Genomic DNA, 142964 nt, shown 5'->3' with positions numbered 1-142964 from the left:
TCAAAAGTAATTCAGTAAGTGAACATATTTATACATTAAAAATATTGATGGATTATTTTAACTTACTAAAATACTCTTCACTTCAATTTATTTAAAATACCCATTAGATAAGAGTAATAAATAATTTAACAAAAAATTAACTTATTTATATATTTTAAGTTAAGAGTAATAAATAATTAAATTAATTATCCAATAGGTGGGTATCATGAAAACTTGAATAAAAAAACGGATATTATTTGGGAATTATGATATTATTTTATTAAAAATATTGATTAAAGAAAAAAGGGGGTAATAGCCCTGAAATCCTTCAAATTTTATCATGAGTGCACTTGCAAAAGGATGTTGAAGTCTTCGAATCTCTATTACTCTTTTTAACTATTATAACGTGTGGCTTTTCAATTTTCATCACTTTTAGCATATCCACTTTGCCCGTTTTGCTACTGATCATGAAGAAGGCAATGCCCAGGCGCACTTGACAGCGCAGAAGTTGTCGAAAACAACAATATATTTTGTTGATTTATTATTTTTTTTCCTTAAAACTATACAGTTTTTTTTCACCAAAACTAGAGAGCGTGTCAGAAAAATAATCTACCAAAAAATGACTTATCAAAATTAAGGGCAAATTTATGATACCACAGTTATATGGTACTACAACTATATTTGATCATTGAATTTAACCTCTAATTATCACTAGAGATAAATTCAATAGCTGAATCTAACTGTCGTACTATACAACTGTACACTATAGTTGGACCCCAAAATTAACATCATACTAGTCAAATATAGGTTTTCATAATAGAAAATGATCGAACTTTATTAAATTTTGGGTATACCTATTTATACTTTAAACACCTTTATTTCATAACACCCCATTAAAAATTGTCAGATTTGCAAATATAGGTTTTACTCTATAAAATCCATCAAAATGCCAAAACTATTCTTAATATTTTTTCTTCTCTCATCTTCATCCTTCGCCCATTTTTTTGCATCTCGAAAACTCTTAACAGCAAATGAAAAAAAATCTCTTGTACTACTATAAATTTATGGTACTTTTGTATTAACTTGCTAGAATTCTTTCGTATGAACCAAAAATACTTACAAGAAAAATTCATTTTCTTCAATCTATAGTATTTTTATGGATGTGTGGTTCCTATTTTATCTATGTTTCATTGAGATTAAAAATTTAAGGGGAAATAAACGGTCAATTGAATGGTGTGTTCAGGACAGATTGTACGTCAATTTTCATTTATTTAATCAGAAAAAGCATTATTTTGAATTGAGGAATATATAAAAGAAAAATAAAAATCTTATATTTAATTAAACTGATTCTCTCAAGAACCCAAGAGACACCCCATATACAAACAGTTGGACACAAAGCTTCTTATTAAATTGTTTTAAACTTTTTTTTTATTTTAAATAAATTTTACTAAATTACCCCTCATGATAGATGATAAGGCATGTGTATCATTTCACTTTCCACATTTCAATTCTCACTGATATAGAATTTGAAAAAATAATAATAATAAATAAAAGCAACCCACGAAGTCAATGGCAACTTGTGAAACATGACTCATGACTCAGACCTTTCTCCCAAAGTTTCAATGATTTTTCATACTCTTGAAGTCACAGATCTGTCATGTCTGGGTACATTACCTCTGCTTCCTATATCACTTAATAGTTATTATTTCAATTTTTTTTTTTAACCTAAGAATGAAAGATTTGACAGAGAACAAGGAGTTATAGATGATGTTTAGTTAGCTAGATATATGCTTATGTTGTTTTGATCTGATGTTTATTTACATTGCTGGATGCAGCTTTTAATTTTCTCTGAACTTGTGCGACTCTCTTAATTAGAGCTTTCATCAGTAATTAGGATCTATAACGAAAAAGGTATGAGATCTTATTGTTTCATAGGCTCTTAACTAGATGTTTGTTTTACTTTTAATGGCTGTATTACTTTGTTTTTTGCCAATTTTGCACGTTGGATTAAAAACATACACAGATAAAATGGTCGAGAATTTTAAGTTCTAAGTCTTTTAATGCAATTTTTTATTACATTAATTTTCATTATATTATTCTTGCCATTTGTTTGTATTAATTCTTAAGTTAAAGATAATTTATTAACGGCAATCACCTCCAAGTCAGTATTGTTGACCATATTTAAAAAAATAATAATAATAATTTTCCTACCGTCCTACCTCCCGGCCCCTTACCCTTAGTTTTTCAATCCCAAGACCCAATATAAGTCCATAATGCTCTCTGTTTTCCTCATGAAACACAATTGGCCAATTTTTAAATAAGTCTTATTAAATGTTTTGATAATTATATGATTGCTAATATATAACTATTTTAATTTCGGCATATAAACTTATTTTGCAGTTTATCTTCATATAAATTATAGAAACCTCAAAATTTCATTATGCAAATTATTCAATTCTAAATTGAACATTAAAAAAAAAATCACAAAAGTTACTCAAAACCTTTATGTTTTATATTTGTTTCCATTAAAACCTAATTAATATTCTTTACTTTTCATTTATTGCATGATAGATTTGTTTGATTTTTAATTTATATTAGACAGAAATAGTATTTTATATTTGAAATGATATGCTCAATAGCTATAAAAGTAAGTTACATGGATGTTTTAGGTAATTTATAAAAATATAAATACTATAAACATGTGAGAATAAAAGGGAATTTACCCCAATCTTTACCATCCCAAATAAGATATCATTAAGATAGAGTGATAAATAATTTACCAACTTTTAAAATAATCTAATTTGAATATAATTCACCGTAAATCACGTTTGCTGGGAACGTTTACCTTATTTGTCATCTGCCGTTTTGCAGCTAAAGGCCACCGAAACTCTTAAGGCCCCGCCTCTGCATTTTGCTCTTATTGGTCAAAGCTGGTGTTACTAGACGGGCATTCACAGTACAGAAAAAGGTAATTAAACGTTCTCATTTTGTCTGGTGATCAATCCTTGTTGTTTCGCTAATAGCGTGCTGAGACCAACTTCGTTATTTGCAGATAAATAGCATGGAAGCTTTAAAATCAAAGGTTGAAGAATTATTGGTGAATGCAGCCATTGACCAAGCTCGCTATATGTTCTGTTTCAACAGCATTGTTAAAGAACTTGAGGATAAAGAAACTAAGTTGAAGAAGGCACGAGATGGCATCAAAACAAGAATAGACGATGAACTGCGAAAATGCCCCGACATAGTAGTCGATGAAAATGTAATGGAGTGGCTGAATAATGGAGTCGAAGAATTGGACGATGTTTGGAAGTTGAAAGCAGAGATAGATGAAAAGGATAGTAGTCTTCATGGATTGTGTCCTAATTGGTGTTGCCGGTATCGTCTGGGCAGAAAAGCATCAGAGAAGACTTGCAAGTTGTCTGATCTGCTAGACTGCAGCCAATTCGAAACAGTTGCCTTTCCTAAACCTCTACCATTAGAGAGAAAATTAAGTTTGCCAAGTCATTTTACTTCTACTTTCGAGACCAGAGAATCAGCTTGCAATCAGATCATTGACGCACTGAAAAAAGAGAGCACAAAGATGGTGGGATTGTATGGTCTCGGTGGTGTAGGAAAGACAACCCTGGCAAAATTTGTGGGCAATCAACTTCGGCAAAAAAACATTTTCGATAAGGTGGGGATAGCCACTATATCTCGGCATCCAAACATAATAAATGTTCGAAACGAGCTGATGAAGTCGTTAGGTTGGGAATTAAAACAGGAAGATGAAAACCATGGAGTAGACCGATTGCGCTCGATGTTTTCTGACAGTAAAAGCACCAAGATCTTCATAATCATCGATGATGTCTGGAATGCTCTCGACTTGAAGGAAAAATTAGGTATTCCTGTTGGTGATAGCGACAATCTTTGTAAAATCCTTCTAACCACTCGCCTGCAGTCAGTTTGTAAAAGCATGCGTTGTGACCCGCAGATTCAACTGGGTACACTAACGGCAGAAGAAGGGTTGGCTTTACTGCAAAAAAATGCCGGCATTGATGCAAATGACTCCACCTTGAATGATGTTTCCAAAGATGTTGCTGGCCAATGTAGCGGGCTGCCTTTAGCCATTGAAGCTGTTGGAAGTGCACTAAGAGGAAAAGGATTTCATGAATGGAATCTAGCTCTACATAACCTAAAGGCTGCAAAACTCTATGCAATAGAAGGTATTGATATGGAGAACCGAGATGTTTACGGTTGTCTCAAATTTAGTTACGATTATTTGAATGGTGAGGATTCCAGGTCGTGCTTCTTGTTGTGTTCTTTGTTTCCAGAGGATTATGAGATAGATTTGGATGATTTGGTTGGATATGCAGTAGGGTTGACTTGGTATCAAGCTGAGTCAATAGAGAACACCAGAAGCCTACTGAGTGGAACGATGAAAGAGCTCAAAGCTTCTTCATTGCTGTTAGACACTGGTAATGACAGATCTGTGAAAATGCATGACGTAGTCCGTGATGTAGCCATATGGATAAGCAAAACGAAGGAGGAGGAAGAGGAGAGATTTTTTAGTGTAACTGGCATCGAAATGGTGGAACGGGCGGTGGAAGAAGGCCTGCAACAGTGCAGGGGAATGTCTTTTGTCGTAGATAAAAAAGAAGAAGAGCTTCCTAGTGATTTGAAATGCCCTAACCTTCATATTCTGCGATTGGAGAACACCGAATATTTTTACGAATTGCAAATTCCAGAATATTTTTTTAAAGGGATGCCAGCATTGAAAGTTGTTACTATAATTGGTGGAGTCCTTTCACTAAAATCGCTTCGATTCCTCGACAAAAAACTCCGAGTTTTGCAGTTGATTCAATGTGATGTGAGTGACGCGTCTTTTCTTGGAAAGTTGAAGGGACTTCAAATTCTTTTTCTCCGAAAGTCTCCCATTGAAATTCCTGAAGAATTGTGGGATGAACTTCGCCAATTGAAACTTCTATATATTGATACCGGTTCTGTTTCTCCCATTACGATAAAAAAATTAGAAGAATTTTATGGTCGGATAAAAAATTGGGAGGTTGAAGGGATGAGTTCAGAAGAAAGTAATGCTAGGCTTGATGAGTTGAACTCCCAAGCCGACGGATCTGTTGTATGTCTTCCAAAAGGCTTTACATTCCCGAAATTGCAAAGGTACGTCATGGGTAAAGGTCAACAAGTTGTTGATAAAATGAAATATGGTAGTCAGAGAAAGAGCTTAATCATTGAGAATTGCACTCATGAAGCGGCGACCTCGCTCGGTATTTTTTCGGCATTGTATCAAGAACTGGAAATTCTTTATTTAAGTGGGATTATAGGTTGTTACAATATTGTGCCAAGCATAGATGAAAGGGGCTTAAATGAGTTGACTTGTCTTGATGTCCGCGATTGCGAAGATTTAGAATGCATAATGGAAGCCTCTAAGTCGCCGCATGGAAAGAGTCTCTCAAGATTAGCAGAGTTAAAAATGTTCCGATTACCAGAACTGAAGTGTATATGGAAGGCGCCCCCACAACATGTGATCAGTCTCCAAACTCTTACAGAATTGTATGTGTTTGGGTGCAACAAGTTGACATATATCTTCACGTTGTCACAAGCTCGAAGTTTGGAACAGCTTAAAAGTCTCCATGTATGTGGATGCGAGAGACTGAAATGTATCGTCGAAGCAAAATCTGATCATAATGAAAAGGAAATAAGTGTAGGAGATGGAAATACAATAATTGTGCTCCCTTTATTGAGAAAATTATCACTTTATGATCTCCCAGAACTCATCAGCTTCTGTTCAGAAAATTATTATTCAACTTGGCCGGCATTGGAAGATTTATTCCTTCAGCACTGTCCCAACTTGACTATCAGTACTGAACTTGAAGCCAATTTGCAGTATCTTGAAGAGGTATGTTCGTTTGTGTTTATGTTTTTTCTTTTCCTTCAATTTTACTCGAAATAATAGTTTAGCAATAAATTTTATGATCAGCCATTAATTATTTGGTCCGATGGAGATGATGATGATCGTGGATGTGGTGATGATAATAATAATGCTCAAATATCTTAAGGAAATTCCTTTATTTTAGAGCCTAAAACCATTCTTCAAATGAAAGTCATATCTCATTTTGGTTTAGAAAGAATTGATGCAAATACTTCTGAAGTGTATATAATATTACTCAAATTCAATTAAATAGTTGATCAAGCCATATAAATTAATAGAATAATAATTTTTCTAAAACAATCTAATGTCACATTTATATCACTTCACATGAACTCTTTTAACTAATTTCATTTTTTTTAAATCCATTATTTTTCAATTATTTTATTAGTTTACATATGTATTATGATATTTTTGTATGGATTTTGTTTTTTGTTTTTGTTTTTTGCGGTGTTCATCACTTATCATGTGATAATCCTAGCTGCTAACTAATTTTAATTACATCAAGTTATTTATTTATTTGTCTCAGAAATTACGAATTCTACTAGTAGGCAAATGCTCCCATTTGCGCGACACGATTCCAGCACTGTTGAAGCACGGATTTAAAAATTTGGAATCATTGTATATTGGAGAACTTGGAGTACAAGTGGTATTTCAAGTGGAAGCTATTATCGCTGAGGGACAAGAAAACAAACTATTCCCATGTTTGAAGGAGTTGGAATTGAAAGATCTTCCAGAACTGGAAGTATTATATCATGAAGGTCCTACGCATAATTTTAACCTGCAAAATCTTACCAGATTAATTGTAACGGGGTGCACTAAGCTGAGACGTCTCCTCTCATCAACACTTGCTCGAAATCTGTTGCAATTGAAGGAGTTGAAAATTCATGGTTGCCGGGAATTAGAGCAAATCATTGATGAGGATGAGGATCATCTACAACATGTAGGTTCCCCGCTCAATTTTAGCCTGCAAAATCTTACCAGTTTATCTGTAAACGGGTGCGGTATGCTGAGACATCTCCTCTCATCAACACTTGCTCGAAATCTGTTGCAATTGAAGGGGTTATATGTTTGGAATTGCAGTGAATTAGAGCAAATCATTGATAAGGATGAGGATGAGGATCATCTCCAACCTGTATGTTTCCCAAAACTCATAAGCATCGAAGTTGTTAATTGCCCCAAGCTAAAGCATCTATTTCATATCAGCGTAGCTCCAAGTCTTCAAAAACTGAGTTACCTAAGGATAGAAGTTAATGCTGAATTAGAAGAAGTATTCTGGCATAAAGATGGAGCAGACGTCACGGATTACAATGAAATTGTTATGAATGAACTTCAGGAGTTGAAATTGTCTAGTTTACCAAACCTCACCAACTTTTGGCCTGCGGGTTATCAGATCCCATTTCCATCTGCATCCTATAGAGTTGTTGTTCGTCGTTGTCCCAAGCTTCGTCCAAATTCAGAAGGAGAGATGATTCCAAGAATTCAGGAGCACAGGTCAACTCTTGAGAACTTTAGTTACTTGACACTATACACAGTTGGTTCATGTTTTCGTTTGTGATAGCTAATTGATCTATCCTAAAATCAAAATTTCTCTTTCAATATATATGTGTTATATTATAATTTTCTCTGTTTGTTTTTTTTTTTAATCATTTTATTCATCATTCGTATTTAATGCCCAATTTATTGGTTGGATACATAGGCACAGCAAACTACAGAGGAGGAGATGCCAATGAAGACGCCAGCGAAGAAAAAGATGGCAGCGAACATAAATGATACAACTTTGCTCGAGACTAATGACAAATCAACACTTGAAACAGAGGAAGAAACCCAGCTGGTCGAGGAGCCCATCAAAGGTCTATCTCGTATGCGCAGGGCACCCACATACTTCAAGAGTGACAGCTGTGATTTTGGTTATTTTGTTGTGACTATTTGTTTTGTTAATTATGTTGTAGTTAGTTAGTTACGCTTGTATTGTTGTGGGATAAAAGAGGATATTTAAAAAAGGGCAAGAGGTCAAAAAGTGAGAATAAAAAACTGGCAAATATTTCTTCTTCTCTCTCTCCGTCTCTCCTGCTATCTCTGTTTCTCCATTAATTTCAATTCTTTTGTTTCTTTTTTGCTGGAGTCAGCACTTACTCCAAAAAGTGTAGCTCTATGATATAAACTCTGAGTTGCATGTCCAAAAATCCATAAAAAAAAAAAGCTTTGTTCAGCGTGTTCAGTTCGCGCAAGAAGCTAACAAGCTTTGTTCTATACTTGCTCTGTAGATGGATGGTTAATATTTAGTGCGTGCTCAAATTGTGAAGACTAAAGTTTCAAGACTTTGTTGTATGCATCTCAAGATTTCTTCAATTGTTGAAATTTTGACAAAATTGCTGGCTAAATTGATGGCCTTTTCGATGGGCATTAATTGGGCTAATTTAGTAGTAGCACGCATTTTGTATCGAGGAACTTCAAAATGTTCTACCTTTCTAGACGGCGAAGAAAGTGTGTCATGACAATAATAATTTTTATTTTTTATGTGATTAGTATTGGTTATTTTTGGATTATGCAAAAGTGAGATTTTTGTTAACCACCCGTTCTTGGCTTGTGGAATGTGCATTTGAAATAGCATTTTGTAAAATGATTTTACTCAATTATGTTTTTATAAAGATATTTAATTTCCTTTATTTTTCTTAAAGCATTTCAATTATTTTTCTTTGTTAAAAATTGTTTTTAGCTGCTTCATTAAAGTTTAAATTATTGCCAATCCATCCTTAAATTGTTCTATTATTAAAATTACTACAATACTTTAAAGTTGTATCATTCATGCACCTTAATTTTACAATTTATATCATTCGTCTATTATATCGTTTGCTTCCACTAAAAAATTAACAAAATTATAATAAATTGACCATTTTACCTTTGAAACTCAATTTAACGTAAAAAGATAAAAGAAAATTATTAATCATATACCCTAAGTTTGTCCTAAATAGTTTGAAAATATAAATTTATTTGATTTTCTATTTTAAGTTTGTAATTTATATCAACCAATGTAAAAAGACATGGAAAAATTATTAACCATATATCCTAAATTTAATCTAAATAGTTTGAAATTTTGAATTTATTTGATTTTCTATTTTAAGTTTGTAACTTATTTTAACCGACCACCAAAATGTTAACATTGTTAGAATAATTTATAGAATTTAAATAAAATGTTATTTTACCCTTGAATTTAAGGGCATTTTTTACTTTGGGCATTTATGAATAAATTTAAATTTAATATAATAAATTTACCTTTTTTAATTATGAAATTGAATTACACTATTAGATTGATTGGGCATTTATGAATTAGGGTTTAGGGTAATTTGTGGATTTAGTTTATTAATGCAAATTTATGATGATAAATTGAGAAAATAAATTAGAATATTTTTAATTAAGAAAAAAATAGAGTTTATGTGTATTTAATTGAATATCAATTATAAAAAGTAGTTTTTTGTTTTAATGTTTTAAGCCATTATTTTATTTTTTATTTTGCATATTGAGTGTCTAAATTATCCTTATGAACTCATTAATTACAAACTGCAATTAACATCTTGGAGGTCATAAACTTAGATTGGAAAATTGAACAAATTTAAAATCTTGTAGCAATTTTGATAACATGGTAAGCTTAGATAATTTCTCTTTTATTTTTTTGTGTGTTAAATATCTAAAGTACCCTTGTGACGTCTATCACTTTTTAACGAAGTTAATGATTTGGTGGATAAATGATGCAGATTGTAAATTTATGGTAGATGAATGATAAAACCTGAAAATATTGTAATATTTTTTATAATAGCGCAATTTAAGAGCGGACAGTTGATAATTTCCTAAGTTTATAAGTTAAATAAAAATAGTTTTTAACCTTTCTGATACATTTTTGTACCAATAATGACATAGGGCTTGAACTTATTTGAAATCATAGCAGACGGGTGCTTTTTTTTTGGGCTTTAAATAGCTCTATAAATAAACACAACAATAAACGTTACGTTTGGCACATATATTCTTTTCTCTGAATTTCCTCATCAATTCACAAAGTTATTGCACAAATTACTTGTCTCAAATATATCTCTTGAAGGAAATTTTGGAACTTTTGTTAATGTTATATTTTAGGATAAATGACAAAACATAAGCATAAAGATTAATAAAAGTTATAGGGAAAATATCACATATCAACAACCAAAAAAAGGTTACCACACTAATAATAATATTAGCTTGAGGCAACCCTCAAATCTTGAAATAACCTTTAAGTATAATTTTGGGTCATAGGCTTCTATATAATATCGGAGCTAAATTTATGCACAAGTGGATTCATATTACCTTACCACATGTAAGGACCAAGCAACAAATTTGGCTTGCACATGATAGATGGTGATAGGAAAATTATCCCACGTGGAATAGTTACTAGATTAATAGTTTAGCTTGGGGCAACTTATTATGCAGTTGTTTGAACTTGCATCATGGATGATAATTCGTGCCTTTGTGCGCCACTTATGTTTTTATGATTAAACGTAAATCTTATAATTCAATATTTATCATAATCAGCTTAGTTTTATCACTTCGTGTATCCATTTTGTACCCCTATTTTGCAATTCAAATGTTATATTAAACAATATAAACTATAAAAAAGTTCTTTACGTTCATGTCAACAAAATGCACATGAAATCACAATTCCTTCACTTGCTACCATTAGCCTAAATTTTTTTGTTCACTGTAGAAGAATGCGTATTATTTTTAGAACGTATCAATATTTTTTTTTCCTTGCATGTCCATGTTTTGTGACCAAGATGTCTTTGTAGCAAACAAGTTGCTAAGGAAGCCTAGAACACCCCTCAAAATAGCAAAGCAAGAACACTTGCGGAAAATACTAGAGAGAAGTAGAGCAATATGGCTGAATATGATTTTATTACTCTCAAAGAGAGAATATACAAGAGAGCTTTTTACAAAATCTAGAGAGCTTGTGTGTGTGTTGGAGTGTTTGTGTGTGTGATGTGGTTGGTGGGCAAATGAGGGGGCCCACCCCTATTTATAAGTATTAGAGTTCTTTGGGAGAAAACTTCCTAACAACTACCATAAATATCCTAGAGAACTATGTGGAGAAACATATAAACTTTTAGCTTATTTATAATTTGCAGAGAATTCTAGATTTTGGGATGGGCTTGAGTGATTTGCTAAGCGCATCCCACTTCTAAGTGCATCCCGCTTTTAAGCGCACTTCACGCCTAAGTGAATTTTTCCTAAGCAAACTCATGTGCACATAATTATCCTCCAATTACGGAAAATTTGAGCGGCTTGTGACATTAAACTAACAATTTCCTTGGGTCCAACTTCATTAACTGTAGAACATGATTTAGTAAATATTATTAGTCTGATCGATGGAAGGTTGTCTAGTAGGAAAGAGACTAGTTGTCTGGTTCCAGAGGTCAAGGGACTTACATTTAATAGATGTTTCGTTTTGCATAGTTAAACATACACCTAGATCTTGTAATGTGGTGCTCAAAATTCAGCCAAGCTGGCTCAAAATTTGCCAGCATCTATTATTAATATTTCGTTCTGTTAACCAATACTTTCTTCAAAATTAAAAAAAATAAATGTATAGGCACAAATGTCAACAAAAAAGGCATCTTCTCGGCTCCGGAAGGTTTCGTTTAGCTTCCTCTTCATAGGATTCTTGTGATTTTCTCTTCATTTCATTAATTTTTTTCGCAGTTTTATACAATTTTTATTTATTTACCTTCGTTTTTCATTTGATAGACTTCGAAACATGAAAAAAAAAAAAAAAGATTCATAGGCATGGTATCCTGAACCATATAATTGCAAAACGTTGGGACAGTCACAACTCAACTTCAATGGAATCTCCATCTCTTTTTGGGGAAAATATTTTGAACCTGGTGATATGGCTATGAATGTGCTTAATATGGGACTAGATCATATATTTTGACAAAGATTTTGTTGGGTTTTGGAAATTGAAAGATCAGCTAATTGCTTCTTGTTCTGGACTCAGACTTCATGTCCAAGGTATACCTGTCTTGAATAGCATATATTCCTTTTGTTTTTTTTACCCTGAATTATCAGTCTGCCTTTGAAAAAATCTTTGATATGTGCTGGAAGATGTAATATTTTGACTTGATTTTCTTAAATGAGAAGGTTCGAACCTTAAAGCTTTTGTTTTCAACATGAGATTTTATTATCTCAACTAGGATAGTTAATTAAATTTTTGTGTTAAATTTGTTGCCAGCAACGTCATTCTTTTGAAGCAGCACTCAATCTTTTATACTTAATGAGATAGATCTCATGTATTAAATAGTTAATTCCAATAATTTTGTGAAACTATTTATCACTCCATCCTACTATAAATATTTAATCAATTGTGTGAGGATCTACATAAATATTTCAAGTGTCGTTTACACTAATTTCTATCGCATATGTTTGGACAGAAAGGGGACCATAAAGTTGTTCTTGGAATCTTTATTTTCGTTGCGTGGCAAGTGTGCTAACATTGTCATGTGACAGTCAATTTTGTCTTAAAGGACGGCCAATTTTTTCCTTTTGCATAGACCCATTGGACTATCAACAATTAATGGGGATATATATACAAATTACACACTCATATATCTCCCCACTAATCTCTGTGTGTGCGTGTGTTTCTCTTTCTTTGATACCATACATGTTTTAGCCATTCTACTTGGCTTGCGGAAACTCAAGACTCATTTTCAAAAGACAAAATTGAAAAATGTGTTCTGAATGTCTTACAAGTGTTTTTTCTGCTATAAAACCATTTTGTTGAATTGGTGCTTACTTTGGAACCCAACCCATCAATAAATATTGATTCTATTTTAAGAAAGTGGGCGAGAAAATAGCGACGATATAATGGCATAAATTAAAAAAATTGGTAATTTGTTTTACAATATTTACCAAGGTTTCTTTTGAACAGAAGATATATGAATTTTTTTCTTTTTAATTTGTCAAATGCATAGAGTGATAAATAAAATTTGAGTTGCCGAATTCTTAATGAGTTGTGCCAATTTTGGAATATCCCACTGCAATAAAAAAAATGTGGAATTGTATTTGGAAGAGCATTCTGTTAAAATAATTTTAATCAATCGTATTTTTTAAGAAGATATTTAAATGCCTTATTTTTTTCTTCTTTTTCCACACACATTTCAATTGTTTTTCGTTTAAAAAATTCTGTAGTTGCTTCATTAATTTTTATAAATTACATAAAAATAGTTTTAACCATTTTACTTTATTTTTATCCCAATAATGACATGGCTTGAAATTATCTGGAATCATAATGAATCGAAATGCCTTTTTTTGGCTTTTAAATAGATCCACAAAATAAATGCAATAACAAACCTCACACTTGCCATATGTATTATTTACTCCAAACTTACTTACTCGTCAAAACAATAATCTTTTCAGAAAAATTATTTGCAATATCATTAAATGCAACAATAAATCATAAATGAGATAAACCATTAAATTCTCAAAAGGATATTTCATCCATCGCAATTTTTTTTATACAAAAGTTATCATAAATGATATGACACTCATCAATTAATTAGTGAAATAATACAATTCATTCACTCGGATCTTATAAAAATTAACAATGACTTAATATATTGCATATCATTTGAAATGAAATTTGAGATATCATTATTATACGTTTGGTTACCTAAGTTCAAATTTTAGGGGTCATGACGTAAGGGATAAAAATTAAATTTGAACTTTACCCACTTCTTTACCTTTAAAAAAATAAAAAAATAAATAATATTTTTAAAAACAAAAAAAAATTAATAAAACTTTTAAAAAAAAAATACAAAATGAGCATATTAAACGACATTTATGGCTTAATTGAAGTGAAACGCACTTTTGACATATAAAATTCTATGACTCCAGGCGGCATGACCAAAATCTTTGACCTTTATTCATGAAACAATTAACAATCCCTAGTTTGTGAATCTGAGATATTTGAACTTGGAGCTTACAGTTAAAATTAATTTTTTAACTTCCCGCTAAACTCGGTTGGTTAGCCAAAGAAACTTATTTGAAAAGTACTCGACCAAGCCAGATCAATTATTCTAATTCTTTAACGAATATTATAAACTTTAGGTTCAAAGTATTAGAAAATTGTGTTTATTCTCAATAACCTAATTGCATATATATATTTTAGACACTATATATAACATGACAGTAGCATATCTTTGAAAGATGCTAAAAATATATAGGATCGGTATTAGGTATATCGTTTGGAATAAGAATCAAAGCTATTCATATCTCACCTTTTGCCTTTATTCCAAACCGAAAAGAAATATTTGTCTTCGTGCATGAATTTCAAAGGGCGGTGTAACTTGTAGATGATGGAATTTCGCAGTCATGACTCATTGCGTGCCTTTTTTTTTTTTTTTCTTATAAGAATCCTCTCATGATCTAATTAATAATATCCAAGTTTCGAAGGATCTTTTAATACATATGTACTTTTATTTATATATGATCAAAATTTAATTAATTATTATGTTCTTATTTATTACCCATTAATCATGCAAGTTTATTTGCTTAGATAAGAGATAAAGAATACTGACACTTTTTTTTTTCTCCTTAGGAATACTGGAAATCGACAAAGTATATATCTCAAATGTCAATGGACTCAATGTAATAGCATAAATTTTCAAAATTATGTTTAGATTTAATGCAGCAGATATGAGTTCGTCACAAGAAGAATTAAAGTTGGACAATTATATACAATATATATATTTGTTCTTTAATTAGTGGTGCTTATCACAACGAGAATTACTTTCTGATCATCATATATGAGTTATTATACCAAAAAGTTGCTTCTTATCTCTTGCCTCTATTTAATAATAATATGGCCATAAAATATGAAACGAACTCCAACCAAATGCAAGGGCCAGTTATGTTTCTCTCCTTTGTTTATAGTTTTTGTCATCCGAATGGTGATTAGAATTTTAGTTAGTGGTAATTATCACGCATGGGTAAACAAGTACAGATCTTTTGTGATCTATTTGTCAAGTAAATGATGATGAATGTGATCCGATCTTGGATTTGAGGACTAAATAGTGACAGCTACAACCGCCGTGTGTGTGTGTGTGTAAGAAAATTTTATATGAGACATGGTCAGTCTGTCTAATGGGGCTTTATCATTTCGCAGAGTAGTGGAATCTGCTACAGGTCTTATTAATCTTATAGCTAACTTGCCAAAGGGGAGCATATAATACAACATATCATTAAGGTGTTGTTTGGTATGAAAGTTGAGTAGTTGTATTTTTTAATTAAGTTTCGACACTAAAATATTTGATAAACGCTAATTACCATAGCTTGAAAGCAAAAATAATTTGATCCACAACTTGTGTAATGAAAAATTTATAATATCTTTACTAATTTTTTAAAAATTATTTTTTTAAACATCATATTTACTAAATACTATTAACTTCTATTTCAGTGTTGGAAATTTTTTTCCAATAGTAAGCTTTTAAGTTAGAAAACTTAATAATAAATAGGATCTAATTCCAATAAGTTGAAATACTCTTAAGATGATGGGATAAAATAATTGCACGTTTTCACGAGCACTTGCATTAATTCTAGGATATTGATGACATGTGTCAACAAGACTTGTTTGACACCGAAGAAGTAGGCCACTTGATTTTGAGCGTATCAGAGGACTACACTTTGTTCGTTCTGCCTATCCTTAGTACGTTATTAATAATAATGTGTAAGCAGGCGGTTAAAGATTACTTATTTTAATCTAAAAGCAGTTGAAATTCTGCAACTAAATTATTCATTTTAGTTTACAAAAGCTAACATTGAGACAAAGGACTTTACTTTTCCTTTTCCACAAAGAGTTCCCGTCTGGGAGAGTACGTATAATCAAACTTATCATAACACACTATACTAAACTAATGGGCAGTCGGCATTGTATTAATTTACAGAAAGATGTGGACTTATAACACAAAATCATAAAAAAATTCCGGCCTTCAGCATGCATTAAACCGAAACAGAATCTTAGACAATATTTGATCACATAGTCTACAGAACAATGACCTATCGATAATGGAAGGCAGGCAGGCAATAACAGTTTATTTTTTAAAAATAATTTCACACCCACACACACATATTACAATGTATTATTGCACACTAGGCCCCAACTGGATCACTTTTATAGACCCGCATGAGAGATTGACTCATCTGAATAAATAATTCTTTAAAAAGAAAAAAAAGGGAAAAGAAAGAAAACTAAAGATTCCAAACGTAACGTTTGTGCTTTGGTGTTGGTCCACATTTTCGCCCACGATTACTAGCTACATACTCATTTATTCTCTGAGCGTGCTTTTAAATTTGTAGAAAGTATGATCGAACTAATTAATGCGGCATGACCAAAATCTTTGACCTCCATGAAATTAGGGTTGATCATCATTGTTGTTACATTTTAATATAATAATTAGGAAAAAGTTAAGTTAAGGATACCAACACATTAAAACTTATAAACAAAAGAGTTGAACTATTGCACCCCTCGTGAAACTCTTTTTTTTTTTAAATTATATTTATTTTATAATTTAAAATAAATTATAAATTATTTGTGGTGGCACAACAGTATCACCTATAGAATTTGTAGTGGCACAACAGTATCACCTATAAGTAATTGAATCATATGCACAAACACAGGATCCGATTCCCTCACAATTCCAGAAAAAAACCTAGAACAAGTTCCCCTCTACTTGAAGTACCCTTCGCCACTGTCTTCCTCCACACACCTCCTCTGTTTTTTCTTTGAGCAAGGCAACCCAAAACAAATAAAATAAAATAGAATAAATTCAGCCATTAATGGCAGCCACCACAACAGGCACCGCCAACATCTGCACTCTCTCAAACCCATCTCCCTCTGCTAACCCTAAGCCGTCGCAAAAACCCCATCTTTCTCTTTTCTCCAAAACCCTGCAAAAAAACCCTTTTTTCTCCTCAGAAACAACAATCTTTAATCCACAAAAATAACTTCACTGTTCTATCAAAAAACCCCATCTCTGAGTTTTTCACCACAAATAAAGAATACCCAGATGACGGTTTTGGCAGTTTTGATGATGATGACGACGATAAGCCCCGTGAGGAGTGTGGTGTTGTGGGCATCTATGGTGACCCAGAGGCCTCGCGTTTGTGCTATTTGGCGCTACACGCGATGCAGCATCGCGGCCTAGAAGGTGCAGGTATAGTTGCTGTGAATAACAAAGTTCTTCAGTCTATTACTGGTGTTGGTTTAGTCTCTGATGTGTTTAATCAGTCTAAACTTGATCAATTGCCGGGTGATATGGCCATTGGTCATGCTAGATATTCGACTGCGGGTAGTTCTATGCTTAAGAATGTGCAGCCTTTTGTTGCTGGGTACAGGTTTGGTTCTGTTGGTGTTGCACATTAGTTAATTATAATACTTTGAGGGCTAAGCTTGAAGATAATGGATCCATTTTCAATACTAGTTCTGATACTGTGGTTGTTCTCCATTTGATTCCGATATCGAAAGCTAGGCCGTTCTTTTTGAGGATTGTGGATGTTTGTGAGAAGCTTGAGGGTGCTTATTCAATGGTGTTTGTTACTGAGGATAAGCTTGTTGCGGTTCGTGACCCGTATGGGTTTATGCCATTGGTGATGGGTAGGAGGAGTAATGGTGCTCTGGTTTTTGCGTCGGAGACTTGTGCACTATTTGATTGAGGCCACATACGAGAGAGAGGGAGAGAGAGGGGGAGAGAGAGAGAGAGAGAGAGAGAGGTATATCCCGGTGAAGTTTTGATGGTTGATAAAGATGGGGTTCAATCACCTTGTTTGATGCCTCACCCTGAACGTAAGCAGTGCATCTTTGGGCATATTTATTTTGCTTTGCCTAATTCTGTTGTTTGTGGAAGGTCTGTTTATGAGTCGAGGTATCATTTTGGGGAAGTACTTGCTACCGATGCTCCTGTTGAGTGTGATGTCGTGATTGCAGTACCAGATTCTGGAGTGGTGGCTGCACTTGAGTACGCTGCGAAAGCCGGGGTGCCATTTCAACAAGGGTTGATAAGGTCACATTATGTTGGGAGAACTTTCATTGAGCCTTCCCAGAAAATTGGGGACTTTGGTGTCAAGCTTAAGCTGTCTCCTGTAAGGTTGTGGTTGGAGGGAAAGAGAGTTGTGGTTGTGGATGATTCGATAGTGTGAGAAACAACTTCATCAAAAATTTTTAGGTTGCTTAAGGAGGCTGGAGCTAAAGAGGTTCACATGAGAATTGCAAGCCCACCAATCATAGCTTCTTGTTACTACGGAGTAGACACTCCAAGTACTGAGGAGTTGATTTCCAACAGGATGAGCGTTGAGGAAATCAGGGAGTTTATTGGGTGTGATTCGCTTGTTTTCTGCCGATTGACAGCTTGAACTAGTTGTTAGGCGATGATTCTCAGAATTTTTGTTTTGCTTGCTGGAAAGTACCCTGTTAAGCCCAAGGAGATGAAGGTGAAACGGGTTGGTGATTTTGTGGATGATGGGTTGAATAAATAAGAGAACAAATTGACCAAATTAAAAGTTTTTTGTGCATATATATTTATAGTAGAAATCTTTTGATAGACGGTTGATAGTCTTTTAAATGTCATAAATTATTTACTGCGAGCAATATAAATGTGTACAAAACTTATCAATCCAACATAATATTTAAAGCAAGAAAAACGCAATAAACAAATAATGTATCAAACCAATCAGTCTAAAACATAAACTTTCGAAGCATGGAATGTACTAGTCCATGAAAACGCCGCGTTTTATGTTTAATGCGTCTTGGTCAAATTCCTGAAGTGAAAGCATATTTCTGAATAATACATAACATGCTCTGAAAATTAAATGCGGAAGTTTTAGAATCTAACCTCCAGTCATTGATGTGTTTTGCAATTGTTTACTTTCCGATTTTGATACTTTTGTAGCTTCGGTAATCATTAATGATAGTGTAGTTTTTTGTTTTCTTTTGATTAAAGCTGCCAGGGACCAAAACCATTTCACCATCTCCTTATATTATCATCTTTCCATCAAAGATGAAGTGATGGTGTTTTACTTGCACCATGCCGATTAAAGATGTTTTTGTTAGTACTCATATTATGATTGTGATCAGACATTAAACACCGTATCAAATTTTCCATGTTAGAAAATAATGATTTTTCCCCATATAATCTTTAGAAATTAGAAAATTTTTTCTTTAAGACTTAGAATGAGTAGCCTCTGAGAATTAAGTCTCTTTTTACTATTAGTATACCCACTTCAACCTTTGAAAAGCTAGTCTATAGCATTGGCATGCGTCACCTTAGTAGATTATCCGATAGTCTATAGCATTGGCACGTGTCGACTGAGCATCAAAGGGTATAAAAACTGGATGTATGTGCTCTATCCTCCTTTTTATTGGTGAAGGTAGGGGTGGGCGTTCGGTTCGGGTTAACCCGAACTGAACCGAACCCGAAATTTATTTCGGGTTTGATTCAGTTCGGATTAACCTGTGAAATCCGAACGGGTTCAAAATTTTAATCCGTTCAAGTTATATTTTAGTTCGGGTTGAACCCAAACCGAATTTTCAACCGGTTCAAGTTGAAGTTATTTTTTTTAACATTTAACTTTTAAATTAAAAATATATATAGTTATAAACATTAATTAAACTAAAAAATCCCTAACCCTAAACAAAAAGCTCTCCCTCTCGGCCTCCCCTCCTTGCTTCCTCTTCTCATTTTCTGTGAACTGTGGCCGACGACTTCTGCAGCAGCCCCTTAGCAGCAGCCACAGCAGCCCCGTTCAGCTCCAACAGACACCAACAACAGCAGCTCGCAGCAGCCAGCAGCAGCAGCTCGCAGCAGCCAGCAGCAGCAGCTCGCAGCAGCCAGCAGCAGCAGCTCGCAGCAGCCAGCAGCAGCAGCTCGCAGCCGCCAGCAGCAGTAGCTCAGCCAGCAGCAGCAGCCACCAGCAGCAACCACCAGCAGCAGCCACCAGCCACCAGCAGCAGCCACCAGCAGCCACCAGCAGCGGACAGCAGCAGCGGCCAGCAGCCCCGTTCACCGTCTCACTCCCTCCCACGACAAGAACACTCACAGCAGCAGCCAGCATCTCCGTTCACCGCAGCCCACTCACGTCAGCCAGCACGCCTTGCCCGCAACTGCGCTGTGCGTTCGCCGTTCAGCTCGCGTCCCACTCAGCCCAGCAAGCCTCGATCTGCCGACGTTGTAGCTACTCCGACCTCCGAGATCAAGGTTTGTCTTACCTTGCCGACGGCGACGCTATAACTTGCTGACTTGCACGCAGCTGATGGCAACAACCCGATTCAAATTTTAAGTTTTTAATAGCCTATTGATATTAATTAAATTGTAAATTTTTAATTAATTGATTGATAATTATTCAATTATTTGAAGTGGGTTTGTTGTTGTTGATTGATAATTGAATAAATGGAGATTGTTATTAATTAAATTGGAGTGAGTTTATTGATAATTGAACAATTGGAGGGTGGAGATGGTTATTAATTAAATTGAAGTTATTAATTAAATTGGAGATTGTTAATTAATTGATTAATTTTTGCTGTTTTTTTAATTTAGAAAATGGTAATATGCTGAATTGTTGATATGTAGTTATTATTATTGTTTGTATTTAACTTAAGTGTTGTTCAATTAATTAAATTGTGATATTTGTTCAATTTAGGATATTATAAGTTATAACATTATGAAATTTTGAGGTTTTGTAATGAGAACCTAATGCGATCATGTTATGGATTTATGATTCAGATGTCTGATAGTGGTGGCTCAAGAATTCATGAGTCCGCCTTTAGCACAGGAGGTCGTATTTTAGATGAATAATAGGAGTTCTATGACTCCTGATATGGTGGAAGCATTGATACTGACACAAAATTGGTTGCGAACTTCACTTTTTATTGATTCAACGACAAACCTTCAGGTGTTGGTGGAGGAAAATGAGTTCATGGATGCTCTTACAGAAGGTATAAATATTAATGATTATTTATTTATTTTTTAGATTTGTTTACTTTAAGTTAAAGAGTTATTTACTTCAAATCTTTTTATTTTATGTAGAGCTTCGTAAATCGACATAAGCAGAACATCCAAGTGTTCTAATATGAAGATTTTTGCTGCAACAGTAAGTTTGTTATCGATTTAGATCAAACTTAATAATCATTTACAATTAAGGCATAGTCATAATACAAATATGCTACTAGTAATATTGAGAATTGTTAAGGCATATTGAGTTATTCAACTAAATTTTAATTAAGTTTTTTAATTTTTTTGCAGCATGGACTGATTTGCTTCATTTTCTATCCGTTGTTGCTCGATATTTTTCTATGGTGGTGGTTAATTATTGCTAATTTGGAGATGTTGTGTTGAGTATTGATGGTGTTAGTCTTAGAGATGGATTATTAGCCTTATTTGTCATGTGGAGAATGGAGATGTTTAATCATGGTTGCCATTTGCCATTTTAATTTTTAGATTTATAATTTTTGTAGTTTGATTGTACTGGATATTTGTTGTTAAGAATATTTGGAATTTAAATTTTTAGATTTTAAGTGGTTAGAAACTTAGAATTTTTAGATTAAATTGTTTCAATCCAAACTAACCCGAACTAACTCGAATTAACCCGAACCGAAATTGTAACCCGAATTATCAACCCAATCCGATCCGAATTGTCAACCCAAACCGAACCGAACCGAATTAAATTCGGTTCGGTTCGGTTCGGGTTGGCGTTTTGAACCCGATTGGGTTCAATTCTCCAACCCGAACCGAAACCCGAACAACCCGAACTGAAATCCGATTTGCCCACCCCTAGGTGAAGGCTTTCCATGAGACAGCTATAATAGCACTTCCGGTGTCATTTTATGATTATCTTAAAATGGTGAACACTCAATGGAGAGTATTGTATAACAATGGGTTTATTACTATTTTAGTTTAGTATATTTATGACTTATTAAAATAACTTAAATTTAATAAGTCTGCAGTTCACTGATTTATTAATTAAATTTTGATGTAATTTTTCAGTATAAATAACCATGAGAATGTAAACCAATTAACTAAAAGCATCCCATTCTTATCATCTTTTTATTAAGTACACAAAAAGATTTTTCCATCTTAAAATCTACTTTTTTATTAATTATTATTACCTTATTTATTATATTTTGGTAATTTTTTAAAAAATTATAAAATAAATTATCTTTGGAACCCATTTCTACTGTTAAATTATGAACTTGAAATGGAAACAATGGCACGTGGGCCCATGTTCAAAAAAACAAAAAGGGTATCAGGCGCACTTGACAACGCGAAAGTTGTCGAAAACAATAAAATATTTTGTTGATCTTTACTTTTCTTCATTAAAAGTATACAATTTATTTTCACTAAATCTAAGAGCGTGTCAGAAAAAATAATCTACCAAAAAAATGACTTATCAAAAATAATATCATGCTAAGTGTAAGTGATTCCCTTTTATTTTCAAAATAAAAAAAAAATGATGAGCTTTATTACTTACCAGTTGTCCCGCAGATTTTATTCAAGCTTGAAACATATTTCACATAAAAACTATTAGGATTGCTAACAATGGACTAAATTAAAACGCCAAAGAATCTCATAAAAAAGAGATTACATTAGCGACTAGAAGATTAATAAAAAAAAATTGGGCTAAGCTGAGCCCTTTTTTTTTTTTGACGAGTGCAATTTTTTCCTAAAATTTTATCATTAAATTCTGGGTGTACCTTTTTATACCATAAAATATAAATTTTACTCTATAAAACGCATCAAAATGCCAAAACTATTCTTAATATTTTTTCTTCTCTCATCTTCTTCTTTCACCTATTTTTTTTTATCTCCAAAACTCCTAACATCAAAGGAAAAAAAAAATCTCTTGTACTACATTGAATTTATGATACTTTTGTATTAACTTGCTAGAATCCTTTCGTATTAACCAAAAATACTTAACACACAAGAAAAATTCAACTTCTTCAATCTATAGTATTTTTATATATATGTAGTTCCCATTAGATCTATGTTTCATTGAAATTAAAAATTTAAGGGGAAATAAACGGTTAATTGAATAGTGTTCGTGGCAGATTGTACGTTCAATTTTCATTTATTTCATCAGAAACAACATTTTTTGAATCGAGGTATCGTAATCTTTATAGATTGTATTTTGACAGCCAAATTACGGAATGAAGAAGAAGACAGATTGTTTTTTGCTTGTGATTCAATAGTGTCCCGCTAACTTACAGCTTATGTAAGTTACATTCATAGTAAATTAATACTTGTCTTTATTCTAAAAAATTTTTTTATTCAAATATTCGTTCATTTCTTCAATCAAGTCCTCGTATCCTTTAAATTTATGATAAGATCCTCGCATGGGAGAATATCTGCATATGTAATAATTACACACCCGCAGTGTAATGTCAACAACCAGCTGTAGATTTCCATGGACACAAATACCCCCAACTAGTGCTTGCTAAGTACTTAACTATACATATATAACTTAAATCACATGTATAAGAATTTCGGCGCCTCATTGCATCAGCAAATTATCACGTACCACAAACAATTCTGTAATTCTCTATAAATTATATTGGATTTTTGAATTATCAAAGAGCACCATGTCGTTGCAATTCTAAAAACGCTCTATAAGTAGCAACCAAGTATTGTGCATGTGCCAGAAAGCACGGGTTCCAGAAGTGAAAGAGGTGAAAATTTTTAGAGGCCATAAACATATGGTTGCGGGATAAAATGGTTATTTCTCATCCGAGATATTTGTGCCCAATTACTTCCCCGGCTATGAACCTACACGGTAGAAATTGACAGCAACCCAGTGTCCTTTTATTTTTCACCATTTCTTCAATCAAGTCCTCATATCTTTGATTGTTAATTCTGAACTGGTGGATGATTTCTTCGTTCATCTCTTCTACATTTATTAAAAAAATTTAAACTTTTTTGTTATACTTTTATAAGGGTCTGATGATTATCATATTTATAAAAATTTATAAATTCTGAATACATTTTAACACCCGCGTTTATAATTTTTTGTTTCTCTTAAGAAATAGACCAAATTTTTTTCTTTTAATATGTCTATATATATTTCCAATCTATTTTTCCATCCAAAGTACACACCATCATCAATATTCTCATCTCTCATCACTCTCATGTTCAAACTTTCTTTGCAAAAAAATCAATTATGAAATAAAATTATCGTCGTCCTCTATGCATCTTATTTTGATTTTAGAAATATATTAAGAATATCATGTCAATATTTGTGTTAAAAAAAGAAGACTTCATACTACTAAACACTTTCTCTAAGACTATTGCTAGAAAGCCACTCAGAAAGTTCATGTTAGACTAGTTTACAGCGTGTCATGTTGGGCCGTGTAGAACAATCGTTGAGGTGATTCTGAGCTATTGCGGTGCCAATCATGGACCAATCTATGGCTAAAGAGAACTAGCAAATCTATTCTAGAATTTTGAGGAATAGTACACTAATTAGTACTTTGAATTATTTTCTTATGCTTTTGCATAAATAAAAGTATGTCAAGCCTTGATTATTTTCTAGAATTTATAAGATGTGAGGTGGTAATAGTAACTCAATTTTATAGAAATGAAATGTATCATTCAATAAGTTTTAGATGTGATTGATAAGCTAAATTTTAGTCAAGAAATCCGATGATACTTACAAGAGACTAATTTGAAACCGATGGATGCATCCAAACTTGAACAAATTGATCCAGCTAAGGATATGCCTCTTCCAGCTGAGTCTAATCCGAATAAGGACGTTGCCCCCCCCCCCTCCCCCCCGCGCAAATCTAATTCAGATTAGAATGTAAAATTTTAATGATATTTTAAATTAATTAGGTAAATTTTAATTTACCCTCTACTAAGAATGACAATCTTCAATGTATCTTTCATTGTGAAAATATTAATTTACTCTAATTAATTAATAAGTAAATAAAAAAATTTATCAATGCGATCTTATTTGCCATTGTCTTCTAAATAAATATGAGAGTAAATTAATATTTTTATATTTTTTAGGAGTAAACAAAAAAATTGTCATTTTATTTACAGATGAACAGAGGTTTACAATATAAATTATATTATAACGAAATAGCACAAATTTTATAGCAAACATTTGTATAGAGCTATGAAAAGTAATAAACAAAGACATAAGAATTAGTAAACATAAATAATTGATAAAAGTATTTTTTTCACAAAAACTATCTGAAATAGAAGAATAATTATTACATATGCAGATATGCTCCCATACAAGGATCTTATCATAAATTGAACGAATATGAGGACTTGATTGAAGAAATGAACGCATATTTGAATAAAAGAACAATTTATAATAAAGACAAGTATCAATTTGTTATGAATGTAACTTTACATAAGCTGTAAGCCAGCGGGACCAGATTCAATAATTTGTTTTAAAATATATCTCAAATGTGTGGAGAGAAATCTACTTTCATTTAAAAAAATGAATTTAATAAGAATGCGATTTAAATTCATTCTAAAGAGAAAAATAGAATAAGAAAAATGAAAATCTTATATTTAATTAAACTCACTCTCAACAACCCGAAAAATACCCCAAATACAAGCAGTCAGACACAAAGTATCTTTTTAAACTTTTTTATTTTAAATCGGTTTTACCAAATCACCCCTCATGATAGATGATAAGGCATGTGTATCATTTCACTTTCCACATTTCAATTCTCACTGATATAGAATTTGAAAAAATAATAATAATAATAAACAAAAGCGAAGCCACGAAGTCAATAGCAACTTGTGAAACACGGCTCAAACCTTTCTACCAAAGTTTAATCATTTTTCATGCTCTTGAAAGTCACCAGATCTGTGAGCTAGCTGCTCTCGTTTTGGTATGTTACTTTTGCTTCCTATATCACTTACTGTTATTATTTCAATCTTTTTTTTATCCTCCTAAGAATGAAAGATTTGACTGAGAACAAGGAGTTATATATGATGTTAATTGGCTAGATATATCCTATGATTTTTTGATCTCATGTTTATTTATATTGCCATATGCAGCTTTTAATTTTCTGCGAACTTGTGCGACTCTCTTAATTGGAGCTTTCAGCAGCAATTGAGGATCTATAAGGAAGAAGGTACGAGATATAGGCTCTAAATTTGATGTTTGTTTTACTTCCAATGGCTATATTAGTTTGTTTTATGCCAATTCTGAGCGTCGGATTAAAACGTACGGATAAAATGATCGAGAATTTGAGTTCCAAGTTTTTAGTGCAATTTTTTATTAAATTAATTTTCATTAAATTATTTTTGCCATTTATTTGTATTAATTCTTAAGTTAAAGGTAATTGATTAACGGCAATCACCTCCGAGTCACTAATGTTGACCATACTTTATAAAAAAAAAATAATAATAATTTTCCTACCGTCCTACCTCCCGGCCCCTTACCCTTAGTCTTTCAATCCCAAGACCCAACATAAGTCCATTATGCTCTCTGTTTTACTCATGAAACACAATTGGCCAATTTTTAAATAAATTTTATTAAAATTTTTTATTATTATATGATTGCTAATATATAACTATTTTAATTTCGGCATATAAACTTATTTTGCAGTTTATCTTCATATAAATTATAGAAACCTCAAAATTTCATTATGCAAATTATTCAATTCTAAATTGAACATTAAAAAAAATCACAGAAGTTACTCAAAACCTCTATGTTTTATATTTGTTTCCATTAAAACCTAATTAATATTCTTTACTTTTCATTTATTGCATGATAGATTTGTTTGATTTTTAATTTATATTAGACAGAAATAGTATTTTATATTTGAAATGATATGCTCAATAGCTATAAAAGTAGTGACGTGGATGTTTTAGGTAATTTATAAAAATATAAATACTATAAAAACATGTGAGAATAAAAGGAAATTTACCCCCAATCTTTACCATCCCAAATAAGGTATCATTAAGATAGAGTGATAAATAATTTACCAACTTTTAAAATAATCTAATTTGAATATAATTCACCGTAAATCACGTTTGCTAGGAACGTTCACCTTATTTGTCATCTGCCGTTTTGCAGCTAAAGGCCACCGAAACTCTTAAGGCCCCACCTCTGCATTTTGCTCTTATTGGTCAAAGCTGGTGTTAATAGACGTGCATTCACAGTACAGAAAGAGGTAATTAAACGTTCTCATTTTGTCTGGTGATCAAACCTTGTTGTTTCGCTAATAGCGTGCTGAGATCAACTTCGTTATTTGCAGATAAATAGCATGGAAGCTTTAAAATCAAAGGTTGAAGAATTATTGGTGAATGCAGCCATTGACCAAGCTCGCTATATGTTCTGTTTCAACAGCATTGTTAAAGAACTTGAGGATAAAGAAACTAAGTTGGAGAAGGCACGAGATGGCATCAAAACAAGAATAGACGATGAACGACGAAAATGCCCCGACATAGTAGTCGATGAAAATGTAACGGAGTGGCTGAAGAATGTAGACACAGAATTGGACGATGTTCGGAAGTTGAAAGCAGAGATAGATGAAAAGGATAGTAGTCTTCATGGATTGTGTCCTAATTGGTGTTGCCGATATTGGCTGGGTAGAAAAGCATCACAGAAGACTAGCAAGTTGTCTGATCTGCTACAAGACTGCAGCGAATTCACCACAGTTGCCTTTCCTAAACCTCTACCATTAGAGAGAAAATTAAGTTTGCCAAGTCATTTTACTTCTACTTTCGAGACTACAGAATCGGCTTGTAATCAGATCACTGAAGCACTGAAAAAAGACAGCACAAAGATGGTGGGATTGCATGGTCTCGGTGGTGTAGGAAAGACAACCCTGGCAAAATTTGTGGGCAATCAACTTCGGCAACAAAAGGATTTCGATAAGGTGGGGATAGCCACTATGTCTCAGGATCCAGATATAATAAAGGTTCAAGGTGAGCTGGCAAAGTCGTTAGGCTGGGCGTTATATGAGACAGATGAAAAAGAGAGAGCAGATCGATTGCGGTTGATGTTTTCTGAGAGTAAAGGCAGCAAAATCCTCATAATCCTTGATGATGTTTGGAAACAATTCGACTTGGAGAAAAAATTAGGTATTCCCATTGGTGATAGAGACAGTTGTTGCAAAATCCTTCTAACCACTCGCAAAAAGTCAATTTGTGGTTTTTTCGGTTGTTACCCACAGATTGAACTTGGTACACTAACACCAGAAGAAGGATTGACTCTCCTAAAAATGAATGCCCGTATTAATGTAAACGACTCCTCCTTGGATGGTGTTTCAAAACAAGTTGCTGACGAATGTAAGGGGCTGCCTTTAGCTATTGAAGCTGTTGGAAGTGCACTAAGGGAAAAAGGATTTGATGATTGGAATCTAGCACTATATAACCTAAGGGAAGCAAAACTCTATGCAATAGAAGGTATTGACAAGGATGACCAAGACGTTTACGGTTGTCTCAAATTCAGTTACGACAATTTAAATAGTGAGGAGTCCAAGTTATGCTTCTTGTTGTGTTCTCTGTTTCCAGAAGATTATGAGATTTATTTGGAGGATTTGGTTGGATACGCAGTGGGGGTTATTTGGTATCAATGTGATCCGTCAATAGAAAACGCCAGAAGCCGACTGCATGGAACGATTAACGCGCTCAAAGCTGCGTCACTGCTGTTAGACACTGGTAATGACAGATATGTGAAAATGCATGACATAGTTCGTGATGTAGCCATATGGATAGGCTCAATAGTTCTAGAGGAGAAGAAATTTTTTAGTAAAGTTGGCATTGGATTGGCAGAACGGGCAATGAAAGAAGGCCTGGAACAATACAGAGGAATCTCTTTGGTGGGAAATAAAAGAGAAGAGCTTCCTAGTGGTTTGGTATGCCCTAACCTTCATATTTTGCGATTGGAGAATCCTGAATACGACCACCGATTGCATGTTCCAGAACATTTTTTCGAAGGGATGCCAGCATTGAAAGTTGTCACTATAATAGGTGGAGTTCTTTCACTTAAATCGCTTCAGATCCTCACCGACCTCCAGGTTCTGCAGTTGATTCGATGTGAGGTGAGTGATGCGTCTTTGCTTGGAAAGTTGAAGAGGCTTCAAATTATTTTTCTCAAGAAGTCTCCCATTAAAATTCCAGAAGAATTGGGGGATAAACGTAGTAGATTGAAACTTCTATATATTGATACCAGTTCTGTTTCTCCTATTACGATAAAAAAATTTCCTCAATTAGAAGAATTTTATGGTTGCATAAAAGATTGGGAGGTTGAAGGGATGAGTTCAGAAGAAAGTAATGCTGAGTTGAACTCCCAAGCCGACGGATCTGTTGTATGTCTTCCAAAAGACTTTACATTCCCGAAATTGCAAAGGTACGTCATCTGTAAAGGTGAAGGAGTTGATGTTGAAATGGAAGATGGTGATGAGACAAGGAAATTAATCATTGAGAATTGCCCTCATGAAGCGGCGACCTCGCTCGGTATTTTTTCAGCATTGTATCAGGAACTGAAAATTCTTTATTTAAGTGGGATTATAGGTTGTTACAATATTGTGCCAAGCATAGATGAAAGGGGCTTAAATGAGTTGACTTGTCTTAATGTCGGCGATTGCGAAGATTTAGAATGCATAATGGAAGCCTCTAAGTCCCCGCATGGAAAGAGTCTCTCAAGATTAGCAGAGTTATCTATGTGGGACTTACCAGAACTGAAGTGGATATGGAAGGCGCCCGCCCAACATGTGATCAGTCTCCAAACTCTTACAAAATTGAATGTGCATAGGTGCAAGAAGTTGACATATATCTTCACGTTGTCACAAGCTAGAAGTTTGGAGCAGCTTAAAAGTCTCTATGTAAGTGAATGCGAGAGACTGGAATATATTGTCGAAGCAAAGTTTGATCATAATGAAGGGGAAATAAGTGTCGGAGATGGAAATACGATGCTCGCCCTCCCTTTGTTGAGAAAATTAAAACTTGAAGGTCTCCCAGAACTCACCAAGTTCTGTTCAGAGAATTATTGTTCAATTTGGACAGCATTGGAAGAGTTAAAGCTTGATTGCTGTCCCAACTTGACCATCAACAGTAATGAACTTGAAGCCAATTTGCAGTATCTCAAAGAGGTATGTTTGTTTGGGTTCATGTTTTTTCTTTTCATTCAATTTTACTCAAAATGATAGTTTAGCAATATCTTAGGAAAATGATAATCATAATGCTCAAATATCTTAGGAAAATTTCTTTATTTTAGGGCCTAAAATCATTTTTCAAATGAAAGTCATATCTCATTTTGGTTTAGAAAGAATTGATGCAAACACTTCTGAAGTGTATGTAATATTACTCAAATTTAATTAAATAGTTGATCAAGCCATATAAATTAATAGAATAATAATTTTTCTAAAACAATCTAATGTCATATTTATATCACTTCACATGATCTCTTTTAACTAATTTCATTTTTTTAAATCCATTACTTTTTAATTATTTTATTAGTTTACATATGTATTATGATATTTTTGTATGGATTTTGTTTTCTGTTTTTGTTTTTTGCGGTGTTCATCACTTATCATGTGATAATCCTAGCTGCTAATAGATTTTAATTGCATCAAGTTATTTATTTATTTGTCTCAGAACTTACGAATTCTAGAAGTGGGAAGTTGTTCCCATTTGAGTGACACGATTCCAGCACTGTTGAAGCATGGTTTAAAAAATTTGGAAGAATTGAATATTATCACAATTGGAGTACAAGTGGTATTTCAGTTGGAAGCTATTATCGCTGATGGACAAGAAAACAAACTTTTCCCATGTTTGAAGAAGTTGAACTTAGAATATCTTCGAGAACTGCGAGTATTATATCATGAAGGTCCCACTCATAATTTTAGCCTGCAAAGTCTTATCAATTTAAGAGTGGACGGGTGCACTACGCTGAGACGTCTCCTCTCATCAACACTTGCTCGAAATCTGTTGCAATTGAAGGAGTTGGAAATTTATAATTGTCGGGAATTAGAGCAAATCATTGATGAGGATGAGGATGAGGATCATCTCCAACCCCTATGTTTCCCAAAACTCACAAGCATCACTGTCTGTGGTTGCCCCAAACTAAAGCATCTATTTCATATCAGCGTAGCTCCAAGTCTTCAAAAACTGAAGCACATATCTATAGCAGCTAATGATGAATTAGAAGAAGTATTCTGGCATAAAGATGGAGCACACGTCACGGAGTACAATGAAATTGTTATGAATGCACTTCAGGGGTTTAGACTGTTAGATTTACCAAACCTCACCAACTTTTGGCCTGCGGGTTATCGGATCCCATTTCCATCTGCATTCGACGGAGTTGTTTATAATTGTCCCAAGCTTCGTGGAAATTCAGAAGGAGATAGATGATTCCAAGAATTCTGGAGCACAGGTCAACTCTTGAGAACTTTAGTTAATTGACTCTGTACATAGTTGGTTTATGTTTTCGTTTGTGATAGCTAATTGATCTATCCTAAATCAAAATTTCTGTTTTAATGTTATAATTTTCTCTGTTTGTTTTTTTTTATTATTTTATTGATCATTCGTATTTAATGCCCAATTAATTGGTTGGATATATAGGCACAGCAAACTACAGACGTGGCAGATGCTAGCCAAGAGAGAGATGCCAATGAAGACGCCAGCGAAGAAAAAGATGGCAGCGAACATAAATGATTTTAAAAAATTCCAAAAATCCAAAAAAAAAAAAACACATTTCAGCGTGTACTGTTCGCACAAGAAGCTAAAAATAAGCTTTGTTCTATACTTGTTTAATATTTAGTGCGTGCTCAAATTGTGAAGAATAAAGTTTCAAGGCTTTGTTGTATGTATCTCAAGATTTATTCAACTTCAAAATTCACCTGTTCCGTTTGTGATCAATGTTTCTTCAATTGTTGAAATTTTGACAAAATTGATGGCTAAATTGATGGCCTTTTCGATGGGCATTAATTGGGCCAATTTAGTAGTAGCACGCCTTTTGTATTGAGAAACTTCAAAATGTTCTACCTTTCTAGACAGCGAAGAAAGTGCGTAATGTCGTGAATAATTTTTATTTTTTATGTGATTAGTATTGGTTATTTTTTTATTCTGCGAAAAATGAGATTTTATAAACTCATAAAAAGTGAGATTTTTGTTAGTCACCCGTTCTCCCTGGCTTGTGGAATGTGCATTTGAAAGAGCATTTTGTAAAATGATTTTACTCAATTATGTTTTTATAAAGATATTTAATTTCCTTTATTTTTCTTAAAGCATTTCAATTATTTTTCTTTTGTTAAAATTTTTTTTTAGTTGCTTCATCAAAGTTTAAATTATTGCCAATCCACTCTTAAATTGTTCTATTATTAAAATTACTACAATACTTTAAAGTTGTATCATTCATGCACCTTAATTTTACAACTTATATCATTCATCCATTATATCGTTTGCTTCCACTAAAAAATTAACAGAATTATAATAAATTAACCATTTTACCTTTGAAACTCAATTTAACGTAAAAAGACAAAGGAAAATTATTAACCATATACCCTAAGTTTGCCCTAAATAGTTTGAAAATATAAATTTATTTGATTTTCTATTTTAAGTTTGTAACTTATACCAACCAATGTAAAAAGATATGGGAAAATTATTAACCATATGTCCTAAATTTGCCCTAAATAGTTTGAAAATTTGAATTTATTTGATTTTCTATTTTAAGTTTGTAACTTATATTAACCGTCCACCAAAATGTTAACATTGTTAGGATAATTTATAGAATTTAAATAAAATGTTATTTTACCCTTGAATTTAAGGGCATTTTTGACTTTGCACCATAACTAATATAATAAATTTAGCTTTTTTAATTATGAAATCGAATTAAACTATTAGATTGATTGGGCATTTATGAATTAGGGTTTAGGGTAATTTGTGGATTTAGTTTATTAATATAAATTTATGATGATAAATTGAGAAAATAAATTAGAATATTTTTAATTAAGAAAAAATAGAGTTTATGTGTATTATTGAATATCAATTATAAAAAGTAGTTTTTTTGTTTTAATGTTTTAAGCCATTATTTTATTTTTTATTTTGCATATTGAGTGACTAAATTATCCTTATGAACTCATTAATTACAAACTGCAATTGACATCTTGGAGGTCATAAACTTAGATTGGAAAATTGAACAAATTTAAAATTTTGTAGCAATTTTGATAACATGGTAAGCTTAGATAATTTCTCTTTTAGTTTTTTTTGTGTGTTAAATGTCTAAATTACCCCTGAGACATCTATCACTTTTTAACAAAATTAATGATTTGGTGGATAAATGATGCAGATTGTAAATTTATGGTAGATGAATGATACAACCTGAAAATGTTGTAATATTTTTTATAACAGTGCAATTTAAGGGTGGACAGTTGATAATTTCCTAAGTTTACAAGTTAAATAAAGATAGTTTTTAACCATTCTAATACATTTTTGTAGCAATAATGACATAGGGCTTGAACTTATTTGAAATAATAGCGGACCGGTGCTTTTTTTTTAGGCTTTAAATAGCTCTACAAATAAACACAATAATAAACGTTACGTTTGGCACATATATTCTTTTCTCTGAATTTGCTCATCAATTCACAAAGTTATTGCACAAATTACTTGTCTCAAATATATCTCTTGAAGGAAATTTTGGAACTTTTGTTAATGTTATATTTTGGGATAAATGACAAAACATAAGCATAAAGATTAATAAAAAGTTATAGGGAAAATATCACATATCAACAAAAAAAAAAAGGGTTACCAGGCTAATAATAATATTAGCTTGAGGCAACCTTCAAATCTTGAAATAACCTTTAAGTATAATTTTGGGTCATAAGCTTCTATATAATATTGGAGCCAAATTTATGCACAAGTGGGTTCATATTACCTTACCACATGTAAGAACCAAGCAACAAATTCGGCTTGCATGTGATATATGGTGATAGGAAAATTATCCCACATCGACTGGAGTAGTTATTAGATTAATAGTTTAGCTTGGGGCAACTTATTATGCAGTTGTTTGAACTTGCATCGTGGATGATATCAATTCGTGACTTTGTGTGCCACTTATGTCTTTATGATTAAACCTAAATCTTATAATTCAATATTTATCATAATCAGATTAGTTTTATCTCTTCGTGTATCTATTTTGTACCCCTATTTTGCAATTCAAATATTATATTGAACAATATAAACTATAAAAAGTTCTTTACCTTCATGTCAACAAAATGCACGTGAAATCACAATTCCTTCACTTGCTACCATTAGCCTAAATTTTTTGGTTCACTGGAGAAGAATGCATATTATTTTTAGAACGTATCAATATATTTTTTTCCTTGCATGTCCATGTTTTGTGACCAAGATGTCCTTGTAGCAAACAAGTTGCTAAGCAAGCCTAGATCACTCCTCAAAGTAGCGAAGCAAGAACACTTGCGGAAAATGCTAGAGAGAAGTAGAGCAATATAGCTTAATATGATTTTATTACTCACAAAAAGAGAATATACAAGAGAGCTTTTTACAAAAGCTAGAGAGCTTGTGTGTGTGCTGGAGTGTTTGTGTGTGCGGTGTGGTTGGTGGGCAAATGAAGCGGCCCACCCCTATTTATAGGTATTAGAGTTCTAGGGGAGGAAACTTCCTAGCAACTTCCATAAATATCCTAGGGACCTACGTGGAGAAACATAAAAACTTTTAGCATATTTATAATTTGCAGAGAGCTCTAGATCTCGGGTTGGGCTTGGATGATTTGCTAAGCGCATCCCACTTTTAAGTGCACTCCACGCCTAGGCGGACTTTTGTTAAGCGAACTCATGTGCACATAATTATCCTCCAATTACAGGAAATTTGAGCGGCCTATGACATTAAGCTAACACTTGCCTTGGGTCCAACTTCATTAACTGTAGAACATGATTTAGTAAATATTATTAGTCTGATCGATGGAAGGTTGTCTAGTAGGAAAGAGATCGGTTGGCTGGTTCCAGAGGTCAAGGGACTTACAATTAATAGATGTTTCATTTTGCATAGTTAAACATACACCTAGATCTTGTAATGTGGTGCTCAAAATTTAGCCAAGCTGGCTTTTTCTTTATCATAGGGGTACATTTGAGTCGAAGATTGTCCTTGTTGAAATTGCCAGCATCTATTTTTAATATTTCGTTCTGACAATATTAACCAATACTTTCTTCAAAATTACAAAAAAAAAAAAAATGCATGTATAGGCACAAACGTCAACAAAAAAGGCATCTTCTTGGCTCCCAAAGGTTTTGTTTACCTTCCTCTTCATAGGATTCCTGTGATTTTCTCTTCATTTCATTAATTTTTTTCACAGTTTTATACCATTTTTATTTATTTATCTTCATTTTTTAACTAGGCATGTTTTTGTTTGAGTCTAGTTTATCGATCGTCCTTATTCTTTCACTCTAATACATTAGAGTTCGTATGGATTTCAAAATTCTACGTTTGATTCTGGTTTTGACTTTTTACTTGATTACTGTTACTGGGTGTTGTGCAAATTTTAATGTACTCGCAAGCGCACGAATCTATTGTAGTGTAGATCAATGGTGACGAGTGTCGATCCCACGAGGAGGTGGATTTTAATTATATATAGAATTAATTTTGTAAATGGGTGGTTGGAATTATGGTGGAAATGATTTGAAATATGCTACAACTTAAATTAAAATGGCGAGAATAAATTCTAAAATTGGTTTTGAAATGGCGAGAATAAATTCTAAAAACTGCTCGTCCTCTCTTTGGGTAAACTCCGAGATTTCCCTGCGAATAGCATTGGTTTTATGCACTGGGAAATATTTATTCAAAAATTTTGTTACCATTTGTTCCCATGATGAAATGCTATTAGCAGGCAATGTATTAAGCCATGAACGAGCTCTATCCTTTAAAGAAAATGGGAATAATCTGAGTTTAACATCATCGTCTGAAAAATTCTCATATTTAAATGTTTGACAAATAGCATGAAAATCATTCAAATGATTATATGGGTCCTCATTTTCTAAGCCATAGAATGTGGGGAGACAATTTAGCACACTAGGTTTTAGTTCAAAGCTCCTAGCAGCTACATTTGGGTATCTTATGCATGATGTGCTCAAATTAGCTAAGGGACTAAAATAGTCCTTAAATGGCCTCTCCTGTGGTGCTTGTAAATCCATTCCAAATTTATTTTTAATGTGCTTTTGTGTGCGAATTGTTTTCTCAAGTTCAAGGTCTATAGGTTCAAGATTAGGTAATAATGACCTACGACCATGCATGCAAAATAAATAAAATGAAAATGAAGATGGAACAAAATAAATACAAATAAAATAAAGAAGAGAGAGAAATTACAATACTAACCTTATTGCGCTATTACAACCTTTCTATAAAAATACACAAAAATAAATACGTGAAAAAAAATTAAATTAATAAAATAAACAAAAATTACAAAGAAAAAATAAATAAATTGAAAATTAAATTACAAAATTTTAAAGAAGAGAAAAAGAAAAGAAATACTAACCTTTATATGTAGATTCACTTTTTTTTTCTTTTTCTTTTTTTTAATAGAAAAAGAAATTATTCACAAAAATTAATTCTATGAATTAAAATTACTTACCTCCCCGGCAACGGCGCCAAAAACTTGTTGTGCAAATTTTAATGTACTCGCAAGCGCACGAATCTATTGTAGTGTAGATCAATGGTGACGAGTGTCGATCCCACGAGGAGGTGGATTTTAATTATATATAGAATTAATTTTGTAAATGGGTGGTTGGAATTATGGTGGAAATGATTTGAAATATGCTACAACTTAAATTAAAATGGCGAGAATAAATTCTAAAATTGGTATTGAAATGGCGAGAAGAAATTGAAGAGAATTCTATTGAAATGACGTACTTGGGTATCCGGATCCGTATCAACATGCATCATGGGCTAAATAATTCGTATTAATGCCAATTAAATCATGAGGGGGGAATCCACACCTCATGAACCACGCTCTAATCAATATGGTGCTAAGGGCTTATCGTGCCAAATAATAATAACCTTATACTAGAGAGCCGGTGTAACCAAGGCGGTACTAGACAAGATTAGTATTATTTGTCGACGAGAAGTCAAAACATCCACAAAAACTAGAGGGGAAGAGAAAGTAAATTTACCAAATTAAGCCCATGACACATGTTGAGACTTCACCTTCAACCCAAGCTTGAAAGAAAATTAGCCACTCATAATTGAACTAGGGGCAAAATGGGAATTTATTAAAATACATAGAAAATACAAGATGGAGAGAGAATTACAGAAAATGGATCCCAAAAATGGATTCAGAGATATCAAATTAGGGGGGGGAGGCCCCCTTTTTATAGATACATGGAGTAAATCATGGCCATCGGATTAAAAACAGTTTGGACGCTCAGGATTGCGCCACGTCATCAGTCAACAGTCCACGGTTTGACCACGCGGATGAACAGTAACACGGTTTGACCCGACTTTGAACAGTAACGCGGTTTGACCCGGATGAACAGTAACGCGGTTTGGTTGAAAATAATCCTGTGTGATGCATGCACCGTACGCGAGATTTTTCGTCCACTGATATGCTGCCACGTCACCATCAACAGTGCATAAGAATTTTAGTCCAACAGGATCGTGACACCTCATCAGTCAATGCCACATCATCGGTCAATGCCACGTCATCATCCGTTTATGTGAACAGTGTCGTGAACAGTAACGTATACAGTACCGTACACGTGAATAATACCGTACATGTGAATAGTGCCATTTTCCTTTTATGCTCCTCCTAAGGTTTTCGACCGTCCTGAGTTCAAAAGTGATGTCCGTTTTGCCGTCTGATCTCTCCTTTATTGTGAAATGACTATAATGCCCCTAAAATACATAAAATACTTAATTAAAATAAAACACATGTAATTAAATCACAAGAAGGTTAAATATATAACAGTAAGGGTTGTTAGTAAGACTTAAAATGTAAAATGACGGTTTTCTCCTTTATAAATATGCATTTTCTAACACTCAACACTGGGTATGCTGTTGTTTACAATTTAGTTTCTGTCTTATTTTCATTATTATTTTGAGGCTTTGTTTCGATTGACTGCTATATATGTCTAATTATTTTCAATGTTTAGACCTCAATTTTCAGAGATTTGGATGTGGTCGTGTCTGATTATGGGTTTTACTTATTACTTTAGTTCTTGACACTAGTTGTTTTTTATTTATTAACAATATTTCATTTTCCTTGTTTGATACATTGGTCTTCTATATTTGGATAATAATAAGAGTATTGGTGCTGGTATATTTAATTAATTTGTTCTGCGTTGTTGTTTTACGCCTTAACTTCAGAAAGTTGTTTGGTATATTACAACTAGTTACTTCTTGTTTTTTGTGCTCAATTATTGAATTATAATTTTAATCACACGAGTTTTGATTATCATATGTTAAATGTGCCTCGTCAGCTTCAATTATCTATGTCTTCACAAGCTGCAGGCATTTGTTTTTAGATATAAGTTGAGAGGCTGATGGACGTATATTTGAGCTTTTCAAGTCAGCTTCTTTTTATGATTTTGTGATTTTCAATCGCGGTGTGTTTGTATTCTGCTTGAAGATGAGATTTCTTAGATTTTGATTCCCTTTAATTATTAACTTAATTAGTGGACTGTGTGGGACATAATGTGGTTGGCCGACTAAATTTCTTTTGGTGTTCGATTTACCCCTTGGTTCCATTTCTTATTACTTTTAGAAAGTATAACATTGCAAAGATGTTATATCTTGCAGCATAGCTTTTGAGCAGAGGCAGACTATTGTCTACAGTGATCAAACTTAAATTATAAGAGCTTGCTACGGTACCGACTCTGTATAACACAGCAAATGGGGAGCTTCCACGCGTTGCAGGAGAGAGGAAAAGCAACCCAAACTCAGCTGATGCAAGGCCAATGTGGACTTAGCTGTCAGTTACAGAATCTGCAATTTAGCTGAGTGCTAAATTATAATTTTCTCTAAGTTTCTGATGACTTTTAATTTTAATGGATTTGTGATCAAAATTGACTTTTATGATAACTTTGTATCTCAACTAGTTTATGTGTTTTTACTTGGTTAATATCATTTCTTGACTACTTTAGACCATTAGGGGGAGATTATGTCATAATTTAGTGCTTTCCTGAAATCAATTTTTCCTTATAGTGGTACTTCTATCAAATCATGATGTGCCTTATTTAGGAACTTCAATCTTCTTTCCCTCTGAGATTGGCACAAAGCAGTGGCAATATTATGAGTTTGGTCCAGAAGTAGTTCCTGAACTTGTTTGTCTTCCTAGAACGGCAGGGGCAATAGAAGTCTACTACAAGTAGATCATTAGCTTCTGCAGTTCATTGACACATAAAGACCTGTAGTTGTAGTGATGTTTCAGTGATTTTTGAATTTTTTTTATAAATAAATAAATAAATATATAAAAGAAAGAACAAAAGAAAATCTCTTTTTTTTTCGTTTTTTTAAAATAAATAAAATAAAATAAATAAATTTTTTTTTATATTTTTTTTTGTGATGAATCACTTTGAGACACTAAAAATTTCAGAAGTACTTTTTTAATAAGCACGTGGGCACGCCTTAAAACTATTTTACTTTAAAAATTACAGAAGTACTTTTTAGTTAGGACGTGGGCACGCCTTATCAAACATTTTCTTCTGGCCAAAATAAGCAAACACATTATTTAAAAAAAAAATCTGAATCAAAATTAAAAGAAGATATAACAAAAACCAAAATAAATAAATCATTTGGGTTGCCTCCCAAAAAGCGCCTTTGTTTTATGTCTTTGGCTAGACACATTTATGCATCAATCTCCATAATTAAGACTCTCGAGAGCCACATCCTCCACAATATTCACCGAAAAACCTTCATAAAAAGGTTTTAAGCGATGGCCGTTAACCTTAAAAACTTTGTCAGAGGTCGGACTTCGAATCTCAACTGCACTATGAGGAAAAACATTAGTAACAATAAAAGGTCCAACCCAGCAAGAACGTAATTTACCCGGAAAAAGTTTAAGCTTAGAATGAAAAAGAAGAACTTTTTGACCAATAGAGAACTCATTTCTCAAAATCATTCTATCATGAAATGTCTTCGTCTTTTTCTTGTAAAAAACTTCCTGCACTATAGGGTTAATAACATCCACAGAAAATACTGAATGTTCCTCACTAGGATATTTCATGGCATCATTCATATTGAATTCTATAACCTCTCCATCAAACTCCATAGTGAGAGTCCATTTATGTACATCCATTTTAGTCCTAGCAGTCTTAAGAAAAGGTCTTCCTAGTAAAATTGGGACAGAATTAGAAGAGTTATCATCTTCCATATCAAGTACATAAAAATCAGTAGGAAAAACCAACTCATTAACTTGTACTAAGACATCTTCTAATACCCCATCAGGATATGCATTAGACCTATCAGTTAGTTGAATTATCACGCCAGTTTCTTTTAATGGACCAACATTCAAAGATGAATAAATGGAACGAAGCATGACATTAATAGAAGCTCCTAGATCTAACAAAGCCTTTTCAATTCTAACACTACCAATTTTACAAGGGATAGTAAACATACCTGGATCCTTGCACTTAGGAGGTAGTTTTTTTTGAAGAATTGCTGAAAAATTCTCCCTCATGTGAACTTTTTCATCTCCTCTTAATTTTTTCTTAGAGGTGCACAGTTCCTTAAGGACTTTAGCATATCGAGGTATTTGTTTTATAACATCTAATAAAGGAATATTTACCCCAACCTTGCGAAATGTCTCAAGGATGTCTTTCTCTTGTTCCTCCTTCTTGGATTTTGCAAACCGGCTTGGAAAAGGAGGAGGTATCACAATAGGTAAGGGTTTCGCTCTGGTGGGTTGCGCATCTTGAGATTTAGGCATCAATTCATTCTTCTCAAGCTCATCTTCTACATGCTTTGTCACTTTCTTACTAGGCTCTTGTAACTCTTTTCCACTTCTAAGGATGACAGCACTAACGTTTTGCTTTGGATTCACCTCAGATTGTGAAGGCAATCTCCCTAATACTTGAGACTCCAGACGACTCACTGTAGTCGCCAATTGACTCATTTGGTTCTCCAAATTCTGAATGCTTGCTGTAGTTGCCTGCTGAAATTGTTGAGTGTTAGTCGCAAGTGATTTAACAATTTCTTCAAGAGATATACCTGACTTGGAGTTTGACTGTGGAGGTGCTGGTTGTCTTGGTGGATACTGTTGTGGGAATCCTGACGGCCTAACTCCATAGCTGAAGTTGGGGTGATCCTTCCATCCCGGATTGTATGTTTGTGCATAAGGATCATACCTCCTCTGAGGCATGCCTGGAAATTCTCCAACTGCATTGGCTTGTTCAACGGGTTCTTCTTGAAGTGTAGGACACATATCAGTTGAATGACCCATATTGTAACAAATGCCACAAGTCTTCACCTATTGCACATTACCTACAACAAACTTTTCCACAAGAGAAGTAAGTTTATTTAAACGTTGTTCAACAGAAGAAATATTTACCTCATTCACCTTCCTTGAAGTGAGATCTTACCTGCTGCCAAATTGTTGTGCGTTGACAGCCATATTTGATATCAGCTCCCTTGCTTGAGTAGGGGTCTTGTTCACCAACACGCCTCCACTAGCAGCATCTATCATACTCCTATCCATCAATGATAGTCCTTCGTAAAAATATTGAATAAGAAGTTGATCAGAAATCTGATGCTAAGGACAGCTGGCACACAATTGTTTGAATCGCTCCCAATACTCATACAAAGTCTCCCCAGGAAGTTGTCTGATCCCACAAATGTCTTTTCTGATGTTAGCTGCTCTTGAAGCAGGAAAGTACTTCTCGAGGAACTGCTTCTTCAACCATTCCACGTTGTAATCGATCCAGGAGGCAAGTAGTACAACCAATCTTTAGCTAACCCATCTAAAGAGAACGGAAAAGCACGCAGCTTAATCTGCTCTTTAGTCACACCTTGTGGTCTCATACTTGAACACACAACATGAAACTCCTTAAGATGTTTATGAGGATCTTCACCTGCAAAACCATGAAACTTGGGTAATAAATGAATAAGACCGGACTTTAATTCAAAATTTACCTCTAAGTCTACATATTGAATGCAGAGTGGTTGCTGATTCAAGTCTGGTTCAGTTAACTCTCTAAGAGTTCTTTCTACAGGTGCAGCTCTATCCATCACTTGTTCTTCCGAATCGCTAGATGATTCAACTAAATCAGACACCGTATCTGTTTCAGAAAGCAAAGGCGACGAGGATCGTTGCTAAGCTCGCTTCGTCTGCTGTCTCAGCTGGTGAGCTGTCTTCTCAATTTCAGGATCAAATGAAAGTGTACCTGTACAAGAAGAACGAACCATACACCAAGTAAAACGTAAAAAGGATTAAATAAACGACACCAATCCCCGGCAACGGCGCCAAAATTTGATGGTTGTCGAAGCCAACAAAAATAAATTCCTACTCTAAATAAATTGTGTATAGTGATTGAGTAGGGTCGTGTCCACAGAGATCGGTAATTATTTAAATCCTTTTGAAACGTAAAACGTAAAATGGGGAAATTGTTGATAATAATAAAAATCAAATTAAAATAACAAGAATGTAAATTAAAGTTGTAATTCAAATTGGAGAAAGCTCTGGTTGAAGGAATTAACTCAGCTTGATTCGACTACTGATCATTGATTCAAATATAGATTATTATTACTTATGAATAGACCGGTTATAGCTATTGAGACCCTCTAATAGCCAATCTCTCCTTAACTAGTCGATAACCAAGGTACGACCGTTGGATATTTCCCTAATCAATAGACAACCCTAGATACGATCATATGATTTAATCAATTGACAGCCTGAAAAACCAGAGAGACCCAAATCCTAATCAATACATATGATGATTAATTTAAATTAGATTATTTATTCTCACAATACAACTCTCTACTATGTTATTTGTCACAAACATTAAATTCTTCATACGATGAATCCTTTAATTGACAATAGATTAAGTTGATAATTAAATAGTGGTCAATTACCTAATTAACAAACATAATCATGAAAATAATTCAGAGAATAAACAAATACCCAAAAAGCAATAAAACAATTAAAGCACAAGAAAGATCTCACAGTAGTGATGAATCAAAGCTTCATTATCCTTCAACCAGAAAAATAAGTTTAGTTTTTCATAGAGAGAAGAGAAAAATTAAGATTTAGGGTTTCTTTCTTTTCTCCCCATTCCCCTATTTTCACAATAGATTCCTCCCTTAAATACTCTCTCTCTCCTCTCTTTTAGAATTCTATTTAAAATAAAATACTAATATCTGAAATATTAAATTCGTAATTACAAAAATAACCAAAAATGCAAAACACGTTAAACTAAAAACTGCAGGTCCGCAGTTGACAGCACGCGCCCACGCCTTATCAACAAAGTTCTTCTGCCGCTCATAATTTCTCCAAGAGAACAATCATCCTTAAACATCATCTTATAGCTCAATTTTATCACCAATCAATAGAATTGCACCTACAAAAGTAAAACACAAGTAAATCACTATTATTAAGTGCAAAACATCGATATTAAGGGAAGTAAACAATGCAAAACTAGTGCATAAATTGCACTCTAACAGAATCTCTTAATAAATTGCATATCATTAGAAATGAAATTTGAGATGCCTATTATTATACATTTGGTCACCTAAGTTCAAATTTTAGGGGCCATGGCGTAAGGAATAAAAATTGAATTTGAACTTTACCCACTTCTTTACCTTTAAAAAAAATTAAAAAATAAATAAATGATATTTTAAAAACAAAAAAAATTAATAAAACTTTAAAAAAAAAAAACAAAATGAGCATATTAAACGACATTTATGGCTTAATTGAAGTGAAACGCGCTTTTGACATAAAAAATTCTATGACTCCAGGCGGCACCTTACCTAGTCTTGGTCAAATTATTAAATGTAAATAAATTTGTAGAAAGTATGACTGAACTAATTAATGCGGCATGACCAAAATCTTTGACCTCCATGAAATTAGGGTTGATCATCATTGTTGTTACATTTTAATATAATAATTAGGGAAAAGCTAAGCCACGGATACCAACATCTTAAAACTTATAAACAGAAGAGTTGAACTATTGCACCCCTCATGAAACTCTTTTTTTTTTTAAATTATATTTATTTTATTTTTAAAAATATCCTTTTTTTAAATACACTTCTAATTTTTCATTTAATTTTTTATTGTTTAAACTCAAAATAGTGGTATGCTATTTTTCATTTCTTTTGCAATTTTATTATTATCCTACGCACAAATTAAAAACTTTTATGAGAGATAGATATTTTAATGTTAATCATTGGCTTAAATTATATATATTTTATCTTATAATTTTAAAGCTATCTTAAGCACACAAATATTTAATCAATAAGAAATTTAAAAAGAATAATAGATTATTCTAAATTTGTATAATTTATTTTAGTTAGATACAAAGCAACTTGTAGAAAATTAGAAGAAAAAAAAATTATGAATGTGAGTTATTTGTTTGGAAAAAAAACTATGTTATTAATTCTATTGTCTTTAAGTATAATTTTATTTGAAGTATGATTTTATAAGGATAATGAAAGGGTGCCAATAACTTCACTCTAAACAAAAAATTACCATCATATGAAAATAAATGATGAAAATCACATCAAAGGAGAGAAATTAATTTTTCACCCAACTAATGATATATATAAATAGTGCTGAATTATATTATTGGAATTTACACTCATTTCCTCCAAAGAATTCTAAATTTAAACCCAATTCTCTTATAAAAAAATTTATTCTTCTAACTTTTCTTAACAATTAAAACATTAACTTTGACTTCAAGTGTTTATAATGGGTCCAGCTATGTTGCAACAGTGGTACGGTACCACTGTAATAAAAATTAAGACTGATGGAGGGAACATAGCACACAACTGGACCTGATTTGGGTTGAGGGTTTAGGGTATTCGAAAAGGTTAATTTCAAGCTGCCCCTCAATGTTTTAGGAAACATCAACATAATCATTAAAAAAAAAAAAAATTGTCCGTGCTAACAAATATTCATCATGTTCTTAAGAGAATGACATTGGATTACATTGTTTAAAATAGTATTTACGCTCTCTTACTTCAAGATTTTTCTTTTTATTATTATTATTATTATTTTGGATTTGTAGTTAATAGGAACGGATTCGAGGCGTAAATTTTGTTGATATATAGCTGGCTAGATGCAAGAAGCAAGTTGAAGAGGCAGGAGATATGCCTTGTCAAGAAATGAATGAATTTAGATTTAATAATGTGAAATTTCGGCGATGTTTGCGGCTGGAATTTTTTTTTTTTTTTTCCTGATAAGAAGAGCACATATCATAAAGATGGAAAATCTATAAAGACGACATTGGGGCCTACAATGGTGAGTGTTTGATTTGGAGGGCAAAAGCATGTGTTTGCATCACGAAAGATTTTCTCCATAATTTAACGTTGTTCAATTAATTCCTTAATTAACAGCAAAAACTTATTTAATAATCTGGTAGCCTCTCCGAAATTTTGCTGATCATCATTTGTTATTGGCTGGTGGCTGCTGCCATCGAAGCGTTGGAACATAAAGAATGTTACAGACCTTGTGTTGATTTCGATTTTCGGAATCCCGTTGTTGTTCATGTTTATTACGGGAATTTCAACAATTGAAGCAAAACTAAAGAATATAGTATGTATAGATATTCTAGAGACAATGAATTCTAAAAATTTAACTTATCTCCATGTGCTTTCAATTGACCTCTTGATATACACCGATAGTCCAAAACCATTACATGCACCTCAATTTTAATGTTTATGGCATCATGGATGATAATTCGTGACTTTGTGCGCCACTTATGTCTTTATGATTAAACGTAAATCTTATAATTCAATATTTATCATAATCAGCTTAGTTTTATCACTTCATGTATCCATTTTGTACCCATATTTTGCAATTCAAATGTTATATTAAACAATATAAACTATAAAAAAGTTCTTTAGGTTCATGTCAACAAAATGCACGTGAAATCACAATTCCTTCACTTGCTACCATTAGCCTAAATTTTTTGGTTCACTGTAGAAGAATGCGTATTATTTTTAGAATGTATCAATATTTTTTTTTCCTTGCATGTCCATGTTTTGTGACCAAGATGTCCTTGTAGCAAACAAGTTGCTAAGCAAGCCTAGAACACTCCTCAAACTAGCGAAGCAAGAACACTTGTGGAAAATGCTAGAGAGAAGTAGAGCAGTATGGCTGAATATGATTTTATTACTCTCAAAGAGAGAATATACAAGAGAGCTTTTTACAAAATCTAGAGAGCTTGTGTGTGTGCTGAAGTGTTTGTGTGTGTGGTGTGGTTGATGGGCAAATGAAGGGGCCCACCCCTATTTATAGGTATTAGAGTTCTTGGGGAGGAAACTTCCTAGCAACTTCCATAAATATCCTAGGGAACTATGTGGAGAAACATAGAAACTTTTAGCTTATTTATAATTTGCAGAGAGTTCTAGATCTTGGGTCGGGCTTGAATGATTTGCTAAGCGCATCCCACTTCTAAGTGCATCCCGCTTTTAAGCGCACTCCACGCCTAGACGGATTTTTGCTAAGCAAACTCATGTGCACATAATTATCCTCCAATTACAGGAAATTTGAGCGGCCTGCGACATTGCCTTGGGTCCAACTTCATTAACTGTAGAACATGATTTAGTAAATATTATTAGTCTGATCGATGGAAGGTTGTCTAGTAGGAAAGAGACTAGTTGTCTGGTTCCAGAGGTCAAGGGACTTACAATTAATAGATGTTTCATTTTGCATAGTTAAACATACACCTAGATCTTGTAATGTGGAGCTCAAAATTTAGCCAAGTTGGCTTTTTCTTTATCATAGGGGTACATTTGAATCGAAGATTGTCCTTGTTGAAATTGCCAGCATCTATTATCAATAGTTCGTTCTGTTAACCAATACTTTCTTCAAAATTAAAAAAAAAAATGTATGTATAGGCACAAACGTCAACAAAAAAGGCATCTTCTCGGCTCCCCAAGGTTTCGTTTACCTTCCTCTTCATAGGATTCCTGTGATTTTCTCTTCATTTCATTAATTTTGTTCGCAATTTTATACCATTTTTATTTATTTACCTTCGGTTTTTAACTGGGCATGTTTTTGTTTGAGTCTAGTTCATCGATCGTCCTTATTCTTTCATTCTAATACGTTAGAGTTCGTATGGATTTCAAATTCTACGTTTGATTCTAGTTTTGACTTATTCTTTCATTCTACGTTTCAAAATTATCTTCCATCAGAAAACTGACAGAATTGTAGCAAATTAACCATTTTTCCCTTGAGACTCAATTTAACGTAAAAAGACGTAGGAAAATTATCAAACATATATCTTTACCTTATTATAAAAAATACTACAAAAGTTTGACTTTGTGATTTTATTAACCACTAAGACATTAACATTATTAGAATATTAATAAAATTTAAATAAAATATCAATTTTACCCTTAACTTCAAGGGCATTTTTTAGTTTGCACCATAAATAATAAAATAGAATTTAGCTTTTTTAATTATGAAATCGGATTTAACAATTGGATTGATTGGGTGTTTATGAATTAAGGTTTAGGGTAATATGTAGATTTAGCTTGATTAGGTAAAGTTGTTTAGATAAATTGAGAAAATAAATTAGAATTTTTTTTATTAAGAAAAAATAGAGTTTCAAATGTATTTAATTGAATATTGGTTATAAAAATAGTTTTTCATTTTTATATTTTAAACTGGTATTTTATTTTGTACTTACCATATAGTAATTACGGAAAATCTAAGCTATAGTACCACTATCTTACATCTTTAAATAAAAATTTGGCACCGTAACAATGAAAGACCAAATCATATGAAAGCAGAGAAATGAATTTATGCCCAAATAATGATATGTAATTAGTGCCAAAATTTTCGAATTTAGACTCATTTTCTCTCCTCAATTCTAAATTTACCAAATTCTGTTATACTTTAATAAAAATTTTCTCCTCTATTTTTTTCTTCAATCAAAATATTAACTTTAGCATAGGGAATTTATAACAGATCCACTGCCTAAGACAAAGCACTTCCCAACCAAATTAAGGAAGTTTCAGAGGAGAGAAAGATAGAATAATAAAAATTTTGTCACCTCCAGTTCTCTTTATTAAATTTTCGTAACATGCGTATTTAATTTTTCATTATTGATTGGTAGATACGCACTGAAAACACATAACAATATTCCGGATGTTTCCATTTTTCTCCATTCTAAATGATTGGCCTTAACTTTCTTAATTATTACTTGTTAGCACATATTTACAAGTAATGCTTTCGGGATAGGAAACCACCAAATAAAATAACTCTTAATTTTTGGTGGAACTGTGATTCTTTTATAACTCTGTTTTTTTTTTAATTTTAATTATTGATAATTCTTCATCCATTTGTTTCTAGGACTTAAATTTCTTTTTCCTACCGTTACATATGGAAGAAACAACAAGGAAGCAAAATTTCTCATACTGCTTTTCATTAGGCTCATTATAACGTGTTTGTGGCAGATTGTAGGTTCAATTTCATTTATTTCATCCGAAAAAGCATCATTTTGAGGAATCGTGATCTAGATAGATTTCTTTTTGACAGCCAAGTTACCAAATCAAGAAGAAGATACATCTAGAAACGGGTTCAAGGAAGAATGATAATTGATTTTATTATTCTAGTTATCCTCAGTAAGAAATTACTCCATGGCTATTTTAGAGAGCGTGTGGGACAGCTGCGCTGCCACAGCGTAGCTGCCACAAACGGACCTTTAGTAATAAAAAATTTAATGAAATAATGGTTTTCAGAATGTTTTTCAAAGTGTAAATAACCTCACCTTAAATTTATATAGTTCACATTAAAAAATAAAAAAAAGACCATTTATAATTGATTTCTAACTTACTTCATGATAACCAAATAAATATTTCTACTCTTAATATGGTTAGTTTCCGAGAGTATACTGATTCCTCGCTGTGCTTGCAAGCAAAAATTGATGCCATTGCCACTTTTTCTTTTCGAGAAAGAAAGAAACAAGCATTTTCATTTATTTAGATAGAAAAAGCATCATTTTGAGAAATCGTGATCTAGATAGATTACTTTTTGACAGCCAAATTATGAAATTAATGTTGAAAGTCATGGCTGGCGCCGGCCATCTAGATGGCCGGTGCCAACCATTCAACATTCAACACGGCCCGCCATTGTTGGTGGTGCCGTGTTGAATGACTCCAATAAAAAAAAAAAAAAAAAAAGAGCCAAAATTTTGGCTATATAAAGAGGGCTTCCCACCCTCATTTTTCATTCCAATCTTGAAGAGGCAATTTTTTGTAGAGAGAGTTGAGAGTTGAGAGAAGTAATTCTTGCAAGAGAAAATAATTTTGTGTGCTTAGTGATTTGAGAGTTTGGGTGTATTGGGGTTTTGGGTAGTGAGCTAAAATACTACAATACTTGTAACTCCTTTTCACTAGTATAATATTTCTTTCTGTCTTCGCCCGTGGACGTAGGCTAAAAGCCGAACCACGTAATTTCTGGTATTCTCTTTTGTGCTTGTTCTTTATTTTTCTATCAATTTTACTTTAGCTGCGTGTCTGCTTCACCCACCAATTTCCTAACAGTGGTATCAGAGCTATTGGTTGTATTTTTGGAGTCAGGAATTGTTCACGTATTCACGTATACGGCGTACGGCACTATTCACGTATACGGTGTACGGCACTATTCACGTATACGGCGTACGGCACTATTCACGTATACGGCATACGATACTATTCACGTATACGGCTTACGGCACTATTCACGTATACGGTGTACGGCACTATTCACGTATACGGCGTACGGCACTATTCACGTATACGGTGTACGGCACTATTCATGTATACGGTACTATTCACGTGAAACGGTGGAAGCGATCCAAGAATTTTACGGTGCAAAGCAGGGAATAGTGGTGTGAGTAAAGCAACTGTGTGATTCTGTACATGTCTAGGAAAGTTCTGTCACAAAGGCGATAAGAGCTTAAGGAGTCTGGGTTTTAAGTGGGACCATTGTGACCCCTCCAGTCTTTCCTGGGAACTTTCCTGGTGTGCATTCTCACACATACTCACAACTATTCAAGGTGGTACACTAGCTTGTGTACAGTATTTATCAATAAAATGGCGGCAAAGTATGAAATTGAGAAATTTAACGGAAATAATTTTTCGTTGTGGAAAATGAAGATGAAAGCTGTATTGAGGAAAAATAATTGCTTGGCAGCAATTGGAGAAAGGCCCATGGAGATAACTGATGACAAGTGGAACGAGGTAGACGGCAATGCCATTTCTGATCTACACTTGGCACTTGCGGATGGAGTATTATCCAGTGTGGCAGAGAAAAACACAGCGAAGGAAATATGGGATACTCTCACAAAATTGTATGAGGCCAAGTCACTACACAATAAAATCTTCTTGAAGAGAAAACTCTATACTCTTCGAATGACGGAATCTACAATGGTGACCGACCACATCAACACATTGAAGACTCTATTTTCACAACTCACAACGTTGGGTCATAATATAGAGGAAAATGAACGTGCAGAGCTTCTACTTCAAAGTCTACCAGATTCATATGATCAACTCATCATCAACCTGACGAACAACAATCCAGTGGAGAGTCTAGTTTTCGACGATGTTGCAGCCTCCGTATTAAATGAGGAGAGCAGACGGAAAAATAAGGAAAACAGACAAGCAAGTTCGCAGCAAGCGGAGGCGCTATCAGTGACGAGAGGGAAATCAACGGAACGTGGCCCCAGTGGGAGTCAAAATCAGGGTAGATCAAAATCCAGAAGTAAGAAGAATGTTAAATGCTACAAATGTGGCAAGAAAGGGCACGTCAAAAAGGAGTGTTGGAGTAACCAGAAGAAAAGAGAGGGCAAAGAACCTGAGTCATCAAATGCTCAGGGGTGTGTAGCAAGTACCTCGGATGATGGCGAAATTCTCTACAGTGAGGCAACAACTGTTTCAGAAGGCAGAAAACGACTTTCTGATGTCTGGCTTATAGACTCGGGAGCTACCTGGCACATGACCTCTAGGAGAGAATGGTTCCACACATATGAACCTATCTCAGGAGGATCTGTATATATGGGTAACGATCATGCCTTGGAGATCGCTGGTATTGGTACTATCAAAATAAAAATGTTTGATGGTACAATTCGCACAATTGGAGAGGTAAGACATGTCAATGGCCTGAAGAAAAATCTATTGTCTTTGGGACAAATGGATAGTCATGGGTACAAAACTCATGTGGAGAATGGAATAATGAAGATCATTAAATACGCGCTTGTATTGATGAAGGCAGAAAAGATTGGTGCTAATTTATTCATGCTTAAAGGAGAAACACTACAGGAGGCTGATGCGTGTGTCGCGTCAAATGGAGAAGAATCAACGATGATGTGGCATCTCAAACTCGGCCACATGTCAGAACAAGGCTTGAAGATTCTCTCTGAGCGAAAATTGCTTCCGGGGCTCAAATCGGTAAGTTTACCATTTTGCGAGCATTGTGTTACAAGTAAGCAGCATAGATTAAAATTCAGTAGATCTATTGCTAGAAGTAAATATATTCTAGACTTGATTTATTCTGATGTCTGGGAATCACCGGATATATCCATGGGAGGTGCAAAGTACATGGTGACTTTCATTGATGATTATTCCAGAAGATGTTGGGTGTATCCAATTAAGAAAAAGTCAGATGTATTTCCAGTGTTTAAAGAATACAAAGCGCGGGTGGAACTTGAATCTGGTAAAAAGATCAAGTGCTTGAGGACAGATAATGGTGGAGAATATACAGACGGCGAGTTTCTTACTTTCTGTAAGCAAGAAGGTATTCAGAGACAGTTCACGGTGGCATACACTCCTCAACAAAATGGAGTGGCAGAACGGATGAACAGAACTCTTACAGAAAGAATAAGAGCTATGTTGAGGACTGCTGGTCTACCCAATTCATTCTGGGCAGAAGCAGCCAAAACTGCCTGTTATATAGTAAATCGGTCGCCATCTACAGCTATTGGGTTGAAGACAGCGATGGAGATGTGGACTGGAAAGCCAGCTGATTATTCATACCTACATGCATTTGGATGTCCTGTGTACGTGATGTACAATGCCCAAGAAAGAACAAAGCTGGATGCAAAATCTAGAAGATGTATCTTCTTGGGGTATGCTGATGGAGTAAAGGGGTATCGTCTGTGGGACCCCACTGCCCACAAGATCGTCATCAGCAGAGATGTTATTTTTGTAGAAGATCAACTGCAAAGAAAAGATGAAGATGATGGCACTGTAAAAGAAAAGTCAGAGACTGTGCCGGTATATGTCGAAAATAATCCAGAAGATTCAGATTCTTCTGAAGTAGCATCAGAGCACGAGGAACAAGAACCAGTTGAGTCCGAGGCTCCAGAAGTTCGTCGGTCAACTCGTGAGAGACGACCGCCAACGTGGCACTCGGAGTATGTCACAGAGATCAACGTTGCATACTGTCTTCTAACAGAGGATGGAGAGCCTTCAACTTTCCATGAAGCTTTAAACAGCTCAGATGTTGCTTTATGGATGACAGCAATGCAGGAAGAAATTGAAGCTCTACACAAGAACAAGACATGGGAACTTGTACCACTACCACGTGGAAGAAAAGCCATTGGAAACAAATGGGTCTACAAGATCAAACGTGATGGCAATGACCAAGTGGAGCGGTATCGTGCAAGACTGGTAGTGAAAGGATATGCTCAGAAAGAAGGTATTGACTTCAACGAGATATTTTCTCCGGTGGTTCGACTCACAACAGTCAGAATAGTCTTGGCAATGTGTGCTACATTTGACCTACATCTAGAGCAGTTAGATGTTAAAACTGCATTTCTTCATGGAGAACTTGAAGAAGAAATTTATATGCTCCAACCAGAAGGTTTTGCAGAAAAAGGAAAGGAGAACTTGGTTTGCAGGTTGAACAAATCTCTATACGGTCTCAAACAGGCGCCGAGGTGTTGGTATAAGAGATTTGATTCCTTCATCATGAGCCTTGGATACAACAGACTCAGTTCAGATCATTGTACATATTACAAGAGGTTTGAAGATAATGATTTCATCATTTTACTGTTGTATGTGGATGACATGTTGGTAGCAGATCCCAACAAAGATCGAATCCAAGAATTGAAGGCACAGTTGGCTAGGGAGTTTGAAATGAAGGACTTGGGACCAGCAAACAAGATTCTAGGGATGCAAATTCACCGAGACAGAAATAACAGGAAGATTTGGCTCTCACAGAAGAATTATTTGAAGAAAATCTTACGGCGCTTCAACATGCAAGATTGTAAGTCAATTTCTACCCCACTTCCTGTTAATTTCAAATTATCCTCAAGTATGTGTCCTAGCAATGAAGCAGAGAGGAAGGAGATGTCTCGAGTAGCGTATGCATCAGCAGTGGGAAGTTTGATGTTCGCTATGATATGTACAAGACCGGACATTGCACAAGCAGTGGGAGCAGTCAGTCGATACATGGCGAATCCTGGCGGAGAGCATTGGATAGCTGTGAAGAGGATTCTGAGATACATCAGAGGAACCTCAGATGTTGCATTATGTTATGGAGGATCAGAATTTACTGTCAGGGGCTATGTGGATTCAGATTTTGCAGGAGATCTTGATAAAAGGAAATCCACTACTGGTTATGTGTTTACACTTGCGGGAGCAGCTGTAAGCTGGGTTTCGAAACTGCAGACCGTTGTGGCTTTATCTACAACAGAAGCAGAATACATGGCAGCTACACAAGCTTGCAAGGAAGCTATCTGGATACAAAGATTATTGGAGGAGCTCGGGCACAAACAACAGAAAATTCCTGTGTTTTGTGACAGTCAGAGTGCCTTGCACATTGCAAGGAATCCAGCTTTTCATTCCAGGACAAAGCACATAGGAGTTCAGTATCACTTCGTTCGAGAAGTAGTGGAAGATGGAAGTGTGGATTTACAGAAAATCCATACGAAGGAGAACCTAGCAGATGTTTTGACCAAGCCGATAAATACTGATAAGTTTGTCTGGAGTAGATCCTCCTGTGGCCTAGCAGCAACGTAGGCAACATGACTATGGCGAAGCAGAAAGGATGGTGTGGAGATTGATTGGTCCTCAATCAAATCTCCAAGTGGGAGAATGTTGAAAGTCATGGCTGGCGCCGGCCATCTAGATGGCCGGTGCCAACCATTCAACATTCAACACGGCCCGCCATTGTTGGTGGTGCCGTGTTGAATGACTCCAATAAAAAAAAAAAAAAAAAAAAAAAAAGAGCCAAAATTTTGGCTATATAAAGAGGGCTTCCCACCCTCATTTTTCATTCCAATCTTGAAGAGGCAATTTTTTGTAGAGAGAGTTGAGAGTTGAGAGAAGTAATTCTTGCAAGAGAAAATAATTTTGTGTGCTTAGTGATTTGAGAGTTTGGGTGTATTGGGGTTTTGGGTAGTGAGCTAAAATACTACAATACTTGTAACTCCTTTTCACTAGTATAATATTTCTTTCTGTCTTCGCCCGTGGACGTAGGCTAAAAGCCGAACCACGTAATTTCTGGTATTCTCTTTTGTGCTTGTTCTTTATTTTTCTATCAATTTTACTTTAGCTGCGTGTCTGCTTCACCCACCAATTTCCTAACAATTAAGAAGACGATAGACTTAGAAAAGGGTGTATAGAGCAATCATTATTCATTTTATTATTCTAGTTTTCCTTAGTAGCAAATTACTCCATGGTTATTTTAGTAATAAAAAATTAATTTAAAAAATGGGTGTTCAGTTATAGTTTTCAAGATGTAATAGCTTCACCCTTAAATTTATTTAGTTCACATTCAAAAAATGAAAAAATAACAAAGAAAAAAGAAAGACTAATTTACAATTGACCACTTACTTCTACTCTTTACATGGTTGGTTTCAGAGAGTATTCTGATTCCTTGCTTGTGCTTTTGGTGATAATAATCTAGCAAAAAATTGATGCCATTGCCAATTTTTGAAAAAGAAAGAAGCAAGCATTTTGATTTATTTAATTAGAAAAAGCATCATTTTGAGAAATCGTGATCTAGATAGGATTTTTTTTTAATAGTCAAATTATTGAAATGGTGTATAGAGCAATGTTAATTAATTTTCTTATTTTAGGTGTCCTCAATAGCAAATTACTCCATGACTACTTTAGTTGTCCTCAATATCAGCTCACTTATTTTTCCTGTTCTTGGAAATTACCAGTTCTGTGAGCTGCTCTCATTTCGGTATGTTAATGCTGATGATCTTTTATTGAGCTTTCATTATTTACTTTTGCTTCTTAAAATTTAGCTAGATCTTTATGTCGTCAAACTTTCCAGTTACCGTTATTCTTTCAATTTTTTTTTTTTTTATCCTAAGAATGCAAGATTTGACTGAGAACAAGGACTTACTTATGATGTTAGTTAGCTGGATCCTATGTTGCTTTGATTTGATGTTTATTTGTGTTGTTAGGTAATTTTCTCCGAACTTGTGCGACTTTTTAATTGGAGCTTTCTGCAGTGATTGAGGATGTATCATTATAGAAGGTATGAGATATTTTTTCCTAGTCTCTTTAATGTTTGTTTTACTTCCAATGGCTATACTATGTTTTATTCCAATTTTGAACGTTGGATTCGAAACATACGGATAAATGGTCGAGAATTTAGGTTTTATTTTTTTTTAATTCAATTATTTATTACATTAATTTTCCTTAAATTACTTTTTTATTTGTTTGTATTAATTATTAAGTTAAAAATAATTTATTAACGGCAATTACCTCCAAGTCACTAATGATAGTTATTGTCGCCACTAGTCGTCGGATCTTTTTGTCTAATGGAGTGCATTTTAGTACCATTAGAATCCTTATTACTATAACAACATAATTGTATAAGAATTACTGGTAACAAGCTTTCATTTGACATAAATCTGCTGTCAAATTTTTAAGATTCGAAACTTTGACTATAGATCTACAATGAACGGAAGTTCTATTGATGTCGGTACACTTTAACTATTGTGTAGCTTCAAAGATTGGAGTTCCAATAGTATAAAAAATTGTCGTCAACGGATATGAGAATCTAATTGTTGGTGGCAGTTGGTTGTGATTGTTGATGGCCATAATTTTATTGTATTTATAAATTCAATAGAAACAACAATATAAAACTTTAAAATTTAATATAAAATTTTGTTACATGTAATACCAATAAACAACACAATTAAGTATATACATTTAAGTGAATATCTAATACCAATAAACAACACAATTAAGTGCATACATTTAAGTGAATGCCATCTATTCACATCAATAAACTCTTGATTGAGATTGTCTATGTCCTAAAAAATATATAATTGACCACCTATGTCTTAAAGAATTTTATGTTATTTATTAAAATATCCACTACTTTATATACTATCATGATCGTGAAGTATATATTATTTGTTACCCCATTCGGCATACATATACCATGAAACTATGGTTTATGTCACAATTAATATTCTTACATGGTAGAAAATTATTCAAACCTTATAAAATTTAAGTTTCACTAGTTTATTTTTATTTTATTTTCTAATATCACTTAGTTGATTTCATAAAAGTTAAAACTAATATATATTCTTAATTAGCTTTAATTTATGAATCATGAAATATTATTTTATTGATATCATTTGATTGCAATTAACTAATTATAAAATTTTATATTACTAAGAGTCATTACTTTAATGATAAAAATATAAAAATTAATGAGAAATTTTCTTTATATATTTTTTGTATTTTAAGTAAAACAAATGGTTTAGGATATTTTAATTTAAAAATTTAACACAAAACATTGAGCAATTAATTTCTCACAGTCTAACGGTTGATATTGAAAGTCAAAACAATATTTTATTATTTTAAATCATCCACCATTGAATTACATGAAATCATTAGTTTAATTTTTTTTAAAATTTATTACCACTAACAATATATATCCAAGCCATCATGTAGTTATATACACATATATATAGTATCATTAATAATATATATCAAATAATTTATTACAATGTCTTCTATAATAATAATTATTATTTAAGTATTAATGATCTTTTAATTAAATTCATATAATATAAGTTATTATAAGACCTTATGGAATATCTTTATATGAAGTCGGGAAAAGGACACCTATACTCCAAAGTTTGGGGAGATGGTCGCAAAAACCCTAAGTTTTCAAAAAGGAAAGACCCCTTTTGACCATAATACCCTTTTAATTTAGTAATTAGAAAATTGATTTTAAAGCTTTAATTAATAAAAATTACTCTAATAAAGTAATTTTTAATAATAAATAGAAACATAATATTAAAATAAATAAATTATAATTATTTTAAATATTACGTAGAAAGTAATTTCAATATTATTAATAGGGGTATATTTTGTTAACTGGAAAACCTATCTAACCCAAGGATTTATTTAAAATCTTTATAATAAATAAAAATATATTATTAAAATAAATATAAGAATTTAAATTTTAATATTTTTTTATTGTTAATATTATTAATCTACTAGATAGATTATATTATTTATATTAAATTTGTCAATTAAAAAATCTTAAAGTCAATTTTCTAATTACTAGATTTAAAGGGTATTACGGTCAAAAAAGGGTCTTGATATCCCTTTCTGAAAACCTAGGGTCTTTACTACCATTTCTCCAAACTTTAGGATGTAGATGTCTTTTTCCCTATAAGGTATTGTTGAGATAATATTACCTCCTAATTACATTTATTTTGAAACTATTTTTATTTCTAATACTAATTGTGATAGAAGAAAAGGTAAAATTGTATAGCTTATAGGCAGTACCTAACGTTTTTAATTTCAGAATTATTTTTAACTTTTTCTTTTCATTTTGTTGGTGCCCAAAAAATATTTATCAATTGATTAGATAAAAGTGATTTAAAGTATGGAGAAGTACCACAACCTACAAATTACTTGTTACATAATTACTTGCCCCTCTATTTTCTTCATAAAACCCAATTGGCCAATTTCTAAATAAATTTTATTAAAAATTTTGATGCATATACGATTACTACTTATATAACACTTTTAAATTCGACAGATAACCTTATTTTGGAGATTATCTTTGTATAAATTATACAAACCCCCATTTATCCTTATACAAATTATTTAATCCACAAACTACCAATAGCATAAAATAACAAAAATTAACTACTCAAAACATCTATTTATATTTGTTTCTATTAAAAGCTAATTAATATTCTTTACTTTTCATTTGTTTGAATTTTAATTTATATCAGATAAAAAAAATATTATTTTACATTTAAAAAATCTAAATCATAATTTGGACACTTTAATTTTAATGAAAATTTATATTACTAAAATAACCCTAATTGAATTCACTACCAAAGGCATTAATATAATTTAAAATAATATTATTACTCTTAACACACACAAAAGTACTAACAATCGCTAATAATTTTCCCTTCATCGTCTAACCTAATCCATTATAAAAGAAAAATGCTCTGTTTTTTCCCCGAACTTGATTTGGAAATGAGCAAGCCACGTACTCTTTATTGTTTCACAAAATATTCCCCGAGCTGCATTTGAAAGTATATATGTATATAGCTAGTGGCTTGGTTCAAATGTCAGATGAAAGAATTTCAACACAAATCTTGAATCTTGATAATGCTTCGGAATCATTAATTAACGCCGCATGGTTCAAGAATGATGAATATTTTATGGGTGTCAATAGAAAATAATTAGTTAATGAAATGGTCCTAATGAAGGATAGTTTTGACACTTGAAATAGTGTGTAAAGTAAAAATTATTTTTTAAAATTTATTTATTGAATGAGTGTGTTGAGTGAAAAAGTATTCAAAATAGATTTTAGAATGTAAATAATCCCATTCTTTTTAAAAATACTAAAATTATGGCTGCGCATAGGCCAAAACTTTAGAGACTATGAGGAAATTTATCTCAATCTTTACCATCCCAAATAAGATATTATTTATGGATTAAGATCTCCTTCTAGTGTTTTTTCTCTCCTACTCTCTTATAGCCTTCCAAATCTAATTGAAAAAATGAGAAAAAAAAGTTGACTTAATTGTTAATAATGTGAAACAAGCCAATTTGATTGTCAATATCAAAAATTAAAATTCAATTTTGGCCACTTATTTCACTAAGAGTTTAGTGAGAGAAAAAAAGTCTAGGAGACGATCCTTCTCCACCATTTACATCATTAGATAGTGAGATGGAGTATTAGATAATTTACCAAATTATTAAATTAATCATCCAATAGGTGGGTGCCAACTAGTTTAATAATATTAAGATATTATTTGAGAATTCTGGCACCATTCTATTAGAATATTGGGTGGAAAAAAATCGGTAATTATCTTGAAAACCTTTAAATTTTTTCATGAGTGGGCTTCAGCCCCATCTAAATCATTATTATTTCTTTTAAGTATACCATGAGTCCCTTCTAAAAAAAGATAATAAAAAGAATATGACCACATTTAAATGTAACAAAATGCGTGTAATTTAGTAGTAAGAGTTATGCTTTGTGGCTTAGGAGACCTTAATCAAAATCGTCGGTTCAAATCTCAAAAAGAATTGTAATTTTTGAACCAAGTTAATCAATTTTACCATATTCTCCCATGCTGTTTATCCAGATTCTATTAGATTTCTTTGTTGTTTGATATTTTTTATTTAAAATTTTCTAAAATAATCTAATTTCAATATAGTCCAGCACATATTACGTTCGCTGGGGCCTTTATGGATATACTCCTGTGAAACACTTGTTCCATGTTTGAACAAATTAGGAAAACTCTTAGGTTTGTCTTGATTTCAGTAAATTTGTCTGCAAGCTAGCTAACCTTTATCTGTCCTTAAAAATAATAATAATAATAAATTAACTTATTTCCTCTCTTTTGTTTTGCAGCTAAAGACCACTTAAAGCTCGACGTTTGCATTGTGCTCTTACTGGTCAAAGCTAGTGTCAATAAACGTGCATTCACAGAATAGAAAAAGGTAATCAAACTTTCTCGTTCGATCTTGTGATCAAGCCTCATTGTTTTGCTTATAGCTTACTGAGATCAACTTTATTAATTGCAGATAAATAGCATGGAACTTTTGTCAGGTGTTGCATCAAGGCTTGGAGAGTTGTTGGTGGATGCAACCATAAACCAAGCTCGTTATCTGCTCTGTTTCAACAGTGTTATTAAAGAACTTGAGGATGAAGAAACTAATTTGAAGGAGGCAAAAGATGGCATCAATGAAAAAGTAGAACAAAAGCGACAAATCCACCGAGCCATTGTAATCGAGAAAGATGTCGAGACATGGCTTGAGGATGTAGACAAAGAAATGGCCGACGTTCGAAATTTGAAAGAAAAGATAGATGAAAAGAAGAGTTGTCTTAATGGATGGTGTCCTAATTGGGGTTGGCGATACTGGCTGGGTAGAAAAGTATCAAAGAAGAGTAGCAAGTTGTCCGAACTACAAAAGAAATGCGGCAAATTCAGCACAGTTGCCCGTCCTAAACCTCTACCACCAGACGAAGAATTGCCTATACCGAAATTTTTTTCTTCTTTCAAGACTACAGAATCGGCTTGTAATCAGATCACTGAAGCACTGAAAAAAGAGAGCACAAAGATGGTGGGATTGCACGGTCTCGGCGGTGTAGGAAAGACGACCTTGGCAAAATCTCTGGGCAATCAACTTCGGCAACAAAAGATTTTTGATAAGGTGGGGATAGCCACTGTGTCTCAGGATCCAGATATAATAAAGGTTCAAGGTGAGCTAGCAAAGTCGTTAGGCTGGGCACTAAATGAGAAAGATGAAAAAGAGAGAGCAGACCGATTGCGCTTGATGTTTTCTGAGAGTAAAAGCAGCAAAATCCTCGTAATCCTTGATGATGTTTGGAAACAACTCGACTTGGAGAAAAAATTAGGTATTCCCGTTGGTGGTAGAGATAATTGTTGCAAAATCCTTCTAACCACTCGCAAAAAGTCAGTTTGTGATTCTTTGGGTTGTGACACACAGATTCAACTTAGTACACTAACGCCAGAAGAAGGATTGGCTTTACTGCGAAAAAATGCCGGCATTGATGAAAATGACTCCACCTTGAATGATGTTTCCAAAGAAGTTGCTGGAGAATGTAACGAGCTGCCTTTAGCTATTAAAGCTGTTGGAAGTGCACTAAGAGGAAAAGGATTTAATGAATGGAACCTGGCTCTACATAACCTAAAGGCTGCAAAACTCTATGCAATAGAAGGTATTGATGAGAAGAACCTAGACGTTTACGGTTGTCTCAAATTTAGTTACGACAATTTGAATGATGACAATTCCAAGTTATGCTTCTTGTTGTGTTCGCTGTTTCCAGAAGATTATGAGATTAATTTGGAGGATTTGGTTGGATATGCAGTAGGGTTGACTTGGTATCAAGTTGAGTCAATAGAGAACACCAGAAGCCTACTGCATGGAACAATTGACGGACTCAAAGCTGCTTCACTGCTGTTAGACACTGGTAATGACAGATCTGTGAAAATGCATGACATAGTTCGTGATGTAGCCATATGGATAAGCACAGAGAAGAAGGAGAAGGAAGAGAGATTGTTTAGTATAAATGGCATCAGATTGCTGGAACGGGCGGTGGAAAAAGGCCTGGAACAGTGCAAAGGAATCTCTGTAATGGGAAATAAAGAAGAAGAGCTTCCTAGTAGTTTGGTATGCCCTAACCTTCATATTCTGCGATTGGAGAACACCGTATATAATTACGAATTGCAAATTCCAGAACATTTTTTTAAAGGGATGCCAGCATTGAAAGTTGTCACTATAATAGGTGGAGTTCTTTCACTTAAATCGCTTCAGAGACTCACCAACCTCCAGGTTCTGCAGTTGATTCGATGTAAGGTGAGTGAAGCATCTTTCCTTGGAAAGTTGAAGAGGCTTCAAATTCTTTTTCTCGAGGATTCTCCCATTGAAATTCCTGAAGAATTGTCGGATGAACTTCGTAGATTGAAACTTCTATATATTGATATCAGTTCTGTTTCTCCTATTACGATAAAAAAATTTCCTGAATTAGAAGAATTTTATGGTCCGATAAAAAATTGGGAGGTTGAAGGGATGAGTTCAAAAGAAAGTAATGCTAGGCTTGCTGAGTTGAACTCCCAAGTCGACGGATCTGTTGTATGTCTTCCAAAAGACTTTACATTCCCGAAATTGCAAAGGTACGTCATCTATAAAGTTGGAGTTTATGTTGAAAGGGAACGTGATGGTAAGGCAAGGATCTTAATGATTTGTAACTACCCTCCTGAAGCGACCTCGCTCGGTATTTTTTCGGCTTTGTATCAAGAACTGGAAATTCTTTTTTTAAATGGGATTATTGGTTGTTACAATATTGTGCCAAGCATAGATGAAAGGGGCTTAAATGAGTTGACTTGTCTTGTTGTCCGCGATTGCGAAGATTTAGAATGCATAATGGATGCCTCTAAGTCGCCGCATGGAAAGAGTCTCTCAAGATTAGCGAAGTTATCTATGTGGGGCTTACCAGAACTGAAGTGGATATGGAAGGCACTCGCCCAACATGTGATCAGTCTCCAAACTCTTACAGAATTGAATGTGCATTCGTGCAACAAGTTGACATACATCTTCACGTTGTCACAAGCCCGAAGTTTGGAGCAGCTTAAAAGTCTCTGTGTAAGCCATTGCGAGAGACTGGAATGTATTGTCGAAGCAAAGTCTGATCACAATGAAGGGGAAATAAGTGTCGAAGGTGGAAATACGATGCTCGCCCTCCCCTTGTTGAGAAGATTAACACTTCAAGAACTCCCAGAACTCGTCAGCTTCTGTTCAGAAAATTATTATTCAACTTGGCCGGCACTGGAAGAGTTAGAACTTTATTATTGTCCCAAATTGACCATCAACAGTAATGAACTTGAAGCCAATTTGCAGTATCTTGAAAAGGTATGTTTGTTTGGGTTCATGTTTTTTCTTTTCATTCAATTTTACTCAAAATGATAGTTTAGCAATAAATTTTATGATCAGCCATTAATTATTTGATCCTATGGAGATGATGGTGGTGATGGTGGATGTGGTAATGATAATAATTATTTTATCAGATTTCATTTTGGTTTAGAAAGAATTGATGCAAATACTTCTGAAGTGTGTATAATATTATTCAAATTCAATTAATTAGCTGATCAAGCCATATAAATTAATAGAATAATAATTTTTCTAAAACAATCTAATGTCACATTTATATCACTTCACATGATCTCTTTTAACTAATTTCATTTTTTTTAAATCCATTACTTTTTAATTATTTTATTAGTTTACATATGTATTATGATATTTTTGTATGGATTTTGTTTTCTGTTTTTGTTTTTTGCGGTGTTCATCACTTATCATGTGATAATCTTAGCTGCTAACAAATTTTAATTACATCAAGCTATTTATTTATTTGTCTCAGAACTTAAATACTTTACGTGTGGAAAGTTGCTCCCATTTGCGTGACACGATTCCAGCACTGTTGAAGCACGGATTAAAAAATTTGGAAGAATTGGGTATTGGCCAACTTGGAGTACAGGTGGTATTTCAAGTGGAAGCTATTATCGCTGAGGGACAAGAAAACAAACTATTCCCAAGTTTGAAGACATTGCAATTGGAAGATCTTCCAGAACTGCAAGTATTATTATATCATGAAGGTCCCACTCATAATTTTAGCCTGCAAAGTCTTACCTTTTTAAGAGTGTACGGGTGCACTATGCTGAGACGTCTCTTCTCATCAACACTTGCTAGAAATCTGTTGCAATTGAAGGAGTTATACATTCGCAATTGCTGGGAATTAGAGCAAATCATTGATGAGGATGAGGATCATCTCCAACCTGTATGTTTCCCAAAACTCACAAGAATCAGTGTCGTTCAGTGCCGCAAACTAAAGCATCTATTTCATATCAGCGTAGCTCAAAGTCTTCAAAAACTGAATAACATATGGATAGAAGGAAATGATGAATTAGAAGAAGTATTCTGGCATAAAGATGGAGCAGACGTCACGGATTACAATGAAATTGTTATGAATGAACTTTGGAGTTTGGAACTGAGAGATTTACCAAACCTCACCAACATTTGGCCTGCGGGTTATCAGATCTCATTTCCATCTGCATCCTATAGAGTTGTTGTTCGTAATTGTCCCAAGCTTCGTGGAAATTCATAAGGAGAAGATGATTCCGAGAATTCAGGAGCAGAGGTAATTCTTGAGAACTTTAAATTAATTGACTCTATACATAGTTGGTTCATGTTTTCGTTTGTGATAGCTAATTGATCTATCCTAAAATCAAAATTTCTCTTTCAATATATATATGTGTTTTATTATAATTTTCTCTGTTTGTTTTTTTTTTATCATTTTATTCATCATTCATTATACAGCAAACTGCAGACGAGGCAGATGCCAGCCAAGAGAGGAAAACGCCAATGAAGAAAAAGATGGCAGCGAGCATAAATGATTTTTAAAAAATTCCAAAAATCCAAAAAACAAAACACACATTTCAGCGTGTTCAGTTCGCACAATTTGGATGCGCAGGCCGTTCTCCATATTAAACGATAATATTGATGATTTTGTGGTTCCTTTTGGTAGCTTTATGATTTTTTTTTCATATATATTCTTTAATATTCAGTGCGTGCTCAAATTGTGAAGAATAAAGTTTCAAGGCTTTGTTGTATGCATCTCAAGATTTATTCAACTTACAAAATTTACCTATTCCGTTTGTGATCATTGTTTCTTCAATTGTTGAAATTTTGACAAAATTGATGGCTAAATTGATGGCCTTTTCGATGGGCATTAATTGTGCCAATTTAGTAGTAGCACGCATTTTGTATTGAGGAACTTCAAAATGTTCTAACTTTCTAAACCGCGAAGAAAGTGCGTAATGTCGTGACAGCAATAATTTTTATTTTTTGATTCTGCGAAAGTGAGATTTTATAAACTCATAAAAAGTGAGATTTTTGTTAGTCACCCGTTCTCCCTGGCTTGTGGAATGTGCATTTGAAAGAGTATTTTGTAAAATGATTTTACTCAATTATGTTTTTATAAAGATATTTAATTTCCTTTATTTTTCTTAAAGCATTTCAATTATTTTTCTTTTGTTAAAAAATTTTTTTAGTTGCTTCATTAAAGTTTAAATTATTGCCAATCCACCCTTAAATTGTTCTATTATTAAAATTACTATAATACTTTAAAGTTGTATCATTCATACACCTTAATTTTACAATTTATATCATTCGTCCATTATATCGTTTGCTTCCCCTAAAAAATTAACAGAATTATAATAAATTGACCATTTTACGTTTGAAACTCAATTTAACGTAAAAAGACAATGGAAAATTATTAACCATATACCCTAAGTTTTCCCTAAATAGTTTGAAAATATAAATTTATTTGATTTTCTATTTTAAGTTTGTAACTTATATCAACCAATGTAAAAAGACATGGGAAAATTATTAACCATATATCCTAAATTTGCCCTAAATAGTTTGAAATTTTGAATTTATTTGATTTTCTATTTTAAGTTTGTAACTTATATTAACCGTCCACCAAAATGTTAACATTGTTAGAATAATTTATAGACTTTAAATAAAATGTTATTTTACCCTTGAATTTAAGGGCATTTTTGACTTTGCACCACAACCAATATAATAAATTTAGCTTTTTAATTATGAAATCTAATTAAACTATTAAATTGATTGGGCATTTATGAATTAGGGTTTAGGGTAATTTGTTGATTTAGTTTATTAATGTAAATTTATGATGATAAATTGAGAAAATAAATTAGAATATTTTTAATTAAGAAAAAATAGAGTTTATGTGTATTTAATTGAATATCAAGTTTTTTGTTTTAATGTTTTAAACCATTATTTTATTTTTTATTAGGAAATTATTAATTGTATACCCTTAGTTTACTCCGTTATCAAATTTACTACAACACTTTCAGGGTATATCAATCGTCCATCCTAAATTGACAAAATGTATCTGTCGTCCACCAAAGCGTTAGTTGCCGTTTAAACATGATGACGTCAAAGGGGTAATATAGTCTTTTCATAGATACAAGTAATAATTTAAGGGTATATAATTGATAATAAGAGATTTTTTTTTGAGATTTCAAGGGTAAAATCATCAATTCGCTACAGTTCCGTTAACTTTCAAACGGCAACTAATGGTTTAATGGTCGGTAGATAACTTTTTTCAATTTAAGGTGGACGATTGATACACCCTTAAAGTGTTGTAGTATTTTTTATAAAAGCGCAAATTTTAAGGTATACAAATGATACTTTTCTTTTTTTATTTTGCATATTGAGTGTCTAAATTATCCTTATGAACTCATTAATTACAAATTGCAATTAAAATCTTGGAGGTCATAAACTTAGATTGAAAAATTGAACAAATTTAAAATTTTGTAGCAATTTTGATAACATGGTAAGCTTAGATAATTTCTCTTTTATTTTTTTTGTGTGTTAAATGTCTAAATTACCCTTGTGACATCTATCACTTTTTAACGAAGTTAATGATTTGGTGGATAAATTATGCAATTATAAATTTATGGTAGATGAATGATATAACCTGAAAATATTGTAATATTTTTTATAATAGCCCAATTTAAGGGCGAGCAGTTGATAATTTCCTAAGTTTATAAGTTAAATAAAAATAGTTTTTAACCTTTCTGATACATTTTTGTACCAATAATGACATAGGGCTTGAACTTATTTGAAATCACAGCGGACCGGTGCTTTTTTTTTCTGGGCTTTAAATAGCTCTACAAATAAACACAATAATAAACTTTACGTTTGGCACATATATTCTTTTCTCTGAATTTGCTCATCAATTCACAAAGTTATTGCACAAATTACTTGTCTCAAATATATCTCTTGAAGGAAATTTTGGAACTTTTGTTAATGTTATATTTTTGGGATAAATGACAAAACGTAAGCATAAAGATTAATAAAAGTTATAGGGAAAATATCACATATCAACAAAAAAAAAGGGTTACCAGGCTAATAATAATATTAGCTTGAGGCAACCCTGAAATCTTGAAATAACCTTTAAGTATAATTTTGGGTCATAAGCTTCTATATAATATCGGAGCAAAATTTATGCACAAGTGGATTCATATTATCTTACCACATGTAAGAGCCAAGCAACAAATTCGGCTTGCACGTGATAAATGGTGATAGGAAAATTATCCAACATCGACTGGAATAGTTACTAGATTAATAGTTTAGCTTGGGGCAACTTATTATGCAGTTGTTTGAACTTGCATCATGGATGATATCAATTCGTGACTTGGGCCACTTATGTCTTTATGATTAAACCTAAATCTTATAATTCAATATTTATCATAATCAGCTTAGTTTTATCCCTTCGTGTATCTATTTTGTACCCCTATTTTGCAATTCAAATGTTATATTAAACAATATAAACTATAAAAAAGCTCTTTACCTTCATGTCAACAAAATGCACGTGAAATCACAATTCCTTCACTTGCTACCATTAGCCTAAATTTTTTTGGTTCACGATAGAAGAATGCGTATTATTTTTAGAACGTATCAATATTTTTTTTTCCTTGCATGTCCATGTTTTGTGACCAAGATGTCCTTGTAGCAAACAAGTTGCTAAGTAAGCCTAGACCACTCCTCAAACTAGCGAAGTAAGAACACTCTAGGAAAATGCTAGAGAGAAGTAGAGCAATATGGCTGAATATGATTTTATTACTCACAAAAAGAGAATATACAAGAGAGTTTTTTACAAAAGCTAGAGAGCTTGTGTGTGCTGGAGTGTTTGTGTGTGTAGTGTGGTTGGTGGGCAAATGAGGCGGCCCACCCCTTTTCAAGTCAGCTTCTTTTTATAATTTTGTGATTTTCAATCGCGGCGTGTTTGTATTCTGCTCGAAGATGAGATTTCTTAGATTTTGATTCCCTTTAATTATTAACTTAATTAGTGGATTGTGTGGGAACATAATGTGGTTGGCCGACTAAATTTCTTTTGGTGTTCGATTTACCCCTTGGTTTCATTTCTTATTACTTTTAGAAAGTATAACATTGCAAAGATGTTGTATCTTGCAGCATAGCTTTTGAGCAGAGGCAGACTATTGTCTACAGTAATCAAACTTAAATTATAGGAGCTTGTTACGGTACTGTTAAGATAATAGAATTAGTTAAGATGGTTTAGTTAGTTAAGCTTAGTTGATTTGTTTAATCAAGTTTGTTATTAATGCTGACTTGGCAGCTGAGCTGGAGGAAGGTTGTTATGCTGTTAGCTAAAGCTTAAACAGCATGTAGAAGATTCGAAATGCTTGTATATATACATCTTTGTAAAACCATTCAGATTAATGAAATGATTCACATTCATTCTCTCTTGTTATTTTCTCTCTGTAACTTTCTTAGAAACCAAACAAATACTTTACAATTTAACATGGTATCAGAGCCAAACTAAAAGCAAAAATGGCGTTCTCAAGCTCAAATCCAAACACAGCAATCTCTGTTTCTTCATTCACTTTCACTTCTCCTATTAAGCTTGATCGATCGAACTACACAATCTGGAAATCTCAGATTCTCTCTTCAGTACGTGCAAATGGTCTTGAAGATCATTTCGATAGCTCCAAGTCATGTCCAGATCAATTTCTTCAAAGTGAATCTGAGAACTCTGAAATTGAAACTCGAACAAATCCTGAGTTCACTGCTTGGAAAAGGAAGGATCAAATGCTGCTGAGCTGGATGCTGTCTTTTATAAATCTCGAGATCCTCAGCCTTGTGGTAAACTCTGAAACTTCACTTGAACTTTGGACTAGTCTTGAGCAACAATTCGGATCTGAAACCTTTGCTAAAAAGGTTCATCTTAAGATGATGCTTAACAATCTTAGAAAAGGTTCAATGTCTATGACTGAATTTTTTGGAAAACTGAAAACAATAACTGATGATTTAGCTATAGCTGGAAGCCCTGTTAGCTCTCTAGATTTTATTACACATCTTATCTCTGGGCTAGGTCAACCATACTACCCTGTGGTTGTGTATATCGAGGCAAATCTAGCAAAAATGACTGTTAATGAAGCTTACTCAATGCTTTTAACTCATGAAGCTAGACTAGAAGCACATCAGTCAAATGCTAGCAAGGAAGCTAAATTGACTTATGCTGCAAATGTTGCTCAAACTGGAACTAATACTAAGTTTGGAGGACAGAATAATGCTAACTGGATTAGGAATGTCAATAATAATAATGGTGGCAGAGGAGCCTTTGGTAGAGGTTTTTCTCAAGGCCGAGGTAGAGGAAATTGGAATGGAGGCTGGAATAATAATGCTCAGTCTGGAAATTATCAAGGCAGAGGAGGATTTGGTTTTAACAATGCCAATAATTTTGGTGCTAATAATGGAAATTTTGGTGGAAACTTTGGTGGCTTCACTAATGGAAAAGGTGCTTCAGATCCAAATGGAGCTGCTGTAATCTGTCAAATATGCTTTAAGCCAAAGCATACTGCAGCTGAATGCAGGAACAGGTTCAATAAAGAATTTGTGCCTTATTACAATCCATATTCAGGCTATAATTCATATCAGAATCCTGGACCAAGAGCTTTCTATCCAAATTCAGCACCAAGAGCTGCTTTCCTGGCAACCTCAGAAGGTGACATGGCTGATCAAGGTTGGTATGTTGACAGTGGGGCAACACATCATCTCACCAACAACCTGCAGAACTTGAACCTTGGAAGAGAATATTCAGGTAATCAGCTACTACATGTTGGTAATGGCCAAGGTCTGAAAATTACACACATTGGATATACTTGTCTCCCCACTTCCTGTGATTCTTTTCTGCATTTACAAGATATCTTGTGTGTACCTCATCTTACTAAAAATCTCATAAGCATTTCCAAATTGCTTGAAAATACCAATTTAACCATTGAGTTTGTTGCCAATATGTGCTTTATTAAGGACAAGAGGAAGGGAGTGCATCTGGCTCAAGGGATTGCTAGAGGAGGACTGTATAAGTTGCTGTCTAAGGATGACTGTCTCTCCAGTTCATGTGTCACCAGTCATAATCCTAGTTCTATGCTTTCTGTTTTTAACCAATCAGCTTGTAACTTTTCTAGTTTGTCTTTGAATAAAGTTTGTACTCAAACAAGTAATTCTCAGAGTCATTTGAGCACTGTTAACCCAGCTATGTTTGCTAATGTGTTACACCAAAGATTTGGTCATCCTAATAAACATGCATTGAAAAACATATTATCCTCTCTTGCACTTCCTGCATCTATTCCTGATTTTTGTGATGCTTGTCAATATGGTAAAATGCATCAACTTTCCTTCTACTCTACAGGCATAAAAACAAAAACTCCTTTAGAACTTGTATATACCGATCTTTGGGGTCCAGCATCTATACCATCTCTACATGGATATAGATATTACATTAGTTTTGTGGATGATTACAGCAGATACTGCTGGATTTTTCCATTAACCCTTAAGTCAGAAGCTTTAGATACATTCAAGTATTTCAAAACCTTAGTTGAAAAACAACTTGGTTTCTCTCTAAAGTCTTTACAATCTGATTGGGGAGGGGAGTACAGAAGCTTTGAAAAATTTCTTGAGGCAGAAGGGATACATTTTAGGCATAGTTGTCCTCACACACATCATCAAAATGGTGTAGTTGAGAGAAAGCATAGGCATGTTGTAGAAACTGGGTTAACACTTCTTGCACAAGCTAAAATGCCTTTATCTTTTTGGTGGGAGTCATTTCATACAGCTTCCTTTCTTATTAACAGAATGCCAACCCCAGTGTTGAATAATGTTTCTCCTTTTGCCAAACTTCATGGTAGACCACCAGATTACAAGTTCCTTAGAACTTTTGGTTGCTCTTGCTTTCCTCTTCTCAGACCCTACAATAACCATAAACTCAATTTTCATACACAAAAATGCCTAATGATTGGCTATAGTCCTATACACAAGGGATATAAATGCCTGGATTCCACTGGTAAAACATACATTGCTAGACATGTTCAGTTTAATGAATCAAAATTTCCTTATTTTGAACTCTTTCCTACAAAGTCTGATTCACAACTCTCATCCATCCAACCAAGTCAAGTCTCTTTTTCAAATATTCCAATTACAGAAGTCATTCAAGACAGCAACAATGCACAATCCTATGCTATTCCCTCAAATCCAGATGCAGGACCTGATTCAAGTCACTCCCATACATCTTCAGCACATTCATCTCCAAGCCATTCATCTCAAAATGTATCACCACACATCCAAGTTCATCAGCCAGTACAGACATCTTCAGTTCAGAACATTCATTCCATGACTACCAGATCAAAAGCTGGTGTGTTTAAGCCCAAGACATACTTAACAGTAGCTCAAGAGCTTGAACCTTCATCTGTTAAAGCAGCTCTAGCAGACTCCAAATGGCAACAAGCTATGCAAGAAGAATTTGATGCACTACAAAAGAATCAAACCTGGGTTCTTATTCCTCCAGAAACAGCTGGGAAGATTGTTGGAAACAAATGGGTATTCAGAATTAAATATAACCCTGATGGCAGCATATCAAAGTACAAAGCCAGATTGGTTGCCAAGGGGTTTCATCAGACACAAGGGGTGGATTTTTTTGAAACTTTCAGTCCAGTTGTAAAGCCCTGCACCATCAGAATAATTCTGAGTCTTGCTGTCATGAATCATTGGACAATTAGGCAGCTAGATGTTAATAATGCCTTCCTTAATGGCATTCTTATAGAGGATGTTTTTATGCATCAATCTGAGGGTTTTGTTCATCCTCAATTTCCAGCTCATATCTGCAAACTCACTAAGGCACTTTATGGACTCAAACAGGCTCCAAGAGCCTGGTATGACAGGTTGAAAGCTTCTTTAATTCAGTGGGGTTTTGTGACATCCAAATCAGATACTTCCTTGTTTGTTCATCATGTGGCAGGAGAAATTATTGTGGCACTAATCTATGTAGATGATATTTTGATCACAGGCTCAAATTCTCTTTTGGTAGAAAAGGTGATACATCAGTTGGGTGCCGAGTTTGCCTTGAAAGATCTTGGGGAGTTTAATTACTTTCTCGGTCTTGAGGTAACTCCAAATGTGGATGGTTTGCACTTATCACAAACTAAGTACATTGGTGATTTGCTCAAGAAAGCTCAAATGGTGAACTGCAAGGGCTGTTCAACACCAATGAGCTCAACAGAGAAATTAGTCAAAGACAAGGGTGAAGTGTTTGAGAATCCTTCTCTATACAGAAGTTTGGTTGGCTCATTGCAATATGTTACACTAACAAGGCCTGAAATTGCTTTTACAGTGAATAAACTCAGCCAATATCTTTCTAATCCATCAGTACTTCATTGGCAAGCTTGCAAAAGGGTGCTGAGGTATCTGCAGTATACAGCAGATCATGGTTTACAATTTTACTCATCTGGATCACTTAGTCTTACAGCTTTTTCAGATGCTGATTGGGGATCTGATCTGGATGATAGGAAGTCAGTGGGGGGATATTGTGTTTACTTAGGCAACAACTTGGTTTCATGGTCCTCTAAGAAACAGCATATAGTATCTAGAAGTACAGCTGAATCAGAATACAGAGCTTTGGCTTTGACAACAGCTGAGGTATTGTGGATCACATATCTTTTCAAAGAACTAAAAGTGTCTTTGCTGCAGTCTCCAGTTCTCTACTGTGACAACAAAAGTGCAGAAGCCCTTGCTAGCAATCCTAAGTATCATTCTAAAACTAAACACATTGAACTTGATCTACACTTCATTAGAGAGCATGTATCTAGAAAGGAGCTGCAAATTAATCATGTTCCAAGTTGTGATCAGGTAGCAGATATTCTAACTAAACCATTAGCATTTGATCAATTTCATTATCTACGGTCCAAGCTCAATGTTCTTCCCAGACCTTGAGCTTGAGAGGGGCTGTTAAGATAATAGAATTAGTTAAGATGGTTTAGTTAGTTAAGCTCAGTTGATTTGTTTAATCAAGTTTGTTATTAATGCGGACTTGGCAGCTGAGCTGGAGGAAGGTTGTTATGCTGTTAGCTAAAGCTTAAACAGCATGTAGAAGATTCGAAATGCTTGTATATATACATCTTTGTAAAACCATTCAGATTAATGAAATGATTCACATTCATTCTCTCTTGTTATTTTCTCTCTGTAACTTTCTTAGAAACCAAACAAATACTTTACAATTTAACAGGTACCAACTCGGTATAGAACACGGCAAATGGGGCGCTTCCACGTACGCGTTGCAGGAGAGAGGAAAAGCAACCCAAACTCAACTAATGTAAGGCCAATGTGGACTCAGCTGTTAGTTACAGAATCTGCAACTTAGCTGAGTCCTAAATTATAATGTTCTCTAACTTTCTAATGTCTTTTAATTTTAATGGATTTGTGATCAAAATTGACTTTTATGATAACTTTGTATCTCAACTAGTTTATGTGTTTTTGCTTGGTTGATACTTTAGACTATTAGGGGGAGATTATGTCATATTTTAGTGCTTTCCTGAAATCCATTTTTCCTTATAGTGGTACTTCTATTAAATCATGATGTGCCTTATTTAGGAACTAAAATCTTCTTTCCGTCTCAGATTGGCACAAAGCAGTGGCAATATTATGAGTTTGGTCCAGAAGTAGTTCCTGAACTTGTTTGTCTTCCTAGAACGGCAGGGGCAATAGCAGTCTACTACAGGTAGATCATCAGCTTCTGCAGTTCTTTGACACATAAAGACCTGTAGCTGTAGTGATGTTTCAGCGATTTCATAACTTACACAATAGAACAAAGTTTACAAAATTAGAAACTCAAAAACCCATTTGTCGTATTGTTTAGAAGTTCTCATTTGAAGCCTGATTGGCAAAACCAATCATCAACTTTAGAACCAAAAACTGTCCAACACAATGTGGGAACATTTTGGTATTTGAATAACAAAATCCAAATGCAGTACCCCATTTTGAAGCAGCAATTAAACTAAAAAAATTAATATCTTCATTTGGGGTTGTTAAATACATGGTAGCAAATGCTAATAGCCACGTGTTTAGTTATGTGCCTCAAGTTGTAAGAGAGCAAAGAAAGAAAGAGAATTGTTTAACCAAATAGAAATCAAGGGTGTAATTAGGCCTACTAAGCCGTATATATAGGTGATTGTGGAAGGAGATTTTATAATAATGACAAACTTGTTAATCATTTTAGGCAAATTCATGAGGGTGAACAAAAGAATAGGTCGAATCAAATAGAATCAGCTAGAGGGAAGGTGAGAGTGCTTTTGGTTGGCAACTATTCAATAAAGATGGCAAAATATAAAATGGCTGCAAGTGCAATTTTGACTCCAAAAGCGGGTTATGTTTTTGCAGATGAGTTGAAAACAGCATGGTTTTGGGTCAGGAAGGTGTTAGATAAGCCACAAGATGTCGATGTTTAGTTAAGGAATTATATGGTGGATATGGTGGACAAAAGAAGGTTTGGGTGTTTAGTGGTTGTGTCGGATGATTCGGATTTTGTGGAGGTCTTTCAAGAGGCAACGTTGAGGTGTCTGAAGATGGTTGTTGTAGGGGATATGAATGATGGGGCATTGAAGAGAATTGCTAATGCTTTTTTTTTTTTCATGGAGGGATTTATTAATGGGGAAGTAATAAGGAAGGAAGTCGTATCAGTTGTGATGGAAGGACTTGGATGTTTTGAAGAGATTGGAGTGGACTTATAATCCAGATGTGGAGAAAAAGCACTTGATTGGGATGATGTAAGTGAGGATGCAGACATTAATCATATAACTCATGCCCAGCAATGCAGAGTGTATTTAGAATAGAGATAACAATGCTTGGTAGGAGCTGGAATCATCGGATGCAAAAGCCACTTCATAACAATTGTGCTAACAGCAGTATATATTATGTGACTAGGTAAAGTTCCATTTCATTTTCTTGCTAGCGTTTTTGGAAAGTTTGTAATACATGAAAGCATGAAATAATTGTTCCTTGTTGCAAATAATGTTTAAAGCATTATTTATATGGCTTCCTTTCTTTAAAAGGAAAAAAAAAATGTTGCTGCTGAGAATAAAAAAGGTTGTATTTGGTTTTATGGTATCTTACATAAAATGTGTCCAAGATTTTTAAAAAATAAATCTCGCAATTTAAAAAAAAAACAAGGAAATTCAATAGAAAGTATAGACATTGATTGGATAGTAGAAGTCAACCTTTGCAGCTCCGGCATATTGAGATCCTGAACCATATAATTACATTTTCATTTGATAGACTTCGAAACATGAAAAAAAAAAAAAAAAAAGATTCATAGGCATGGTATACTGAACCATATAATTACAAAACGTTGGGAAAGTCACAACTCAACTTCAATGGAATCTCTACCTCTATTTGGGGAAAATATTTTGAACCTGGTGATACGGCTATGAATGTGCTTAAGATGGGACTAGATCATATATTTTGACAAAGATTTTATTGGGTTTTGGAAATTGAAAAATCAGCTAAGTGCTTCTTGCTCTGGACTCAGACTTCATGTCCAAGGTATACCTGTCTTGAATAGCATGTATTCCTTTTTTTTTTACCCTGAATTATCAGTCTGCCTTTGAAAAAATCTTTGACATGTGCTGGAAGATGTAATATTTTGACTTGATTTTCTTGAATGAGAAGGTTCGAACCTTAAACCTTTTGTTTTCAATACGAGATTTTATTATCTCAATTAGGATAGTTAATTAAACTTTTGTGTTAAATTTGTTGCCAGCAACATCATGCTTTTGAAGCAGCACTCAAATCTTTTATACTTAATGAGATAGATCTCATATATTAAGTAGTTAATTCCAATAATTTTGTGAAACTATTTATCACTCCACCCTACTATAAATATTTAATCAATTGTGTGAGGATCTACATAAATATTTCAAGTGTCGTTTACACTAATTTCTATCGCATATGTTTGGACAGAAAGGGGACCATAAAGTTGTTCTTGGAATCTTTATTTTCGTTGCGTGGCAAGTATGCTAACATTTTCATGTGACAGTCAATTTTGTCTTAAAGGACAGCCAATTTTTTCCTTTTGCATATACCCATTGGACTATCAAATTACACACTCATACATTTTTTAGCCATTCTTCTTGGCTTGCGGAAACTCAAGGCTCATTTTCAGAAGACAAAATTGAAAAATGTGATCTGAATGTCTTACAAGTGCTTTTTCTGCTATAAAACCATTTTGCTGAATTGGTGCTTACTTTGGAACCCAACGCATCAATAAATATTGATTCTATTTTAAGAAAGTGGGCGAGAAAATAGCGACGATATAATGGCATAAATTTAAAAAAATGGTAATTTGTTTTACAATATTTACCCAGGTTTCTTTTGAACAGAAGATATATGAATTTTTTTTCTTTTTAATTTGTCAAATGCATAGAGTGATAAATAAAATTTGAGTTGCCGAATTCTTAATGAGTTGTACCAATTTTGGAATATCCCAATGTAATAAAAATAATGTGGAATTGCATTTGGAAGAGCATTCTGTTAAAATGATTTTACTCAATCGTATTTTTTAAGAAGATATTTAAATGCCTTATTTTTTTCTTCTTTTTCCACACACATTTCAATTGTTTTTCGTTTAAAAATTTTTGCAGGTGCTTCATTAATTTTTATAAATTACATAAAAATAGTTTTAACCATTTTACTTTATTTTTATCTCAATAATGACATATGGCTTGAAATTATCTGGAATCATAATGAATTGAAATGCCTTTTTTTGGCTTTAAAATGGATCCACAAAATATATGCAATAACAAACCTCACACTTGCCATATGTATTATTTACTCCAAACTTACTCGTCAAAACAATAATATTATCGGAAAAATTATTTGCAATATCACTTAAATGCAACAATAAGTCATAAATGAGTTAAGTCAATAAATCCTCAAAAGAATATTTCATCAGTCACAATTTTTTTATCCAAAAGTTATTCCAAATAATATGATACTCATCAATTAGTTAGTGAGATAATATAATTAATTCACTCAGATCTTGTAAAGATTAACAATCACTTAATATATTACATATCATTTGAAATGAAATTTGAGATGCCTATTATTATACATTTGGTCACCAAAGTTCAAATCTTAGGGGCCATGACGTAAGGGATAAAAATTGAATTTGAACTTTACCCACTTCTTTACCTTTAAAAAAATTTTAAAAAAATAAATAAATGATATTTTTAAAAACAAAAAATAATAATAAAACTTAAAAAAAAAAAATACAAATGAGCATATTAAACGAGATTTATGGCTTAATTGAAGTGAAACGCGCTTTTGACATAAAAAATTATATGACTCCAGGCGGCACCTTACCTAGTCTTGGTCAAATTATAAATGTAAATAAATTTGTAGAAAGTATGACCGAACTAATTAATGCGGCATGACCAAAATCTTTGACCTCCATGAAATTAGGGTTGATCATCATTGTTGTTACATTTTAATACAATAATTAGGGAAAAGCTAAGCTACGGATACCAACATCTTAAAACTTATAAACAAAAGAGTTGAACTATTGCACCCTCATGAAGCTCTTTTTTTTTAATTATATTTATTTTATTTTTAAAAATATCCTTTTTTTAAATACACTTCTAATTTTTCATTTAAAGTTTTCATTGTTTAAACTCAAAATGGTGCTACGCTATTTTTCATTTCTTTTGCAATTTTATTATTACCCTACGCACAAATTAAAAACTTTTATGAGAGATAAATTTTTTAATGTTAATCATTGACTTAAATTATATATATTTTATCTTATAGTTTTAAAGCTATCTTAAGCACACAAGTATTTAATCAATAAGAAATTTAAAAAAATAATAGATTATTTTAAATTTGTACAATTTATTTTAATTAGATACAAAGCAACCTGTAGAAAATTAGATGAGTAATTTGTTTTAAAGAAAAAACTATATTGTTTAATTCTATTGTCTTTAAGTGTAATTTTATTTGAAGTAGAATTTTATAAGGATAATGAAAGGGTGCCAATAATTTCACTTTAAATAAAAAATTACCATCATATAAAAATAGACGATCAAGAGAGTTTTTCACATCAAAGGATGGAAATTAATTTTTCACCCAACTAATGATATATATAAATAGTGTTGAATTATATTATTAGAATTTAGACTCATTTCCTCCCCATGAATTCTAAATTTAAACCCAATTCTCTTATACAAAAATTTCTTCTTCTAACTTTTCTTAATAATTAAAACATTAACTTTCACTTCAGGTGTTTATAATAGATACACCACTTAAGTAGTCTCTACCAAACTCAGGAAGTTCGAAAGGAGAGAAAGTTAATTAGAAAATTGACAGTTTTGTCACTTCCAATCTTTTTTATTAAATTTTTGTAACATGTGTACTTACTTTTCCTTATTGATTGGGAAATACAAACTGAAAACATACAACACATAACAATATTCTGGGAGCCTCCGTCCTACTTTTTTCTTCTAATAATTGGTTTTAACTTTCTTAGTTTTGGATTGCAATATTTCTAGCAAATTAGAATCATCAAAATTGTCATGGTTCTTAATTTCTTCTTCTTAGAATATCACTTATAAGTTTTGCTTTCGGAATAGGAGAATACAAACTAAGTTTAATTCCAATTCTGATAGAGCAATGCATTGGAACATGCATCAATTTTCGTGTCCCACAAGGAAAAAAAATCGAAAGTATCTTTGTCACATTGTTGATTTTGGTCCATCTCTTTATTTGGAAACCACTTTTAGAATCTCCAAATAAATTCGACGACATGAAAGTTCTACCTAATTAACCCTTGGAAAAAAATTGACAGCTGAAGCTTCCCAATTAGAATTTGTGGTGACACAACAGTATCACCTATAAGTAATTGAATCATGTGCACAAACACAGGATCAGATTCCCTCACAATTCCAGAAAAAAACCTAGAACAAGTTCCCCTCTACTTAAAGTACCCTTCGCCACTGTCTCCCTCCACACACCTCCTCTGTTTTTTCTTTCAAGGCAACCCAAAAACTAAAATAAAATAGAATAAATTCAGCCATTAATGGCAGCCACCACAACAGGCACCGCCAACATCTGCCCTCTCTCAAACCCATCTCCATCTGTTAACCCTAAGCCGTCGCAAAAAACCCATCTTTCTCTTTTCTCCAAAACCCTGCAAAAAAACCCTTTTTTTCCTCAGAAACAACAATCTTTAACCCACAAAAATAACTTCACTGTTCTATCAAAAAACCCCGTCTCTGAGTTTTTCACCACAAATAAAGAATACCCAGATGACGGTTTTGGCAGTTTTGATGATGATGACGACGATAAGCCCCGTGAGGAGTGTGGTGTTGTGGGCATCTATGGTGACCCAGAGGCCTCGCGTTTGTGCTATTTGGCGCTACACGCGATGCAGCATCGCGGCCAAGAAGGTGCAGGTATAGTTGCTGTGAATAACAAAGTTCTTCAGTCTATTACTGGTGTTGGTTTAGTCTCTGATGTGTTTAATCAGTCTAAACTTGATCAATTGCCGGGTGATATGGCCATTGGTCATGTTAGATATTCGACTGCGGGTAGTTCTATGCTTAAGAATGTGCAGCCTTTTGTTGCTGGCTACAGGTTTGGTTCTGTTGGTGTTGCACATAATGGGAATTTAGTTAATTATAATACTTTGAGGGCTAAGCTCGAAGATAATGGATCCATTTTTAATACTAGTTCTGATACTGAGGTTGTTCTCCATTTGATTGCCATATCGAAAGCTAGGCCGTTCTTTTTGAGGATTGTGGATGCTTGTGAGAAGCTTGAGGGTGCTTATTCAATGGTGTTTGTTACTGAGGATAAGCTTGTTGCGGTTCGTGACCCGTATGGGTTTAGGCCGTTGGTGATGGGTAGGAGGAGTAATGGTGCTGTGGTTTTTGCATCAGAGACTTGTGCACTTGATTTGATTGAGGCCACATACGAGAGAGAGGTATATCCCGGTGAAGTTTTGATGGTGGATAAAGATGGGGTTCAATCACTTTGTTTGATGCCTCACCCTGAACCTAAGCAGTGCATCTTTGAGCATATTTATTTTGCATTGCCCAATTCTGTTGTTTTTGGTAGGTCTGTTTATGAGTCGAGGTATCATTTTGGGGAAGTACTTGCTACCGAGGCTCCTGTTGAGTGTGATGTTGTGATTGCAGTACCAGATTCTGGAGTGGTGGCTGCACTTGGGTACGCTGCGAAAGCCAGGGTACCATTTCAACAAGGGTTGATAAGGTCACACTATGTTGGGAGAACTTTCATTGAGCCTTCCCAGAAAATTAGGGACTTTGGTGTCAAGCTTAAGCTCTCTCCTGTAAGGGGAGTGTTGGAGGGAAAGAGAGTTGTGGTTGTGGATGATTCAATAGTGAGAGGAACAACTTCATCGAAAATTGTTCGGTTGCTTAAGGAGGCTGGAGCTAAAGAGGTTCACATGAGAATTGCAAGCCCACCAATCATAGCTTCTTGTTACTATGGAGTGGACACTCCAAGTAGTGAGGAGTTGATTTCCAACAGGATGAGCGTCGAGGAAATCAGGGAGTTTATTGGGTGTGACTCACTTGCTTTTCTGCCAATTGACAGCCTGAACAAGTTGTTAGGCAATGATTCTCAGAATTTTTGTTATGCTTGCTTCTCTGGGAAGTACCCTGTTAAGCCGAAGGAGATGAAGGTGAAACGGGTTGGTGATTTTGTGGATGATGGGTTGAATGGAAGCATTCAATCCATTGATGGCGGATGGGTTAAGGGACTTCAAAATCAGGACAAAGTTGAAGACGTTATAGCTTCCAATACCTCAAAGTTACCACCTTGATGTCACCTTTTGAGATCAAACCACCATTATTATTATTGTTATTTCTTTTGCTTTCCTGGATGAACTAGGCTCCAAACTCTGAAGATTGCACAATTTTGTCCGACTCTAATGTTTTCCAAAGTTTTAATCTTATAAGCTTGTGTTTGTCTTTCTTTGGCGATAGATTATGGAATTAACTTGATGTATGTTGTTGCATTAACCTTTCTTTGTCTCGGTACTGTGATATGATAATTCTTTAAATTCAAGTGCCGCGTTTTAACTTTTTTGGGGAAACTCTTCTGCTTCATTCTTAATGGTATCATAATGACGGCTCATGTCTGCAGAAATATTGGATTACCTTTCATCAATTTTCATTAACTAAAGATGTAATGATTAATACCTCCTGTATTATTTAATTTCTTATTTTCTTTCATGACCTTTTCATCAAGTTTCATTAACCAAGCATCCGGACTTGGAACTTTTAGCCGTCTGGAAAGTCAACTGTGATACACAGTTATTGTCACTCTCGAGTATGAAGTGGTAAATATAATTAGGGATGACAGTGCACAGGGTTTGATTTGTTTGTTTTTAATTTGTATCACTCACGTACTTTTGCCATTGACAGCGTTATAATATTAAACGGAATTTTAGTAAAATGAGTATTTTACCCTTAAATTTTAAGGTTTTTATTTATTTATTTTGTATCATAAAACAATAAAATGAAATGAAAGAAAAAGAGAAACAGAACAAATATAAATAAGAGAACAAATTGACCAAATTAAAAGTTTTTTTCGTGTATATATATATTTATAGTGAAAATCTTTTGATAGAGGGTTGATAATTTTTAAATGTAATAAATTATTTACTGCGAGCAATATAAATGTGTACAAAACCTATCAATCCAACATAATATTTAAGCCAGAAAAACACAATAAACAAATAATGTATCAGACCAATCCATCAAAGTATCGAACATAAACTTTCGGAGCATGGAATGTACTAGTCCATGAAACGCCGCGTTTTATGTTTAGTGCGTCTTGGTTCCGATCCCACCTCATGACTCATAAAAACGCCCCGTTTTAATGGGAGTATAAAAGCCGTGAAATTTTATGATTGTCGTCTCTTCAGCACTCGTCAGTAGCCGCCTAAACAACCACCGTCTGTGGTAGCAAGAAGAGGAAGAGAGGTCCCCTTCTCTTTCAATCAGAAAATTACCTCTTTGTCCCTAGGGTTTCTTATTTTCAGTATTTACTATTGTTAGCAAACAGCCAGATAATAAGAAGAAGCATGGCATCGTTGAAGAGAAAGTCAATAATGGAAGACTCGTACGAGACTCCTCAACCAATGCAGAATTCGAACGGCAACGGGACAATGATTGTTAACGACGATGAGCCAGTTGCATGTCTACACGACGTGTCGTTTCCCCCCGGTTACGTGCCTTCTTCTTCTTCAACTGGAGCAGCTGCCGCTGAAGCTGACGCCAAACCTGCTAAGGAATTCCCTTTCACTCTCGACCCATTCCAGTCCGAAGCTATCAAGTGCCTCAACAACGGCGAGTCCGTTATGGTTCGTTTTTTATTATTATTATTATTATATACACGGACGCGCGCCCGCGCGCACACACATATGTATAAAGCTCTAATTTTTTGTAAAAGATGTAATTTGAATTTGGAAGTGCTTTCGTACAAAGCGCTCTTCTTTTCAGCTCACTGATAATAATTTTTGCATTAAGTGTTATCTTGTGTGAAAAATAAAAATAGTTTTTTTTCTCTTCTTTTTTTTATAAAAAAATCGGGTTTGCCTTTCATTTATTTGACAGGTATCGGCCCATACATCTGCTGGGAAGACTGTGGTAGCATTGTTTGCTATTGCTATGTCGTTGCGGAATAAGCAACGTGTGATATATACTTCACCGATTAAGGCACTCAGCAATCAGAAGTACAGGGAGTTTAAAGAAGAGTTTTCAGATGTCGGTTTGATGACTGGGGATGTCACAATTGACCCTAATGCTTCTTGTTTGGTAGGTCAACTTGGTAGTGTCATCTTTTGGGTGTTGCAGTACTTTGATTTGTGGATTGCTTATATGAAGTTTAATTTCAGGTGATGACTACTGAAATCTGGCGTAGTATGCAGTACAAAGGCTCAGAGATTACGCGTGAAGTGGCTTGGGTTATATTTGATGAGGTACATTACATGCGTGATCGTGAGAGAGGTGTGGTATGGGAAGAGAGCATTGTGATGGCTCCAAAGAACTCCCGATTTGTGTTCCTCTCCGCTACTGTGCCCAATGCAAAGGAGTTTGCTGATTGGGTTGCAAAGGTGTTTTACTTGCACCATGCCGATTTTTGAGTTTCTTATAAAAAAATTATGCCTTCTTACTTTTGTGGTTATGTTTACAGGTTCACCAGCAACCATGTCATATTGTTTATACTGATTATCGCCCAACACCCCTTCAACACTACATTTTCCCTGCTGGTGGTAGTGGACTATACTTGGTGGTGGATGAAAAGGGTAAATTTCGTGAGGACAGCTTTCACAAAGCTTTAAATGCACTAGTTCCTGCTGGTGAGGGTGAAAAGAAAAGAGAAAATGGAAAACGGCATAAAGGTTTGGTGGCAGGCAAACTTGGAGAAGAGAGTGATATTTTCAAGATGGTGAAAATGATCATTCAGCGTCAATATGATCCTGTAATAATTTTCAGCTTTAGCAAAAGGGAATGTGAATTTCTTGCAATGCAGGTTAGTTGCCCTTGTTGGTTTAAAAGTTGCTGCCTTTCTTCCAGGAACTGGGGGGAGTGGGGATTCTGTTGCATGCTCACCTATATTTGAGCCCTTGCTACAGTTAGCTTGGTCAATATTTTTAGTTATTGAAGAACTTCTATGTTGAATAAGCATTTACACCCTGCTACCCATGTCCTTATGTTGTGAGTTATTAGCAATTGGGTGCCTACTTGGTGTGATGATTTATGCCTGCTACCCATGTCCTTATGTTGTGAGTGATTAGAAATCTAGGTGCCTATTTCGCATGATTTATATGGATAGTTAGGAGTCTTATCCAGAGAAATATGGCAATCATTTATCTATTTTTATTTGCCTTTATGCTTTGAAGGGAAAAAAAAGATCACATAGAACACAATTTTATTTCTATCTAAATGAAGACCCAAAAATAAGATAAATCAGTTGTCCGCCAGAATATTTACACAAACTAGCAGTACAAAATTTGATACGACCCAATTACTCAACACAAAAACGACACGAATAAATGGGTGTGGGTAGTCAAATTTGACACGATTATTAAATGGGTTGGGTCCGGCTTGACACGATTTTTTTCGTGTCGGTTTAGGGTTAAAGTTCTTGACCCATTTACCTGATCAATGACACAATTATATTTTTTATTCTAAATTAATTTGTAGGTTCTTGTCATCAAAATTCAAATATTAGACATGATTCTCTATTTTTTTTTTTAAGGATTAACGTATATACAAGATTTCATTTATAAAATTTTATTTAGATTTAGAATTCTAATGGTATAAATATGTAAAATGTTATTAGGCGTATATTTTTATAATATTGATATATTATACTATTTACATATATATAATTAAAACTTCAATAGTATAAAATGTGTAATATTTTGGTAGATATGTATGCTTCATAGTATCAATAAGTTATGTGTGTGTGTGTGTGTGTTTAATGTAAATTTTGTTAAACATATAGTTATTAAGCGGGTTATTGGGTAACCCGTTTATTTTCCGTGTTGGGTTTGGGTCTCAATATTTTGACACGATTACTAAATGAGTCGTGTTTGGGTCGATCTAAATTTGACACGACACGAATCTGACATGATATGAACACGACCTAATGACCCATTTTGCCAACTCTATAATTTATATAGACGTCCCAGCTTTAGCAAAAAATTAGCATCAAATTAAAATGGAAACTAAAATTTTTAGTATCATGCACCCATAAAGATGCCAAAAAAGAACCTTATTGATCAATTTATTTTTCGATGTACTTTAAGTTGCTAAGCATACCATTCCCTTCCAGTAAGGCCATCATTGCTTTTTTGCAAATGTGAAAATATGGGTTTCATTTTCTCTTGTCTGTTATAGATGGCAAAATTGGATCTTACAGAAGACGATGAGAAAGTGAACATAGAGACTATCTTTTGGAGTGCCATGGACATGCTTTCAGATGATGACAAGAAGCTACCTCAGGCAAGTTTTTGGTTGTATATGTTTTGTGCCTGCTTGAGTGTATATGGTGCCTCATTTTGGTTGGAATATGTGACTTGTAAAGATATGTCTCTTTAACACTTGTTCAGGCTGAGATGGTTTGGGTTGCTTTCCTTTGTCATATTACTGTTTCTTTCTTCTGTTACTTGCTTTACTTTGGTTCTGCATTCTCTCTCTCTCTCTGTGTCTCTGTCTGTGTGTGTGTGTGAATCTCCTGCTGCAGGTAAAAAGACAGCCAAAACAGAGAAGGGGAAGAAAAAAGTGCTGTTCATACTTTTCTTTTTGGAGGTTGAACTTGTTCCTTGGCTAGTGACTGAGAATTTATTCCATTTGCTTTTTAAATATGAGTCTCAGTATTCCTCATTGCTTCCCCACCTCATTTAGATGATTTTTAGACTTCAAATTGATATATCGACTGGATAACGCAGGTGATCCAGCTATTCTTTCACGAAGTGAGATTTAATGTTCTAGATTCAACCTGTGCTTTGTCTGTGATTTGGCATTGCTTTCTATGTACTACAACTTCTGTGCATAGTGTGTTATGATCACAGATATAATTCTTTATTGAGCCCAAAGTTGCATTTTTGTTGTATATACATAAATATTCTACTTTTTTTTTAATAAATTATTATGCCTCTATTCTTGTCAACAGGTTTCAAATATTTTACCACTATTGAAACGTGGAATAGGTGTGCATCATTCTGGCTTGCTTCCTATATTGAAGGAAGTGACTGAGATATTATTTCAAGAAGGATTAATTAAGGTTGGTAGCAAACTATGCATTTACTTGGGTGACAGCTATAGATTTTTAGCATGCTTAGAGAGATGGTGATGGGTATTGATTTATTTTATTTAACTTGAGTGGTTTAGAATTAGATATTCTTGGGTTGTTAAATGTTCATAGCAATTTGGATGTCACTTTTTCCATTCTTAACCTTTTTCCAATTTGATTTTATCTGGTTGTTGATCCTGTTCTTCTCCAAACACCAATGACTAGTGTGTAATATTAATGTTGAATAAGAAAGCTGAAGTTTGACTTATATTTTCTGGACTTCCTACCTTAAATTAATTACTCATATGAAGATTTAAATTTATTCTTAGCTATAAGAATAATGTTTCCATGTAGAATAATAAGTTTAGCTCTTTCATCTCCAATTCTAACTTATTTTCCCAACTATTTGAAGTTCCAAGAGGACTGAAATTTTTTCTTTAGTGTTTGTTTGCCACAGAGACCTTCAGCATAGGTTTGAACATGCCTGCAAAAACTGTTGTGTTTACAAATGTGCGTAAGTTTGATGGTGACAAGTTTAGATGGATATCTAGTGGAGAGTACATACAGATGAGTGGCCGTGCTGGTCGTCGTGGCATTGATGAACGCGGGATATGTATCCTCATGGTTGATGACAAAATGGAACCTTCTACTGCTAAAATGATGCTTAAAGGAAGTGCTGACAGTTTGAACAGGTACATTACCATTGTCTAAGCCTCTACGCTGTCTGTTCAGGGTGTCTGATCTAAAACTAAATACTTGGTGTAGAAGATTCAACTTTGTCGAAGTGGGAGGCTGTTTCAATACTCTGTTAGAAGTGAAGTGATTATTCAGAAACCTAGTGCTCCATCTAGTGTAACCACATACGAATCTGCTTATATTCCTATATTTTCCCCATACTTTTCTGAACTTCAATCTCCAGTCCATCATAGGCATATTTCACTTCTTGTGCACGCTTAGATAAGCTTACGATAATCTGGGTGTAGTATTTCTTTTTTAAGCTTATGGTCTATTTTTTGTCTCTTCTACTGATATATTTTTTTTCAATTGCTTTCCAGTGCCTTTCATCTAAGCTACAACATGCTTTTGAATCAAATCCGCTGTGAAGAGGGGAGTCCTGAAAATTTGCTCCGTAATTCATTCTATCAGTTTCAAGCTGACCACGCCATCCCTGATCTTGAGGTCTGTTTATATTAAAAGTGTCCTTGAATTTGTCGCTTATATGCTTGTTTCTGATTTTGAACATATTTGTTTCCAGAAGTAGTAAATCAATTCTTGACTATTTTTTATAAAACTTTGTTTGGTTAGTGATCACGGTCTATTGTGTTTTCTTTTCCTTGGACCTATATTGGAGTTCCTAGTTCTTCATTCTGGTTGGGTGATTGGCATTGTTCCGAGGTGGTATAAACTTTCTGCTGGTTGGTGGTTTCCCTACTTTTACTGTGCAAGTGCCAGCTACACAAGCAAATGCGCACGTATTACTGTTTTCTTAAACATGAGTCAGAATAGCCAGAACAACTCAAGATGGAGTAATACTTGTTGGTGGTTGGTAGTTTCCCAGCCTTGCTTTTGCATTTGTTGGAGTGGAGGACCAATTCGTTTAGGATTTTGAAAACAATAGATTTTTTATAGTGAATGATAGATTGTTGAAAATCCTTGAACATTAATTATGTGAAGGGACAGCTAAAGAAGAGGGTGTGTGGAGGATAGGACATGCTGCTGGTATGGTGGAAAAGCCATAACATTCAATTCAAAGAGTTAATGTAAAAGATGAAAAAACCAAACTTGAATTTTATTGAAAGGTACAAAAATAGGATAATGGGATGATAGAAACCTTCTTGGAAGGATGTGAAACATAAGAAGCTGATGTATAAGATAACTAGACAAGTGATAGAGCAAACATTTTATAGGAGCTTGCCTTATTTTTTTAATAGGACAAAGGTTATAAGAAGGGAATACATACAAATGTGAGTCTCATGTTATTTCAGCTCAAAATAAAAAAATAAAAGGAATGTTTTGTGATGAATATGAAATTTAACTCCTTCCCCAAGATATATTTTCTGTCTTTTTAACTTTAGACTGCAGTAAACATTGAAGCATTTATTTATTAATCTCGTAAAATATGTTAATTTGCAGAAACAAGCAAAGGTCCTTGAAGAGGAGAGGGATTCAATGGTAATTGAAGAGGAAGATAGTTTGAAGAATTATTATAATTTGCTACAGCAATACAAAAGTTTGAAGAAAGATGTTCGTGATATTGTGTTCTCTCCAAAGTACTGCTTACCCTTTCTGCAACCAGGCAGGTTTGTTTGTATTGAATGCACCAGGGGTGATGACAACTCTCCATCTTTCTCCACTGAGGATCATCAGGTTACATGGGGAGTGGTTATTGAATTTGAGAAGGTGAAAGGTGTTTATGAAGGTGAGAACTCATCTTTATTTGTATTAAGTGGTGCCTTGACAATTTAAGCTTGTTAGTTATTTGGTGGTGAATGCATGATACAGATGATGCCAATAAAAAACCAGAAGATTCCAATTACACAGTGAATATCCTTACAAGATGTGTGGTTAGCAAAGATGGAGCTGGGAAGAAAACATTGAAAATTGTTCCGTTGAAGGAGTCTGGGGAACCTCTTGTCGTATCTGTTCCTATTTCTCAGGCAATATTTCTGATGCTTTTCTTCTGTTAATACATACTCTGCAGCCAGTTCCCCCTTGTCATAAATTTTGATTTTACATCCCACATTTGTATTTAATGTTTGTATGGTAATGTCTTGTCAGTATATTTTCTTTAGTTACCTACATCTATCTCTTTGTTTTGATGTTTGGTAGTAGAAGAAGAAAGCAAAAAAGGAAATTCAATTTGTAGCAAGATAACTGAAGGCCGAATTTTCTTGAAATACTTTTAAAACAGTGTTCAATTTTAGTCTTCATATGAATATTTACTTTTGGTAGTGAAAAATGTTAAATTGCTCTTTTTGCTTTAGAAAATTGGTCTTGATTTCCTGGTCTGACACAAATGAACTGATAATAATTCTATTCAAGCAAAAGCATGAGCTTGGAAGAGCTTTTGTTTTGTGATGCTTTTTACTTTGTTGGTCCATCTTAGTGAAACTAAGTTGTGATCTAGAGAATAAAGAATTTATGTGCTATCCTCTGTCTTGTACAGATCATTAAATTAAGTAGCGCTCGGTTGCCTATGCCAAAGGATCTCTTGCCGTTGCAAACTCGAGAGAACATGCTGAAGTCGACATCTGAATTTCTTGCTAGAAATGCTAGCGGACTGCCTCTAGATCCTGAAGCAAACATGGGGGTATATACTGTACCTTGCTTTTGCAAATCATTTTGCTATCTTTAAAAGTCACCTTTACTCAGTTTTTGTTATTTGTCAGATACGAAGTAGTTCATATCAGAAGCTGGTCCGTAGAATAGAGGCTTTAGAGAGCCTATTTGACAAGCATGAAATTTCAAAGTCTCCGCTTATTGAGCAAAAGCTCAAAGTGTTGCACATGAAGCAAGAATTGACGGCCAAGATCAAGTCAATTAAGAGACAGATGCGTTCTTCTACTGAATTGGCATTTAAAGATGAGCTTAAGGCAAGAAAACGAGTTCTCCGAAGGCTAGGGTAATGAAGCTTTTTCATATATTTATCTTCAAAATAGTTCATTCTTTCTTTGGTGTCTGCCTGGTTTGTGCTTGACAGCTGAGTTAGTGAGGGTGCTAGAATTTCTTTTGACATGTTTCATAACTCACATACATTGAAATAACACTAAGTGGAAAAATCTTCCTTCAACATGTATTTACTTTCATCCGGGGCCATTTTCATTTCTTTCTAGGTTGTGATAGTGGTACACTTGGAATTGCAGTGCTCCATACTGTTTTATCAGGCCAAGGCCTATTTCATTATATTGTTTGCAGCTTTATAATTGTTTGTGTTAGCATTAACTCAAAAAACAGCTACCAGTAGAGAAAATTTGCTGGGAATTTTATATTACTATTATTATTATTTTTTTTTTTTGGACAAAGCTGGGAATTTATTAGTCCCATAGAACAATGCTTCATATATGATTATTAGCATTAAAAAAAGGAATCATCAAGTTTTTGTTAGGTTCATGTTATTAAATGGCTATGTTTATATGCTTTTTTATGTTGTCAATGCAAGTCTAGAAGTACCTAGTGATGATGTGAATCTTGTTCCAGATATGCTACAAGTGATGATGTTGTAGAATTGAAAGGAAAAGTTGCTTGTGAGATCAGTAGTGCTGAGGAGCTCACCCTAACAGAGCTCATATTCAATGGAGTTCTGAAAGATGTAAAGGTAGAAGAAATGGTGTCTCTTCTCTCTTGTTTTGTGTGGCAAGAGAAGCTCCAAGATGCTTCAAAGCCCAGGGAAGAACTTGAATTGCTATTTACGCAATTGCAGGATACAGCTAGGAGAGTTGCCAAAGTTCAGTTGGAGTGCAAGGTACTTATGGAACTTATTGCTGGTAGCTTTTTATCTAATCTTTCATGTTCACAAATTGCTTCTTTGGATTTTAGGCATATTATTGTTGTCATTTGTTTTGATAAAAAATATTGCACTCACAGTTGTCCTTTTGGATATCTAATGCAAATTGGACTGGTAAGACGGATTGGTCAAAACTATCTTTTAGCATGATATAAAGCATGACAATGATCATTCTTATGTTATCATAGTTGCTTGTATACCAATTTTAAATTTAAATTATTGTAGTACCATAGTGCATTATCACAAACTTAGGGCATGTGTGTACTTGTGCTCTTGTTAATTTTGAAATTACAGCAGCGAGTGTTGGGTCAACACTCACTTTTACTTTGTAACCAATGTTTACCGCCCACTCATCTATTTATACTTAACAAGAAGTGATTCCATTCTTACAGCTCGTGGGGTAAAAGTCTCAGTACCTCAATCTAAATTCGCAAGCGTATCTTTAGTACAACTGATTAAATGTTGCACTAAAAGAGTGGAAACTTATTTTGGTATAGGTAGCCACAACTGTCGGCATTACTTCTCATGGTTGGAGAATGTTGATTCCACAAATCATGATTTCTTTGTTCAGTTCTCAAAGTTGCATAAAAGAAATTAGAAAGTACCCATAGTTCAACCTTCTTTGCTGCAAAAAGGCACTGAAAAGTTGTCGGAGACTTTAGATTTGATGTATCTGTAAACTTATTGGTAATGATTGAAAAGTACAGCTATTTATATCTTGATATTCATGTAGGCAAAGTTTGGCATATTATGGGAGTTCCTGCACAAGTGGATTCGACTTTTGTGTTTCAATAAAGATGGACATACCTAATTCATCTTTCAGTGGCTGATAGTATGTGTTTCCTGTTTTCTTTTATTACTTCAGGTTCAAATCGATGTGGAGGGTTTTGTGAATTCATTTCGGCCTGATATCATGGAGGCTGTTTATGCTTGGGCAAAAGGATCCAAATTTTATGAGATCATGGAAATTACGCCGGTCTTTGAGGGTAGCTTGATCAGGGCAATTAGGAGACTTGAGGAAGTTCTTCAACAACTTATACTAGCGGCAAAGTCCATTGGGGAAACTGAGCTCGAAGCAAAATTTGAAGAGGCTGTTTCCAAGATTAAAAGAGACATTGTGTTTGCAGCATCATTGTATTTGTAGTCCACCTGGAGACAGTAAGTTGCTTTGTAATGCTGGAAAGCGTCGCTTTAACATCGAATCAAGTTCATTTTTTATGCTACAAGTCTATTGGATGAAGAAGGAAGAGAGAAGAAACTTTCGAGGAAATAGCAATCTAGACACTTGTATATGCAAATGGGAGAAGAAAGAGGCAGTGCCATTGTTTAAAGGAGAAAGAAAACAGCCTGTCACCTTACCATCTTTGAAGGTGATTTGTGCAGAAGGGAGAGATCATCTTTATTTATACGAAAGACCAGTGTTGTATGCTGGAGCCTCTATGTAGTCGATTAGTGTTTTTTCAGAAATTGTTGCATATTGTTTAAAGGAGAAAGAAGCAGTTTGTTCACTGCAAATCAATTTTGATTGGAGCATGTTGTAATTTTGAATACATGATTAAGGTTATAAATCAAAGTAAAATTTGTGTTTCTGCCAAGTTCCTTTCAAATATTTGGGCCTTTTAGTTCTCTTTTGGTTCCAGGCGGTAGTAACCTGTGAATTTATTGAGCAATTTCCTGTGAATTTATTGAGCAATTTGATTATATGGAATTGTATGAAAATATCTTACAACTATTACAATATTTTTTTAATACAATTATAGCATATTACAATCGTGGCAAGTTTATGTTATCATTCAACAATCTTTTACATATTTATTCCTCAACTTAGAATATAGAGAGCAAAAGTTGAGAAAAGTAAGCAAAATTTTTGAAAATATTAAGAAAAATATGACAGTGGTAGCAGAACTGCGTCTATTGCGAGATATGGGGGAGAGAGTGAAAAATGGATAAGTTTCGCGAAGTCCCAGTTCAGGAAGTGGCCAAGTACACTAGATCAGATACTTGAACCGTATCTGCAAAAAAATTTCATTTCTTCAAAGATATGAAATTGTACACTTCAATTAAGTCAATAGCCACAAAACTAATCGAAAATGACAAGTGGCAACCCCGCTTCCCCTCTTTAACATTATTAGCAATGAAAATAATCGATGTTTTGATTTCCTCAATAACAAATTGTGATCAAAATTGCCCAATTAGTGTGTCATCACCGGGATCCAGCATACAGAATTGACTTGAACTGAAATACGAAATGGATCTTAACAGCATTTTTATTCTGCCAAACCCACAATCAAAATTCATCCATGAGCAAAGGATGAACAGCACAAAAAACTTAGCCATTTTCTGCTCGGTCATATGCATTGGATTTGTGCTTCGGTGCAAATGTGAAACCATCAGGCACCTTGCCAAGCAACATCTCAGATATTCGAATCTGCAGAAAAGAAGAAATTTAATACAACTATATTGTTTTCCACCTAAGTATTGGTAATAATATGAGCCGTATTGGAATAGAAAACAATAGCATACCCAGTCAGCTGCAGAATCAGAGGCCATCAGTGTCTCAAGGTCGTCACGACCAGAGTAGGCAGGTGGACGCCAGTTCAGTCTTTGTGGGATGACATCTAAAAGGCCAACAGGTATGTATCTGCAAGTGTAGCTAAGCCATTCCAATAAGAAATGCCTAGTTGTTTCCACTCCTGCAAGGAGACGCAAATTAAGAACCCATGAAAAATCACATTTTAGACAATAACACAAGTCCAAAACATTTCAGACAGCTTTAAACTGTATTGAATAGTTAAAAATAAAGTAAATGAACTAACTTCTGAGTTGCTATAAATTAGTGAAAAGTTCAAACGAAAATATTAATAGCACCACCACAATTATGAAACAATAAAGACAAGTTTAGGTAAGAATGAGAAGACTCTTTTCATTCACAAGGCAACTACTACTGAGAGTTTCCACAAGTATTAACCACGTAAATAAAACTAAAAAGCATTGATATGCAAAATATTTGCAGTTCATCTGTAACTTTAATTTTTAGAAATGAACTATCACATACCTTTCTTGTCAGATCCCCAATGTTCAAGGCCAAACCGTGCAAAATCCTTCATAATATTTAAACGTTCGCCAGAAGTGATGTCCCAGTGCCTCTGCTCCTTTATTTCAGTGAATATCCAAGGCTGCCAGGCACAATACAAATTATTCACAAACATCTTGACTTCAATAGAATAAGTGTATAAGCATGCAAGGACATACATTTCAACAACTGAGAAGTTTGTTAATAATATTAACTCATACTGGAAAATAGATGGTCAAATACAAATCAAATATACACACCTTAATTAGGGCTCCTCGAGCAATCATACAGGAAGCGAGCTCAGGGCAGTCAGATTTATGCTTGTTCCAGTCTAAATATGAATAAATATCACCATTTCCAAGAACTTGCAGATCATCAGAGGCCTTTCTTGCACATTGGTATATGTAGTCCCAATCAGCAAGCTTGCTATAGCGTTGCTGACGTGTCCGACCATGTACTGTCACCGCACTGGCTCCCCAAGTGCCTATATCTGCTATTAAAGAATCAATGCGGTTTTTTCCTTCAAAATAGCCAGTTCGCACCTAGTGTAAAACAGGATTGTGACATTATGCATCTTCCTATTGTGGCATGATGTCGGGGAAAGAGAAAAAGTGAAAGCAGAGGATAAGGTATTCTGCAGATGCAGAAGAATTAATTGACTATCACAGGCACATAATAATCCAAAACCACCACAAAGTATTCAAATATCTTCCCATTAAAAAAATGCTAAGCAGCAGAGTGAAGCGCACCTTTATCTGCATAGAAGGTCAAATAAAAGTTTTTCCACGTACCTTAATAGTTATAGGTTTGTCCACTGTACCAGAAGTAGCTTCAATAATGCCTTTCATCCGCATTGGCTTTGTAAGAAGACAAGACCCAGCACCCTTGTTAACAACAATGTCAATTGGACAGCCCATGTTAATATCAATGAAGTCCACTGTGCATTGCTGATCAATAAGTTCAACTGTGCGTGCCAGAGTGTCTGGGTATGCCCCACATATCTGTACACCAAACAAATCTTCTGATGAATGTCGTCTCAGCAGAGCCCATTCTGAAGCTTGTCCCTATTCCCAGAACAATATGATAGTCAGGAAATGAGACATGGAAAGTCATAAAAGCAGCACCAAATATAAAGAATGTTAAGTTTACCTATTAAAAAAAAAAAGAGCACAAAACCAGTGATAACATCTCCATAGAGGAAAGAAAAAGAAGGGAAAAGATCATATGAATCCAGTTCCAAAACTAAAAATTGAAAATTACAGATTACAGATACTGGGACAACGCATCATGCTTAAATACCTTGCATATATGGCATATTAAATACAGAGAACATGTATAAGCCCAGATTATTTTAAGCAGATATAAAAATATGTGCTGTTTACTGCTAGCTGAAGAACAAATTTAAACCATGTAGAGAAATATATCTTAATTTCAGAGTATGAACAATGGTTTGTGTTTAAGATGCCGCACACTCATTAAGATCACAGAAAGGAACAACATCTCCTGCACCATTGACTGTCATAATTTATGTAACTCAATTGACAAAAGCAGCACATGGACCTGCAAAAGATTTGTACACATTGCCATTTCACCGCATGTTACATCTGCTCCCAGTACTTTGCAAACCCTTCGGAAAGGAAGATTCCCAACAGTGGTCAGAGGTGCAAGATAAAGCTTTTCTCTAAAATCAATAAGCTTCTTTTCACGAGAATGTGTTTTTAAACTTCCATCAGTTTCAGGGAGTATATCATCAATTTTAGCTGCTGGTTGAGTATCTGCAGTGTTATTCCTAGTATCTTCCTCCAATACACTCACACCTGCCTCAATAATTTGAAACAAGTTAGAAACAACTTGATGTATGACAACTAGGCACTAACACTGATTATACTTCAGACTAATACAAGTGAAACCAACCATTGTCCCCTTCAACAGAGCAACAATTTTCAACATTTTCAGATTTTGCTTTCTTCAATGGCCTATCATTGATAATATTATTCTCTTCTGGAACACAGGGTGAGCATTCAGATTCATCCACTGAGTCACCAGTTCCTTTCATGCAACCATTTCCGTTGGTAGCATGAGAATTATTAGAATCAACTACACCTTCTTGCTCTTTATCTTCCATCACTTTCATTTTTGACTTGGCCGGACCCTGCAAAATCACAGTACAGCACCAACATGACCAACAGAATTAAACGATGAATCAAAATGATACAATAGACAGTAATACCAGAGAAACTGTATTAAACTATTAATAGAATGAGATTGAGATGAAGACAAAACACAAATAAAAGAGAGATACAATTCCATACCAGAAGCCCAAGAGATTTGAGTTTGGCATCAGCTTTTGGGAATTTCATTTTATTCTTCCACAAAAGTTTCTGCACATCTTTGTTCAAACCATTCACCTCAGAGCTTTTCCGCAGCGTGTTTGTAGAACCAGCAACATCAACAACATCTCTATGAGTACCCGAAAATCTGCAGGCCAAACCATAAGGACACGGCCCTTCAGAACTCAAAAACGGGCATTCACCTTCTAGATCATCCGGTTTCTACATGTATTAAACAAATAAACCATCATCACTCTACTGAACAAACATAATATATTAGAAAAGCAAAAAACTCAATTGGGTGCCTTGATACCTGAGCCTTGAAGCCATCTAAGTCATGGCTGAATCGGCACTTATCTTTATAAGGGCACGAACTAACATCTCCACTCTTAGCTACTTCAGGACAAAGATGACTAGCAGATTTTTTTTCCTGCAAATTTAACAACAAATAAAGCTCTTCCTTAAAAAATTAAACACCAGCTTATACTTAAAAACATTTAGTTACCAACATTTCCAACAATGATGAAATCTCAACAATTCATTTTCTGTGACTCATTGCAACGGACGATTCAGATAGGTTTGGAAAAAAAAAATTGCATCTTTAAGCCCAAAAAAATAAAAAAACTTGTCTTTCGAGACAGGGAAAGAAAATAACCTGATGACGTTCACGTTTGAGTTGCCGTTTTGATTTCTTTTCCTTGACTAAGGTCGACGAGTGCTGCTGAGATGACCTCTCGTTGGTATATTTAACGGTGTCGTTTTGATTGGCTCTTGTCGGCGGAGGACGAAGGAACTGTTTCTTAACTGGAGCTATGGCTTTGGCCACGAGCTCCTCTGGCATTAGATTATGAACCGGAACTCCGGTTGAATTCGGTTGTGGTGGCGGTGAGTCCGCCGGAAGAACCCGGGACTCACTGAGTTCGGCTGCGGACTCGGCCATTTTAACTCAGGTTAAGAACTCAGTGATGCGAGTGGCAATGAGGGTTATCTGTAGGGTTTATAGCAGGTTTGGAAACATTGGTCTGCGGTTTAGATATTTTTTATTCCGTTAAACAGGACGACTGAAACGACTTGCCGTTTAATGAAAATGACGTCGTTTAGTCGTAACGTTGTAAAAAAAATGAATAAATGAAAAAAAAATTATATTGTCAGAAGTGGGATTTGAACCCACGCCCTCTTTCGAAGACCAGAACTTGAGTCTGGCGCCTTAGACCACTCGGCCATCCTGACTCTTTGATGAGGCGGTCGGCTTTCTTAGATTCTTACAACAATTTTAAATCATTACTCCCTTCTTTGCAAATTAAATCATTAATAGATACCTAAAATAATTTGATGTAATTTTTATTTGAATCGAGCTAGTGGCACCCTCTAAAATTCTTATACAACCGTCTTTTAGAAATTTACAATTTAAAAAAAAAAAGAATTAAACTCGTATCATCCTTCTATCATAAAATGGAGTTGTTAATTACTGGTGCCCAATATTTTGAAAACTCTCAAAAGAGAAATAGGTTAATAGTTTGATTTTAAGTTTTAATGTAATTGTAATAGTATATTAGTTGATATTATAAGCACTTTCTCTTTTTCACGTTGATTATTATTTTGAAAACTCTTAGAAACTAATGGATATATTTGAAAATAATTCTCATTAACAACGTGCATGAAAGTTTGAAATTAAGTTAGTGAAAATTCCACAAAGTGTAATCCGAGGTTATTGGGTTTTGTTGACAAATTAGAATATAGGGTTATTTGTGGAATTAAAATGGTGTTTTTAGAAGTAGGGTAATTTCAAATATTTTCAATGGGATATTTATACAATAGGGGTTTTATAAGGAGTTTAGAGGGGTGCCAATAGCACTATATTATTATTTTTTTTCAATTTTCACCTTCCTTCTTGACCTTGTTGGGGAATCTATGGGCCACCTCAAATTTGTTATGAACCTATCAATGAATTCTGATAATGTCTTTGTACCACTTGATTTTTTTATTTTATATCATCAAATCATTTTGTTTTTCACATCGTTAACAATTGCTGATGTTACATGGATAATTTTATTAATTTAATAATTTGAGTTAAATTAATTAAGGAAAAATTATCTATGCATCATTTTCAAATTTGTTGAAAGTCCATGTAACCACCAAAAATTTTTGAAAATGTCTTCATACTATCTAACTTTTAATTTAACCCGCCACTTGGAAAAGATGAGAGAAAATTAATTGTGGAGATTATTTTGGTGATTATTCACACAAAAGTATTTATTATTTCATTTTAGCGACTATTTTTTTTGGGGTATGGATGGTATTTGTATTTTTGAATTGAGAAGACAATACGATAATTTATTGTTTTTGTCATTTTCATTGTTCATAGGCTAAAGTTATTATTTTATGTATCCATAAGCAAATTATTTTATGTATCCATAAGCAAATTAGACTGTTATCATATATATTTTAACATATTCTAACTTTCTTAACGGTAAAATGGTTGGTTAATAAAAAAAATGTATTATTAGAATTTATTGATCGCTTCATGAAGTTTCGACAAAATCAAAATGGTTCTCCTTGATTTTTTTTTATTATCTTAAAATGAGATGTCATAGGAAATCCAGTTGTGAGGAGCAATACTACAGTAAAAAACAAATTAAGGTATTAGTGATTTTCCACTTGGGTAACTCTTTCGAAGCTTTAATTTAAAGTGCTTATAAATGGCGTTTTAAAATAAGCCAAGGTTTATTGCAACACAAGAATCCTTTGCTTCGATCTACCACAAAATGATTACCATACTCTTTTAAATAAAATTCATACACTCCTTGAAAACTCATTGCAAGTTATTTCAAAGGTTTGAATAGATGTGTATTTAAAATAAACATAGTAACAATTTTCAGAGAAACGTAAGTAGCCATGGTCTCACCAACTCACCTAATTCGTTAGTTGAGTTGATTGTAATTCAATGTGCAAAGGAGAAAGTTTGATGAATGTAATTTTTTTAAAAAAATTATTTGACAAATGTAAATTTGAAAAGCTACATAATCTCATTTCTCCCCCTCTCGAGAAAAAAACTGGATCCACTTCATTTTCAGATTTTTTAAGCCTTATCTAATTCACATTAGAAATGTTTCGTAGTCTATTGAGATGAAAGTTGTTTCAGACGGGTTACCAGCCAAGAGGCGACAAGGTCAACAGAGAGCATGGTTTATCAATGTGTCAACTTTGCTCATTACAAGAAGATTGCAACAAAATGATGTTTATCACACATTACCAGAACAATCATCCCGTTAACTTTGCAATATCATGGCAGCTTATCCCAACGGTAAAGAATATCTGCCACGCCGAAACATTCTGGAGTGCATTTCCATTGTTACGGTTATAGAAAAAGTGCAATAGCATCGGCTGCAACTTGCCAGCCCGCCAGGAGGGTAAAAAATTACAGAACACAAACACTTGAAGAAAAGGACTCATTCTTTAGTTTAAATAAACAAGAGTTGGAAGAGTTTTAAGTTCAACTCTTCTAATGTCATGGCAAAGACAAAATATGTCCAAATAATGTCTACATATCTACCTGATATAAATAAACCATATAATCATGATAATATAAATATTATTGTTTGTATTCGACTTAATAGCACAATCCGAGATGGATATGAAATGCAGATTGAACTTGTAATCACCATGCCCTCATGGACTTGTTGGTGGAGATGCAAGCAAAAGTAATGAATGAATGCACTGGAGAAACTAATACCGAACATGAATGTAGAGAAGATTCGTAAGATATGTAAACAGGGAGAGAAGACCTTTCCATCTTCATGACCTATTGATTCGACTCAGGTTTTGTGGCCGTGCCACAGTTCTGCTGCTGCTGCTGAAAGTTGACTTGGGAATGAGATTGCTGATGCTGATGTTGCAACTGATGGATGTTGAGTTGGGAAGGCTGCTGTTGATGCACCTGAAACATCTGGGAGTTCATGGGAAGCTGCTGATTGGCCATGCCCTTGGAAGGGTCAGATTCACTAGCCATCTCTTGAGTAGCAACTTTCAGCCGTCGTACCTCCGCAGTTAATGCTTCATTTAGAGCTGTCATAATTGAACAGTTAGAAACATGTATTCTTAAAATCTTTCTGAAGGCAGTGAGAAATGTTACATGTGTGGCTGATAAATGCAGCAACAGAAATAAAAAAATATCAAGATTAAATGCACATATTCAGAACTACTGAGATCAAGTACAGATTCATACTGCAAGTTCAGAATTACTGAGTAGAGGATACATGAAAAGATTGAAAAATGAAGGAGTGTATGAAAAAGTGAACAATCTATGGAAGAACTTCATTCTCTATCTGCCCTCCCCAGCAAATCAACCGCAAAACCAACAGAATCCAGAGAAGAATACACTATACTATATTAGAGAACAATTAAGATGAAATGCACATACAGGCTGTATGATCAACAATAATTTAATAGGAGCTAAATGAACAACCAATGAAGCATATGCACTTTTTCTGAAACAAGTTAAGCAGGCTCAGTCATTTACCATGTACGAGACTCCGAATACTTGATGAGAAAACTTGGCCAGAAAAAGCATATAACAATTGACAACTAAAAAGCACAGCTTTAAATACTCTTGACAATCCACTTCTAATTCATGGGAAAAAGAGAATGTAGGAAGGCATTTTCATGGCTTAAAAATGAATAGAATAAGGCTCAAGAAACACTAATAATATTATGCTAAAAAGAAAACAAGTTATCCTAGAACAAGGTTAATGTCTCAGATGCTTCTACCACAGTAGCTAAAAACAACTATCAAAGAGTAAGAACAGGAGACTAAATGCATTTCCTTATTGTTCTGCTGAAGCAAATAACAGTATCTATTTGTTACCCAAAGCATGTCAAAGTCTTGGTGACATTTAGGAGGACATATTACACACCAAATGTAGATATGGTATGATCACTCAAGCATTCACTCTTAGTGCGCAGCAGTGATAAAATAATTCTCATTTTAGGATTTTATGATACAGAAAATAAGCACCAGATGGACACATGAACATTCAAATTTAATGAGCAAACTTCAAGACAATTAACATTAATGAAGACAAGAATCTGAGAATCTAGAAGAACCAATGGTTATTATTTGCAATTTGATGCATAATTCCCAAAATTGTTTAAACAACTCATCTAGAAAAATAACTAAAAGACAGAAAAAAACAACTTTGACTCCCTACAGTCAAAGCACAGCATATAGGGAAGAAGCATGAGACACTGGAATTAAGAGAGATTAGTATTCTCCTGAGTCATCATAAAACAAGGAAGCCCCAAATATGCACTATGAAAGCTGGAGTTTATGCAGAAGAGACAGGTGGATGTGTTTATTACCATGAATTTGAAAAATATACACTAAAAATAAAACGAAAGAACATAAAGCTGCATACATACAAGTCAAAGACTGCTTTCCTCACACAAGTCAAAACATATAAACAGTGTGAAGCTTCCACTAAATGCAACAGAAATATATGAGTCATAAAATAATACCATCTCGAAGCTGTGCCTGTTGCTCCATGGCTTGAAGTCGAAACTTCAATTCATTATTCTGGTTTGTGAGCCCAACTGAATCTCTCTGGTTAAATTATAGAGAAGGAAAAACAGAAGAATTTTGAGAAACAGAAAAAGAAGGTAGCAGTGGCCAAAATCTCTGAGCATGAGAAGTCCTTTACCTGTAAAAGCGTAAGCTGGGCAGACAATGTGGTGGCTTCTGTCTGTAGTGTTTGAACCTTGTGCTCCAGCTCGGAAATATAACGCATCTTCCTCTCTTTGGAACGAGCAGCTGACTGACGATTTGCCAAAATCCTGGAATGCACCAGCAACAAAAGCAGATGATATATGCAAGGATGGTCTTCCAATTATAATGAATGGGTGATGAATAGAAGAATAACAATACCTCTTTGCACGCTTTGGATCAGTTAATGCAATTTCGGCAAGCTTTTCATTAGCCATTATCTTCTTCAGTTCTGCCCCACTAAACTCGCCATTCCCAAACTCTAAGCTAAAGGCAGGTGAGTTGGCATCAATTGAATTGCTAGGTGAGAGTTGTCCTGGACGAGTTCCTGGTGAAGGTGGCAGTTTAGGTGATTCATCACCAAAGTTCAACTTTCCCATGAAACTATCCATAGAAACACTTCTATAATGTCTAGTCGTAGAAGCAACATCTCCCCCGGCAGTCCTTTTAATGCCTTCTCTCTTTTCTGCTGAAGAATTCATTCCTGCTCTCTGCAAGCTGTTCCCACTTTCATTCACACTGCTTTCAGCTTCATTATCACTGCTATCACCTCCATTGGTCTTTGTCCCACTAGCTCTACTGTCCAAATCCTCACGATTCTCATTACCATTTTTGTCATCGGTCCCCGAGGAATTCAATGCATCAATATTCTCCAAATTCATGTATGCAGAAAACAAATCATCTACCACTTCCCCTTCAGATTTCCTCTCACCCATCCCTTCACCATTGCTTTCACCACCTCTCTCCCAGCTAGATTCCTTCTTAACTAACTGAGCTGGCTTAGCCACCCCAGGATTCTCCCTCCCAGAAACAGCTTTGTCCAAACCACCAGCAAACCTTGGAGAAATAAGCGGGGACGATGATTGCATTACCGTTGAAAACCCAAATGGTATGTCACTGTTAGACCTTCTATGCTTATTTCGTGGTGGCAAACTCTCACCAATCCGTGAAGCATTACCCCGATTAAAAGGAGAAGGAGGCAATAACGAATGAGAATTCCCATCTCTATCCTCCATTGATACATCAGTGGATACTTGATCCGACATTGAAGTGCTAGGCGAATCTCTAAACGGAGACGGGCTTAACGGAGGCAAAGAATCGAGTGAAAAAAACAAAGATGGTTGAGACAAAGATCGGGAATGGGTAGGCCCCGGGCTGTAATTCTGCGAACCCATTTGCTGGTTACCCGGCCTAGACACAGGGATCGATGAATACGGTGAAATGGGTGGGATTTGATTAGGGTGTGAAGGTGGTATACCAACTCTTTTGCTACTATCACCACCAAAATTAGTTGCAAACTGTGAAAAGTGGCGAGCACGTAGTTGATTTTGGTTCAATTGAGGCAAATCAAGTTGGTTTGCAGACAGTAAAGTTTGCTGTTTTGGAATTGAAGACGACGAAGTACCAAACGAAGACTGAATTCTTTGCATCATATCAGTATTACCACCATTACCCTCATCACTATCACCACCCATTTTTTTTTTCAGCTCTCAAAAATTTTCACTCTTTTAAAACACTAAAAATATATAATGCCAATGAAAAGAAAAACACTAAAAGCAAGCACTTCAAAAGCTTATAAATAAAACTCGATTCTAAAACTAACCCACTTCAATTCAACCAAAACCCAGATGACACCACAGATCAAACCACCAGAATCTGCCCAAAAAATAAAAATGAGTAAACAAACACACCAAAAGAAAAAGTAAAATAAACTGAAACAAGCACAACAGAGCTAAAACTGAGTGACTATATAGAGAAACCAGATTACCTTGTACGCTTTTGACGGAAATGGCGAAGAGACAGAGACACAGCAGGCGCTTTCTCTCTCTTTCTTTGAATGGCTCTGTAAGAAGGAAGAAAATCAATAATTATTAAAAAATTATTTTTTTGATTAAATAATTGTAATTGTGAGTTTCTTTTTCTCTCTTTCTAAAAAGTGTGTCTGTGACGACGAAGACTACGACACACGGATTTCGTGACGAGAGAGAGAAGGACGCGTGAATTTAATAAGAAAAAGAATAATTTAAAAAATTAAAATAAAAATTAAATAAATAAGTTTTTTCATTTTCATTTCATTTGAGTGAATTTCAATTTCATTCCGACTTCATTTGACTTTTTTTTATTTTTCTTTTTTCTTTTTCTTTTTCCCTCCCGTGTCTCCGCAGCTTATCTTGCAATGAATTTTGCTACTTTTTTTATTTTTTATATAACTATAAATTATTGGATTTTGCTAATCATTTTTTTATTCTTTATTTAGATACTAATCGATTTTTAAGAGAGAGATTCTGTCGTCTCACGCGCTTTTACAGGAAGTGAGTGTCACTTGAAAAAGATGCAAAATAAAATAGAGATAAATAGATGATTGGAAGGAATTTGTGGGATTAGGATGGGGGTATAATTGGTATTGTCGGCAAATCATGATACGTTTATTTAGAGCCCATGGTTAAGCCGCTCCAATGTAAAATACAAATTATAAGTATACATGTAAAATAATAAATAATAATAAATATATTATAATTTTAATTGTATAATTATAAAAGAGTGTTTTATTTTATAGCGGTCCTAACATATCGAAACTCTTCTTTGAAATATAAGATTTGTAAACCGAATTATATATTAACAATTATCTCCATGATGCTTGATTGAGTGGCTTTTGAGTGTAGGACAAGATAAGAGTTAAAAAATTATCATTTTAAATAAAATTAAAAAAATCAATTACTATCATGTGTTTGGTAAAAATATTTGATTTGTATATCATTATTAATAAAATAATTTTTCAATACAAATGAATAAATGACACATCATGCACTACATAAGATACAAATTTTCATTTTTGCCCTTCCTTTATAAGTATATCATTATTCATTGTCAAATGCTTTTTGTTTTTTAAATTCTTTATTGTAATAGATAATATTTCAAGTGCTATAAGAAAAATGGTTTTATTGAGATATTTCTTGCACAAACCTTACAGGATACATTTATAAAGTATTTCAATATTTAAAAAATGAGAAAAATAATTTAAATTATATATGATTATTAAAAGAAACTTATTGATATTAGATTAATTGAATTATTTTTTTAATCTAACAATCTTATCTATCGATCACAAGTGAATAACTCATCGTAAGTAGATAATTTAAAAAATTAAGACATTCATTTATCTATTAACACACAACTAAATTAGGTTAGGCAATTCTTTGGTAGAATAATGATAATAAGCAATAATAATTCCTTAGGTGTACGTTAAAAATGAAATGTGACATATTATACTATTATAGTCTTATCTAATATCTATTATGGTAAGAACAATTTTTTTACTATGAAAATCCCTTAATTTTGCAGATCGGGTAATTTCATATAGTACTAATCTCGTCATTCATCTCTTATAATGATTTCACAAATTTGCAAGAATAACATTGTTATTAATAAAAATAATATGAATTAAATGTGTTTGAAATTTACAGTGATATAAATCCGTTTGATTTGTAACTATTTTAGCTAACACAATAATCTCATCAGGATTTACTTTTAAAAAAATAAAAATAAAAATAACAATTAATAAATAAGAGGAATGTTAGGAGAATGACACTTGTAGTTCCCGAATGGGTTTCGCTTTGCTTTCCTAATGATGTCATGTATAATTTTATCATTGAAATTAACTTATTATTGAATGATAAATGTGACCTATTAATTTAAAAATCCTACCTACCTTTTAAGTTTCGACAGACATATTACACGCTAGATATATGTATGTAATAAGGTATTGAAAAAAAAAACGACCTAAGAAGTAAAAATTATGATTTTACATTTCCAACATTATCGTTGAAGAAAATTAGAATAAACATAAATAATTACAACATTAACGATAGTATTAATCTAAAACGGTTTAGTGTTAAAGCTCATGTAGAATTTCATCTTCATTTGTGATTAAACTATTTTTAAGATATTTAATCTTTTTTTAAGCTTTATTACATAATCTAATCTTAATTTATAATAACTTTGATACGAGTACAATTTTAATATCAAAATCTTTCCGACCACATAAAAATATCTTATCATTTAATAGATTATATAATTAATTTATACGTATAGAGACATAACAAGTAACAAAATAAATGTTCTTCTTTATATTACTTAATCTCAATATTCGTCATGATCCCAAGTCTAGATAATAATCTTTTATCACATGAATTATAAAATATTCTTACTTCGAAAGCATTGTAATATTCATCGTGATCATCTAATTTAGTTTAACCATCACTCTTATCTTTAACAAATTAAAAAAAAAAATATGTTAGCGTGAGATTTGATCAATTTTGAAACTCAAGTAACAAGAAATTGACATTGTTCTCTCTTATCTTTCTCTTTTAATTTGTGCGAATTGACGATTACTTTTTAATTTACCCGTGATAGTTATCCAAATGGACCATTAATGTAGCTATCATTTTAAATAATCCATGCACGTAGAGCAAGGGAAATTTGTAATATTAAAATGGGGGGTTTCTTAATTTAAACAATAACAACCAACAAAGTGTTGGCTTCACTGACAATGGAGTCCCCTTAAGTGACTTGATTGAGTTTGATCTCCAGTTCGAGTTGCAGGGAAGTCGTCTTTGTTGGGAAAACCTGTACCTCCCGGTTCGAGCGGAGACTTCTAGTCTAGATTATGATACGGGCTTAAAGGTGCCTCCCATAGTTGGGGCCCTCCCCAAAATACCTCGTAATTAAGACAGTAACGAAACACATAACATAATGTTGCTAATATTTTACTATAATCAGCACGATGACTATGCAATGTGACAATCTCACACGTCGTCGGCAATACAAAGTAGACAACTTGTGTTCAAAGTTGTGATAATATATGTTGATGCGGAAAACTGCTCGCGCTTGGACCGACCAGATTCTGTCACCAACATTTATGTTATCAACTGTCACTCGAACCACTGGGGTTGGAATTGTTGATGCGGGATTCCGGTTCTCCTCGTTATATGACCAGGATTTCTGCCCGATCAACTTCTTCACGACCAGAAGGTCTTCTCGCGAGGCTTCTTCTCCAGAGGTTTCTGCGCACACAGACAAGTCAGGGTACGCCGGTTGTTTTCCCGGCACAAACCCTCCGATGCTCAAGTCAGATATGAAGGTTCCGGGAACGCTCGCCACAGATCTTATGGCTTTTTTGTGGTTTTTTCTCCTTTTGAAGTTCTTTTCTCTTTTATCTCAAAAATGCTAACCCTTTTACCTTCGTTGGCTACCTTTTTATAGGCTTCCCCCGAATTCGAGTCTTCCGCTTTTTTCGAGACAGTATGGGACTCTGACTGCTGCGTTATGGGCAAACGCGGGATCTTGCGTGTTACGCCACGGTTCTGGGGAAAGCGTGGCTGTCGTGGTTCTGTGAGATCTTGCGTGTTACGCCACGGTTCTGGGGAAAGCGTGGCTGTCGTAGTTCTGTGAGATCTTGCGTGTTACGCCACGGTTCTGGAGAAAGCGTGGCTGTCGTAGTTCTGTGAGATCTTGCGTGTTACGCCACGGTTCTGGGAAAAGCGTGGCTGTCGTACCTAGATTCTCGGGCTGGGGAGCCCGTCTTGCCAACTGCCGTCGACCGGGTCTCCTCGCCTCTCGACCTCTAGCCGGAATGGCCTTATGCTCCTTACAGGAAATTGGCCTCGTGGATGAGCAGGATATTTCTGCTCTTGTTCCCCCGCGCACCAGGCTTTTACGGGACATACCGGTTCGCAGAACTCTGCCATCAGATATCTGCTCACCATGCCTGGTCTCGTCGACGTATTTCTCCCAAACAATATATGTGTAGAAAGTGTTTTTCAATATAAGGATGTGTTGTTTTTAAACGAAGAAACAATAGGTACAAAAATCTATCCATTGAAGCCATTATGATATTAATCGAAGAAGATATATCTCCCCAAATGTGAAGTTAAAGATTTCAATTTTAATAGATGTAGATTTCTGAATAAATCTCGATAGATATTTCATTGATTTTATGAAATTTTTATTCCTTTTTTTTCTTAAAAAAAAAGTTAAAAGGATTGAGCATTATTTGAACATTAAATGTTATAATGATAAGTAATAATAAAATTATAAAATTCATTGTAGGGTGGGGTGCCGTTGGAAATTAGATGAGTGTTGACTGTTGAAAAACATGGGCAGATATGGGATGGGATGATTAATTTTTCTTCGGAACAATTTTTTTATTAATTTTCAATCAATCAACCTTTTATCCGGAATTAATGTTAAGCCCCCACCGCCAACAGAAAATAATAAATTATGTGAAAAAAAAAAAATTGCAACCAATCTCTACCACCTCCTACTTTTTACCTGTGACTGACTGAAAAGAACTAACACATGCAAGGACCCAAAGTTTGGGACCCAAACTTTTTCAATACTCTCCCCGAGAAAATAAAATAAAGTAAAAATATTATTGGACACCCATTTCAATCTTCCATCATTAATTTAATTGGTCTTGCTAAGTTTCATCTAATCTAACTTTCAATAAATTTAAGTGTAATTATGTATGATCTTCCGCTTTTATCACATGCTACTATTCTTTTATATTACGTAAATTTTTTTTAGTTGTTGTAAGTTACAAATAATATAACTTATTAACTGTCTAATTTAACTAAGGATGACAAAATTTTTATGGGCGAGTCTCTTGAAAAGATTTATTTTTTTCTATTTTTCATTCGAAGAAGGATTAATTATATACTTAATTTCTTATTTGAAAAAGAAATACAGATAATTGTATGCTCAATCTCTTATTCGGAGAGAGGATAGAGTTTAGTGAACCATATACCCTCTCTAATTTCTCCATTTATATTTATATTTTGTTTTTTAAAATTTTTAGTAAATACATTAAATTGTAAGAATGTGACTGTAAATAATAAATATCATAATATATATATAAAATATTATAAATAAAAATTAATGTAAACACTTGAAAATTGACGAAAATTACTTTATTTATACCATATGACTTTTATGAATGTGTTCAACTTTGAAACTCAACTTTTCCTTAATTTTATAAATTATTTTGTAATTCTAATGACATTAATTCCATTCAATAGATGTAATTTTAATTATTTTAGTTTATTTTAATATTTTTGTGTTGGTGATACAATTTTATATTTACTTTAATATGATTAAATAAAGTTCCAAAAGTAAAAGTATCAATCATTCGAGAATTACGAAATCTCGGAAATCTTCTTTTATTATTTGTAGATTCTCATCATCTCCTCACAAACTATTTAAAAGGGACAAGGGGAGAGGGATATAAGCAGAGTGCCCAAGATGGGTACAAAATGTCAATCCCCTCCCCTTTCTATTGTCATCTCTAAATTTAATTGTCCTTTTTTTGAATTTAGATCAATGACTATTACATTGTAATTTAATTAAAAAAAAGGAGAGAAATCTTTTTTTTTCCAGATGTAATGAGGAAAAAAAAGGAAAGAGAGAAAGAGAGAAGGAAATTGTAGATGATATGGAGTCTGAAATTGTTTGTTAAATGTATGAGATCTGAAATTTTATTAAACTTTTTTAGTTCTTTTGATTGTATTTGGTAAATTATGTCTGATTTTTAAACATTTGTATTTGCATAAAGAAAGTACTTTGTGACATTTATGAATGGGAAAAGAAATAAATGAGAAGTAAATACTATTTTAAAAAAATATCTATTAAGTATAATTAATTTTTAAACTATAAAACATAATCCCTTTATTTATTTTTATAATGACATAAATGTCAAATAATCATAAAAATAAAAATAAATAAGATGCCATTTATATTCAAATATTAGAAAAAAAATAAATATGTCATTCAGACATTTATATTCAGACTCGTTCAAACTTCGATCAAATTCAAATATATTATGATTTCAAATGAAAAAACAAAATGGTATGTTTATTTTGTACAAAGTTGGTTGACTTGTTTTCTTCACTACTATTAGAAAATTAAAATTAATTATGTAATAAGAGTTTGGCACAAAATATCACCAATTTGGATGTCAAATTAAATAAATTCTTTTTCTAAAGATAAAGCGTAACAAATTATTTTATTATTATTATTATTATTATTATTATTATTATTGCGTAAGCTGATTGAATCAACATATATCATCTAGAAGGAATTCCCAAAAAAAAAAAAGATGTGTGTGTGTGTGTGTAATATTATATATAAATATTGGAAGGAAAAAAATGATAAATTGTCTATACTTTATATATATACACAATAAATGATACAATTTGTAGCATCATTTTGAATTATTGATCTGCAACATTATACAAGGGCGGCCTTCATTGAAATAATTAATGAGCTGCTGCACCACATAACATGATTTGCTCCACAGGCATGAGAAGTAATCAATTTACAAATGGGTCCCCATAACACATGAGATTTTTTTATGTCCACTATTACTCCCATCTTAGGGACAGTATTGAAGGGGGGAAAAAAGTTAATTATGAATCTTGCCGTTTTCTATAGTTCCTAGTGCAAAATTTTCAAGAAAATTGTCGCCAAAAGGGAGACCAGAACATTAGCTCGCTGGCCGTACGTATGCAGGAGGTTCGATCATTCAATACACAAGTGTACTAATTGAAATTTTAATTCATTTCTACGTTAATTTTACGTTTTGGCTACTCAGATTTACAATCTTTTGATTCTAACCTCATCAAGTTATAGGATCTCCATTATGGTCCCCATCAACCCAAAATCATGTTCATGGCCGGGATGGCAACGGGGAGGGGAGGGGAGGGGACCGATCTCCCCGTACCCATCCCCGATATTTTACGTATGTCCCCATCCCCTCCCCGTCCCCGTCAGAATTACTTGAGAGAATTTTCATCCCTTCTCTGAATAATAACAGGGGATCCCCGAGGATCCCCGATCCTCGAATAACTAATACATTTTTTTTCAATTTTGAGTTAATCATATATTAAAATAAAAAATTCAAATAAAAGTAAAGTTCGAAATATATCTTACATTAATATCTATTACAAAAGTCACATACATTAAATTAGTAAGTAACGCAACATACAATGAATACAAACTTCTTTTACAAACTATCATGAACAAATTAATAGTTTAATACAAAATTGTTACAAATAAAATCGAATTTAGATTCAAAATTAACTTTTTCAATGGTGGCGTGGACACTTTATAAATGTGGACTATTCCCTTTACAATACAATAGTTAAATCGGAGCAAATCAAAAGCAAATATTAGATTAAATTAGATTAGATATTAAAATTGTGATTCGCTGTGGGCAATTATAACATCTAAAAATAAATAAAAAATAGATTTAAGTTTAAAATATTTAAAGAATATTAAAATTATAAAAAAATGTTTGGCTAATAGAATCTACTCGGTCTTTTTAATGTCCTAAATAAAAATTTAGGACTTTAATTAGTTAATTAGGCCTAAAAGTTTAATAATATAAATATTTTGATATTTTTTATTTTTACCAATATTTATAATTTTAGAATTTAAATTTTATTATTTATTTACTAGTAATTTTAAAAAATTAAAATAAAATTAAAAATTAAAATGGGAAAATGGGTAGGGGATGGGGATTCCACCTCATCCCCGTCCCCTCCCCGAATAAGAAATTGGGTAAAAAAATTTCTCCGTCCCCTCCCCGAATAAGAAATTTGATATGAAATTATCCTCATACCCTCCCCGAATGGGGAAAATCCCCGAGGGTACCCATCCCCGTGGGAATTTTTGCCACCCCTATTCATAGCTCCCCCTACTACAACATAAACTATGATTTTATAAATGTAATGAAAATTTTGAGAAGTATAAACAAATATGACGTTTAATGTAGTTTCACCCTTATAATAAGAGAATGAACACTTTTATTCTTGTTTTGACTGAAATGCTTTAGCTACATATACAAACATATCAATCAATGATGAAAATAAGTTCTTTTAAAATATACCCTAAAAACGCGTGTAAAAAAAAAAAAAAAGGTTTCGAAGAGAAAATAGACACTTTCTTCTTAATTTATTGAGAGTAAATATATGAACTTGATAGCAGATATATTAAAATTTAGGTGAGTCCCAATAAATAGCTAACTCAGTAAAGATTATAAAAAACTTCAAGAGTTGTTTAATATGCATTTCCAAATCTTGAAGATGTCACTCATTGTGGCCTTATCAAAATGGAAGCCATATTGGGGCATGTCCTTAATGGTTTGTCTCCACATCAAATGTGGTTAAAAGACAAGCCTCCGGCAGAGGAAGGTGTGGCACGAAGTTTTGGCAATTGGCACATGTTGATTGTTTTGACTGACATCCGTGGATATTTTGGTATATAATTAATGTATCATATTCTCCAATATGGATCTAAAAGACATGTGGCAAAACTAGGTTTCATGCATGCATGCATGTGCTTTGACGAGTTCGACATATTTTGATTATATTGAAGGATTTTTTTTGCACAAAAAAATATCTAAATCCAATCGATTATATCTAAAAAGGAATTTATCAATCATTTATTTAATATCTTACATGTTTATTTTATATAAAGTGTTAAATCCACTTATAAAGTTAGAATTAGGGGTGGAGGAAGAAATTTCTTGAAAAAATTGAACCGATCCAAAGGTTCAGTTTGGTTTTAAAATAAAGAAAAAAGATTGATTTATATGGAAAAAATTAGAAAATATGAAGAAAAATACGGTTTAGACTGCAACGGTTTTTAAAACAGAAAATACGGAGAAAATTATGGTTCAGTTTGGTTTTAAAATTAAAAGAAAAGATCAATTTATATGGGAAAAAAATCAAAATAAAAAATTAGAAAATACAAAGAAAATTATGATTTTGACTGCATTCGGATTATTATTTTTATAAAAATTGATGGTTCAATTCAATTCAGAACCGAATTGAACCATTTCCCACCCCTAATTGGAATACAAATTTTATATTATAATATTACAATATAAGGGAGCTGTTACCTTACGTTTAACGTAAGGTACAACTCTCTCTAGAGTAGTGGGTCCCATTGTTCAGTTGTGTGAGAGGGCATACCTTAAGTTAAACGTAAGGTAGACAAATACACAATATAAATTTACAATTGAATAAAATATGACGAGACTTAATAATTAATTATTTCCTATAAAATAATGTCATATTATTTGTTACATCAGTTTTAGTTACAAACTTTATATTCTAACTTTATGATAACCCTAACATCATTGATTCCACATTATAGATATTAAATTTTTAAAACAAAGAAAATATGAAGAAAAAAGAACTATCCAATGGTTCAATTTGGTTTTAAAATTAAAAAAAAAGATCGATTTATATGGAAAAAAATCAAAATAAAAAATTAGAAAATATGAAGAAAATTACGGTTTAGACTGCATTCGAATTATTATTTTTATAAATATTGATGATTCAATTCAATTCAGAACCGAACCGAACCGTTTCCCACCCCTAGCTGGAATACAAATTTTATATTCTAACATTTCAATATAAATTTACAATTGGATAAAATATGGCGAGACTTAATAACTAATTATTAAGTTTTAGATAATTATTTCAATATAATAATGTCATATTATTTGTTACATCAGTTTTAGATAAAAACTTTATATTCTAACTTTATGATAACCCTAACATCATTGATTCCACATTATAGCTATTAAAATTTTATTTTTATGCATTTAATAACTGAATAAATGGATATAAGTTCTCCAACAAAAAAAAAAATTGTTAATTCCAAATAAACGTAAATTATAAAATTAGGCAAATATCTGATTACAATTTTTTTAATTCCTCACGATATGACTTTTTTGAGATAGCGAAATGCAAGAGAATTATATGTATCATCACAATCACCTCCAATAATTATTTTCAATCATTAATTGAATATCGTCAGGACCACCATTTTTTTTTCTCTCTTTTCACAAAGTGATTCTTGTAGCAACAAGAAGGGAAATATGAGAGCAGATTAAATTCAAGATCGCACACTCTCCTATTATGCTTAAGATTAGGTTGTTTTAGTAAATACATTCAACTGATTCTAATAAATATTTTCTACCTATTAAAAAAAATTACTCGTGATCGTGATAGTTTTCTACTAAAGATTAAGTTATTTATCTTTTTTTTTTAATAAATCTCATATTGAAATACATTAATAAATTGTAATGATTAAAAATTGTTAGTATAAAAAAAAAATTAAAAAAAAAAGCCACAAAATTATGAACCCAATTATTCATGAAGTTAACTTCTAAAGGGTACAATAATATAGGGGACCCATCGAAGATCGGGTCCCCACTCCTTGTCTCCGTCAATTGCGCGATGGCCGGAAACGTGGCGTTAAATAAGCCGTTGATGACGTTCGTGTTGACCTGAGCATTAGATGGTGGACACGTGGTGAAAGATACCGAGCATCAATTTTCTGACACACGTGGCACGTCTTAGTGCTCCAGGAGAAAGGGCGTGCAAGCTTATCCACTTCTCATTTAAGATTTGTCAATCATCAGAAAAAGCAAGAGTGGCCCACTTAATTGTTTCTTTTGGGCCCACTAGAATTATGCGTGGGAACCCCTTTTTAAATGTGAAAAACGACATCCGGTTTTTGTCAGTTATTGGAAAACGACGCCGTGGTAGTTCGTTGCAGTTGTATTGAGGCTGTATTCATTATATTTCATTTTTAGCTTTGAAAAAAAAAGAATTTTATTTGATTGACACAGTTTATGAAATAAAATTTTTCTCACTCACATAAAGTGGAGAAGGAATTGAGTTGTCATTCCAACTAAATAATATAAAAAATATAAATAAAAACACTCTCTTTTAAAGAACCATCAAAATTATTTATTTAATAAAGATTGCTCATCAAATAAATATTGTTTTAAAAATAAAAATATATGAAGTTTGGTTAGAAGGTGATCTCAAGGTAAGTAGCGGTGTTAGAATTTCAATATAGGGTGGACTAAGTTTAAACAATATTATAATTCTAAAAACATTCAATAAATAACAAGTACTGAAATTTAATTTTATTAAAATATTTAATTCAATACATTTACAACTGATTTGACCTCGATGTATTTCACGCGTTCAAAACATTCTCAAGAGTATAATAAGAGAGTTGAGGTCGCAATCCAAGATCTATAGAAATCTTGTAAATTGAATCTTATATTTTCATTTCAACCATATTTTGTTTTCTTTGTAAAAGTTTATGATGTTGTTGTTATTTTTTTTTTTTAAAAAATATTTCTCCATAACCGTAACAAGTAGGCAGAATAATTAGCTGTGAGAGACTTCAAAAAAAAGTTCATTTTATTAAAAAAAAATTAATTAGGACATCAATCAACTAATTTCATTGGCATTAAATCAATTAATTCACTACAATGAATCAAACCAATTTATGCAATTAAATTTTGAGGCAATAAATAAAGCAACTAACCAAAAACGGCTGCTTTTTTTTTAGCTAGATTTTGATATTTTAAAAATTTAGGAGGAGCCTCTCTTTTTTTTTTTTTTTTTTTAAGTGTTTCAAATCAATAATGGGCCAATGTTCCGAATGCGCTTAAAATTTTCAAAGGCGCTGCCTCAAGGCCAAGTTCTTAATCAATAGCCCAAAAACTTAGGCTTTAGCGAAGCAATCAAGCAAGTGATATCATATTCAAGCAATAGCACAAAACTATATTTATTTTTCTTTGCCCTCATCATTACGAATTTACAAAACACATCACAAAACTTGCTTCCTGCTATTTGGTTGTTGAGCGATACAAGTAAAATTATAATATAAGTGTGCAATAATCGATAAAGATGTCTAGATTTAGAATGTCCCAAAAGATCAAATGTGACGGTGAAATGAAACCCAATTAATATAACTGAAAAAATCACCAAGACTGATGGAGCATGTAAAGATTAATTTACATTGATAATAACATGCCAGCCGTGGCATTTCACCACGCTATGGAGTCATCGTCTACAAGTAAATAGATAATTTAATCAAGGTTACCCTGCATCCATTTCGATATCGTAACAAGCTATATTGTCAAATTACTTAAATTCTATTCACCAGATATTATATGGTTATGCCACGTATATTTGTTGCTTGATAACAGAATATTTATAGTGTGGATTTTCAATTTCACCAGATTCTTTTTGTTTGTTTTTTAACGAAGATAATGGTTGGGCACATTATACCAATTTCCTTTGATTTTAGATCGGGAGAATCGTACGGTTTTATAAAAGCATGTGCTATGGTTCGAATCCGTTGTCAATCATATTTTAAGGAGGAGTCCCATTTTTCTTATTAATTTCGTATCCATAATAATGTGGAACGAAGGCTCGGCTCCAACTCTAAGTTGTTCAAGAATAATGGCTTTGAGTTTCTCGAACCTTTGCCTTAGGATTAGTCAGCTACGCTATGGTTCGAATCCTTAGTCAATCCTTTTATAGGAGGAGTTGACAATTGAATCCAATTTTTCCTACTAATTTCATATCCATAATAGTGAGAAAGGAAGGCTCAACTCCAACTCCAAGCTGTTCAAGAATAGTGGCATTGAGTTCATCGACACTTTCACTTAGGATTAGTCGACTTTACTTCTTTGTGCGTGAGAGATTTAGTCGGCTCTAATAGTTTTTCCTATTAATTTCATATCCGTAATAGTTTATCCTCTACTTCTTCAAATCACTCCCTTCAGGGCTTGGTCTCGTGTGTGTGCGCGCGCGTAGTTGCTTGATCTATATAAGCCAACTTTGTACTCTCTTTCCTTAACAAAGTGGCGATACAACAACATGAATTTAAAATCATGAGATTGACATGGCCAAGGGGAAGAGGTTTCTGCATGTATCTTTACGATTTAAAATTTTAATATTAGGAAATTAAAGACTCCGTTTGTTGGCCGGCATTAATCGATTCATGTATATATATATATATATTAACAGGTTATTATGATCATTAGATGATGGTATTTTGAATTATTTTGTCATTTTTCTGAGCAAAATGCATATGAACGTACATGATAGTAAAGATTCTTAAGATTAACTCCTACTCTCGACCGGCACTGTTTATTTAATTAATTAGGAAATGATCAAGTCAATCGTTTTTGTTTGCCGTTTAATGTATCAGGTGGCCTTATTCCAAGAAACAAATGAGAAAGACAATGATGAGGTTGCCTAATTAACTAGATTCCATGCACGCTCTATAAAATGTCTCAAATATTCCTCTGTAGATCATTGACAAAAACAATGCAGCAACTTCGTATCATTATTATTCTACTTGTATCCATCGCACTTGCCAAAGCTCTGGCCCTTTCTAACGAGACAGATTGTCTCTCATTACTTGCCATAAAGTCACAGCTTCATGATCCCCTCGGAGTCACAAGTTCCTGGAACCGTAGTGCTTGTGTTAACTTGTGCCAGCACTGGACAGGGGTGACTTGTGGTCGTAGGAATCAAAGGGTGACCAAGTTAGATCTTCGTAACCAAAGCATAGGAGGTATCTTGTCACCTTATGTTGGCAATCTCAGCTTCCTTAGGTACATCAACATTGCGGACAATGATTTCCATGGCGAAATTCCTGACAGAATTGGTAATCTATTCAGGCTTGAAACTCTAGTACTGGCTAATAATTCTTTTTCAGGAAGAATACCAACCAATTTGTCTCATTGCTCAAAACTCATCACATTCTCTGCTCATAGAAACAACCTTGTGGGAGAAATTCCTGAAGAGCTCATCAGCCGCCGATTGTTCAACCTTCAGGGACTGTCCGTTGGTGACAATCAATTAACAGGACAGCTCCCAGCTTCCATTGGAAATCTTTCAGCTCTTCGGGTAATTGATATTAGAACGAATAGACTTTGGGGAAAAATTCCAATCACCCTAAGCCAACTAACAAGTTTAGCTTATCTCCATGTTGGTGACAATCATTTCTCTGGTACGATTCCACCTTCAGTTTATAACATCTCTTCCCTTGTTGAGATTTATCTCTATGGAAACAGATTCACTGGAAGTCTACCAATTGAAATAGGTAAAAATCTTCCGAACTTGAGAAATTTCGTAATATATACAAACAATTTTACAGGTTCTCTCCCAGATTCATTTTCCAATGCTTCAAATCTTGAGGTGCTTCACCTTGCCGAGAATAAATTTAGAGGGCAAGTGTCAATTAATTTTAATGGCCTTAAGGATCTATCAATGCTAGGATTGGCGACTAACTTTTTGGGAAATGGGGCAGCAAATGATCTTGATTTTGTAGACCTTCTAACAAACTGTACCAAATTACAATACCTTTACTTGGCTGACAATGGATTTGGAGGAGTGTTGCCACATTCTATAGCCAACCTCTCGACAGCACTGATCGACTTCAACCTAGGGAAGAATCAAATATATGGAACCATACCTCCTGGTATAGCAAATCTTGTCAATCTAAATTCGCTTCGTATGGAGGCTAACCGATTAACTGGCACTATACCTCATGTAATTGGCGAGCTTAAAAACTTGCAATTGCTGCACCTACATGCAAATTTTTTACAAGGTACTATTCCTTCATCTCTAGGTAATTTAACACTTCTGACCTATCTGTCATTTGGTGCCAATAACTTGCAAGGAAACATACCCTTCTCTTTAGGAAACTGCAAGAACTTGATGTTTTTTTTTGCCCCCCGAAATAAGCTCACCGGTGCTTTGCCCCAACAAATTCTCGAGATAACTACTCTTTCACTGTCCTTGGATTTGTCTGATAATCTTCTCAACGGCTCTCTTCCTCTGGGAGTGGGTAACTTGAAGAGTCTTGTAAGACTGGGTATTGCTAGAAACCAGTTTTCTGGTCAGATTCCTGTTACTCTTGGTGCTTGCACAAGCTTAGAATATGTTGAGCTACAGGGAAATTCTTTCAGTGGAACCATTCCTCAATCTTTGAGTTCATTAACAAGCATTAAAGAGTTAGATCTCTCGCAGAACAATTTCTCTGGTCAAATTCCAAAATATCTTGAGAATCTATCTTTCTTGCAATACTTGAATCTTTCTTACAATCACTTTGAAGGGGAAGTACCAACAAAAGGAATTTTCAAAAACAAAACGGGCTTTTCAATTGTTGGAAATGGGAAGCTTTGTGGGGGTTTAGATGAATTGCATTTACCATCCTGCCAGGCAAGAGGATCAAGAAAACCAAACGTCAATCTTGTCAAAGTGGTGATTCCAGTGATCGGTGGGTCATGTTTGATCTTATCAGTATGCATTTTTATTTTTTATGCTCGAAGAAGGAGATCTGCACATAAATCTTCTAATACGTCGCAGATGGAACAACAATTTCCAATGGTCTCGTACAAAGAGTTGAGTAAGGCAACTAATGAATTTTCGTCATCAAATACGATTGGTCGTGGAAGCTTTGGCTTTGTGTACAAGGGAGTTCTGCATGAAAATGGGATGTTAGTTGCAGTAAAAGTGATTAATCTTGAGCAGAAAGGAGGTTCCAAGAGCTTTGCGGCCGAATGTGAAGCATTGAGAAGTATTCGCCATCGGAATCTTATCAAAATCGTCACTATTTGCTCTAGCATAGATTTTAAAGCAGTCGATTTCAAGGCTCTTGTTTATGAATACATGCAAAATGGAAGTTTAGAGGAGTGGCTTCACCAACGAGATGATCAACTCGGAATATGCAATTTAAGTCTCATTCAAAGACTAAACATAGTCATTGATGTGGCTTCTGCAGTCGAATATCTACACCACCATTGTCAACCACCCATTGTTCATGGAGATCTTAAACCAAGCAATGTGCTGCTTGATCATGACATGGTCGCCCATGTCAGTGACTTTGGTCTAGCAAAATTTCTATCTGCTAGCCCACTTGGGAATGTCGTGGAAACTCCTTCAAGCTCAATTGGGGTAAAAGGAACTATTGGATATGTTGCTCCAGGTAATTAATATCTTCATATTTGATATATATAACAATTCTTATGTGCGGATATTTGCACTTTATAAAGTACCAGATTTGATATTATACAATGTTGTAAAACTTTTAACTTCTGTACTAGAGAATGAGTTATATATAATTGATGTTTTATTTAACAGTCGTGTGACAACTAACACGATGATTTCGACATGTTTAGAGTATGGCTTGGGCGGTGAAGCATCCATGAGAGGAGGTGTGTACAGCTATGGAATTTTATTACTAGAGATATTCACAAGAAGGCGACCAACAGAAAGCATGTTTAACGAAGGCCTGACTCTCCATGAATTTGGCAAGAGGGCTTTGCCGGAAAAAGTAATGGAGATTGTTGATCCTTCACTGCTGCCATTGGAGGAGGAAAGGACCAACAGCAGAAGAGTCAGAAATGAAGAATGCTTAGTTGCAGTAATTAAAACTGGGGTTGCGTGCTCAATTGAGTCTCCATTTGACAGAATGGAGATGACAGATGTTGTGGTAAAGTTATGCCATGCAAGGCAGAATTTTCTTGGCCAGAGGATTTGATCACCATGGTCATTTGGGTGAAAGATGTTGTCAGGCATTTGTTTCAATGTTGTTCTCCTTTCGACATTATGATAATATGCGGTAGATAGAGCTTTGTATCAAATAATTTAATTTAAATAAAAATAAATTAAAAAATGCCCCAAAAAAAAAAAAAAAATTCAAGGTTTACCAGATTCTGTACATGGAACCAAAAGAGTAGAAATAGCTTATATAAATTTCTCCAAACAACTGAAACAATCTGTAAACTTAACCGAAACTCATGGCACGTTTAATGTTGTCATGATCAAAGGATTTATTGCCAAACAATGACAAAGAAAGTGTTCTCTTCAAGGTTGATTTATCATCATTGCTAGTTTTTGCTTTGGCAGCCTCTACCTTGATAGACACAGATGGAGGATCATGAACAGGTTGGATTGGCACCAAAGCTAGCCGATTTGTAGATGCACTAACTTGTTCAAGCTGACACTTCTCCTCTACAAGCCGACCCTCCTTAATCTTTGGCTGCCGATGATGCATGTCCCATGACTGCGACTGCATTGATATTGAGGGGTCGAGTGACGGTAGTATACGGAGATTTTGATCCTTGTCGGCGACAAATGTTGCAAAGAGGATGCAAAACATCCAGGTGAGAATGGGAAGAGAGATTAAACATGGAGCATAGTAGACAATCCAATGGTATCCCGGATGGTATTGAGAGTATAAACCCCATTCAAGGATCAGGGCAATGCCTAAGCAGAAGGTGGCGGTGCTGCTGATCATGAAGAGGGTAAAGATTCTGGGATTGGGTAGGTCAAAGAAGGCAATCATAATGGCAATCCATGATGATAATTTGGCTTGAAAAGAAGATTCTGGGCTCATGATGATGTGAATGCATGTAATCAGGGGAAGAAGATTTTTGAGATGCTAACAGATAGCCAAGAAAGAGATAATGAGAAATGGAGGGAATAAGATTGATGCAGAATTGAATTTCAAAAGGCCTTAACAGTAGTAACAGATAAGCTCCTCAAATAAATCAAATTGTGGATGAAGTTATAGTTTGTTTGTAATCCCTTGCAAGTAGTCTTCAAGCATATTACCCTATATTTGCCCAGAACAAAACTCTATTTAAAATTTGATTTCAGATTCCACAACATTTTCAACTCTTTACTTCTTAAACATTTGCTATGGTTGAGGCCAACTTCCTTTGTGTTTCTATTTGGGCAGTAGTGCCGCAGTGAGCATTATTTCATGAAATCAACTAGAATATTTGGTCGTGGAAGCATCATTCACTACTTCTAACCTGCGCTGCATATGATTGCCACGTGGAATTCGGCAAAACCACCTAGGCTGCACAAGTATGAACTCAGAACAAAAGTAGTTTACAAAACTTCCCTTCCACAGGGACTGATGTTTCTGAGTGAAATTACAATGGTCTGTCAACAAAGAAGCAAGGAAACTGCTTTTGATAAGCTTCATCTTGCTTCAACCTATTCAGCTACATTTGCTAAATAAAATAACAGCCAAATTCAAGACCATAAAGCAAGGAAAACATACTCCAACAAACGGATCATCCGCACATTACTTGATGGTAATATAGCGATTTGTTCCATGTTTGGCCCAAAAGTTCTTGAGATCAAGTGGCACTGAGAGATCATGGCCTTCTGCTGCCAGCCGACTAAGCAATTTTGTAAAGACACTACCACTCATCTTTCGGCCACCCACGCGGGCGTGGCGCTTGTTTGGCATCTGTGGCAGTGGGTATGATGATAGGGTAGTCGTGCAACAAGATGACTGCCACCCACCATTTCCCCACTTATAGCATTGGTGAGGAGTGCCTGTGCAAGTGCAAACTGGCACTGGCATTGTTGTTTCATCAAAATTAACCAGGTTCAGTCCATCCTGACTATCCCACTCAGACTTTATCTTCTTTCCATCAGAAGCAACTTTCTTGTTCAAATCCTCACCTACTTTCTTCACCTTTCGTGGGGACACAGATGGCTTTGTAACTGTTTTGTTCTCTTTTGCTCGCTTTGCTTGATGTGGCTTGGTTTCAGAAGGAATGATTGTTATTGGCTTGGCATCAGTTGCATGCATATCCCCTGAATTAAGAGCTTCCGGAACATCACCAGACTGGTATGCGGGGTGGTGCATACGCTTTCCTCCACGTTGAAATCCACCAACTGAGGAGAAGTTGGCAGCAGCTTCACGATATTGCAATGCTGCCAAGGCACTGTCTCTTGCCATCAAGGCATCATCGCGCTCGGCAAGGGCTTTATCGCGCTCCTCAAGCGCCTGATCTCGGGTTTCCAATGCTTCCCTCTTTTCAGTCAATGCTATGTTTCGCTCTCTAATAGCAGCATCCCTCTCCGCAAGGATGGCCATGATCTTCTTATTCATTACTAAGGCATTATTTGGTTCCTTCATTTGATGCTGCGGCATCATATTCCACTGCAGAAGCCATTTGTTATCTACTCTGATGGATCTAGAGTTGAATATGATACAAAAATAAAATAAAAAAGTATCACGCGGACACTGTTTGCTTTCTTACCTGAGCATGCGTCCCTTTGTAGTATTCCATCTTATATCTGCCATTTTCATGATGCCCATCATCCATCTTAGACTCACGCTATAAGGAATGTGTCAGTCTTCTGTTTTCCACAAAAGAAAACCAGAAGTTAAGTTTCAACAGATGCATAATGAAGCTAACTGAATTAAGAAATAAAATGTTGTGAGCAAGAAGATAAATAGCTCAGAAGGTTAAAAAAATGCTTCAAATTTCAACATGCATTGCAACACAAAAGGGCCCATACTTGTCACAGTACCAAATATGCAATCAACAAAACAGTAATAAAGAAAAATATATGAGAAGTAAACTCTGTTGATTTCGAGCAGTAAGGTTCTATGACAGACTTTCCAAAATCAACGGACTCTAAGGAGTTGCAAATAAGTTAGAATAAAAAGTTATAGTACATTTAAAATAACAGATAAAACCTTTTACAGCATAAGTTAAAGCACAAATGATCAACAAAAAGGGTTTTCCCTAAATCTTGTGAAATCTCTAAACAAGTCCATCTCACTAGCAATGTGCAACTTTTATAGGCTGTACTGGATATAGACATGATCAAGCCACTTCTTAAGAATTATATCTTGACAAAAAAGGGTTTGGTAGTCCATGAAAACTGCAGCCAAATACAGACCAGACTAGACTATTTGATGCAGCAAAAATAAGTTCTCTTGCAGACTACTGCAATACCTTTGCAACCTAGAAACATCAATGAAGCACAAGCAAGAAGGATTCAACATTGGCAGGATGGCAAAGAATAATACAATCCATGAGATATGTAAACAATTTATTTGCAATCCCAATTTGACAAAATGCAAGAAGCCCTTATGAGCAATCTTAATTTGTTCATTGACAGCTACCCAATGAAATAATTGTGTTGGAAATGTTGTACAGAATGTTTCGTATTCCAATGAGAGAAAAAACGAGTCAAGCATCATGATGCAGTTATGCACGAAAATAATCTAGAATCTAGATCCCAATAAAAGAAAAAAATCTTGCCAAAACATAAAAGAAACAAGGTAAAAAAAAAAAAAAAAACCCCATTCAGCACAATAAACAGAAAGTGAAGCATTTTCTCTTATATTTACAAATTACAACCAACTAGATCCTCGGACATTATGTTTCAGCTAATCGGCAACTCGATCAACAGTAAAGATCAAAATTTTCAAATGGACAATCACCATTGTACAAACAATAAACTCGACATGCATAAAACAAACACTCATTGGTAACACTGTCAATTACTTCAATTTAATCTTTGCTTTGGAGATGGGCACCAAATCATATTTTTAAATTAGGTAGTAAATTTAACAACACACTAAAATTGAACTTAGCCATCCACAATGTAAATTTGTGGCTAATCTAAAATTACCACCTAACAATTAAGCACACTCTTAAAATACAAAAAAAAAAAAAAATCACAAACAAAACAAACACATAGATAAAAGCTAGGTAAATTATGCTAATCAAGAAAATTAAGTACAGAGTATAAATTCCACTGCTGCTAGGGTTTAACGTTTTTAATACCTAAAAGCATAACTGTGAATAAAATTAAATAGAGATCTAAGAAAGAAGGATACGTACAAAACAAATTACTAAGGCGACGACATCGTTTTGAGAATGAATATTTTAAATGTCGCTGCTTTTTTGAATTATTTTTTGAAGGATAAAGATAAACAGCGGAAGAGCGAGAGATAGAGAGAGAAAAGGAAAGAAGTAGATGATGGTGGTGACGGTGGGTGAAAGGAAATTATTCTCCAGCTTGAAACGCACCGTTTTTGGTTTCTTTTTGAAACGCATCGTTTTGAAAGGACGTAATTGTAATTTGCTTTAAGTTCAGCCTTGAGCACACGCTTGAACGTCACACGGTACGAGGCAAACAAAAAAATCATAATTAGAATTTAGAAGAATGAAGGAGATGAAAATCCGAATACCGCAACACAAAGTCTGGTATTACTTTCACTTCACGGCTTTGATCAATCACAAGACAAGACCCTCATAAATTCAATTCACTTTTAAAACCCACATCAGCTTTTTTTATTTTTTAAATAGTTTTATGGGCCATCATTATTGCCATTATTATAATTCATGCAGGACTTGCCTTCAATCTTGTATCAAGCTAAGTGAAGCCGGTTCGAGTGTCTTAGGGCTGGTGGAGCTTTGTTTTGATCTGGGTTAGTGTCAAAATGGAGTCTTGGCTTGCGGGGTTGTTGAGAGCGGCTTGGGTAGCTGGGATATTGCCTTTGATCATTGCTTCTTTACCAAGTTCTCGCCTCAATTCTTTTCATGGGGCTTTGTTGGGGTTTGCCAAAAGAGGCAAGATCATGCAATCATCTTCTCATGTGAGGGTTCAATTTTTTTTTTTTAAGAGTAAAAATTTATCTATGCCACATAAATAAAATTTTTTGCTTATATTATGTGTTTAAATTGTCTTAGGCAAGGAAGGAAGCTGAAGGTTTTGCCTTTTTTCTTTAAAGGGTATTTGAATGATCTTTTGTACAGTGCATGGAGCTTGGGATGGTCATGCTTTTTTCGTTGCATTTTAAACAGTTTGGAGAATTGTGTATGATAGGATTGTTTTTAGAAAATGTTTAATTTCAAGTGAATATGAATTTATGATAGTATTTTTTTAATATGGGAATTCACTGTTAAGTGCATTTTTACATAGCTCAGTCCATAGAGTTTGATATACTAGTAGCTTCCCAACTGAGTTAGGGTGGGTTAGTGAGTATCAAATTGTTAAGTGTGAACTTAATTTGTTTGTCTTCTCTTTGTAAGCTACCCCAAAAAAACTAGAAAGGTATGTAATGCTGCTATATTTGGAAACATTCTGGCCTTAGGTGATGGATGGCTGAATTTGAAAAACCTTAAAGAGAAGCTGCAGGCAAGAAGCCAAGGATTGCCAACATATGCTATGATGTCATACTTGATCAGAGCTTTTGTGTAGCACTAAACTGCTTATCTATTCCAGTAAATGTGTATATCTTAGGGAGAAGTTGGTTAGTTTATATGTTTTTTTTTGGATTGTTTGTAGTAGTTTCTATCATGGGTTGGAGTTTAAAACTTGTTTTTGCTGTGTCGAATCCAATTCCGGTAGATAGTAGTTGGATTGCTTTATTTTGATTTCATGGAATTGTCTTTTGTTTTAAATGTTCCCTAACATGCCTACCTCTTATTGAGACAATGAGAATTCCCAAATGGTATAAGTTCATTTTCCACTTTATACTATAATCTTTCACTAATTAACTGTGTGGTTGGATTTCAGAAATTCACGGTTCCTCAGAGATTCTTCTGTCATTTCTATGTGGTGGCTGTGGTTTGGACAACACTCTTGCTATTTACATTATGGGCCTATGCGTATAAAATGGCACCATCAGTTTCCGAGCCATCTCTTTACTCTACTATTGCCAGCCACTTAACTGGAGGTTCACATATGTTTTCATTTCACAAGTCGCATTTAACTCTGCTACAGCATAGACACCGGGTCTGGAGTTCTGTCTTTGTTCTTTTGCTGATGGAAATTCAAGTCGTGAGACGCCTTATAGAGACAATATACACATTTCAGTACAGCCCCTCAGCTCGGATGCACATTTTTGGCTATCTAACTGGCTTGTTGTGAGTAGTTCTCTTACCACTATATGGTATTTCTATTTCATACTGGGCTAATTGCAGCTATTGCAAATTGCAAGACCTTTTTTTAAACCTTGGGTTTCTATTTAGTGGTGCTCCTTCCTTATGAACAATAATTTATGCTATTTTTCGGTTTGGTTTTGCCTTATGTCTGAATGTGTTAGAAGATGTTGTGTTTATTATGGTTATGTTTTTGAGGTTAGTTTCTACACGGCAGCTCCATTGTCGCTCTGCTGCACTTTGGCACCAGAGGTGTTTGGATTTGCAGCAGCTCTGGTGGCTGAGTTCATTGTTAAAGGAAAGAGGCAGATGCCAGCGTTTGAATTTGAGTTGTGGGAATCTGTTAATCCTTTCTTGAAACTTAGATGGTTTCAATGGATTGGTGCTGCTATATTTTTATGGGGTTGGATGCATCAGCGTTGTTGTCATGCAATTCTTGTAAGCGCAAATATTTTGTCATTTGTTCCTTATTTTCCAGTTTCTTCATATAGATTTGGCTGTAGTTAATGTTTCCTTTAGTTAATGTTTCTTAATCACTTTGATGCAAAAACTTAGTGTAACTAAGTTTATGATCTTTCATGCAAAAGCTTAGTGTAACTAAGTTTATGAGTTTGTGTTGTTAGTACTAGCTTGCACAGAAGTTAAGTGAAGAGAATATAACTATAATGGTTAATATGCTAGATAAAAATGCTGGAGACAAGTGTAATTCAAACACTGTTAAGATAATATTTCAACTTAAATTGATTAACGAAAATTTGAAGATTTTTTTTTCCCTACACATCCCACCACCTGCACACACAAACATAAATTAAATAATTTCAACTCCAAGGTTGGTATGAGGAGGATTGATCACCCTAGAACTCTTGCTTCCACTGCAAAAGGCCTAACTAATTGGGCTATTGAAGAGTTGGATAATATGAAAGCATAATTCTGACAAATTTGTCTTGTCGAAAGTCAACCTTCAGAATACAAGTACTCAAGTAGAAATAGTTTCTTGTGCATCGGATGTGTCTTATGATGGAAACTGACTTCTCTGAGACTAGTATGTCCTTGAATGGTTTTACTGTATATTTCCTTTTAGCTTAGTTGAATAAGAATTTTCAGATCAGTGTAGCACTTAAGCTCTGTTTCATAGTCACTGATGTTTCATAACCTTGAGGCAAATATTCATATAGATTCTGTAAATGAAGCTAGAGTAAATTTGTTTTAAATAGTATGATAACATATTAGAATAATATCATTTCCGATCATAGAAAATTCTTAAATAAAGATCATAAAAAAATATAATTTCCATGTCACAATAATGTTTGTTCAACCACTAAGATTTTTAAAAGGATGTGATGATTGAGAGGCCCATAGCACATTTGTTATTCTATAATGTTGGTTAACATATGGAAACTTTTTCAGGGTTCATTGCGAGAACGTGCGGAACAGATTGATGAGTATGTTATTCCTCACGGAGATTGGTTTGAAATTGTTTCATGCCCCCACTATCTTGCTGAGATTGTAATCCATCTCTCTCTCTCTCTCTCTCTCTCTGTCTTTGTTTCTCTCTCTCTCTCTCTCTCTCTCTCTCTCTGTGTCACACAAACACAAAACCATTCTTGTAACCATGCTAAGGCTAGCAAATGATCTTAATTCTCGTCTGCAAATGATGAAGGTTATATATGCTGGTTTGTTGGTGGCAAGTGGAGGAACTGATATCACCATATGGTTGCTTTTTGCATTTGTGGTATGGTTTCCTTTTTTAGAATGTATGGTTTCCTTTTTTAGAATAAGGACATATTGAAAGCTTTTGCCAAATTCTTTTTGTCATCAACTTTTATCATACTTCCAAGAGTTGAAGTTCTGGAACCTGGTGGTTGCAGGTGGTTAACCTGGTATTTGCAGCAGCAGAAACTCAGAGGTGGTATATTCGTAAATTTGACAATTACCCAAGTAACCGATATGCAATTATTCCATATGTATATTAGTATTCCTGCATGAATGGAAACCAAAATCTCTCACCATCCATGTGAAGCTGGGTTGAAGCCTCCTATAGGTTATACTATCCTAAGAGATTTTACCTATTGGACTAATTAGCAGCACTTTTATTTGTTCATTTGTACTTCTCAACACGAACAATTTACTTGCTAACTGCAATGGAAGATCATCGTCAGCTTGTCTATCTTATTATTATTATTATTATTTTTGTGGCTATTGTGGGTTGCTTGACCAATGTTTCTCTCAAGTCTTCCATTGTCCGTCCGTCCGTCCTTTGAATGATTTGAGGAATATTTAATGATATCTTTCTTTTCTTTCATGGCTGTTTTACACCAGTTGGAGTGAAGATGAATTTTAATGAAACCAAAGCCAGATAAGCAGTGGAATAACAGATGAAAACTAAACAAAACCCACCAAATGGAATAGATTTAAAAAGAGGAAAAAGAGAATGGCACTGCACTGCTAATGTAAGTCAGGAATGTGTTCGATAAAATGTTTTTAATACTAAAACACATCAAGGACGTTTGATCACTTATTTTTTGAACTCATAGAAACATTCTTATCCAGAACAATGAGCATACTTAAGCAAACAGATCTATGCCCCAAAACCTAGCAGGCTGGTTGGTTCGATATTTTCTGTCAATGCTCTTAATCACATCCATGTCTTCTTTGCTCAGCTCAAAGTCAAAAACTTTGAAATTCTCTTCCAGTCTCTCAAGCTTTGACGTCTTCGGGATGACAGCTGTGTTCCGTTGGATGCCCCACCTGAGAACAATCTGGGCCACAGTCCTCTTGTATTTCTCAGCTAGACCCTGAGGCAAGAAAGTTGAAACAAAAATATTCACTATACGTACCATCAAGGGATGATGTCCATAGTAATGACATGAACTTCAGTTGATCAGTATAAGAAGAGAGGAATTTACTCACTTTCAAAACGGGGTCATCCAAACATGAGACAGTACCGAACCATTCAGTGTTGGCTACGGCACCTCCTAGAGGAGTATGAGCTGTGACACATATCCCATGCTTCTGACAGAACTTGACAAGAGAATCACGTTGGAAGTATGGGTGAGTTTCAAACTGATTCACCACCGGCTTCACTTTGGAGTAAGCTAAGCAGTCTCTTGTTAAAAAGATGTCATAGTTGCTGCAACCAATTTTTTGTCGGATCACCGTTACAAATTACAAAGAAATGAATGCTCAAGGATAATAATATATGAGGGGAAAAAAAAAACAGCTACTTCCAGTACTAGTTACACATGTTACAGTCAGCTGAGACTTTGAAGTGCAAAATATTTAAGTTTACAGCAGCGATACCAGCAAAAACTAGGTTGCAGAAGGCAATGCGTTCAGAAGTAACGGTTTCTTTGATATTTTTCCATATAGATCAAATGGAGCACAAATACACGATTCCAATTCTTCCAGACTTTTATCATTTGTAAATCAAGACCCAGAGTTGAATTCCACTAAACAGAAAAATTGGCTTCCTCTCATCAACTTGAGACTTGTATCAACTTGCCATTGGTCAAGTGTTTTCTCAACAATCACAGCAAGAGGAAATGATAGCTTAAATAGGAAAGCAGGAATAATATAGACTAAACAGTGAACACAAACGAAGTTCAATCTGCACAGAATCATTGGCAACTTTTCAATACATACATATGCAAACGCGTGCACATTTACCGTACATTTAGCATTCCAAAGAGTGCTATCTATGCGTTTACAAATAGGAAAATATAACACTGTGTGATTATCATGACTTTCTTTTCCAGCATCATAAGTCTAACATGTGTATAACGGGGTCATATCCATTCATCATCTCCAAATAAAAATTGCAAAAGTTTATCTTCCAATGTAAATATAAAAACTATCACATCACTCTTTAACATAATTAAAATGGAATTTTGACACGCTAGAAAAGTCATAAAGTAACTATTATAAATTTTGTACTAAATTTACTGGATCTAATGGAATGTTCACACTGATTCAAAATGCCAACATACCTGATCCCAATGCTTCGAACTAAACCCATTGAAACCAAATCCTCCATTGCATGCCAGGTTGTTTCCAATGATATAGTTGTGTCTATCTCCAGCACACCATCCGCATCTAATGCACTATCAGTTGTACCAACGCCTGCATGTAAGTGTGATATAAAAACTAGTTCAAAAAGCCAACTCACTCTAAAGGATGAATAGATTATCAATGGATTTTAAGCACTGAACAAGTCACTGACCAATTTAACAATTTCACAAAAAGTAGCAAAGGAGTGCCACATGTACAGGCAGCTAATTACAAAGTCTGTATTTCCCATCTCAGCAATAAGTTTCGTTATATCTCCATCTAAAGTTAGTTAGCACTTAGCAGCAGTATGCAAATACATACAGCCAACTATCCTTAATAAGGTCCTGTCTGCCTAGTGCAAAAACCCTTAAGCAAATTTAAATTAATTTTCTCTAGTAATAGTGAATTTATTTAAATGACGATCCCCGACAACTCACTTTCAGAGACTGCACCAGTAAAGAAGCAGGATATAAATTTCTTTAAGTAAACAATTTGGCTATATATCCGTCTCGTAGTTTCATCTTAGTATCTTCTAGGCAAACAGGCTATCAAGATACGCATAATTTGCACTGCACGTATTAGTATAGACATATAATCACAATTACAAAGACATGCACACACGTAGATGCACGCGCGCGCACACACACTCGTGTAAAAGATGAAATAGGCAGGGAGGAGTACCAGTGTGTTTTGTGGCTACAGGAAAATGGACGAGGTAGAGATCTAGATAATCCAGTTGGAGCTTCTTTAAACTGTCCTTACAGGCCTCCAGAACATGTCCATGATCTGAATTCCAAAGCTGCAATTAGGATGAAATTAGAGAGAAAATAACCATCATTGTCTGCCAAATGTTGAATATTCAATGCACAATCAACTGAAGAAAATCTCAAAGTTTTGCAATGAAACTAGCCTTGGTGGTAATGAAAAGATCCTCCCTCTTGACAAGCCCAGTGCTAAATGCTTCTGCAAGTGCCTCCCCAACTTCCGCTTCATTCCTATAATCAGCTGCAAACAACAACAAATCAATAAACACAATAAAAACACCAAAAAACTGTACAAAGAACTAGAAGCAATCAAGCAGAACTAAATTCCCAAATGTTCCTTGATTTCTGCCCAACTAATACAGCTCAGTAAGGAAACACCCACTTGCAACAAAAGTTATAGTACAATGATAAGCCTAGAATCCCAAGAATTCAGGCCAAATAACCATAAATGCCAAGCCCACTAGTACATCATAAAAAAGTTGAAATGTCTTTTATCAACTCAAGTTGAAACAATATCTTTTTTAAAAAATGAAAACATTCATTTTTTTTTTCACTTTCCTAAAAATTACACGAGATTGATGTGAGCCCTAGACCTCTTGTACTCCTTCAGTAGATTTTACAAACTGAACTAACTAGCACTAGCACGCACGAGTTAAAACAACATCAATCAACAATAATTACCCAGTATCATCAACACCATTAACAAGTCGAATACAAGCTAAGAAATAAATCTTAAAAAAGAAATGTTAAATCTGCAAGATTCATTTAAGATGTTTCACTTAATATATCTAAAGTGTTAAACACTAGAAAGGTATTACAAAAGGAACCAAATTCATACGGGCAAGTTCTTATAAGATAATTATTCACAAACCCATAAAAGGGAAATTAAAAAAAGAAAAAAAGGGTAGCAAGCCCGGCATAATACCAGCACAGTCAATATGGCGATAGCCAATCTTGATGGCATTGATGATGAGGTCTCTAATGTTTGATTCATCCATGCGCCAAACACCCAGTCCAATTATTGGCATCTTGAATCCATTGTTGAGTGTTATTGCCATTATTTCTCTTTACTCACTCACCCTTTCTTTCTCTGCTTTTGCTCTGAAAACTTGCTGTGACTTTGCTTGCTATTGCCACTTTTTGGTTTTAAGCATATGATGAAGAAAATTCGCCGCCTGCTTCTGCTTTGGTTTTATTCGATAACCACTCAATGCTCAGTACCGACAAATGGGACACTTGGTACTGTCCGATTTGACTAGTCTTTTTGAATGGACCAGATCAGATTTGGTGATGAGTGATTGGTGATACTTTTCAAATTTCCCATTTTATCAAACATTTTTTTAGTTTATTATTTTTTTAATTCAATAAAATATTATTGACGACGATATCATAGTTATTATTATTATTATTATTATTTTTAATTGAGCTATAGTTTTTGAATATCTTATTTTGCCGCTACTGTGGGTACCTTACCTTTTTTTTTTTTGAAGTAAAGCAATTTCATTAAAACAAAACGAATTACAGACTCTGTAATAACCACAAAGGTGGAACGAAATTCCACTCTTGGGGACCTGACATAGAACCTACTGCCCTCGCAACAGAGTGAGCAGCCAGATTCGCAGACCGATGTACAAACGAGAATTGCACTTCTCCTAAAGACTTAGCTAAAGCTCGACATTCATCAATTATTAAACCAAACCCGTTAGACCTTGAAAACTCCTCAACTAGAGCTTGAAATACTAGCAAACAATCAGTTTCTACAATGACACTAGGAAACTGTAAGCCTTTAAGCCAACTAAGGGCCTCCCGGATACCAAGAGCTTCAGCCTCCCTTGCTCCAAAATTTCCAGCCATTCCAGCACATCTTGCTATTAAGAAAACACCCTCTGAATTTCGAAGCACACACCCAAAGCCAATCTTTCCCTGAGATGAAAAAATAGCAGCGTCAACATTACATTTGACCCAACCAAGCTTTGGCCTCTCCCAACACATTGCCCCAGGGACCAGCTTATGGACATCAGCATCAGCATAGAATTGTTGCTTCTTTGCTGCTTGCCACTGATAGAGAAGTTGCCCAGCAGAATTGAGAACTTGATTCACTGAACCAGTTTTGTTATTCCATACTTTGTCATTACGATTAATCCAAACTCTCCAGCAGATCATCATGGCAATATGGCATTCTTCTTTACTACAGCGTGTAACGATGTGATCAAGCCACTCCAAGAAAGAATAACAATGGCCAACAAAACCCACAGAGGAAGAAATCCAGCAAGCCTTAGCAACATTACACTCAACCAAAGAATGGATAACAGTTTCATCAGAAGCATGACACACAGCACAAGTAGGGGGGATATTCACCCTCTTAGAAATTAAATTAACTGCAGTAGGCAGCACATTAGTTGCCGCTCGCCAAACAAAATTCTTAACCTTATTCGGCACATTCAAGTTCCGTAGTTTGCGCCACACACCTATGAAAGGGCCAGGGGTAAGAGAGTGTAACTACTTATAACAGCTACGGACTGAATAGCATCCGCGAGAATAAGCCAACCAATACCACACATCAGCATTTCGACGGGAACTAAGGGGAATTTGAAGTATCAACTCCTTGTCTCTTGTGTTGAAAAGATCTGAAATAATATCATAATCCCAAGCTCGTTGATTAGGCACCATTAAACTGCTAACAGGAGCTGCAGCAAGCTCTGCATTGAGATTAGAAGAAACAAATCCATCATTAGTATCAGGAAGCCACGGATCCTTACCAATGAAGATCATATTCCCGCAGCCAACTTGCAGTCTACTCCCTTGAATTACCACATTCTTTGCAGCCAAAATAGAGCGCCACACATAACTAGGATTATGCCCCACAGAAGCTTGAAGAACAGAGGTGCGCGGATGGTAGCGAGCTTTAATTACCTTGGCCACAAGAGATTCCGGACAAGTTAACAGCTCCACATTTGCTTTCCTAACATCGCTATATTGAATAAATGTAGTTGTTTAAAACCAAGGCCACCATATCCTTTTGGTTTGCACAGATTCTCCCATTTGGACCAATTTATTCCTTTCCCTCCACTTCGATTGCTACGCCACCAGAATGAGTTCATCAACACTTCTAGTTCTCTACACAAATCCTTGGGCAGTAAATAAATACCCATAGCATAATTAGGCATCGCAGGGGCTACCGTCTTTAACAAAATCTCCTTTCCAGCCCGAGAAAGCATCCGCGTACTCCAGCCTTGAAGACGTTGCCAGAGCTTGTCCCTAATATACCTGAACACCTCTTTCTTGTTCCTGCCAATATATGATGGAAGACCAAGGTAGGCTCCATGATTGGAGGTCATGGTAACCGCAAGAATATCACAAACCTGCTGAGTGACAGATGCAATCACATTAGTGCTAAAAGAAATTGAAGACTTGTTGAAATTAACCTCTTGGCCAGAGGCTCGACCATAAATCTCCAGCAACTGCTTGATTAAAGAAGCTTCATTGTTATTGGCCCGGAAAAAAAGGAAGCTATCATCGGCAAAAAACAAATGCGAGACCGATGGAGCCCCTCTTGTGATCCTCACACCATGAAGTAAGCCATTCTGTTCTTGTCTTCGAATTAAAGAACTTAGCCCTTCCGCGCAAAGAATGAATAAATACGGCGATAATGGGTCTCCCTGTCGAAGGCCTCTACCCAGGACAATCGACCCAACTTCCTTTCCCTCCCGTAGCACATGATATCTGACAGTAGATACGCAGAGCATAATTAACTTCTCCCACTTGGCATCAAATCCCATCTTAAGCATCATTGCCTGAAGAAAATTCCACTCAATTCTGTCATATGCCTTAGACATATCAATTTTCAGAGCAGCTACCCCATTTTTGCCTTGTCTCTTCCGCTTCAAGAAATGCATAATTTCTGCCGAAATGATTATGTTATCAGTGATAACTCGACCCGGGATAAAAGCGCTTTGAGAGTCTGAAATAACCACATCAAGCACTGATTTCATGCGATTAGCTAACATTTTGGATATTATCTTATACAACATATTGCATAACGCAATTGGTCTCATATCGGATAATAATTCAGGTTTGTGTTTCTTCGGTATTAGCACAATTGAAGTGTCATTCAAGCCCACTGGGAAAGAGCAATCATGAATAAAATTTAAACAAGCCGAAATCACATCCTTACCCACAATATGCCAGAACTTTTGGTAGAAAGCAGGGCTCATCCTGTCGGGTCCTGGAGACTTGTCTGGATGCATTTCAAAGAGTGCTTCTTTAACCTCAATGTCAGAAAAAAGGGGCTAAAAGCATTGCATTATGCTCATTTGTAATTCTTGTATCTACACACTGAGTAACTTCAGCAGTATGACACCTACCAGAGGTGAAAAGGTCCTGAAAATAGTCCACAATCAAAGCATCCACCTCCTTTGGGTTGGAACACCAGTCTCCTTGATTATTTCGAAGAGACTCGAAGGAATTCTGCCTTCTCCGGGCTGAGGCCGAAGTATGGAAATAGCGAGTGTTCCTGTCACCTTCCTTTAACCACAAGGACTTTGCTCTCTATTTCCAAAATACCTCATGACTATGCAAAAGCTCATTATAACGCTGTCTCGCTTCTGTAAAAGCAACCACACCCTCATTATCTCGCCTACCCCGTAAAGCAGCCATACACTTCTTGCATTCACGAATTCGCTTTCGAAAATCTCGAGCAAAATGCCCTCCCCACTCCATAAGAGCAGACCCACACACCATAATTCTTTGTTGAATAAAATCACCAGTATAGGACCTCCAGCTATCCCGAATAACATCACTACAGTCAGCCTCACACAACCAAGTATTCTCAAAACGAAATTGGTTATGTCTCGAAATAGGCTGAAGCGGGCTCGGATCCAACAAGATAGGAAGATGATCAGAGCAAGATGAGTCTAAGCTATAAACTTTCACCTTGTTGAAACGCTGAATCCATTCCTCATATGCAAAAGCTCGATCAAGCCCTTCTTCAACCCATTTCTCAGTGCCCCTAGCTCTCTCCCATGTAAACTGATACCCATCGATTCCAAGATCAACCAAATTGCAATCGGTAATAGCTCTCTGAAAACCCACCAGCTTCCAATTTGGGTACCTTACCTATTTAACAAAATAATTCACGTCTCTTTCAGTGTTTTCTCGAAAATTAAATTTAATTATTCAAATGTTTGTGTCGTACAAGCCCGTTGGCCTTAGGGAGTGTTTTTTTTTTAATTTAATTGACTTACTTTTAACCAGTTAAGTCATTAAATTTATTTATTTTTTTAACTTAATGAACATTTTTAACTATTAAGTCATTAAGTTATTAAGTTAATTTTTTTTAACTTTTTGTTTAATTTAAAAAATCTGAATGATATCGTTAAAAGATATTCTCTTAAATATCCCTATTTAAATCATTAATTTTCACCATTACCTAAATAAAATCTAATAATTAATATTATTACCTATCTATATATAACTTGTGATAATATACAGTGGTAGTATTACTTTTATCTTTTTATTTTCTTCAAATTAGCATTATTTATCTTTATAATTTTTTATGAATATTTTTCATATAAAAACATCACAAACTATAATAAAAATTATTAACATATATAATATAAAATATTAAAGAGTTGTATTCAATTAAATATCATATATTGTGATAATTTATTGTTTTATTTATATTCTTTGAGATGTTTATCATCTGTTTAACATTATAATTTGTAAGGGTATAAATGTAAAAATATTAATTTTCAGATTTTTTTAGTTAAAAAAATGACTTAATATTTATTTTTAGCAATTCAAATGAAAAAAAAAATTATTTATATTCAGAAAATCAGTTCTATTCACAATTCAGATTAATTCATGTCAATTCGAATTTTAGATTTAAAAAAACAAAAATCACCTTCATGTATAGAATGTAAACCGGGCACAGGCCCACTTTCATTCTGTGCCGGCTCGACATCTTTCATGTTGGACTCGTGACATGTCAGGCTCGACCATTTTTTGGAAATATGTAATCAAGGCCTAGAAAATTTCGGAAGTATGTAAAGCCGAAGTCAACCAGGCAGTCAATTAGGCACATGTTGGCTACAACATAAAGGAAATTATTATTAATTTGAGAATTGATCATAAATATGATCTCATTCATTCTTGAGAGTAACAAAGATGACTTCAATCTGTACGGAGTTATTACTTTAGCCAGTATTTTATCTTTTATGGGCCGACTCGATGTAAATCGGGATTAGTTTGGGTTGTGATACGAGCTTAAAGATATCTTTCACAGTTGAGGCCCACTCAATACCATCTCGTGGTTCAGACAAAAAAAAAGAGACTTCAATCTTCAACAATGCAAAGGCACACTTATTCTTTGCAAAGGAATAGCATAAGTGACTTTATTCTTCCTCAAACACATAAATCAACTTTTTTCATAGTCATTTTGTGTAAAAAGTTTTAGGCTCAGTTCCGGGGCATCCATCATTGCATGAAAATTAAATAAGATAAACCTGATGCCGATGCTGCGAACTAAACCCATGGAAACCATCTTTTCCATGTCATGCTAGGTGGTTTCCAGGGAAATGGTTGGGTCAATATCCAGCACCCCATCTTCAGTCAAAGCGCTTCCCGTTGTTCCAACTCCTGCCATGCAAGAACTGAGTGACAAAAAAGTTCAAGTAGGATCGAGCAAATGTTTCCTTTTATTCTTTTAATTAGCAATTCTCTCTATTGTTGTTCCTGATCATTATGATTTAAGCTCTCTGAACTTTTTAAAAATTTTGTGCCTCGTTTTCATTAATCACAGTGTGTGATTGAGATTTATTCTTATATACGTAATACCCACCAGTATTTTACTTAGACCATGGCAATTGTGACTCTTTAAGAGGATTAAATCTTATTCAGAGAGGTCGAAATATATACTAATATATATCGAGGTGCCTCGAGGCCATGGGAAAATGAACAAGGTAAAGGTCCAGGTACTCAAGCCGAAGTTTCTTCAAGCTATCTTTGCAAGCTTCTATAACGTGTCCATGGTCTGAATTCCAGAGCTGAAATCAAGAAATTAAGAAATTTAGAGTAGCTAGGAAAAGTAATACAGTAATACGACCATATTATAAAAATATTCGTTCTTTAATTTCTTTCTTTAATTAAACTAGCCTTGGTGGTAACGAAGAGCGCCTCCCTATTGACAAGCCCTGTCCTAAGTGCTTCTGCCCATGCTTCCCTACCTTCTCTTTCACTCTTATAGTCAGCTGTAAATAAGCAGATGAAAAAAGTATATATATAAGCTAGTGGATACATTCATGTTATTGTGAAGCTATAGAGAGAGAGAGAGCAGCTACCAGCACAATATTCAAAATGGCGATAGTTAATCTTGATGGCATTGCTAATGAGTTGTTTGATGTCTACTTTATCCATGCGCCAAACACCAAGTCCCAATATGGGCATGTCGAAACCATTGTTGACTTTCAATGTGGGTACAGTGTGCTTGCTGAATCCATTATCCATTGTTGTTTTGCAACATGTTTGCCATTATTTTCATTTCACTCTATCTCAAATAAGCAAAGCCTTTTTCTAGCTTCGGGCGCTTATGATTTCTACTCAATTGTTAGATGCATGCACAAAAAGTAGCACACCATTATTAGAAGATAAAAGAATTTAATTACACAATAGGGTCCAGCTACGTTGCCTCTGGGGTTTGGTGCCCCATTTTTTTTTTTTTTAAATACACAGTTGGATGCAACACAAGACTTGCATAATGGCTTAGATGTGATTTTAGGTTATTAACATTAAAGGGCCCTCTTATTCATGCAAAATAAGAAAAATCAAAAGTTTTATAATTATGACATAAAAGTCCATAATATATATATATATATATATATATATATATATATATATATATATCACTTAAGGCGCTTACCAATCCTCCCAAAAGCTTAAGCTGTTAGGAGAGGCGCTACTTTATACTTAAGAGCACCCGGACCACCAAGTAACGTCTACACGTTTAGTGCCACATCACCCACATGCGGGGGGTAGGAGTCACCACAAGGGTGCGGGCCCCTAGCACACGTAGTCTGGGATATATATTAAGCCCATTCTGGTTTCCAGCCGATATACCTATTTAATTAATGGGTTTATAGTTTATGACCAGTCTTGGTGTTCCCCTTTCGATTTCAGAATTTTTATTAACATAAAAAGCGGCGCAAGACCAAGGAGACCTAGATTTAATAATAAGACCTTTGGATTCTAAGTCTTTTATCTCTTCTTTACAATGTTGTTCCAAATCCATATTCATTTGGATTGGACGGGCTTTGGTAGGTATTTGTTTTTCATCAAAAGAACTTTCATAAGGCAAATCTACCAAATGTTGTTTTCAATTCCAAAAAACGGATGGTAAATCAACACATATTTCTTGTTCAATTAGGGCTTTGAAATGAGAGATTTTTCTTTTTACAAAATCATCATGTAATTGATTTTCAATTCTTTGTAAACTCAAATCCTTTTTTAAGCAAATCAAATCATTTTGTTTTGATTTGAGGAGTGCATTTACTTGGTTCTGATAAACAGAACAAGCTTTAACAATATTTAAATTCCTTGTTTTAGGCTTTTCAATAAAAGGAAAAACAAGCTTTTTGGATTTTGCTTTAAAAGATATACTATCATAATTGACAGTATAAGGAGTTATAAGATTTATAAAAGGTGTTCCTAAAATGACAGTATGGTGAATGTCATTTGTAAGAATAAAAGAAGTTCTAAATTCAAAACCATTGTTATGAATAGAGACGTCAACTTTAGAATTGACTTTTAATTTTGAATTGTTGGCGGCAGAAAGTCTTTTAGTTGTTTTCTCATTAAATCTTTTGGGAATAATGTCTTCTTTAATACAATTTAAATCGGCACCGGTGTCAAAAAGGGCAATGGTGTCAATTACAAAATCTTTAGAAAGAATTAAAGTGGTTTTGATCAAATATTTTCTAGTAGTAATTTGCTTTAAGGCAAACAGAAAATCATTGGGTATTGATTCAATGTTTTCTAGGCTTTGATCATTATTATCATTATCAGAATCTGATTCCTTATCGGAATTTTCTTGCAATTATTTTTGTAAAAGAAGTTGGATAGTTTCAGAATCATTTTTTTGTTTTTCTTTTAATTCTTTTATGTCAAGTTTGATTTCTTTGATTTCTTTTTGAAGGTCTTGGATATAGGGGACAGTCCTTTTTGTTTTCTTTTTATCCAAGATTTCTGTTAAATCATACCTGTTCTTTCTAATGATGGGGGCTTTGGAAGTCTTAGCTTTATTACTTACTTCTAAGGTTTTTAGAAGTTTATCGAGATATTCTCTCTGGAGATTTGGATCAGAAATGTGTTTAACTAATTCAAGAAAAGCCTCTTGTTTCTTAGTTAAAACATTGATTTTCTTTAAATAGAATTCTGTGTTAGAACCACTGTCACTGGATTCAGATGTGTCTGAGTCAACTAACTCATCAATCTGAAGAGACTCATTATCTCTCGTCATGGAAGACTCAGAATCAGAGGATTCTACAAGTAAAGGGGCTACTTTAGAAATGATTTCTTCCCCAAGGCCAAGCTCATGGAGCTTTCTGTTCAATCTGCAAAACTTTGCAGTATGGCCTTTCTGCCCATATTTATAACATGTGGCTTCTTTGTAGTTAAAAGAGGTTTTTGATTTGGCTCTAAACTCTCTCTTTTTAGAGAAGTTAGGTTTCTTATAAGGCTTCGAGGGTTTCTCATAAGAAAGTTCTCTAAAATCTCGAAAGGGTTTCTTATGGCTTTTTGATTTGTAATGTTTTTTGTAAGGTTTTGAAGAACACTTACCATTACAATCTTTAGAAGTAGAAGTTTTAAAGGGGTCATAATTGAATTGTTTACAGAAACTACCTAATTCTTGTTTAGATTTCCTAAGCTCCCATTTTAGACGTTTCTGTAACTTCAAATCTTGACAAATCTTTAAACATTCTTTGTTGACAAAACTGACAAGTTCACCATAGGTAAGCTCGTCATAGGGAATACGGTTGTCATACAGGGCTTTAATGGAATTCCTAACTTTTTCTCCTAGTAGGGTCGGTAAACCTGCAAGGAATTTCTCCTTCCAAGTTATATGATTTGCATCATCCCTAAGGAAGAGTCTGGTAAAGAATGTGGTTTTATAGCTTTGGAATTCACTAAGTTTCCTACACCTTAGGTTGTGTAGTAACTCAGCATTTTTGTCTCTAAGGTGTGAATGGTCACCTATGAAATGAAGGGATATAGTCAAAATCAGGGTAGCAACAGCATCCTGAATTGGACTATTGAATTCATCAAGAATGGGGGCTCCATTTTCGACACTTTGGATAGAATCTAGAATATCTAATTGTTGCTGTTTGGTGAGAAGATGATCCTACCAACCTTTTAGTTGACCAGTAAAACCAGCGATGAGAATTTCTGCAATAGCTTTGTCAGAAGTTCCCGACTGGGTTTTATAGGCATTGGCTGCCATGGTCATCTGTTGCAACAATCCTAAAATGTTGTATTCAGACATACCGTCAATGTTCCACTCATAGACAGATGATGCATTAAATCTGGATTGATTTAATGCACTGGGTCTGTTGTCTATGGCCAAATCAAGTGGAGACTTGACAGTAGGCAAGGCTAAATCCCAATGGATTTTATTGGCTTTAGGAACAAGTTCTTCTATGAAGGCTTCTACATCAGAAGAGGCTATGGAAAGATTGTCCTGTTCTAGTACACCAATCTTGCTAGACTGGGCACTATCAGGGGCAATCTGAACTTTACTAGAAGAAGAAGAAGATGCTTCTATTCTATCTAGTTGTTCTCTAATGGCTTTAGCAAAATCCGATTTTGACTCTTGAACAAGCTTTTGGCTAATTTTCGAAACCTGAAAAAGTTTGAAAATAGGTTCTTTAAGCTTTTTGTCAGAATCCGATTTTGAAGGAATTGGTTTAGTAGAAATAGGGGAAACAGTTATGGTTGACTGCTGGAATTAGTTCTCTATTCTAGTCAATTGTTTTCCTATTGTATTTAGATTAGCATTACAGAAGTTGTTCTGTTGAATAATGCTATCTAAATCTGTTTCTGTATCTCTATGGATTTTGTAAGGTGAGGCTTTAATCTCTACAGGGGGTTCACCATGGTCAATGGTTATGCTCCTAAGAGGTGGATGCTCAGATTCTATGATTCTATCACTTCTAGAAAGATTCCACTCAGTGGTTTTCTTTCTAACAGTAATGGGGTTCGACTTTTTAAAGGGATAAGAAATGTTGTTATCTGAAGCATATAATTGAAACCAATCAAAAAATAAAATATGAACTTTATGCATATTTACAAATTTGTAATAAATTCCTTGGATTTCTTTTCTTTGGTTTAAGAAATGTTTGAAAAACCAAAGTCTTTTTTCTTTATTTGAATCAGAATAAAAATCATTATGCAAAAGAGTTTTGTCCAATTCAAAATCTTTTTCAATGACGTTTATTACGTTTTCAGTGACAGCTGAAAATGTAGGAGAAGTTGGAGGAGAAGGTTCTTTCTCTTCCTGTCTTTTGTCATGCTGGCTACTAGTGTAGATTGGATGCGGAACACTAGTGGCATAGTCAACAGAGTGAATGGAGGAGCTAGGTATATCTGAAGTGGAAAACCTAGGTTGACTCTGGAAAGGGAGGTTTATTACTGAAGGTACTTTTGAGAATTTCCTTTCTAGTGAAGGAATGCTTGAGCAAGAATCCCCGTCGGATAATCTAGTTGAAGTAGATCTCCTAAAGGATAGTTTGACTTTACCATCAGAGTACTGAGTTACATTTTGCAACTCTGTATTATGCTCAAGTTGTTTAGGAATTATTGGACCAGTGGCTCCTTCAAGAATCCATTCGTCTGGAAGATTGACATCTTTCCATTGGATTAGTTTTGGAATAACAGTGTTGGCTTTAGACAGATCAGTCTGTAAGAGAAGAGTTTCATCTCTTTTCGACTGGAATTTGTGTTGTGTGCTAAATGCAGAAATCATGGCTTTGTATGAGATTTTATAAATCAAGGCAACAGGGACAGATCCCTCTATCATATGGTAATTATGGGTCTTGATTTGTAAAATCATGCTTTTTAAAATGTTCTTGTCTT

The 142964-nt window shown here is 34.2% G+C and overlaps 14 protein-coding genes, 3 long non-coding RNA genes and 1 other non-coding gene across 23 annotated transcripts in view; 10 read left to right on the top strand and 8 right to left on the bottom strand.

The window, feature by feature from the left end:
• LOC127899156 (disease resistance protein SUMM2-like) overlaps positions 1–7960 on the top strand; it is a 10257-nt gene extending 2297 nt beyond the window's left edge. The window contains exons 1-6 of one of the 3 annotated variants that reach the window (XM_052432271.1): positions 1451–1644; positions 1815–1890; positions 2851–2947; positions 3032–5872; positions 6432–7396; positions 7602–7960. In XM_052432271.1, coding sequence (XP_052288231.1) covers positions 3041–5872; positions 6432–7396; positions 7602–7635 — 3831 coding nt within the window. In that variant the 5' untranslated portion in view covers positions 1451–1644; positions 1815–1890; positions 2851–2947; positions 3032–3040 and the 3' untranslated portion in view covers positions 7636–7960. Of the gene's footprint in view, positions 1–1450; positions 1645–1814; positions 1891–2850; positions 2948–3031; positions 5873–6431; positions 7397–7601 lie in introns of those variants that run through there. The other 2 variants (XM_052432270.1, XM_052432272.1) reach the window with 2 other exon arrangements.
• Positions 7961–11345: 3385 nt separating this feature from the next.
• LOC102624817 (uncharacterized) lies at positions 11346–39009 on the top strand. Its single transcript, XR_008051098.1, has 2 exons — positions 11346–11561; positions 38683–39009. It is a non-coding gene; the product is annotated as an uncharacterized LOC102624817 (long non-coding RNA).
• Positions 19260–21895, top strand: LOC127899160 (uncharacterized). The gene is made up of 2 exons (XR_008051100.1): positions 19260–19345; positions 21755–21895. It is a non-coding gene; the product is annotated as an uncharacterized LOC127899160 (long non-coding RNA).
• LOC127899158 (uncharacterized) lies at positions 19547–21499 on the top strand. The gene is made up of 4 exons (XR_008051097.1): positions 19547–20172; positions 20698–20909; positions 21001–21064; positions 21217–21499. It is a non-coding gene; the product is annotated as an uncharacterized LOC127899158 (long non-coding RNA).
• LOC112499284 (disease resistance protein SUMM2-like) lies at positions 25661–31885 on the top strand. The gene is made up of 6 exons (XM_052432291.1): positions 25661–25814; positions 25984–26060; positions 27008–27104; positions 27189–30029; positions 30535–31312; positions 31501–31885. Exons 4-5 carry the CDS (start codon positions 27198–27200, stop codon positions 31288–31290), a joined length of 3588 nt encoding a protein of 1195 aa, XP_052288251.1. The 5' UTR covers positions 25661–25814; positions 25984–26060; positions 27008–27104; positions 27189–27197; the 3' UTR covers positions 31291–31312; positions 31501–31885.
• Positions 39010–60075: 21066 nt separating the features above from the next.
• Positions 60076–64165, top strand: LOC102623099 (disease resistance protein At4g27190-like). The gene is made up of 2 exons (XM_052432595.1): positions 60076–62916; positions 63422–64165. The coding sequence occupies exons 1-2, from the start codon at positions 60076–60078 to the stop codon at positions 64163–64165; spliced, it is 3585 nt and encodes a 1194-aa protein (XP_052288555.1).
• Positions 64166–78774: 14609 nt separating this feature from the next.
• On the top strand, positions 78775–81021 carry LOC102622004 (amidophosphoribosyltransferase, chloroplastic-like). The gene has a single exon (XM_052432292.1). It carries the CDS (start codon positions 79007–79009, stop codon positions 80774–80776), a length of 1770 nt encoding a protein of 589 aa, XP_052288252.1. The 5' UTR covers positions 78775–79006; the 3' UTR covers positions 80777–81021.
• Positions 81022–81708: 687 nt separating this feature from the next.
• LOC102621716 (DExH-box ATP-dependent RNA helicase DExH9) lies at positions 81709–91854 on the top strand. Its single transcript, XM_006487209.4, has 14 exons — positions 81709–82321; positions 82575–82775; positions 82856–83074; positions 83155–83493; positions 84867–84971; positions 85642–85752; positions 86203–86453; positions 86817–86940; positions 87895–88180; positions 88264–88418; positions 88928–89071; positions 89151–89383; positions 89959–90223; positions 91131–91854. Exons 1-14 carry the CDS (start codon positions 82043–82045, stop codon positions 91407–91409), a joined length of 2991 nt encoding a protein of 996 aa, XP_006487272.2. The 5' UTR covers positions 81709–82042; the 3' UTR covers positions 91410–91854.
• Positions 91855–92249: 395 nt separating this feature from the next.
• Positions 92250–96675, bottom strand: LOC102621230 (tRNA-dihydrouridine(47) synthase [NAD(P)(+)]-like). Of its 2 annotated transcripts, none has more exons than XM_052431752.1 (10): positions 96324–96675; positions 95982–96098; positions 95651–95890; positions 95254–95490; positions 94899–95159; positions 94130–94402; positions 93599–93880; positions 93321–93441; positions 92789–92958; positions 92250–92693 (listed from the first exon to the last, which is right to left on the bottom strand). In XM_052431752.1, exons 1-10 carry the CDS (start codon positions 96606–96608, stop codon positions 92595–92597), a joined length of 2085 nt encoding a protein of 694 aa, XP_052287712.1. In that variant the 5' UTR covers positions 96609–96675; the 3' UTR covers positions 92250–92594. The 2 variants fall into 2 exon arrangements, with proteins under 2 accessions (XP_052287712.1, XP_006487271.2); XM_006487208.4 differs by having other exon boundaries at positions 94899–95155; positions 95253–95490; positions 96324–96674.
• A 139-nt stretch (positions 96676–96814) lies between these two features.
• Positions 96815–96898, bottom strand: TRNAL-CAA (transfer RNA leucine (anticodon CAA)). Its single transcript has one exon. It is a non-coding gene; the product is annotated as a tRNA-Leu (tRNA).
• A 2205-nt stretch (positions 96899–99103) lies between these two features.
• On the bottom strand, positions 99104–103406 carry LOC102613352 (bZIP transcription factor 29). The gene is made up of 5 exons (XM_006493573.4): positions 103195–103406; positions 101589–103082; positions 101365–101497; positions 101183–101267; positions 99104–99733 (listed from the first exon to the last, which is right to left on the bottom strand). Exons 2-5 carry the CDS (start codon positions 102899–102901, stop codon positions 99471–99473), a joined length of 1794 nt encoding a protein of 597 aa, XP_006493636.2. The 5' UTR covers positions 102902–103082; positions 103195–103406; the 3' UTR covers positions 99104–99470.
• Positions 103407–116635: 13229 nt separating this feature from the next.
• On the top strand, positions 116636–119831 carry LOC112499322 (putative receptor-like protein kinase At3g47110). The gene has a single exon (XM_052432594.1). It carries the CDS (start codon positions 116636–116638, stop codon positions 119309–119311), a length of 2676 nt encoding a protein of 891 aa, XP_052288554.1. The 3' UTR covers positions 119312–119831.
• Positions 119832–119976: 145 nt separating this feature from the next.
• Positions 119977–121042, bottom strand: LOC102620667 (uncharacterized). The gene has a single exon (XM_006487205.3). The coding sequence runs from the start codon at positions 120714–120716 to the stop codon at positions 120105–120107; it is 612 nt and encodes a 203-aa protein (XP_006487268.2). The 5' UTR covers positions 120717–121042; the 3' UTR covers positions 119977–120104.
• Positions 121043–121195: 153 nt separating this feature from the next.
• On the bottom strand, positions 121196–124142 carry LOC102620390 (protein BASIC PENTACYSTEINE4). Its single transcript, XM_006487204.4, has 3 exons — positions 123985–124142; positions 122386–122485; positions 121196–122285 (listed from the first exon to the last, which is right to left on the bottom strand). The coding sequence occupies exons 2-3, from the start codon at positions 122449–122451 to the stop codon at positions 121416–121418; spliced, it is 936 nt and encodes a 311-aa protein (XP_006487267.2). The 5' UTR covers positions 122452–122485; positions 123985–124142; the 3' UTR covers positions 121196–121415.
• Positions 124143–124213: 71 nt separating this feature from the next.
• On the top strand, positions 124214–128217 carry LOC102619924 (polyprenol reductase 2). Of its 3 annotated transcripts, XM_006487202.4 has the most exons (7): positions 124214–124350; positions 124495–124742; positions 125666–126015; positions 126234–126468; positions 127438–127536; positions 127691–127762; positions 127899–128217. In XM_006487202.4, exons 2-7 carry the CDS (start codon positions 124587–124589, stop codon positions 128001–128003), a joined length of 1017 nt encoding a protein of 338 aa, XP_006487265.2. In that variant the 5' UTR covers positions 124214–124350; positions 124495–124586; the 3' UTR covers positions 128004–128217. The 3 variants fall into 3 exon arrangements, with proteins under 3 accessions (XP_006487265.2, XP_024957963.2, XP_052288527.1); XM_025102195.2 differs by having other exon boundaries at positions 124293–124742; XM_052432567.1 differs by lacking the exon at positions 127899–128217 and having other exon boundaries at positions 124293–124742; positions 127438–127569; positions 127608–127732.
• A 196-nt stretch (positions 128218–128413) lies between these two features.
• LOC102619628 (NADP-dependent D-sorbitol-6-phosphate dehydrogenase-like) lies at positions 128414–132062 on the bottom strand. The gene is made up of 6 exons (XM_006487201.4): positions 131767–132062; positions 130988–131082; positions 130759–130876; positions 130017–130149; positions 128941–129160; positions 128414–128825 (listed from the first exon to the last, which is right to left on the bottom strand). Exons 1-6 carry the CDS (start codon positions 131897–131899, stop codon positions 128595–128597), a joined length of 930 nt encoding a protein of 309 aa, XP_006487264.2. The 5' UTR covers positions 131900–132062; the 3' UTR covers positions 128414–128594.
• A 3327-nt stretch (positions 132063–135389) lies between these two features.
• Positions 135390–136803, bottom strand: LOC127899255 (uncharacterized). The gene is made up of 2 exons (XM_052432593.1): positions 136744–136803; positions 135390–135956 (listed from the first exon to the last, which is right to left on the bottom strand). Exons 1-2 carry the CDS (start codon positions 136801–136803, stop codon positions 135390–135392), a joined length of 627 nt encoding a protein of 208 aa, XP_052288553.1.
• An 89-nt stretch (positions 136804–136892) lies between these two features.
• Positions 136893–138413, bottom strand: LOC102608459 (NADP-dependent D-sorbitol-6-phosphate dehydrogenase). Its single transcript, XM_052432569.1, is given in 4 exon segments — positions 136893–137491; positions 137757–137884; positions 137994–138088; positions 138179–138413. Coding segments are annotated over 4 exon segments (624 nt in total). The 5' UTR covers positions 138345–138413; the 3' UTR covers positions 136893–137256.
• Positions 138414–142964: the final 4551 nt, after the last annotated feature.

This window comes from Citrus sinensis, chromosome 8, assembly GCF_022201045.2.
Source record: "Citrus sinensis cultivar Valencia sweet orange chromosome 8, DVS_A1.0, whole genome shotgun sequence".
Lineage (NCBI taxonomy): Eukaryota > Viridiplantae > Streptophyta > Magnoliopsida > Sapindales > Rutaceae > Citrus > Citrus sinensis.
This window is presented reverse-complemented; position numbering and strand designations above follow the sequence as displayed.

Excerpts from the sequence above, each read along its gene's own strand:
- LOC112499284 (XM_052432291.1), top strand. The coding sequence starts at position 27,198 with ATGGAAGCTTTAAAATCAAAGGTTGAAGAATTATTGGTGAATGCAGCC. Across the intron at positions 30,030-30,534 it reads ATTTGCAGTATCTCAAAGAG|AACTTACGAATTCTAGAAGT; the intron begins GTATGTTTGTTT and ends TATTTGTCTCAG.
- LOC102623099 (XM_052432595.1), top strand. The coding sequence starts at position 60,076 with ATGGAACTTTTGTCAGGTGTTGCATCAAGGCTTGGAGAGTTGTTGGTG. Across the intron at positions 62,917-63,421 it reads ATTTGCAGTATCTTGAAAAG|AACTTAAATACTTTACGTGT; the intron begins GTATGTTTGTTT and ends TATTTGTCTCAG.
- LOC102622004 (XM_052432292.1), top strand. The coding sequence starts at position 79,007 with ATGGCAGCCACCACAACAGGCACCGCCAACATCTGCCCTCTCTCAAAC.
- LOC102621716 (XM_006487209.4), top strand. The coding sequence starts at position 82,043 with ATGGCATCGTTGAAGAGAAAGTCAATAATGGAAGACTCGTACGAGACT. Across the intron at positions 85,753-86,202 it reads TTCAAGAAGGATTAATTAAG|TGTTTGTTTGCCACAGAGAC; the intron begins GTTGGTAGCAAA and ends TTTTTTCTTTAG. Across the intron at positions 86,941-87,894 it reads ACGCCATCCCTGATCTTGAG|AAACAAGCAAAGGTCCTTGA; the intron begins GTCTGTTTATAT and ends GTTAATTTGCAG.
- LOC102621230 (XM_052431752.1), bottom strand. The coding sequence starts at position 96,608 with ATGGCCGAGTCCGCAGCCGAACTCAGTGAGTCCCGGGTTCTTCCGGCG. Across the intron at positions 95,491-95,650 it reads TCAAATCTCTTGGGCTTCTG|GGTCCGGCCAAGTCAAAAAT; the intron begins GTATGGAATTGT and ends GTGATTTTGCAG. Across the intron at positions 93,881-94,129 it reads ACAAACCTATAACTATTAAG|GTGCGAACTGGCTATTTTGA; the intron begins GTACGTGGAAAA and ends GTTTTACACTAG.
- LOC102613352 (XM_006493573.4), bottom strand. The coding sequence starts at position 102,901 with ATGGGTGGTGATAGTGATGAGGGTAATGGTGGTAATACTGATATGATG. Across the intron at positions 101,268-101,364 it reads CCCAGCTTACGCTTTTACAG|AGAGATTCAGTTGGGCTCAC; the intron begins GTAAAGGACTTC and ends TAATTTAACCAG. Across the intron at positions 99,734-101,182 it reads ACAGGCACAGCTTCGAGATG|CTCTAAATGAAGCATTAACT; the intron begins GTATTATTTTAT and ends CAATTATGACAG.
- LOC112499322 (XM_052432594.1), top strand. The coding sequence starts at position 116,636 with ATGCAGCAACTTCGTATCATTATTATTCTACTTGTATCCATCGCACTT.
- LOC102620667 (XM_006487205.3), bottom strand. The coding sequence starts at position 120,716 with ATGAGCCCAGAATCTTCTTTTCAAGCCAAATTATCATCATGGATTGCC.
- LOC102620390 (XM_006487204.4), bottom strand. The coding sequence starts at position 122,451 with ATGGATGATGGGCATCATGAAAATGGCAGATATAAGATGGAATACTAC. Across the intron at positions 122,286-122,385 it reads ACAAAGGGACGCATGCTCAG|TGGAATATGATGCCGCAGCA; the intron begins GTAAGAAAGCAA and ends TGGCTTCTGCAG.
- LOC102619924 (XM_006487202.4), top strand. The coding sequence starts at position 124,587 with ATGGAGTCTTGGCTTGCGGGGTTGTTGAGAGCGGCTTGGGTAGCTGGG. Across the intron at positions 124,743-125,665 it reads TCATGCAATCATCTTCTCAT|AAATTCACGGTTCCTCAGAG; the intron begins GTGAGGGTTCAA and ends GTTGGATTTCAG. Across the intron at positions 126,016-126,233 it reads GGCTATCTAACTGGCTTGTT|TTTCTACACGGCAGCTCCAT; the intron begins GTGAGTAGTTCT and ends TTTTGAGGTTAG.
- LOC102619628 (XM_006487201.4), bottom strand. The coding sequence starts at position 131,899 with ATGGCAATAACACTCAACAATGGATTCAAGATGCCAATAATTGGACTG. Across the intron at positions 131,083-131,766 it reads TCGCCATATTGACTGTGCTG|CTGATTATAGGAATGAAGCG; the intron begins GTATTATGCCGG and ends TGTTGTTTGCAG. Across the intron at positions 128,826-128,940 it reads TGGATGACCCCGTTTTGAAA|GGTCTAGCTGAGAAATACAA; the intron begins GTGAGTAAATTC and ends TTCTTGCCTCAG.
- LOC127899255 (XM_052432593.1), bottom strand. The coding sequence starts at position 136,803 with ATGTCGAGCCGGCACAGAATGAAAGTGGGCCTGTGCCCGGTTTACATT. Across the intron at positions 135,957-136,743 it reads TTTACATTCTATACATGAAG|GTAAGGTACCCAAATTGGAA; the intron begins GTGATTTTTGTT and ends TTTGTTAAATAG.